Source organism: Pocillopora damicornis, chromosome 1 (assembly GCF_964200805.1).
Source record: "Pocillopora damicornis chromosome 1, jaPocDami1.2, whole genome shotgun sequence".
NCBI lineage: Eukaryota > Metazoa > Cnidaria > Anthozoa > Scleractinia > Pocilloporidae > Pocillopora > Pocillopora damicornis.
Genome location: NC_142670.1, coordinates 9,921,528 through 10,032,500, shown reverse-complemented (window position 1 = coordinate 10,032,500; position 110,973 = coordinate 9,921,528). Strand labels below are relative to the sequence as shown.

General features: G+C 38.5%; 6 protein-coding genes, 2 long non-coding RNA genes and 1 pseudogene across 13 annotated transcripts in view; 6 read left to right on the top strand and 3 right to left on the bottom strand.

Annotated features, from left to right (window-relative positions):
* Positions 1-2,661, bottom strand: part of LOC149051885 (uncharacterized) — a 4,760-nt gene extending 2,099 nt beyond the window's left edge. The window contains exon 1 of the long non-coding RNA XR_016187040.1: positions 1-2,661. This exon is cut by the window's left edge and continues 560 nt beyond it. This is a non-coding gene — a long non-coding RNA (uncharacterized LOC149051885).
* Positions 2,662-2,773: 112 nt separating this feature from the next.
* Positions 2,774-16,449, top strand: LOC149051884 (stimulated by retinoic acid gene 6 protein-like; annotated as a pseudogene). Its single transcript, XR_016185032.1, has 20 exons — positions 2,774-2,922; positions 3,655-3,712; positions 4,158-4,243; positions 4,829-4,971; positions 5,600-5,720; positions 6,786-6,834; positions 7,177-7,317; positions 7,656-7,738; positions 9,016-9,077; positions 9,280-9,341; positions 9,539-9,620; positions 10,648-10,723; positions 11,476-11,551; positions 11,942-11,990; positions 12,342-12,450; positions 12,560-12,670; positions 13,856-14,019; positions 14,596-14,712; positions 15,439-15,495; positions 15,625-16,449. The product of XR_016185032.1 is annotated as a stimulated by retinoic acid gene 6 protein-like (transcript).
* Positions 16,450-20,784: 4,335 nt separating this feature from the next.
* LOC149051883 (stimulated by retinoic acid gene 6 protein-like) lies at positions 20,785-35,930 on the top strand. Its single transcript, XM_089200791.1, has 20 exons — positions 20,785-20,885; positions 21,750-21,807; positions 22,227-22,312; positions 23,069-23,211; positions 23,802-23,922; positions 24,957-25,005; positions 25,480-25,620; positions 25,969-26,051; positions 26,205-26,266; positions 26,472-26,533; positions 26,735-26,798; positions 27,624-27,699; positions 29,074-29,149; positions 29,527-29,575; positions 31,629-31,728; positions 31,845-31,955; positions 32,817-32,980; positions 33,519-33,635; positions 34,625-34,681; positions 34,972-35,930. Exons 1-20 carry the CDS (start codon positions 20,857-20,859, stop codon positions 35,154-35,156), a joined length of 1,833 nt encoding a protein of 610 aa, XP_089056917.1. The 5' UTR covers positions 20,785-20,856; the 3' UTR covers positions 35,157-35,930.
* Positions 35,931-37,774: 1,844 nt separating this feature from the next.
* On the bottom strand, positions 37,775-40,750 carry LOC149051882 (uncharacterized). Its single transcript, XR_016187016.1, has 2 exons — positions 39,310-40,750; positions 37,775-38,943 (listed from the first exon to the last, which is right to left on the bottom strand). It is a non-coding gene; the product is annotated as an uncharacterized LOC149051882 (long non-coding RNA).
* Positions 40,751-43,868: 3,118 nt separating this feature from the next.
* Positions 43,869-59,555, top strand: LOC113680302 (stimulated by retinoic acid gene 6 protein-like). 2 transcript variants are annotated; one of them, XM_089200675.1, is made up of 20 exons: positions 43,869-44,164; positions 46,997-47,054; positions 47,549-47,634; positions 48,221-48,363; positions 48,978-49,098; positions 50,112-50,160; positions 50,640-50,780; positions 51,128-51,210; positions 51,517-51,578; positions 51,780-51,841; positions 52,048-52,129; positions 52,909-52,984; positions 53,652-53,727; positions 54,059-54,107; positions 54,508-54,607; positions 54,718-54,828; positions 56,161-56,324; positions 56,918-57,034; positions 57,736-57,792; positions 57,922-59,555. In XM_089200675.1, the coding sequence occupies exons 1-20, from the start codon at positions 44,136-44,138 to the stop codon at positions 58,104-58,106; spliced, it is 1,851 nt and encodes a 616-aa protein (XP_089056801.1). In that variant the 5' UTR covers positions 43,869-44,135; the 3' UTR covers positions 58,107-59,555. The 2 variants fall into 2 exon arrangements, with proteins under 2 accessions (XP_089056801.1, XP_089056849.1); XM_089200723.1 differs by lacking the exon at positions 43,869-44,164 and adding an exon at positions 48,082-48,121 and having other exon boundaries at positions 47,001-47,054.
* Positions 59,556-59,591: 36 nt separating this feature from the next.
* LOC113668414 (stimulated by retinoic acid gene 6 protein-like) lies at positions 59,592-75,307 on the top strand. 2 transcript variants are annotated; one of them, XM_089200258.1, is made up of 20 exons: positions 59,592-59,839; positions 60,591-60,642; positions 62,027-62,112; positions 62,202-62,329; positions 62,689-62,809; positions 63,569-63,617; positions 64,399-64,533; positions 65,246-65,346; positions 66,348-66,415; positions 67,453-67,514; positions 68,622-68,724; positions 69,478-69,553; positions 70,143-70,218; positions 70,830-70,878; positions 71,016-71,142; positions 71,849-71,956; positions 72,049-72,212; positions 72,558-72,683; positions 73,710-73,763; positions 74,416-75,307. In XM_089200258.1, the coding sequence occupies exons 1-20, from the start codon at positions 59,793-59,795 to the stop codon at positions 74,601-74,603; spliced, it is 1,920 nt and encodes a 639-aa protein (XP_089056384.1). In that variant the 5' UTR covers positions 59,592-59,792; the 3' UTR covers positions 74,604-75,307. The 2 variants fall into 2 exon arrangements, with proteins under 2 accessions (XP_089056384.1, XP_089056430.1); XM_089200304.1 differs by lacking the exon at positions 62,027-62,112 and having other exon boundaries at positions 59,613-59,839.
* A 144-nt stretch (positions 75,308-75,451) lies between these two features.
* Positions 75,452-84,231, top strand: LOC149051881 (hsp70/Hsp90 co-chaperone CNS1 homolog). Of its 2 annotated transcripts, XR_016185908.1 has the most exons (9): positions 75,452-75,772; positions 76,752-76,820; positions 78,060-78,125; positions 79,781-79,849; positions 80,094-80,159; positions 80,719-80,880; positions 81,791-81,868; positions 82,226-82,930; positions 83,153-84,231. XR_016185908.1 is itself a non-coding variant. In XM_089204034.1 (8 exons), the coding sequence occupies exons 4-8, from the start codon at positions 79,783-79,785 to the stop codon at positions 82,363-82,365; spliced, it is 513 nt and encodes a 170-aa protein (XP_089060160.1). In that variant the 5' UTR covers positions 75,452-75,772; positions 76,752-76,820; positions 78,060-78,125; positions 79,781-79,782; the 3' UTR covers positions 82,366-84,231. The 2 variants fall into 2 exon arrangements, 1 of the variants encoding a protein (XP_089060160.1); XM_089204034.1 differs by having other exon boundaries at positions 82,226-84,231.
* A 1,852-nt stretch (positions 84,232-86,083) lies between these two features.
* On the top strand, positions 86,084-96,082 carry LOC149051880 (uncharacterized). Its single transcript, XM_089198190.1, has 2 exons — positions 86,084-91,329; positions 91,587-96,082. The coding sequence occupies exon 1, from the start codon at positions 86,953-86,955 to the stop codon at positions 91,120-91,122; it is 4,170 nt and encodes a 1,389-aa protein (XP_089054316.1). The 5' UTR covers positions 86,084-86,952; the 3' UTR covers positions 91,123-91,329; positions 91,587-96,082.
* LOC113683311 (NPC intracellular cholesterol transporter 1-like) lies at positions 94,070-109,764 on the bottom strand. 2 transcript variants are annotated; one of them, XM_089198328.1, is made up of 17 exons: positions 109,567-109,764; positions 107,937-109,238; positions 106,482-106,735; positions 104,843-105,242; positions 104,323-104,620; positions 103,748-104,010; positions 102,963-103,052; positions 102,370-102,560; positions 101,727-101,953; positions 100,776-100,902; positions 100,097-100,161; positions 99,088-99,214; positions 98,458-98,531; positions 97,792-97,949; positions 97,184-97,297; positions 96,236-96,310; positions 94,070-94,731 (listed from the first exon to the last, which is right to left on the bottom strand). In XM_089198328.1, the coding sequence occupies exons 1-17, from the start codon at positions 109,633-109,635 to the stop codon at positions 94,555-94,557; spliced, it is 4,011 nt and encodes a 1,336-aa protein (XP_089054454.1). In that variant the 5' UTR covers positions 109,636-109,764; the 3' UTR covers positions 94,070-94,554. The 2 variants fall into 2 exon arrangements, with proteins under 2 accessions (XP_089054454.1, XP_089054390.1); XM_089198264.1 differs by having other exon boundaries at positions 94,070-94,499.
* Positions 109,765-110,973: the final 1,209 nt, after the last annotated feature.

Genomic DNA, 110,973 nt, shown 5'->3' with positions numbered 1-110,973 from the left:
AGCTTTCAAACTTTCAACTTTGTATTAATGGTAACTGTTTACCACTATGAGATCTATTTCTCTGTACCTTAAGCCCTCAAATGTTGAAGCAGGTGAGTCTACAAACTGACTGCCTTTTTTGGGAGTTGTCTGATTATATAATTTTCTGAGTAAGTAACCTCATTCTAACATGTAATATTGTTATTATTTAGATTGTATGAAATACTCTTGCTCAAACTTCCAATGGTGCAAGGTATTTCTTACTTACCTATGGTCATACCCAAACTAAACATTGACATAAGGAATTGGTCACAGGATACTTGACCATGCCATGCACAGAGAAAGAATATAACTGCCTTGGCTTTATAGGTTAAAAAATTAAAATAAGAGAGTTGTGCTGACCATATCTTACTTTTTATCCTCCTCTGGATGTTTACTCAATTAAAATAGTCACTATCAGTCTAATTCACTCCCATTGTCCACTGAGCTTGTGGAAAGATGATAACCTCAGTATATTTTTTAAATGAAGAAAGGAAAGCCTGCCCTCCTACCACAGATAGTTCTTTTGTGCATAAGCAAATGTTCTTTTTTTGAAAGCACTTGAGTGCCTTTAAAATAGACAAAAAATAACTCTTTAAAAAGTACTCTTGTAAGACAGTGACTTTTCCCACTATGAGCACTAACCTGTTCTAATTTGTACATGAAGGTTATTGTTCCAGGTAGGCTAACCTTATAAATTGGTTGTGAAAATTTCTTGAACCTATCATTGTGTGAATGTTTGACTTAATTTTACCTCACTAACCTAAACTGAACAAATAGAAACTTGAAATTTATCTGCTCTCCTTTTGAGGTGTGCATCAAAATTATGAAGTCATGTCAGGCTTGATCTACAGGTTCATAGGAATCTGCATGCGCATGTGTTTCCAACATTGAAACTTGGATTATGACTTGGAATGACTTTACCACATACCGCACAGGTACAGGCAGGTGTTTTAAAAAAGTTTGCTTAACTTTTGCATTAGTACACATTTCTTTTTCTAAGGATATTGTTTATCTGGCCTATGCTGAATTTTAATTTTTCAACCAATTTTTTTTTATTTTGAATATTTTTAGATCTTCTAGTATCAGTTAATATTCACGTAATTAAAAGAATTAAATGAAATCTTGCAGATGTACGGCACATCACTTTTTCCTCTGATCCTACTAACATTTCATAAGGTGAATGGATTGGTATTGGCTACAACAGTACAGTCAACTCAAGTTTTGTTTACAGCCTATGCATCAAATTTATGTAATAAAAAATTGTATCTTTCTAAAAGCTAGTTCATCAGAATAAGAATGAGTTTGGAGGCACAAGTGTGACTTTTCAGGACAATAGTTTTCAGGTTTGAGAAAAGTCACTGCCTACTAAAATCCTCAGTTCCTTTGCCCTGACAGCCCAACCTCATCAAAACATTGGCAACAGGAGCAATTAGCAAATTAATGATACTGACAAGAGAGCCAATTCCCACATACACCCTCCTCGGTCCTGTTAGCTTATTATGGACGTGGCATTTTAAATATGGTGTATATAGTACCACAGATTTTCTAGTTCTTTTACTAGTTAATTTGTAATGGTGTTTACAAGTTGTGGAAAATGGTTGGGTTAAAATATAATACAAAGACTCGCTAGTATAGAGTCAAATGAAAACTTTTTACATATCAATAAAATTTAATGTTGTGTTTCATTTTAACATGTTGCAACAACTTCACCTTCCAGTAAATTCAATTATTTGCAAAATGAGAAAAATATACCAATTGAAGCTTTTCAACCTATTTAAAAGAGCTACTAATAACAATATCAACTCAATTTTTAAACTTAAGACTGAGAATCAATGATTGATGTTTGGAATTCATTTATGTGATATACAAATGAAATTCAGGTATTATCTCAAGTTTTCTACAAATGTCTTCATGGTTGAATCCTTAGTCTCTCTTTGTCATCAAGTTTTTATTCAGATATTCTAGTTCTAGTTTGTCTTCCTTTAATTCAAACTTTTGCAGCCCAGGAAACATGCTCGAAAAATTTCGTATTCTCAGCAGCTAGAGTTGCTAAGATCATGGACGGTTGGCTTAAAGACACCAACATTTTATGCAGCTACAGCAGAGGTTACTGAATTAAATAACAGCTCTTAGCAGGATTAATTCTGTCAGGATCATCAAAGAGATATTCTTTCAACATGTAATATCGCAGGAAGCAAGGTGCTGGACACATTTGCACTTGGCAAACTCCACACTTAATGAGTTTTCCCATTAGTTGTATGTGTACCTTACATTTTCTGAGTGTCAGTTTTTACGGGATAGTGAAACTGCACACGGATGAAGCAGATATGCGGTGACTGGGTAGGATTTGCTGACAAGTTACTGCTATCTCTTCGAAAAGAATATCCTGTTATTAGTGGAGAGTAGCTCAACATAGTTAAGACAACTGCTGATGTTCTCCATTTCTACTATCACACCAACCTTTTCATTGAAGTTTCGGAATCCACGTGGGAAACACGAAGAAAAGCAACAGGCAGATCGTCTTCGTCCAAAAGTCAATCCAGTCGCTTTTGTAGCCTCTATTTCGAATTATTTCGCTACCGCGTTAACAGCCAGCGGTTTACCAACAGATTTACCTTGGTTGGTCATGTATAGGGAATTATTATCTGCTCAATTCATATTTTGTACTATACTTTACATACATACAGTAATGTCCTTAATAATTCCCCATACATGACGTACGTAAGCAGGTTTTATATCCATTCCCCACGGATAGACTGAAACCGCTAAGGAGAGGCGAGTTAATCTTTAACGTCAGCAGACGGAGTTTGTCCTCAAGAGGAAGTTTTAATCAGTGAAGTAGAAACCTATCGAGTTTAGAGACGTAGTCATAATGGCTTTAAATGCGACAAATGAGGATGAGTAAGTGATAGAAAGAGTTGTAACAAGTTGTTAATTTTTCCCATTTATCGAATGCATACGTGTTCATCTCGTTGAGGTGAACTGACATGGCGGCAAATGCTTTAAAGCAAAGCTTCTCGCACTTGAAATTACGATAGAAGTTCCTACAGTTTCCAGATTTCCTTCCTGTAACTTCTCAATCAAAATTTGTTTCCTATTTGTTAAAAGAGGAGTAGACGGAGTTTGTTTTCGTGGAGAACTTCGTTTCCACGCAAAAATTAAAGGCACTTCTAGTTTTAAAGACACCACGTGTGTTAAAGTAGTCTTGAAATCTTCAGCCTTACAATACCTCGAGCAAACCTTGGCCTAGCCCAAGTCCCTTTTTCTTCCGTTGGAAATCGGAAGTAAGATATTTTGGCACCAGTTACTTTGTCTCGATAAATCTTCGTACACAGAGGAACACAGCAATGTGTTGGCATGTCTGAAATCTTATCCACAAGGAAAGACTTCTTACGAGGTTTCAAAACTCCAAAACTTTCATAAATGACAATAAACAAAAGAACGCCAATATTTTGGGTTTGAAGTAACGTAAAAAGCATCTCGATATAAAGTCTCCCTATCGTTGAGTGGCCTTTCGGGCGCCATTTATGAATTCGGTCTATAGAGCCTTTTATTATACTATATTCATGAGATGATACGTAATGAAAGTTATAGATTCATGCGCTACTAAATTTCTTTTTTCTCTTAATGTAGCTGTTTGAAGGCTCTCAACCAGCTAAGACAATTTCATTTTGGATGTCTTGCTCCTGCAGTGAGTGCTCGTTTAATTTCGTATATTTTGTTGGGTGATGATAACAGAAATAATGATAACGACAACAATAATGACGAGGAGGGTGAAGATTATGATAAAAATAATGATGATGATAATTATGACGACGACGTAAACAGTAGCGATAGCGGATTTCCTTTTTTCCTTGCTCTTCACCGTGTGGACATGGATTTGGAAAGGAGCCATTATTTGTTAAAGTTCAAATAGAAGAAGAAAATTAAATAATTTAAGAGTTCTACGTTAGGCCTGTTGGAAAATAATAATGATAAAACTGGTAATGAAAGGTCGCTAGCCTGTGTGCAATAAGTGGTTGTACAATAGGCACTGGGAATCAGTTTTTCTCCTCATTCGGTGTTGTTTGTGTAATTCATGAGATAAGATTCATTTTAAAGAATCATTTAATGTTTCTTTCTGTTTTTCTTTTCAGTTGGTTATTATTTTAGTTTTTTCATTCCTGAAGCGACGCACCAAGCTTAAATTGGAGCTATGGGATGGGCGCCCTGGACTTTTGACGTATGTTGTCCGAGTATGAAAACAGATGTTTTTATAATTATTTGACAGAAAATCTAGAATTTGAGCGATTTGGCGCCCACACACACGCACGCACGCTCCCATCCACACAAACACCCACACGCATGCGCACGCAACCAGATAAAAGCCTTGCTCCATTGGAACCCGTCTCGCTTTGCGTTACAATTGGTCCCGTATGTTATAAGAGTCTTCACGTTGCAATACAATTCAAATCTAGATGGACGCCACAATTTAAGTATATTTCACCCCCAACATTCAAAAGCCAAAGGTTCAAAGCTGAAAGTGTGTCTCAAAAGCTTGTTTATCACATGTAAAAGTGTGTTTGACTCCAAATTTCAAGCATAGGTGCGGTAAGTTGTTTTAACTGATGACTGACTAACTTCCACTCTGGTCCTGTGGCCAAAATTATGCTTGGTCTGCAGGCTAGTGTAACACCAACCAGGATTTTAAAAAACAAAAAAAAGGGTGGTGGTGCAATTTGTCAGCAAGTTGCTGGTTATTTGGCTTCTGATCAAGCAGCAGTACAATTTTCCATAGTGACAACATATCTGTATCATTCTTCTTTAGACCGATGAATTTTCTTGGTGGTCTCAGTAACAGGTGGACTATTGCTGTTACGTTTGGAGCCACAGGTAGTACTGTTATGACCATGGCATTGGGTGGAAGCGGCAGTATCTCGATTGTCCCATCTGAATCTCCCTGGATAAAAAGTAGGTAACTATAACGCTATTATGATCGAATTTCTTAGCGGTGTTGGCAGTAAGAATCATCACGGAGCTTTTCCCAGGAAAAGCTTTGAAATAAAAAGTACAGTAACACATGTAAAGCATATGCCCTCAGAAATCTCTCTGTCATGCGCATTATGCACGATGAATGTCTAATCCAGGTTCCATTAAATTGCTCTGTAATAACAAGCTAAACCCTTGTGGTCTCCAAAGTACAGCACTATCATCACAACAAGCGCACGGCCCTATTACTAAATGTTTCATTTAAACCTGTAATAACATCCCAAAATTCAAAACGAAATCATTATATAGAGGTAAAATAAGGCTTGGAAAACAAACAAAACCAAAATTTAAACAAGCTAGCCAAACATGAATTGAATAAAAATTGATAGCAAAAACGAAACAAGTAGACAAGAACACACCCACACAAAAATAACCTCTGCAAGGAGACAACCAAAGCTAGGAGACTGAACCAAAAGTATTTTAGAGAAACGACAAAGTAATTACAAAAACCTAGAATTTAAAGAGTTCTTTTATGGTAATTGAAGAAGTATTTGAGGTCCAAGAATCCTTGATTCAAACTTCGAGCATTTCTTTCTTTCTATTTACTCAGTTATTGACGTTTTGTTGGCCGTCCTCCTTTGTACAATACTATTCTATCCATATTTTGTCTGCCTCACAACTGAATACAAGTTATTTGGTTCTATCCTTGGCTTTCTTTATGGTGTGTTGAGGTGTGTATGTGAGTATTGTCTTATATTATGAGATTTTTTACACTAGTTAATGATGTCAGATTTCATCTACATCGGTAGGACGGTGTAGAAATTCTGGTCATCTCAATTGTTTTTTTTTTTAATGCTGGGTGTTTTACTTGAAACTTCAAAAACGCTTTTGACATTAGTTCTCAATTACATCAGTGAGTTGAAAACCTGCGATTGCATGGGATATGAACGTTCATTTTGGGTTTGGGGCTAAAAAAAATCGGAACTCCTCGAAGTTGATGCAGGTTTCTTTACAGTAAACACGCTGAGTACTATGCTTAGCGTACATATATTGAATTATAGGTGCACGCTGGAAGTTTGCAGAGCACGAGAGATGCGTAAGAGTTGCTCGAGGCGCAGCCGAAACCAAGTCTAGCTTCTCGAGTAAAAGTTTTGAATTTTTTTATTGTATGGTTTGAAAATCAAAATCTTCTATTCGAAAATAGTTTTAGTAAATGTCAGCACCGAAAAATAATATGAACCGTTCGAAAAACGTACGAAAAAATTACAAATTTCTTGGATTTACAAGACCAGCGTGTTAGATTTACGCGCTTGAGTTGTTTTGGAACATATCAACACTTCAAAATAATATTTACCATTCTAATGAAGAGTGCCTAACGCCACAAAGCCTTAGCTGAGGTGAGGAAACTCAGTTTTGTTTTCGGCCATAATTCGCATCGCGTGTGGGAATGAAGTATCGTCAACTCGAACACTAATTTCGTCGCTTGAAAGAGCTACATGCTCATTGTAATGCGACGCGAGTTTGTTTAGCATATTTTCTTTTCATCTTGAGCTGGAAAAGGTCCATGTCTATTGCGATAAAACGGAGGAATTCTTGAAAGTTTTGAGAGCTCGCGGCTAAGCTCGATCGACGGGAACTTTTAGCCGAAGTGAAACTGGAAACGTCATGTTATGGATGTACGGCTGTGCGTATATAAAGATTTTTACCATGGTAGCTTTTTAGGAATTACGTAGGACTTGTGCGCGCTAAATAGGCCAGATGATAGGCAACTAATTGACTTTCATGGTTTCTTTCAGGTTTTCTTTCCAACTTGCTACACAGATACGTTGCCACGTTGCGTATAAGGTATTAGTTTTGGAATGCATCAACAAGCATGAAGTACTTGTGTTTCTTTATGATCACGCAGATAAAGCTGCTTGCTATGTTTTTATGAACGACTAAAACCTAAGGGGATGAATTACAGAGAAAGAGTTAAGTCATCCAAAATACTAATATAATACGTGGATAAATTTTGCTTTATATTTGTTTTATGTAGAAAGGGCTAGAGAGCACTCCCCGGGAATGTTTTTTTCGCTGTTGTTTCGAGTGCCATTATTGCAGTTGGCTATAAATTAGATTTTAATGTGTCATGGAACAAAATTATGGCCTTCATATCTTTACTTACTAATGTATTTCTTTTCCTTTTAGAAAACAGGATCCTATGGAATAACGTTTCTTATTTATAACCTGCCTACAACACTGTGCCTTATCTTTATAACAGCGCGATTTGCTTTCCTTATTGTTCGACGAGTTAGACAGATGTGGTCTGTATCTTCTACAGAGTCAGCTGTAAGTTAGAGTTGCATACATCTATGTTTTCCTCCCTTTACAGCAAATACAGAAGTGTGTAATTTTTTGCATGTGTCTTCGACTGGCTGAAGTTTTTAGATCATTCCCTGTTTAGTTAAGCACGGCGAGGCAATAATAACATCATAAAATTCAAAGGAGGGTGTGGAGCAAGGTTTCAATGACGCTTTAAAATCGAAATAAAAAAGAAAATCACAAAATATCATGGGATCTGGGAGTATTCAAGACTTTATAAACAAACAGGAGAAAATGGCGACAGGAAGGTACAAATTTAAAGGATTGAATGTATTGGTAACCGTCCCTCAAATCTTTTTCTCTAGGGAAAGGACTCCTGCTCCCGCTCACTGGCTCATGATGCTGACGTTGTTCACGTGAAGTTCATTTTAGGGCAAAAACTTCTAATGTAAAATATCTTTTTAAAGCTCCAAAAGTTGGTCCTCTAAACAAGCTCTTGTTTAGTGTACGACTAAAAACGGTGAAATTTCACTATCTTTCAATGTCCTTGTCTTGATTTGTTTTGCCTTAGTCCTTGTCCTTCTCTTTGTTTTGTCCTTGTCCTTGTCTTTGACCTTGTCTTTGTCCTTGGCTGTGTCCTTGCTCTTGTCCTTGTCCTTGTCTTTGTGCTTCTATTTTGTCTTTTTTCCTTTCCTTGTCCTTGTCCTTGTCTTTGTGTTTGTGCTCATATTTTCTCTTTTTTCCCATCCTCGTCTTTGTCCTAGTCCTTGTCCTTGTCCTTGTCTTTGTGTTTGTGCACATATTTTCTCTTTTTTCCCATCCTCGTCTTTGTCCTAGTCCTTGTCCTTTTGCTTGTCTTTCTCCTTCTCCTTGTTTTGTCCTTATCCTTGTCCTTGTCCCTGTCCTTGTCTTTGTCCTCGTCTTTGTCCTTGTCGTTGTCCTTGTCCTTGTCCTTGTCTTTGTCATTGTCCTTGTATTTCTAATTGTCCTTGTCCTTGTACTTTTCTTTCTCCTTCTCCTTGTTTTGTCCATGTCCTAGTCCGTGTCCTTGTCCTTGTCTTTGTCCTTGTTCTTGTCCTTGTCCTTGTCCTTGTCATTGTCCTTGTATTTCTAATTGTCCTTGTCCTTGTACTTTTCTTTCTCCTTCTCCTTGTTTTGTGCATGTCCATGTCCTTGTCCTTGTCCTTGTCCTTGTCCTTGCCCTTGTCCTTGCCCTTGCCCTTGCCCTTGCCCTTGCCCTTGCCCTTGCCCTTGCCCTTGCCCTTGCCCTTGCCCTTGCCCTTGCCCTTGCCCTTGCCCTTGCCCTTGCCCTTGCCCTTGCCCTTGCCCTTGCCCTTGCCCTTGCCCTTGCCCTTGCCCTTGCCCTTGTCCTTGTCCTTGTCCTTGTGCTTGTGCTTGTGCTTGTGCTTGTGCTTGTCCTTGTCCTTGTCCTTGTCCTTGTCCTTGTCCTTGTCCATGTCCATGTCCTTGTCCTTATCCTCGTCCTCCTCCTCATCCTCGTTTTGTCCATGTCCTTGTCCAAGTCCTTCTCTTACTCCTTGGTTTGTCCTTGTTCTAGTGTCTTTGTCTTTGCACTTGACCTGACCTGACCCGACTTTAGCCTTAGCTCTTGCCCTTATCCTCCAAGTCCCCGTCCTCGTCCTTTTCCTTCTCGTTATGGTGAGCTATAGATCAGAATAAGAGTTATTGTTATTGCCAGCAGTGTCGTCTTCGGAATTTTTTCAGATACCCGGACAAGACAGAGTGGTATTGGAAGGTCTTCTACTTTTTTTATACACCAAGACAAGGTGTGTATGGTATTCCATTATAACATAAACAATTAACGTTTGTATTTTCGGTCGATCTATTGGTTTTTGCTTCATGATTTTCAATCGTATAGAGGCCCTGATTCATTTATCATTTTGTTTATTTATTTCAATTTTTTTAATAACGAGCTTAAAACTAGACTTAAGGTTGGACTCATGACATGGACAACTTGTATGATTTCAGATTTCAAGTTCTCCACTCAGTTGATATCAACAGTGTTTCTCGTCGGGATAGTTATCTTTGAAGTAAGTACTCAGTGTATCAGAAGATGCCTTGTCTATCGATATGGAATTGGAGTTATTCTCTGCATTTTGATTTGTCTTTGGCAAGGATTCAAGTTTTATAACAGACACGAGTGTGTATATTAATTACTTATTATCTATAAAAAATTATTTGCCATAAAATGATTCCTATATATTCTATTTCTCTTTGTTGTATGTAGGTGTTAGTGTTTTCGCTGACGAGTTTTGAAGATGTTATGGGCACTTTTAGGAGTTTCGGTTGGAGTTTTCCTACTCTGAGGGGTGATGTATAAGTAGTAAAACAGTAATTTACCTGGTTCCTAAAATCTTTCAAGGTCAAAGCCTTGATGGACTTGACCATGTGAGGCGGACAATCTTTCATCAGTCTGACATGGTTTGATGCTACTCTGGTTTAAAGATTTAATGAATGTAAGCGAGAAGTTCATAGACCCTAGGAATTGATAAAGCCTACAATTCATAGACCCTTCTCGGTTAAATTCATAAAATCTTTAAACCAGAGTAGCATCAAACCATGTCTGATTGCCCACCTGGTTGCCATGTGAACTTTAATATATTTGATCAGTCTTTTCGTCACTTAGTCCATCAGTCAATTAATCAAAACTTTTCCGAAAACGACTAAACATATTATGATCCACGGAAACTGCTTCATAAAAATTAGTCATATTATCATTGTTTATTGTCATATGTCAAATGGGATAACTGCACTCTGATAGGCTGTAATTTCTGCGCCATTTCTTAGAAACTGTTACTCCTGTGAACATTACTATCAGAACACCTCACTTAAAAAAGACCACGTAAGGAGTCGAAGATCTCCTCAGAAAATTTTGCTATATTGCAGAGGGTAAATCGTTCTAAATCGTGCTGAGATGATTATGAACTTGAAACTTCAGCGAGAGAAGGTCGCTCATGCAAAAAGCCTTTATCGTGCACATAGAGACCTCTTTCCCTATAGTGAGGAGAATTCCATTCCGACGTCGTATCGAGAAGGTCAGCTCCAGTATTACGGGTTATTTTAGCCTGTTCTAGGCGCTCAGTCAATGAAACGATTGTAGACGACGCAAAAGTTACGGACGAGTGAAATCGAGGAAGGTTTGGCTCGGGATCGTTACGTGACCCAACCAAGTTCCTCTCGTTGTTTTTGCTCCACCGCCACTTTAATCGCACTGTTTAGAAATGCGCTGTTTCCTATTCCGCTGTTTTATTACCCAGTCGCTTGCTTGGAACGGTTTAGCTCTGTTTTCTATCTTTTGTTGGCTAGATTTATATATATTTCTTATATTGATTTTAGGTTGTCTTTACGGATCGTACATTTTCGCAGCTCTGATTTATGTCATAACAACACTTCATTTCATGAAGTGCCACAGGTATCTATGACTAGTTTCCTAGACGTGTTCGTGTGGAGCATTAATGTTCAACAGGACACTTGAGTTTTGTGAGGGATCAGGGATGGCACAGTACTGAGTGAAAGCGCCCGTCTCCCTCCGCTTCGACCCGGGTTCTTTTACCGGATCCGGTGTTAAATGCTTTGAAGGTTTTTTTCCTCAGGGTCCTCTGATTATCCTCGTGGAAACAGTGAACAAGGAGAGTCACCACATGGAATGTCCACTGCTAAATTTCTATTAAGACACTGTCCGATCTCGATCGCTTGTCAGTATTTCTTTCAAAATTCGTAATTCTTTATGGTTAAAGCTCTAAAGCTAAGGTAACTCATATATTTTATTGAGAACGACCTCAGTACGTGTTTATGGAAAAAAAACCCTCTGACCACCCCCCTTTCTCTCCCTCCTCCCCCCCCACCGCCAGCTTTTAGCTTTTAGATTTTTTTTCTCTTTTTTTTTTTATTTCTGTGTCAAAATGATGTGAGGGATACAAGAGCACCTAGTTTTAAGCTTTTTGACGGCCGTTTGTGAGGGTTAATTCTGCATTGATCTATAGCTCCTTGACTCGAACTTGACTCGTTACTCGAGCTTGATTCGGGCTCAATGTTGGCTCGTGAGATAGTATTACTCTTGCTGTGCAAGTCTTTTCCTGCAACACAACGCTTACTCGTTTTAAGGCTTTCTTTCAATTCGGACTGAAAGATTGTTACAACGTCTATTGTAATTCTTTCTCCAAGGGACCACATGCTCCAGCTTTACCGTGGAGATAGACGTCTAATGCAAAATGTTTGCCTCTCACCGGCCTCTTTTGTGGTATGGCGATAAGTTTGCTTTCAACACTCCTATCAAAATTAAAGAGGAAATGACTAACACTTGCCTACACTGATATCTGTTGAAACATTACCTTACATGGAGGGCAAGATGATTTGAAAGGTTGGAAAGCTTTCAGCCTTTTCCAGAAAATTGAGAATTTGCTCCTTGAATAACCTAAAGATGGTTGAATGTAACTGACGACAACAGACAAAACGCGTCAAGTTCACCTTCACCTTCACCTTCACCTTCACCTTCACGTTCGCGTTCACGCTTACGGTCACGGTCACGGTCAAGATCACAGTTACAGCTACGTTCATCGTCATGGTCACGATCATGATTTAAAGGAGGTCACGTACATTTTTCCTTACTACTGAATATTTTGTCTTGAAGGGGAGAAGTTTGAGTTATACTGGATACCAAATCGCCTATTCCGTGATCGGTATGTATGGTGTTCCTCAAACCTAAAAGCATTAAAAGCAATGCAAAAGCTTTAGTTCCAATTATCCAATTTTTATTATTAATTACACAGGAACATCCAAAGTAACATATCTGGCGCGATCCTTTATTAACGCAAAAGAGGAGGTTTCTTTTCGTTTTTACAATGCCTAAGATAATTAAGAGTTGGAATAAGTTGAGGGTTTGCATAACTTTCACGTATGTTCTAAACACCTCTTGTGTTAAAACAAGGCTTCATAGAGTGCAAAGTAGTTTCTAATCAGGCTATGCAAATTGTGAGATATTCAGATCTCTAGTATTGTTTTTTCAATTTTTCGCTTGTTTCTCTTTGCAGGTTTTGTTGTGTTGTCAAATTTGGGCTTCCTTCTTTCTCTCATTCTAAGCTTACCAATTCATTTCAAGATAATACGCGATTTGATTTTATCAATTGCAAAGGGACTTGTGTAAGTAGATTGATAATGTGAATAGGTTGTTATATATGTTGTTTACGTTTTCCCTCAGGTATTTAAATCGTTTTTGTTTGTTTAGCTGTTTGCTGTTTTTTTTTTCCAGACCATCGATAGTGCTGGCTGTCATATTACGAGTGTTCCAGCGCGTGTTCCTATCTCGATATGTCTTTCGTGACAGAGAATACCCAAATTTCTCAGTCGTGATTGACAACAGGTAACTTAAAAAAAACAGCTTCTGTTTCTAATAACGTGATAAGCTGAGCTGCGCACGTACTTTGACTGGTTCTTGACACATAGATGACGTCATGATAAACACATTTCCGTTGCTTTATCATTGATTGTTAACGTGGCTGTGTTCAGTTATGGATCACAAAAGATGCCAATTTATGGTAAGAAAATCACTGAACCACTCGGCAATTTTATCGAGCGAGTGCTCAGTATTTTCTTGGCCGCCAACTTTTATTTTAATAGCAGCAGAAGGCTGGGGAGAGAAAGAAATTTGTACCAAGGGGGCGGTCGACGGTCAAAAATAAGGAGTGGCGTTCACTCTAGCTCCAAGTCAAAATGGCCGGTCGGATGAACGATCGCGAGCTTATAACGCTAGCTCGCCCTTATGAGACGTCTCCACTGCAAAGTCAGCTGTGAGCTACTACTGACCAGAAGCGAGTTAACATGGCGTCTATGTGTTAGTTAGAGATTACACTGGCGTTAAGGATGGGTGTGCCATTCTGAGTCTTACTCCTCTTTACCTCCATGCAACGTTAAATGAACCAATTTGTCACAAAAGCTTGCATTCTTGCACTATGCACTATGTAACATTGGCTGTGTATGCGAATTTCCCAACACAATTTGTCCAAGAGTGGCTTTGACGCATTATAGAGAATATGGCTTTTCGTCTCATCTGCCATCTGCAATTAAAGAAAATGCTGCTCGTCTTGCCAAAGGCACGAGATGTTGGCACAAAAATTTGTTTGTGCGGAATTTATCATAATGTGCAACCAATTAGAATGCTGCAGCTCTATAGCAAATCACCTGAATAATTTACCTCTCCTCTTCTCTGAAGAAGATCATTCTGCTTTTAAGAGGCTTATCGGGAATCAGCACATGGGGCTGCCTCCAGGTTCCTTGACGGTCTTGGCCTTTATCGAGCAACATTTACTTGAAAACTTTCGAAACGACAGATCGTAGGTGGAAAACATTTTTTTACGCCTAACAGCTAATTTTTCCGCCACGTAACCGCTAATGGTTAACCCCACTTAGACGCTCTTCTTTATGTTTACCTTCTTGAAAATAGTCCACGTTTTCTACTCGACATTGTTCCTCTCATTATAAACAGCTATTCATTATTTCTATGTTTCACTTTTTTCTATTTTGTTCTCGTTTTGGAATCATTTTTCAGACGACTGTTCTCTATCATGTCGTATGCGTTCGTGTTCCTCAACACCATTGTTGGAGTCCTGTCAGGTCTTCTTCGCATAGCTAAAGCTATGATTCTCGGGCTTTTCTTCTTCTCGCGTCTCGACCGAACTGTTTTAATGCCAGGATTTCAGAGATGGGACAAAGGTAAGCTCTCCGAAAAAACGCATGCTTAGAAAGTTAATTCCTCCGTGTACCTATAATCTGCCATTCAGTGCTTGCCAAACGGCTGTATCTCTGCCAAAAAGTTGAAACATTGGGTAACTGCTTGTTGCTTCTCAGACTTTGTTTCTTGCTGTGTTTGATTTTCTCAAATTACCAAAGCATTTGAATAAAAATGGAACACAGCATAAGGGACTGTTAATAATTTTTGGCCTGGGGGAAGGGGATTGGAGGATTTTGGTTGTGTCACAATATAATCTACCCGACCCTCAATAAGACTCCGTAGTATTCTAATGAATTCCCCCTTTAATCCTTATTGGCAGTCAATTTGCTATAGTTCCCCCCTTTCAACTCTGTAAGAGACGACTGATTCTCCTTCCTCCCCCACTGAAAGCCATGCGATCACTTGCAAAATCCTCTTTCCCCTTCTCCACCCCAGTGATAAATTATGATTGGTAACGATACTTTAGCCATGCCTCAACTAAAAGGACCTCAACAGCAACGCAGACTTCAGTTAAATCCCCATCTAACGCCCATTTTCCCCTTCAACTTAACGAACAGGTTTTGTTGCGTATCTTGGATTTCTTCATGTGTTGGTAGCCCACAGACACCCTGTTGTGTTAATGTTCTGCCAATTGCTCATTGAAAGCAACAAGGCGACAACTTCGGAGGAGAAGCGTAAGCAACTTTTAAGAAATTAAATTCTTCTGATCTCGGAAGAACACATTGAGAGTAGCAACTCGAGAAGGATTGGTTAATCAGACAATCAGTCGCTCGGTCAGTAACCAAGTGAATCAATTCGTCAGTCAATCAGTCAGTCAGTCAGTCCATCAGTCCGTCCGTCAGTCAGTCAGTCAGTCAGTCAATAAGCAATTAGTAAATGTGTCAGCGTGTCAGTTATTCAGCCTGCCTCTCTGTTTGTCCGTCTATCTGTTATTCCGATATTTTTCTCACCCGAACTGTATTTTATTAACAATTATTTGCCGAAGGCGAAGTGAATACTGTTGAATAATTCCCGTATCAATGTTCACTGAACCTGAGGCGAATAACATTTAGTACAGTTGCTCAGGTGCTTTCGAATAATTTTGCAAATTATTTAAACAAAGAAAGCATTCCGCATATTTTGTTACAACTGTGTTGATTACTCGTATCTACGTACATAAGAAAGAAAATTTAACAGTGTTATTTAATGCCATTGGAAGCCGTGTTCCACCAAACTCAGTATGATAGCATCTTTCGTGCTTTTTTCAATTGAAATTTTTTTCCTATCACATTTATCACTTCCTTGGAAACGAAGTGATTAAGGCGAGATATGACGCAATCCTCGACCAATCAGATTGCGCGCACCTCTACAACTAAACATAGTTGTGTTTAACAAACTGACTTAAAATCTGTCCGTCACAGGGCATTCCAGCATTTCTGTGCAGCCAAACAACGCTGAGGAGCCAAAGCAAGTCACTGGTATGTCACTTAATTAATGTATCGTAGCCTTACCGGACAGTGCATGAGTTCCGTTTTTAAGGGAGTCTACATATAGTTTGGATTTTCTCAAATGCACCTCAGTAATACAGTTTATGTACTTTGAAACAGGATTCAAACGCGAAATCCACCATCCACGCCTGGCACAGAGGGTAGTCAGTCGCTGGCTTCTGGCTGTAACTCTACTCCGTAATCCCACGCTAATACAGTATCGTCACCATTCCTTTTCGGTACCTATTGAACAAGTGAGGTCGATACGTCTTCAGTTGCAGTTTTAGTCGATTCTATGGTCTAATATTCACGTTTAGCTCATAGCACATAAATAATTTAAGGATTAAATGAGGGGCATTGTAATAGCTAAGTGCTGTAAGGTATATAGCTGTTTTGAGAAAGTTAGAAAAAAAGCGGACAAAACTGCACGCGACCGTCGCTCGTTGTGACAACCTCGGAAAATAATGTGGGTATCCAGTCATTAACGAGTTTTAATAAGTGAAAGAAAATAAATTAGTAAATCAAACTCTCTGCACCTCGTCCGTACAATGACGTTTCTTAGATTTCCCTTGCATCCTGAGTTCTAGGTGCCGTGACCTAAAAACTATCCACAATACCTTTAGTGGTTGCATTGTCGTGTGCATGTTTACGCTTTTTATCCGACCACCTCTCTCGAAACAGCTGTATATTCTATGTTAGGTTTATGCTTCAAGTTAAATACGGCGCGAAAAAAATTGCTTATCATGTAAAAATGTAACAAAACATTTTCTTTTGTTTTTCTTGATATAGTTTATCATCGTGAAACTTTTAAAGTTCGACTGTGTCTCTAAGACTAAGGTAGACAGTCTAATATTAAATAACAATGAGGTCTAACAGTGCTGAAACAAGTACAGTTAATGTTGTGTTCTATGTTATATTTATGCAATAAAAACGACTACTCGGCTACGAGGTTGATAATTTTGCAGTCTGGGGACAAGTAAGGGTGAGATGGACCTTTATTTGGATTTTTCTTAGGAGCTAATGCCAGCATGCATCGAACAAACAGCGGCAAGTCACCCAAATTTGTTTTCCCTCCTACTTTCATATTTTGTAGCCCGATATGTTCTAATAATTGTGGTGTAGTTTTTTTTTGTAAAAATTTATTTTAGTTTTCGAGAAATAATTTTTTTCGTTCGACCGCTCAAATATGCAAATTTTCACCGTGAATATTACCCGAATTGTGTGGCCTCATGCAACGAATTGTGAGACCCACGGACCCACGGTATTTCTGTTAACATAGTCCTTTGTTTTATCATCTAAACTTAATCCCCTGTCGTTATTGAAGCTGGCAAAGAAATATATACTTTTTGGTGAATATTTTTGTCCGACAGACTTTTCCTATGTCGAAAAGTAGCATCAAAACAAAGACCGTTTTAACAATGACCGATATGACACAATCTACTGATCTTCAAGCTTTTATAAGACAAAAGGATGGCTATAAAGTTGCTGTAAAAATTTCCTAAGCTTGTGTATTTGTGCTGTTTTATCTTGAGACGAACTCAAAGTCCGGCAAAATTTACTTGATAGCGACTATGAAATGTACATGGTGCGCCTACTTGTCGCCACCGTTAACTGGCATAAATCACTACAATTTGCAAAAAAATCTAACATGACACTCTTACCTTGTTCATTTATGATTTTAATAGCTGTTTCGATGATCACGTTTATTATGCTCTACCACATTCTAGACAGATTCGAGTTCCAGTTTATATATCTTCTCTAACTTATTTTATCAGTTGCGTGACAAGCGTGACACAGAAATTCAAAGATGAGTAAACCTCCGAAATGCGAAGAGATGGTTTTTTTTTCCTCTTTGCGTGAGATCTAGAAAAAACTTTCAGGAATAACTGCATTCAGAAAACTAAAATGTCCAGATCCATCAATGATTCCTTTGCCGGCTGAAGTCAAAGTATGGTTACAGTAGTCAATTTGATGGACAAGCCAAATACTGATTTACCTAACTGATCTGTTTTATAAGTGTCTCATCTTACACGCTGACATGGAGATTTGCTATTTAGTTAAATCGTTCGCTGGTGGAACTTGTGGGTTTAGTTATTGAGAAGACCAAGTCATTCCCTTGCGTGATTGTTTAAAAGACATTTCAAGTCACTTGCGGAGTTGCAAGTTTTCAGATCCAGAAAATGAAGTTGATCTTGTTTTGTCGCGTGCCGGCATCTTCGAGACGCCAAAAGATATCGATGATTTTACAAATTACCCGACACACAGAGCAAATCTCGGCGTTGGGTGGAATCGTGGTTCCAATAGCAGATGAAGGGTGCCAAAAGAAATGTCCGGCCGTGGTAAAGGTAGGGTTAAGTCGATTCCAAAAGCTGATAGGGGAATTGGCAAGCGTTTATCACAGATAATACTCAAGATGTCTGGAAAATGCGTACAATCTGGCTTTGGTAAGTAGGCTACCTACCACCGTGAAAGCAAAATTACGCGTGACGTCGGAGTTAAGTTTCGATTGGGAATTGGTCAATAGGCTACCAAAAATTTAGACAGAGGCGGAGTTTTCTGAGCTAATGTCTGAACACTTTGTTGGCTTTCAGTCGTCTGGGGGAACGCGTAGTTATGCACACGGTGGTAAAGGGCCCTTTTACACTAGCAACTAGACGCTGACAAAACATGTTTCTCTTCGCCCAAATCACATCAGAATTTGTCCTTGCTAAATGTCAAATGTGCTGCACGTATTAGCACCCCCAGGGAACCCCTTTACATAAGAGGGCGGGGGTGCGCGCCTGGAATTTCAAAAACGACCGCTAGAAAATCATAAAAGGTGCTTAAGTCTTATCCGTGTGGGAGTGGCAACAATTAGCCTGTAAAAACAAGTGTTTATGTCCTTTTCTGTCTTTTTCAATGCTTCCCTCGCTCCTACAGAGGGTTCATACAAATATGAGAGCCGTGCCGCGTTTACATTGTACAGGTAGAAAAGGTTGTCCAGAATGAGTGTTTCGTTCTGTAATGAAAACCCCAAAAAACTCACTCAGAAATGACTCATTTCCAATAAATTTTACGCTGGTTATTGTGTGGCAACCGGTATGAACTCGTTCTTGTACAAAACTCATTCGGATATCATGTAAAAGGCTCCTAAAAGTTTTTGTTCCCAGAGCATCACGCTTTGCTCGCCTGTCGGAATACTAAAAATTTCAGTAGCGTTGAAGCAACAACCCGCTTTTAACTACTTCTCTGCCGCTGAAACAACGATTAGTGAAGAAAGCAGATATTTTAATATTTTCAATTCAACGTGAACAAAAATCTTTATAAATGGTAAATATTTACTTGTGTCGGTATCAATTATTGCGTGACTAGCTTATGATATAAATGAGGGAGGGGAAAACACAACGCAAAACCTGAGCTCCTGTCAAAAAGTAATACCCAGGCGTAATATAATAATCGAAACGGCTAATAAAATCATAAATGAACAAGGTAAGAGTGTTACGTCAGACTTTTTTACAAATTGCAGTGATTTATGCCAGTTAACGGTGGCGACAAGCAGGCGCACCATGTACATTTCACAGTCGCTATCAAGTAAATTTTGCCGGACTTTGAGTTCGTCTCAAGATAGAACAACACAAATACACGAGGAAGTTTTTTTACAGTAACTTTAATTTATGACCATCCGTTGGTCTTTTAAAAGCTTGAAGCTCAGTAGATTGTGTCATATCGGTCATTGTTAAAACGGTCTTTGTTTTGATGCTACTTCTCGACATAGGAAAAGTATGTCGGACAAAAATATTCACCAAAAAAATATGTTTTTCTTTTCCAGCTTCAATAATTACAGGGGATTGAGTTTAGATCATAATTATAAATTTGTCTAGAATTTGAGAACTCCTAAAAACAGCAGACAGCCGTAAAGGGAAAGAAAAGAGAGAGAAGACTGGGAGTGAGACTGTCCAATTTTCGCTTTAATTAATTATTTTAATTAATTTATTGTTAATCAATTTAATTAATTTATTGTTAATTAATTTAATTTAATTTATTTATTTTAGGTGGCTCCGGATGGTTTTTGCTCAACGTTGGCGCGCGCGCCAGCGTACTTTTTTTCCAAAGAATTTTCTACGTTTTCGCTTTTCTATGTCATTGAAAGCCATCAAAAGCCAATGAGCGAGGTTTGGACTATCGTTTGCTGTAGTAAATATTAAGAAAATAATTTAAGTTATTAAGCCAAGGCTCCACGAAGGGAGGCGCTCGCCAATGACAATTTGGTTTTGCCTTTGATTTTCTTCAAGTTTCTTCGGTGAAATCTCTCAAAATTTCCGCAAGTAGTGAAAATTGTCCTGCCGATCATTTAAAAGCCCCCCCAAAAAAATAGGTGTTACAAGGCAGTTTTCCCGCTATTTGCAGTTTTGTCCTTTCTTCCTCTATCTCAAATTTGGGCCCATTAATTTTTTTTATTAACAGGCACTAGGAAGGACACAAATATGCTTAATGGTCCAACAAATCATACGAAATTTCATCGAAGAAAACACGATAAATTTTTCTTGAAAGATACCTATTTTCTTTGTGGCAAAACATTACCTAATGGAATAGAAATTCGCCAAGATCGGTATCTAAGCATGCGTAGCCTTTCGAATCGAGGACCACGAGTACTCATTTGGCATTCTTATTTCGGACTTGCGAAATTCTTGGACATCGAACACAAGCACTACTGCACGTCAGTGGCCCTGTATTATAAAGTTGCATTTCGAGGAATCCAGGAAAGCATCATCGAAATGCTGCTCTATGGCAAATAGTGCGTGTCACTCGGTTATTATTGTTGTAAAAATAAAAATTATTCACATTTACCACGCTTACAGAAAAAACATTCCTTGAGGCCTTGTGCAAATGTTTGTATATCAACCACTCGAGTTCCCTGTAGATTTTCAGCTGCCGCCTGTTGGTGGGCCACTTTGGGTTGGTGAGCCACTTTTGAGACCTTTACTTCGCGATCGATCAGAACAATAATGTTTACCTTCCGAGGACGGTAAAAAGCAAATGGCCTTAACATCGTAGGTTACATACCCGAGATAACCTTAGAGCCCGTTTTGTAGGTGGTTCCCTTTCCTCGCAACCGTCTTCGTAAGTCAGATTTTGTGGCCTTTACGTAATGATTCCTCTGTTTTCCTAATTTTTGAGATATTCTCGAAGCGACCGAACGCGCCACGGGTGTTGTGTTGGCCTATTTCAGGCGTAAAAAGCCTAAAAATACATTGGGTGTCGTTGGAGTCCAGATCTCGCGCGGTCAAAAAACCCTAGGGAGGGAGCCTTCTAAAATTAGACAAGTTTTATTCAGCAAAGCAGAAACCTACTGGGTTCAGAAAAGCAGTCATAATGGCTTCAGATGCGACAAGTGAGAATGAGTAAGTGATAGAAAAAGTTGTAACAAGTTGTTAATGTGTCTCGTTTATCGAATACATACATCTCGTTGAAAAAGTTTCTAAGACTTGATACCGCACGTGAACTGACATGGCGGGAAGTGTCTCAAAGCAAAGCTCCTCAAGTCGGCTAGAGAAAAAGAGAAGAAATAACATCGAAAGGTGCCAATGAATTCAAGAGTTTATTGGCAAAGTCTCTGGCTGAAAAGTGGGTCTGTTCTCACAAACGCAATGTTTAAAGATTTCAATTTAGTTGCTTCATGCTCGGTTTGTAATACGCAAATATTGATAACAATTTCTTTAGACTAGTTTATTTATAGGCCAAGTATCGTTTTAACACTGAAAATATATCCCTACTTATTTAAGAGTTTCGTCTTCCATTTGTTCCATATGCACCATGCTTATAAATGGAAAGTTTTGTAGGAATTTTTTCATTCATTTCTGTCAGAAATCTAATACCATTGATCAAAAAATCGCACCACCGATTCACGGTTGCATGATTACAGACCAAATTGGACTCCACTCGCTTTTGATTGCCATTGTCATTCATCGGTTCATTGCCCCTTATTGAAAGAATTCAATCAGTAACCGTTTGATTATTCAGTTCTGGATATATGTGGAACGGTCAACATTTACATAGCGAAGCAACCTCCGCGTGACTCTAACTACAGATCTTTTATATATGGCTCTCGTTACTGTTTTTAGTGCTTTAGCTAGGATACTACACTCGCGTCGTGCCCCACATGCAATATATTCGATAGAGCCTTTTTTTCACTCCATTCATGAGATGATACGTAATGAAAGTTATGGATCCATGAGCTACTAAATTTCTTTTTTCTGTTGTTGTAGCTGTTTGGAGGCTCTCCACCAGCAAAGAAAATTTGAGTTTGGATGTCTTGCTCCCGCAGTGAGTGCTCTGTTCAATTCTGTATATTTTTTTGGGTAATGAAATAAACGGCAGCGATAGCGGATTTACTTTTTTCTTTGCCCTTTACCGTGTGGATATGGACTTGGAAAGGAGCCATTATTTAATAAAGTTCGAATAGAGAGAGAGAGAGAATGTCTCCCTTTTCAATAGCCCTGTAAATAATTTAAGTGTTCCTAGTTATGTCTGTTGAAAAATCATAATGATAAAACTTGTAAGAAAATGTCGCTAGCCTGTGTGCAATACGCGTTTGTGTGGCGCCGCAACTTTCCGGCAATGGGTGGAACAATAGGCAATGGGGAATTAATTGTTCTTCTCATTCGGTGTTGTTTGTGTAATCCATGAGATAAGATTCATTTTTAAAAAAAGCATTCAATTTTTCTTTCTGTTGTTTTTTTCAGTTGATTATTATTTTAGCTCTTTCATTCCTGAAGCGACGCACTAAGTTGAAATTGGAGCTCTGGGATGGGCGCCCTGGACTACTGATGTATGTTATTCGATTATGAAAATAGATAATTTTATAATTGTTTCATAGCAAATCTAGAACTTGAGCGAGTTGGCCCCCATACACATTCACGCACGCACGCACATACACGCACACACACGCACGTACACACACACCCACGCACACGCACACAGATAAAAGCCTCAGCCCCAGTGATTTGCTCCATTCGGAGCCGTCTTCCTTTGCATTATAACTGATCCCGTACATTATGAAAAGTCTTTACGTTGCAAAATAATTCAAATCTAGATGGACGCCACAACTTGAGTATAATTCACCCCCAAAATTCAAAAGCCAAAGGTTCAAAGCTGAAACCGTGTCTCAAAAGCTTGCCTATCACATCTAAAAGTGTGTTATTTGACTCTAAATTTCAAGTATAGGTGCCTTAAGTTGTTTCAACTGACCACCGCCTTCCTTCCACTCTGGTCTTCGAGATATCAGTCACCTTCGTCGACAACTGTCTTATTTTTCTATGCTGTCCCTCCCTCCCTCCCCTCCCCTCTCCTTCCTTTTGACCATCGCCAACCTCCCCTAGTTGAAATTCCTTTCTCGTCCCAGCCTTCCGCTGCTGTAGGAATCAAAGACGGCCGCTTTAATTTTCACCGAGACAATGCTGAGCATTCGCGCGCAAAAATGACACCTGCTCACCAGTTTATCAACAAGTTGCTGGTTTTATGGCTTCTGATCGCACAGCAGTACAATTTTTGAATGGGACAACATATCTGTATCATTCTTTTTTAGACCGATGAACTTTCTTGGTGGTCTTAGTAACAGATGGACTATTGCTGCTGCGTTTGGAGCCACAGGTAGCACTGTTATAACCATGGCATTGGGTGGAGGCAACAGTATCTCGATTGTCCCATCGGAATCTCCCTGGGTAGAAAGTAAGTAACTCTAACGCTATTATGATCGAATTTCTTAATTGTGTTGGCAGTAAGGATTATTACAGAGTATTTCCTGAGAAAAGGAGAAGATAAAAAAATACAGATAAAAAAATACAGTAAAACACTCACCCCCAGAAATCTCTCTGTAAGACGCATAATGCACGATGCATGTCTAATCCAGGTTCCAGTAAACCGCTCTGTAATAGAAGGCTAAACCCTTGTAGTCTCCAATTTACAGAACTATCATATGCATCACAACAAGCGCAGACATGTTAGTAAAGGTTTCAGTTAAACCTGTATTACCATTCCAAAATTCAAAACTAAATCATTACAAAGAGGCAAAATTCAACATTCAAACAAGCTAACAAAACCTGAATTTTAAAAAGAAATTGAGAGCAAAAACAAAACATGCACACAAGAACACACACACACACAAACAACCAATGCTAGGAGACGACCAAAGCTAAGAAACAAAGCAATTGTAAGAGCCCAGAATTAAAAGAGTTGTTTTATGGTACTCAAAGAAGTATATAAGGTCCGAGAATCATTTTTTGAAACTACAAGCAATATTTTTCTGTCTTTTTACTCAGTTATTGACGTTTTGTTGGCCGTCCTCCTTTGTACAATACTATTCTATCCATATTTTGTCTGCCTCACAACTGAATACAAATTCGTTGGTTCTATCCTTGGCTTTCTTTATGGTGTGTTGAGGTATGTATGTGAGTATTTTCTTAAATTATGGGATTTTTTTGCTCTAGCTCGTTAAGTCAGACATAGTGGGACAGAGTAGAGATTCGGGTCATCCCTTTCTTTGTTTTTATGGAGGGTGTTTTTCGTGAAACTTCGATAATACGTTTGACATCAGTTCACTTCTCAATTAAAAACATGCGATTTCATGAGATATCAGAACGTTAATTTTAGGTTTGGGGCTAAAACAAACCGGAACTCTTCAAAGTTGATGCAGGTTTCTTTACAATAAACACGCTGAGTACTAAAGAATTGGTCCATGCTTAGCGTGCGTATATAGATTCATGGATGCACCACGCGAGAAGTTTGCGGACCAGGAGAGAAGCGTAAGAGTTGCTCCAAGCGCAGCCAACAATAACTCTAACTTCTTGATTAAAATTTTTGGAAATTCTAAAATTGTACGGTTTTAAAGTTAAAATCTTCAATTGAACAATAGTTTTAGGAAATGTCAACTCTTTAAAATAGTATGATTACACGCGTCCCAGGCTCACATCTCGAGAAAAAGCAAACGATTAATTTATGAAAGCATCACGCGTTGTCTGAAGTGGGGTTGAGTTACAAGAGGAACCGTTGAGAATTTGAACACGTTGCAAGGAATAGTATGGGGAACGAAATATGGTCGATTTACAACGATAAATATTTCGACATGTGAATATTTTACAAGTGAATATTTTACCAGTGAATTCAATAGAACTTACTCACATCTTGTGTGTCTGTGGTGGTTTCTGGCGATTTCTGCCATTTTAAGCTTGCTTTGCCATCCCTGATATAAGACGAAGTGAAACTGCAAACGTCATGTTATGGGTACATAAAGATTTGTACCATGGTAGCTCTTTAGGAATTAGGTAGGACTTGCGCGCGGTATGTTATGATGTATATTGTCTTTCTTTTCCTGGTCGAGATGCCTTTCTAGGTTACAATCCCACCAGTATTTCGACAGTTTGCCGACAGGGCCAGATGATACGTTAAACTCGTTGACTTCCATTGGTTTCTTTCAGGTTTTCTTTTCAACTTGCTACAGAGATACGTTGCTACGTTGCGTATAAGGTATTAGTTTTGGAATGCATCAACAAACGTGAAGAACTTATGTTTCCTTATGGTCACGCAGATAAAGCTGCTTCCTGTGTTTTTATGAACGACTGAATGAAGCTAAGGAAATGGATTATAGAGAAAGAGTTAAATCACCCAAAACACTAATATAGTTTATACTGCGCTGAAAAAGCGTAATCGTTCTCAAGCCATGAACAACTTTCGGAAGTAAGTCAATTCACACCCTTGCAGGGGTGTGAAATATTTTTGTCTTTGTCTTAGTCCTTGTCCTTCTCTTTGTTTTGTCCTTGCCCTTGCCCTTGTCCTTGTAATCTATTTTTGTTTTATGTAGAAAAGGCTAAAGAGTAATTTTTGTTCGCTGTTGTTTCGAGTGCCATTATTTCTGTTGGCTATAAATTAGATTTCATGAGTCATGGAACAAAACTATGGCCCGTATGGCTCAAATAAGTAAAGTATTTTTTTTCCTTTTAGAAAACAGGAGCCTATGGAATAACGTTTATTATTTCTAACCTGCCTACAACACTGTGCCTCATCTTTATAACAACGCGATTTGCTTTCCTTATTGTTCGACGAGTTAGACAGATGTGGTCTGTATCTTCTACAGAGTCAGCAGTAAGTTAGAGTTGCATACATGTATGTTTTCGTCCCCTTACAGCAGATACAAAAGTGTGTAATTTGTGCATGTGTCTTTGTTTGTCTGGAGTTTCTAGATCATTCCCTATTTAGCTAAGTACGATGAGGGAATAGTGGTATCATAAAATTCAAAGAAAAGCGTCAAGCAAAGTTTTAATGACGTCTTAAAATCGAATTAAAAAGGAAAATTACAAAATGTCTTGAAATATGGGAGAATTCAAGAATTTAGAAAAAAACAGGCGGAAATGGCGATAAGAGAGTACAAATTTAAAGGATTGAAGGTATCAGTAATTAATTTAATTCCATCCCTAAAATTTTTCTCTTTAGGAAAAGGACTCCTGCTCCCGCTCACTGGTTCATGATTCAGACGTTCTTCACGTGAAATTCATTTTAGGGCAAAAACCTCCGATGTAAGATATTTTTAAAAAACTCCTGTTCAATGTACGACTAAAACAGTTAAATTTTGTGGTCATTTTCCTTGTCCTTGTCCTTTTCCTTGAGTTATTATTATCGTCCTTGAGTTTTTATTATTGTCAGCAGTATCTTCTCCCATATTTTTTCAGATACCCGAACAAGTCAGAGTGGTACTGGAAGGTTCTCCACTTTTTTTACATACCAAGGGCAGGTGTGTATGGTATTTCGTTACAAAATAAACAACGTTGGTATTTTAGGTCGATTTATTGTTTTTTACTTATGCTTTTCGTATCGTTTATGGACCCTGACTTATTTATCGCTTTTTTTCATTCATTTTGATATTATGTTTTTAATAGTGAGCTCAAAGCTAGACTTATGGATTGGACTAATGAAATGGACAACTTCTTTGATTTCAGATTTTAAGTTCTCCACTCAGTTGATATCAACAGTGTTTCTTGTCGGGATAGCTGTCTTTGAAGTAAGTACTCATTGTATCAGAAGATGTCTTATCTATCGATTTGGAATGGACTTCTTCATTCTCTGCATTTCGATTTGTCTTTGGCAAGGATTCAAATTTTACAATAGACATGAGTGTGTATACTAATGACCCCTACTATTTATAGCAAATATTTGCCATGAAATGATTCTTAAATATTCTATCTCTCTTTGTTGTATGTAGGTCTTAATAGTTTTTCTCACAGCGTGGGAACATCTTTTAGGCAGCTATGGGGATATACACAGAGGTGATGTATTAGCAGTAGAACATAATAATTTACCTGCTTCCAAAAATCTTTCAATTTCAAAGCCTTGCTCGACTTGACCATGTGAAGCGGACAATTTTTCATCAGTCTTTTAGTCACCACTAGTCAGTTAATCAAACCTCTTCATAAAACTACTGATTATATTAAAATCCGCGGAAACCGCTCCACAAGAATTAGTCAAATTACCATTGTTCATTATCATATTTCTAATAGGACATACTTCATTCTGATAGGCTGTATTTTCTAAGGTATTTCATCGAGCTCTAACCCCCTGTGACCATTTCCCTCCGAACACTTTACAAAAAAAAAGACCACATAAGGATATCGACGCTCTCCTCAGAAACTTTTGCCATATTGTAGGGGATAAATCGTTTTAAATAGTACTGAGATGATTATGACGTTGAAGCTCTAGCAATAGGAAGTCGCTTGTTAAAAGCCTTTATCATGCAAAAGAGACTTTTACCACGATTTTCCCACATAGCGAGGAGAATTCCATTGCCACGTCGAATCGAGGGAGTCAGCTCTAGTATCAGGAGCTATTTAAGCTTTTTCCTGGCGCTCAGTTAATGAGACGATTGTAAACGGTGCGATAGTTGCAGGGTGAAACCGTGGAAGGTTTGGTTCGGGATTGTCATGTGACCAGACCCAAGTCCCCTCGTTTTTTTTGCTTCACAGCTGCTATAATTGCACCGTTTACAAATGTACAGTTCACTATTCTGCTGTTTTACCACCCAATTGCTTGCTTGGAACAGGGTAGGTTAGTTTTCTATTTTCTACTGGCTAGATTTATATATTTCTTTATTTTAGGTTATCTTTACGGATCGCACATTTTCGCAGCTCTAATTTATATTATAACAACACTTCACTTCATGAAGTGCCACAGGTACGTGTGATTAGTTTCCTAAACGTGTTCGTGAGGGCCATAAATGTTCAACAGGACGCTTAAGTTTTATGAGGGATCTGGGATAGCGCAGTACTGAGCGAGAGCGCTCGTCTCCCTCCGTTTCGACCCTGGTTCGATTCCCGGACCTAGCGTGACATGCTTTGAGGGATTTTTCTCCGGGTTTTCAGATTTTGCACCTGGAAACAGTGAACAAGGAGAGTCACCACATGAAATGCCCACTGTTAAATTTCCATTAAGACACCATCCGATCTCGATCGCTTGTCAGTATTTCTTTCAAAACTCGTAATTCTGTATGGTTAGGGCATTAGAGCTAGGGTAAGTCACAGATTTTATTGAGAACGACTTAAGTACTCGTATGAGCTTTGGCGTCTGAAAATTATGCGAAGTTGTAACTGATATGTCACACACACAAAAACAACAACAGAAGTATTATCGCAGCTCTAACGCACCAAAGCCGGGGTATTTATGAGAAGTTGTAGAGGTGCACCTGCTAAATCTCAGTCTTGAGAGTCTCCGATTTTACAATTCGCTCACCTCTAAGAGGCCAATGCTCTTAAGGTCCATTTATCATTTATTCCCGAAGGGGGGGAGGGGGGGGTTGAGTAGAAGAATTTGGGGGGGGGCTACATGGTTTTTAGGGGGGAACGGAGGGGGATCAGTCGTCGTTAACAGAGAATAAAGGAGGACTATGCATAACTGACTGCTAATTTACCGCTAATGAGAAGGGGAGGGGGAGGTCATGAGTAATAAAAAACAAAAAATCGTGAAAAAAACAAAAAAGTTCAGAAAAGTTCAAAATTTTCAAAGCGAGCCATGTTACATAACGTGTGGAATACATAACGTATGATAAGGGCTGAGTCTTATGAATAAAGAAGAAGAAATCAAAAGTTACCGAGTTCAACTTTTTGTAGTCAGACCATCAGTTGTGGTTATCGTCATATGTCTTAATGGACAATAAAATCCTTTGAAACGTTTCAAAAAAGCTTTTCAACAATTCTGTATCATGGTGAGAGGTCTAAGAGCGCTTAGCAACAATTTAGAATGCGGAAAGTTTACCTGTGGTAAAATTGAAACAGATAATACGAGCTGGTTTAACTGAAGTGAAAGAGAGAAACTTAGTTGAAGGAACGGGTTTGATTGTTTTATTTGGCTTTTTCGGCGACTGAAAAATAGTTTATTGCCTTGCGATGTCATTTACAAGGAGGGGAAAATTTTATAGTTGACTCGACGTTGACTCGTGTCTTGAATTCGACCCGTGAAATGATGTAAACACAACGCTCACTAGTTTTTAGGCATTCTGTTGAAATCGGACTGAAAGATTATTCTAAAGTTTATTGTAATTCTTTCTCCTAGGGATCACATGCTCCAGCTTTACCGTGGAGATAGACGTCTAATGCAAAACGTTTGCCTCTCACCGGCCTCTTATGTGGTATGGCGATAAATTTGCTTTCAACGCTCCCATCAAAATTAAGGAGGAAACGACTAACCTTTGCCTTCCACTGATATCTCTTCTTACTTGAAGGGCAAGATGATTTGAAAGATTGGAAAGCTTTCAGCCTTTTCCAGAAAATTGAGAATTTTCTCCTTGCATAACCTAATGATGGCTGAATACAACGATAACAGTAAAAACACTTCGCATTTACATTGGCATTTACGTTCACGGTCACGTTCACGTTTACGGTCGCGGTCACGGTCAAGATCACAGTTACAGCTGCGTTCATAGCCATGGTCGCGATCATAATAACGATGATGATTTAAAAGAGGTCACGTACATTTTGCGTTACTACTGAATATTTTGTCTTGAAGGGAGAAAGTCTGAGTTATACTGGATATCAAGTCGCCTATGCCGTGATTGGTATGTATAGAATTTTCAGCTCGAAGCAATCTGAGAAATTAAGCATTTGTTCCGTGCACACACTAGGTAAGGTAAGGTAAGATAACGCCTTTATTTAAAGAGGGTAGACACCTGACAGTTATAATAAAACTAATAAACTTGTGGTCTTCTATGAAACGTAAAATCGTAATTAATGATAAAATAACTCTATACTGTCATTATAGAAAGATAAAAATTTTTTAATAGATAATTTAAGAGGCAAGAAAATATTATTAAAAAACTATCTAGAGTCTTATTTAGAATTCTTAACTATTTAAAAACTATTAACTATCTAAAAGTAAGACTTGATAGAAAAGGCTACCTAAATACTTAACAGATATTCAAAATGTCCTATCTCTCTTTGCTTAGCGATTAAATTCGTACACAGTTTCTTTTTAAATATTTAACATTTTCACTTTACTTACGTCAAAAGACAGTTCGTTCCAATTTCTAATAGTTCGTACGCTAAAAGTCCGGCCTCCTTATGTATTTTTCTTGAAAATAGGACAAAGAAAAGGAAACTCTGAAGTCTAACGGTTAGCCGATCGATTATCCATTACAATTTCAATATTAGACAAAGATCGCAATAGGTCGGCGAAACGTTGCCAAGTGTCAGGCTATTTATTCAAAAGGTCGATAAACATTTAAGAAAATTCGCATAAATTGGAGTTTTCTGTGAAATCATTGACTTCTTCGTGTTTGATAAATGTTGTAGGTCGCTAAGACTGCAAAAAGTTGCTCCAACGCCAAAAGTAGCTCAAAAGTCGCCGAACCTAATAAGGACAGGCCTACGAGTAGCTCCAATGATAACCACCATTCCTGTCAATAGATAATAACGATAATTGTAGCAATGATTTGATACTAAATCTGTGACCACTAAACACGTGCACGTAACTTCCAAAACGTTTCACGCATGTTTAACTCCTCTGTCACACTTTGTAAATACTTTACGCTTTCTTCACACTGCGTAAAGGTCGAAAATAGACTTACTCGACTTAATTGTAAAAACCCTCTGCTTTTGTCAGACAAAACGTATAACTTGATTAAACAAGTTTTTATTATAATAAACAGGACTAATAGAGATAAGGACTAATATGCCTCAAAAGTCCAAGTCGTTTTGACAGTTTCTTACATAAATATCCCAGTGTGCTTCAAAGCTAAGATCTTTATCAATAATAAAACCCACACTAGTGTTGCTCAACCTTAAATCAATAAAAGCAGTGCAAAAGCTGTAAGTCCAATTTTTTATTTTTACGACATCCATTTTGAAATCACTGGTGGTCCCTGTAATCTGATTGGCTCTAAGTGGTGCGATTTATTCATAAATTATTCATATTCGCACCATTTTTTGCTTTAGATCGCATCTTTTTTCCAGCGAATCAGGAGACTACACTAACAACAAAACAACCACTCAGATTTCAAGGCTTGTTTAAAGTAACCAATCAAATTGCAGTAAAATGGGAGACAAAGAGTATCATGTGGCAAATTTTGCTACTTTTGTTTCCAAAACTGTTTTATTCCCCCCCCCCCCAAAAAAAAAAAATGGATGAATTTAATTTCAAACCAGTTCAGCGCTGCATCAATAAAATGGATGTATAAAGTGGTAATCGAACTTCGTCTCGTGCAATTTTGGTCTGAAATCATACTTATGATTTCAAATCGAACTCGCGCTGCGCGCTCGTTCAATTTTGAAATCACGCATATGATTTCAGCTCAAATTGTACTCCACTCGGTTCAATAACCATTATTGATTATGCATCAATTATCAATTATAAAGGTACATTCAGAGTAGTATATCAGGTGCGAGCCTGTATTGAAGCAAAAGAGGAGGTTTCTTTTCGTTTTCACGATGACTAAGCTGGAGAAGAGTGGGAATAATTTAAGGGTTTCCATAACTTTCGCGTATGTTCTCAACACCTCTAATGTTAAAACAAGGCTTCGTAGAGCGTTAAGTAGTGTCTAATCAGGTTTGCAAATGATGAGATATTCAGATCTCTGGTATTTTTTCCAGTATTTCGCTCGTTTCTCTTTGCAGGTTTTTCCGTGTTGTCAAATTTGGGCTTCCTTCTAATTTTCATTCCAAGTAATGATAAGATGATACGCGAGTTTATTTTATCAGCTGCAAAAGGAGTTGTGTAAGTAGATTGATAACGTGAATAGGTTGTTTTATATATTGTTTAATTACATTTCCTCTCTGGTGTTTCATTCGTTTTGTTTGTTTGTCTGTTTTTTTCAATTTTTTTCCTTTCAGACCAACGATAGTGCTGAGTGTCATTTCACAAGTGTTCCAGGGCGTGTTCCTATCTCGATATGCCTTTCGTGACAGAGAATACTCAAATTTCTCAGTCGTGATTGACAACCGGTAAAAATGACAGTTTCTTTATCTATTAACATGATAAGCTGAGCTGCGCACGCTCACCTTGACTGGTTCTTGACTCATAGATGACGTATCATAAACGCATTTTCGCTGCTTTATCATTGATTGTTAAAATGGATGTGTTCAGCTTGCTATTCGCGATTCTTACCCCTCTGCTTCTCCATGCAATGTGAAATGAACCAATTTATGTCACAAAAGCTTGCACTCTCGTAATATCTAAAATTAGCTGTGTACTGACAAAATTTCCAACACGACACATTCTAGCTTTGATGCTTAACAAAGAATAAGGCTGTTCGTCTCATTTGCAACGAAGGAAAAGGCTTCTCGTCTTGCCAAAGGCGCGGGATGTTGGCGCGAAAATTAATTTTGGCAGAGTTTATCATACTCTGCCACCAATTAGAATGCGCACATCTCTAAAACAAATCATCTGAATAATCTACCTTAATTTCCTCTTCTCTGAAGAAGATCATTCCATTTTCGAGAGGCCTATCGGGAATCAGCACATGGGGCAGCTCACGGGTTCCTTGAGGGTCTTAATGTGGTGATGGCCCTTAACGGCTAACGGTTAAAATTTTGGCCTTCTCACGTTAACAGTTAATTGGACACTTTCCTCATGACTCATCACCGAGATAGGAAACGTTTTTTTTTTGTTTTTGTTTTACGCCTAACAGCTACTTTTACAGCCTTACGGTTAATCCCACTGAGACCCTCACATTTATTCTTACCTTCTTGGAAATAGACCACGTTTTCTACTCAACACTGCTCCGGTCAGTATAAGCAGTTATCCATTATTTCTTTGTTTCACTTTTTTATTCTCTTTTTTCTCTATTTTGAATCACGTTTTAGACGACTGTTCTCTATCATGTCGTATGCCTTTGTGTTCCTCAACGCCATTGTTGGAATCCCAATAGGTCTTCTCCGCATAGCTAAAGCTATGATTCTCGGGCTTTTCTTCTTCTCGCGTCCCGACCGACCTATTCTCATGCCAGGATTTCAAAAATGGGAAAAAGGTAAGCTTTCCGGAAAAACCAGTTTTCAAATGTGTTTTATCGAAAAATGAAATTCGAGTTTAGACTTCTGACCTATCATCTGCCATTCAGTGCTTGCCGAACGACGGCATCTCTACCAAAAAGTTGAAACATTGGGCAGCTGCTTGCTGCTTCTCAGACTTTGCCTCTTGCTTCTTTTGATTTTCTCAAATTACCGAAGCATTTGAACAAAAATGCAACGATGCACAAGGGACTGGTAATTATTTATCGCCTGGAAAGGGGATCGAAGGACTTCATTCTCAGTGGCAGTCAATTTGCCATAGTTCCCCCTTCAAACTCTGTAAGAGACGACTGATTCCCCTTCTGCTCCCAATGAAAGCCATGCAATCATCCGCAGAATCCTCTTTCCCCTTCTCCACCTCGGTGATAAATAATGATTGGTCTCTCAGCAAAAGATACTTCAGCCATGAAAGTTACGACAAAAACAACCCGAGCAGCAACGCAGACTTTACTTGAGTCCGCATCTAATGCTCATTTTTCCCTTCAACTTACCGAACAGGTTTTGTAGCGTATCTTGGATTTCTTCAAGTGTTGGTAGCCCACAGACATCCCGTTGTGTTAATGTTCTGCCAATTGCTCATTGAAAGCAACAAGGCGACAACTTCGGAGGAGAAACGTAAGCAACGTTTAAGAAATTAAATATTACTGGTCTTAGAAGAACATATCGAGAGTATTAACTCAAGTTGGAATTGGTTAATCATTCTGTCAGTCAGTCCGTCAGTCAGTCGATCAGTTCGTCAGTCAGTCAGTAAATCAGTCAGTCAATCGGTCGGTTCGTCAGAGATTCAGCCCGTCGGTCAGTCAGTCAGTCAGGTAGTCAATCAATCAGTCAGTCAGTCAATCAATCAGGCAGTCAGTCAGTCAGTCAATCAATCAGTCAGTCAGTCAATCAATCAGTCAGTCAGTCAGTCAATCAGTCAGTCAGTCAATCAATCATTAAGTCAGTCAATCAATCAATCATTAAGTCAGTCAGTCAATCAATCATTAAGTCAGTCAGTCAGTCAGTCAGTGAGTCACTCACCCAGACTGTCAGTAAATGGTAAGTAAATCTGTCCGCGTGTCATTTACTCAATTTGCCTCTATATTTATCTGTATTTTTTTTCTCCAACGTTTGTCCCTCGCCCTTCTATTATTGACAATTGTGCGCCGAAGGCGAAGTGAATATTATTGAATTATTGCCGAGACAGAGTCGAGGGGATTATTTAACAATGTTTACCGAACCTGACGCGAATAACGGTTGGTATAATTGCACGGGTGCTTTCGAATAATTTTGCAAATTTTGTGAATAAAGAAAGCGTTCCGCATATTTTGTGACAATTGTGTTAATTACTCGTATCTACCTAAGCAAGAAGACTTATCAACTTCATTTAATCCTGTTAAAAGTGTTCTACCAAACTCAGTACAGTAGCATCTTTTGTGCTTTTTTCAATTGAAATTTTCTTCCATCGCATTTATCACTTCTTCGGAAATGAGGAGATTATAGCGAGTTATGATGCAATCCTCGACCAATCAGAGCGCGCACATATCTATGATCGTGACCAGAGCAAATATACTAACTAAATATAGCTATGTTTAACAAGTTAACTAAAAATCTGTCTGTCACAGAACATTCCAACCTTTCTGTGCAGCCAAACAACGCTGAGGAGCCAAAACAAGTCACTGGTATGTCAATAAATTGGATCAATATCAGTATCTGAGCAACTGCCCACCTACCCCTCCCCTAACCCAACGTTAACCTTAACTTGTTTTCAATTGACTGTTGTTGAATTAAAGGAGGGGTAGGTGGGCAGTTGCCTAGATACTGATATTGATCCAATAAATTAATATAAGGCAACCATACCGGACAGTGCCTGAGTTCCTTTTGTAAGGCAGTCGACATATAGTTTGCATTTACCCACATACACTTCAACAATACCGTTAATGTACTGAATGTCGATATAACTTTGAAACAGGATTCAAACGCGAAATCCGCCATCCACGCCTGTCACAGAGGGTGGTCAACCGCTGGCTTCTTGCTGTAACTCTCCTCCGTAATCCCACAATCATACAGTATCGTCACCATTCCTTTTCGGTACCCATTGAACAGAGTGAGGTCGACACGTCTTCAGTATCAGTTTTAGTCGATGCTATGGTCTAATCGTCAGGTTTAGCTCATAGCACAAAACTATTTTAAGGATTAAATGAAGGGCATTGTAATAGTCAAGTGTTGTAAGGTATATAGCTGTTACGAGAAAGATTATCGGAAAAAACGGACAAAACTGCACGCCACAATCTTGGAAAACAATCTGGGTATCCGGTAGTTCATGAGTTTTAATAAGTGAAGGAAAATAAATTTATTAATCAAACCCGCTGAACCGCGTCCGTACAAGGACGTTCCTCAGTTTTTCTTTGCGTCCTGAAGTCAAGGTGCCGTGATCTGAAAACTACCCTCAATACCTTTCATGGTTGTCGTGTGCATTTTTACGCTTTTTGTCGGACCACCTCTCTCGAAACAGCTGTATATTCCATGATAGGTTTATGCTCCAAATTAAATACTGCATAAAAAAAAAAGCCCATCATGTAAAAAGAAAATATAATTTTTTCTTTTGTTTTTCTTAACATTGTTTATCATCATGAAACTTTCAAAGTTCAAGTGCGTCTTTAAGACTAAGTTAGACAGTTTAGTATTGGATAACATGAGTTGTATTCTATGTTACATTTATGCATTAAAAACGACTGCTCGGCTATAAGGCTCATAATTTTGCAATCTGGTGACAAGTAAGGGGTAAATGGAGCTTTATTTGGTTTTTCTTAACATGGTTTAACATTACTTTTATAACTTTCAAAGTTGAACTACGATTCTAAGACTAAGTGAAGCCAATTCGTCGCCAGCCAGTTATTGATTCTAAATAAAAAAAGATTTTTTTTTTTAATGTGGTTAACGATCTCGTTACCATTTTGCAATTATAGCAAATAGGAGCACCTCACTACGCCGAAGAAATGTGGACTTACTACTATATTACGACCGACCGTACAAGGTGTTACTTTTAGCATGCGCGGCCAACTGTATTGCAGGCACTATTCTAGCCTTCACGCAATGGAAGTAAGGGAAAAGGGGATGCGCAGGCGCGATAGCGTGCGTATCTTCGATACCACTTTAGTGTGCGCCAGGAGACACCTACAAATAACAATGAAGTGCGCATACTCGTGTACCGAGCTTTAGTGCAGCGTATAGTGAGTACAAGGTTAGACATTACACGAGGGCTTCACGTGTGTCAGTAAATGTGAAGCCGCATAAGCAAATAGTTAGCAGCCCGCGTTTTAAGCCGGAAATCGAACTGGTGAGGTTGTGGTTGAACAGAAATTCTCAGTATTTTGCAATTTTTAATCAACTCGCAAAGCAACGATACCGGCACAACTAAAGTTTTTTCAAACGGAGGAAATTGTTATAATTCAAGTTCGTGGGTTTTGAGTGGAAATAGACTGGAAATAAATTATAGAGACAGAGCGGCTAAAGAAAGGAAGAGGTAAAAAGCGTAAAGCGAGTCGAGAAAATCATGTAAGAAATTAGAAAGGACGCTAAAATAGGCACAATGCGGCAAGAGGAACGCGAAAGAGAACAAGAGAGGGCAAAAGTCAAAAGGCGAAGAGAGTCTAGAGTCTCGGGAAGAGCAAAGTGAGAAGGAAATACAAAGAGCTCCAGAAAACTGACTGCAAAGAGGTCACCAACAAAGAGAAGCGAAGTACAAAGCTAAAGGATCCGAGAAAGAAGTGGAGGTAAGTCGTGTCCAATCTGGGTTTTTTTCTCTTACGCTGAGGCCTAGAAAAATTCAAATCTTCTTTCACCAATCGTCGTTTGATAATAGCTTCAGTTTATATTTCAAATCACGTTTCGGTAAAACAATGACTTTGGCATTCGTAGCCTTAAATTCTCGCGCCGGTCCATCGCTCGAATAACATTTCTAAGTGTTCGTATTCTTTAAGTTGTTTCTTGTCCTATCGTTTGGAATCTTTTAATTAAGTCGTGGTATTAAGGGAAGAGAAGCTATCTCACGGATTATATTTTGCTTAGAAAGTTTTCAAATGATCGCGAACGGCGTGAGCAATTAAGTTTCCATCATTCTCTCTTCACTTAACTATCGTAGGGTTAACATTAATTATTAGAAAATCGCGCTTTGTCGAAGATGTGTTGTTTTACCCTAAGAACGAAGTAATGGCCTTTCTCGAAATTGGAATAAAATGACATTGAGTCAGCGATGTTAATGTTTACATTAAGTCTGACGCGGTAATTTGATTTTGACAATACTGTCAAGTGAGAACCCGTCAAACATCTGAGAATTAAATTACGGGTGCAATTTCCTTGTTTGGTTTGGTACTTTTCAACGCTATGTTTTCATGCTTTCTACTCGATTTGTTCGAACTTCAGGACATGGTTTGTCTCTCAAAACATGGAGCCACTTTCTCTTCGCTCAACATCTCGAGGCGTACTTAGTGCTCGGGTTATGATGAACGTGCTTGCGATAAGTTAATTTTCCCCAAAGCTGGAAACTGAAGAACTAGGTCCTGGCAATTTGAGCTTACAAACACGCTGGTAAGCTAATGGGCAGCGTAAATAATCGTTGTCTATTGTTTTCGAATTTAAGAGCAGTTTTAGAGAGTCCGTTTGTGTAACCTTCCAAGATAAATGCTTTTATGACTGTATATTGCACTCGGATTACATATGTAGAAAATTGCTTAAAAATACCCATTATAGCTTTATTCAGAAGCATAGACAGGTTGGTAATAAACTTCTGCTTTATTTTATTTTAACAGGTTTCTATTAACATACAACCATTTCTTTTATTTCCTCCCTAACCTGCGAGGAAATAATTAAATTTTATGTTAATTCAAGTGTGAGAAGATAAAACAGAGGAGTTGCAGAGTTCTCTTTCCAGATGGAATTTAGGCGGGAAGATCAGTAAACTAGTTTATGTCATATGCTTCTCCTGAATCTTTAATTTTATTGCTCTGTGTTTTTTTTACAAAGGGTCTTTTATATCTCTGTATGCCAGCTAATGATTAAAATCTCAGTGAATAGATATGCCACATTGTGATAGTTTTTCGTAAATTCCATCTCAAAGGTTTTGGCATTTTCTATGTTAAAATTCATAAATGACAATCCCTTTTCATTCTTGTAGAGATATGTATTACATGTTTCTATAACTAAAATCTGAATCATGAAGTCAACTTAATTTCAATGAGTTTGAAACTTCATTCTAAAAAAGAACAATTTACAGGAGTATAATGTTATATTTATTTGCCATCTTCCTTGTATATACAACTACCCTGTCTTCACCCTTTAACTACTGAGTGACCAAAACAGAATTTCTCCATACTGTATCTATAAAATATCATGCAGACAAGTGATGAGAGTAAGAAAAATATTAATTATGGGATAATGATACCAAATTCTCCAAACAAATGTAATGAGAATCATCTGGGAAACAGTTAGGAGAATTACTCATGAGATCTTGGGAGTTATAGTGCTAAATGGGGATCCATTACATTGTAATGATTAAAATATCCTTATGCTTTCAGATGTAAAAAAACAAAATGTGATGAGAATCTGATCTTATCAAACACTTCCAACGGAAATACCTGTTGCTGGCATCTTTAATATGCCTTCAACATTTCAATTTTCATGGGAAATGCTTTTTTTTGAAAGGGAAATACAGAACTTTTTAAAGCTGCTAGAAATAAGCTGTTTGCAAGTAAGGAATAGCAAATTGATAATCATAATAATGCTTCACATCCTTCACTCATACATGTTGGTTTGTATAACTACCATTTTAGAGGTGTCTTTCAAAATATTTTTTGGTGTGGCTGTTGTTCTTTGTTGATCTTTGTAGCCAAAAAAGCTACTTGAGTCATTGAACTTCAATTTTTATGTATGCAAGCTTGGTGACCTCCCAGGAGGAGGAGTAGAAGACCACAGAATGATGTTTACTGGGCACTTGCACTTACTGCAATCATATATTCAAGGAATATTCTACATTTGTTAAACTGATTACATGATGTCTTTAATAACTGTACACATTTTATATGTACCTCACATTTGTTGGCAACAATAGTTAAGATTGTTGGGAAAGCAAACAAACAATGAACAGAAGACAGTGAAATGAGGGAAACTGTTAACTTTACCATAATATTATGATAGAAAAAACATCACAGAATAATTAAGAAGGGTAACTTGAATTTTGCTAGCTAACTTCCTCCGTTACCTTTCATGTTTTGGATCAAATAAAGTTTAATCAGTTGTAGGGTTTACTTACAATGTGTAAAATCACCAGTGTGGACTTGATTCTTCTCATATATCAGCTGGTAAAAGAAAGATAATAAAAATAGATGACCATAAGAAAAAGTACACATTGTCAAACAAATCAAACTGAAGTGGTGGTGTGATTGATTTGTGCTATTAAGAATGATAGAAGCAGGAAAACATATTGAGGTTTTTCCTATTCACCAGCAAGTTAAATAGATTTTGAATTCTACATTCAAACTGGACAAGATTCAATTTATTCATATCTTGCTTCATTATGGTTTGTTTACATGGAAAGGTAACTGTTATAATAGCTTCACAGATGTTTTTATTGCTGTTGCAATTAAAATTGAAGTTTCATTTAACATAGAATGTTCCAAGAACTTTCTTCCTTTCTCTTCAATACCATTTACTACATCTGGAGCACAATTAGAGGAAGCAGGTTATTAAAAAAATTATAACTTTTAATTCAGGATATTAATTGAATATGTGAGTAACATTTGATTTTTTCACATGTATCAGGATGATGAGGCTGAAGATAGCAATTACCCATGATTGTAATGTGTATCTTTTAGCTTTCAAACTTTCAACTTTGTATTAATGGTAACTGTTTACCACTATGAGATCTATTTCTCTGTACCTTAAGCCCTCAAATGTTGAAGCAGGTGAGTCTACAAACTGACTGCCTTTGTTGGGAGTTGTCTGATTATATAATTTTCTGAGTAAGTAACCACATTCTAACATGTAATATTGTTATTATTTAGATTGTATGAAATACTCTTGCTCAAACTTCCAATGGTGCAAGGTATTTCTTACTTACCTATGGTCATACCCAAACTAAACATTGACATAAGGAATTGGTCACAGGGTACGTGACCATGCCATGCACAGAGAAAGAATATAACTGCCTTGGCTTTATAGGTTAAAAAATTAAAATAAGAGAGTTGTGCTGACCATATCTTACTTTTTGTCCTCCTCTGGATGTTTACTCAATTAAAATAGTCACTATCAGTCTAATTCACTCCCATTGTCCACTGAGCTTGTGGAAAGATGATAACCTCAGTATATTTTTTAAATGAAGAAAGGAAAGCCTGCCCTCCTACCACAGATAGTTCTTTTGTGCATAAGCAAATGTTCTTTTTTTGAAAGCACTTGAGTGCCTTTAAAATAGACAAAAAATAACTCTTTAAAAAGTACTCTTGTAAGACAGTGACTTTTCCCACTATGAGCACTAACCTGTTCTAATTTGTACATGAAGGTTATTGTTCCAGGTAGGCTAACCTTATAAATTGGTTGTGAAAATTTCTTGAACCTGTCATTGTGTGAATGTTTGACTTGATTTTATCTCACTAACCTAAACTGAACAAATAGAAACTTGAAATTTATCTGCTCTCCTTTTGAGGTGTGCATCAAAATTATGAAGTCATGTCAGGCTTGAACTACAGGTTGATAGGAATCTGCATATGCATGTGTTTCCAATATTGAAACTTGGATTATGACTACTTCAAATGACTTTACTACGTACTATACAGTTACAGGCAGGTGTTTTAAAAAAGTTTGCTTAACTTTTGCATTAGTACACATTTCTTTCTCTAAGGATGTTGTTCATCTGGCCTACACTGAATTTTAATTTTTCAACCAGTTTTTTTAATTTTGAATATTATTAGATCTTCTAGTATCAGTTAATATTCATGTAATTAAAAGAATTAAATGAAATCTTGCAGATGTATGGCACATTACTTTTTCCTCTAATCCAACTAACATTTGATAAGGTAAATGGATTGGTATTGGCTATAAAAGTACAGTCAACTAAAGTTTTGTCTATAGCCTATGCATCAAATTTATGTAATAAAATATTGTATCTTTCTAAAAGCTAGTTCATCAGAATAAGAATGAGTTACAAGGCACAAGTATGACTTTTCACGACAATAGTTTTCAGGTTTGAGAAAAGTCACTGCCTACTAAAATCCTCAGTTCCTTTGCCCTGACGGCCCAACCTCATCAAAACATTGGCAACAGGAGCGATTAGCAAATTAATGATACAGACAAGAGAGCCAATTCCCACATACGCCCTCCTCAATCCTGTTAGCTTATTATGGACATGGCATTTCAAATATGGTGTATATAGTACCACAGATTTTCCATTTCCCTTACTTATTATTTTGTAATGGTGTTTACAAGTTGTGGAAAATGATTGGCTCGAAATATAATACAGAGAGTTGCTAGTATAGAGTCAAATGAAAACTTTTTACATATCAATAAAGTTTAATGTTGTGTTTCATTTTAACATGTTGCAACAACTTCACCTTCAAGTAAATTCAATTATTTGCAAAATGAGAAAAATATACCTTCTAAAACTTTTCAACCTATTTAAAAGAGCTACTAATAACAATATCAACTCAATTTTTAAACTTAAGACTGAGAAAACCTTGATTGATATTTGGAATTCATTTATGTGATATACAAATGAAATTTAGGTATTATCCCAAGTTTTCTACAAATGTCTTCATGGTTGAATCCTTAGTCTCTCTGAGTCATCAAGTTTTAATTATAATAAGATATTCTAGTTCTAGTTTGTCTTCCTTTAAATCAAACTTCTGCAGCCCAAGAAACATGCTAGACAAATTTCGTATTTCAGCAGCTAGAGTTGCTAAGATCATGGACAGTTGGCTTAAAGACACCTATATTTTATGTAGCTACAGCAGAGGTTACTGAATTAAATAACAGCCCTTAGCAGAATTATTTCTGTCAGGGTCATCAAAGAGATATTCTTTCAATGTGTGATATCGCAGGAAGCAAAGGTGCTAGACACATTTGCACTTGGCAAACTCCACACTCAATGATTGTTTCCACTGGTTGTATGTGTACCTTACATCTTCTGCTAGTGCCAGTTTTTTTTATGGGATAGTGAAACTGCGCATGGATGAAGCAGATATCCGATGACTGGGTGGGATTTGCTGACAAGTTAATTTAACCTTCAAAGGTTACTGGTGTAGAAGTGAGAAGACAATCTGAATGCACAATATAAATCGCAGTTTAATCAAATGAAGTACGTAATCAAAATTACAAATGAAAATAAGGAGGTCGGTGTGAAATCACAGATGAAGAGGGCAAAGTAGGATTGAAGATAGCGTAGTTATGATTGATGGTAACGTTGTAGCTGAATTTGCGTGGTTCAAAGTAAAAAAAAATGCCGCAGAAACTGAACTAAGAAAATATCCCTGAGAAATGTAACACTAACCTAATTAACAATGAAGCGATTATAAAGTGAACTGGAAGCGAGAAATAAATCGATATACGTATCAAAAAAAGGAAATATCTTAAATGAGAAATAAAGAAAAACTTACTTTGGTTTAGCTCCTAATGATTGTAGATGAATCGCTGATAGTGGATCGTACGTAAATAGCAGACAAAATTGGTGGCGTCGACAGCAACTTATAGCGATGAAATATGAAATATAATATCTGGAACAAATGCTTAAATGAAACTGATTGAAATAAAAAACATATTAAGTAATAATCATTAACCAACGAAGAAATAATAGACCGGATCAAACATAACAGAAAAGTACTCAAGTTACGCGTTTCGAAACTAACAGTTACTGCTATCTCTTCGAAAAGAATTTCCTGCTATAAGGTGATCCACTAGTTTCTCTTTGAAAACAGCTAGCCTACTGATTTGAATTGTTCCGGGAATTTCATCAGTGTCATCCAAAGACAAATTCTGTGACGGTGCACAAACTGCAGTGAATCTGGGCTGCAAGGCATTAAAAAACGGCCTGATTTTCCACAGTAAATCTCATTAGAGTCATCAGGGTCTGGAGCATTGATGTTATCAACAAAGTACACAAGCCGCAAAATTCTAGGATAGGGTTCTCTCAATAATTATTGGGTTAGGAAACATTGGAGTGTTAAAATCTAAATTACTAGACCAGTAAGACTTCAAGTTGGGTTTTTCCAATAAGCCCATTGCTTAGGTGAGACCTGAAGCAAAGCCTTCAGCTCTAGAACAGTCAAATTTTGAGATGACCACGCGAGTTTGGATGAAGTTGGAACTTTTGGCGTTTTGAATGAGATGATCTCATTCACAATCAGCTGGTAAACATTATTAGGGACGAGCATAGTTAAGATAACTGCTGTTCTCCATTTCTATTGTCACAACAACCCTTTTATTGAAGTTTCGGTCTTGAGGATGACCAAATCAAATTCGAGTTGTCACGCTCCTCATTTTCTCAGCTGCCATCGTTTTCTTCTCCACTTTCATCTGCTGATTCTTGTCTTCGCTACTTTCGACATCAGAGGGTGCTTCGTTGTCAGAATCCACGTGGGAAACACGGATAAAGGCAACAGAGAGATCGTCTTCGTCCAAAAGTCAATCCAGTCGCTTTTGTAGCCTCCATTTCAAACTATTTCGCTACCAAGTTTTACGCTGAACATCTGACAACTCCATATTTAAAAGGCCACCGCAAAATACACGTGATAATAAAAGTGGAATATTCCCAAAAAAATCGTATATTTTGAGTTTCAAGCTGTTTCACAGAAATGAGCCCAAGTTTATCTGCCAGCGGTTTACCAGCCGATTTACCTAGGTTGATCATGTATGGGGAATTATTATCTACTCAATTCATATTTTTTACTATACTTTACATACATACAATAACGTCCATGATAATTCCCCATACATGACGTAGTAAGTAGATTTATACCCATTCCCCATGGATAGACTGAAACAGCAAAATAGAGGCGATGTAATTTTTAACGTCTGCGCAAGTCGTTTGTCTCTAAGGGGAAGTGTTAATCAGTGAAGCGGAAACCTATCGAGCTTAGAGAAGCAGTCATAATGGCTTCAGAAGCGACAAGTGAGAATGAGTAAGTGATAGAAAGGGTTGTAACAAGTTTTTAATTTGTCCCATTTATCGAATACATGCATCTCGTTGAGGAAGTTTCGAAGACTTGACATGGCAGCGAATGTTTCAAAGAAAAGCTTCTCAAATCGGCTAAAGAATAAGTGAAGAAATAGCATCAAATGGTGCCAGTGGTTTCAAGAGTTTGTTGGCGAAGTCTATTGCTAAAAAGTTTATGGTCTGTTCTCACAAACGCAATGTTTCATGGTTTTGGTTGAGTCACGCTCGGTTTTGAAATACGCAAACATTGATAACAACTGCATGTAGGCTATTTTAGTTAGTGATGAGCCAAGTGTCGCTTTAAAGCTGCGAACATATCCGCGCTGATTTAAGATTTCCGGCTTCCATTCGTTCCATTTCAGAAAATCTGCATTTTTTACAGACACGTATGTTTATCTAATTCATTTAGAATTATGATTAGCTATATGTATGCGCCATGCTAATAAATGGAAAGTGTTAAAGGACGTTTCGTTATCCGTTTCTGTCAGAAATCTAGTACCATTGATCTAAAAATCGCACTGCCGATTCAAGGTTGCAGGACCAAATTGGACTTCACTCGCTTTTAATTGCCATTATTATTCATCTGTTCATTCCCCTTCAAAAAGAAACCAGTCAGTAACCGTTTAATTATTCAATTCAGAATACAGGTGGAGAGGTAAACATTTATGTAGCAAAGGAACCTCCGCGTCACTCTGACTACAGATCTTTCAGTGTTTTCAGTGCTCTAGCTGGGATAGTGTCCTCGCATCGTGCCCCACATGCAAAATACTATATGCACCGAATTCGTAAATGGCGGCCGCGCGGAAAAGCCTGGTTTCAAATACAGAAAAACGAGGCTCGAAAGGATTTTATTCAGTATCACTATGGCGTCTTGTTTGGCAAGTTCATCGGATAGCGTTGTTATTCTCACAGAAGATGATATTTAAGGGGCTTCACTGGAGGGGAGAATTCCTTAATTATTGAAGAGCGAAGAATTGAGGTTTTGGCTGTCGAGGAGATTCCCTTAAAGGTTTCATTAAAACTGCATCACAGGAGTTTAAGAAAAGCATATCAACTTCCATCTAAATATTATGTACATTGGACTTTAATGTCTTTTCGAGTGAACAGCACTTGGTGCCTCACAAGCGAGGCATGATCTAATCTGTTTCATAAATTCTATGCATGCGCAGAGATGTTGATGAGCTTGGGGTTGCCAATTTCTGTTATCATGGGGGCATCTTGTTTAAGTTACTATCATTGTACTTTGCCATGTAATTATAGGATCTTGCATATTACACAACGTGGTACACACACCACATTTGATTTACTATGCCAAACTGGCTTAAAGGAATTACTCCTTCAAAAATTAAAAAGTTCTTGACCTTGTTAATAGCTCTTTCTCGATAAATTATCAGCGAAGCAATATCCTGTGTCTTAATCACATCCTCAGGTGACATATGATCTGACATCCCCAAGAAAGGGGGTATATTGAGGGAGATACTCAGGGGAAGTACGTCTTCAATGGTGAAACCCTTGTCAGCCATTATAGAGTCTCGTTTAGAAAAAGAGAGGTATAGAAAAACACTGCGCTCAACCATTTCCCTTTCTGATATGCTGCTTGTGTACAACTGTTCAATAAATGCGAAAGACCCCTTGGGTGAGATTCCTACTAGTCCCTTTAAAGTGGTGTGATGTTTATAAGAACTAAACAGTTCACTATTTAAAAGAAGAATAGGTGGCATTTCGCAGCGAATCTCTGTGCAGTCAATGATCATCTTTGTTGAAGGGTACTTAGCCTTGAAATCCTCTGGCATTGTCTCATCAAGAAGCCTTCTGGATGGCCAAATATTCAGCCGGCCTAGTTTTAAGTACATAAAGTTGCACCGTGTAATAAAAATTCGACTGAAAGTCGACTGAGAAATATAAAATAATTTGGCTAGATGTTGTTCAGATTTTGTTTTGTAACAATGCAACAATCTGGTCCTCTAGTTCATAAATTTTGGTATCCTTCACGGATTGACGCTCGGTGAAATAAGAGTCCGGTTCTGTCACCGATTGTTGTTGTCGTCGATGAAGATGAAGATATCGCACTGGGAATTTCGATAGACGTTCTTTCCAGACTTTCTTCCCATAGCGTCTCGATCAAAATTTCTCTCCTATTTTTCAAACGAGGAGTAGGCGGAGATCGTTGTCGTGGAGAACTTCGTTTCCACGCAAAAATTGAAGGCACTACTCCCGGTTTTAAAGACACCACGTGCGTTGAGGTAGTCTTGAAATCTTCGGCCATGAAGTGCCTCGAGCAAACCTTGTTTGAACTTGATATAGAGAAATTCTTGCCTAAGTCCCTTCACATTGTGTGAATCCACTGTTTTCTCAGGTTTTCTTCGAATGGAAAACGGAGGTAAGATATTTTGGCACCAATTACTTTGTCTCGATAAATCTTCTTCGTACACAGAGGAACACAGCCATGTGTTGGCATTTCTGAGTTCTCATCCATAAGGAAAGACTTTTTACGAGGTTTCAAAACTCCACAACTTTCATATAGTCTCCCGGATATTCTACCACAAACGATAATAAACAAAAGAACGCTAATATTTTGGGTTTGAAGTACCGTAAAAAGCATCTCGATATAAAGTTGCCCTTTCATTGAGTGGCTTTCGGACTTCGTTTACATGTGTTCGAAACCAGGCCGTTCCGAGAGGGCGCCATTTATGAATTCTGTCTATAGAGCGTTTTTTCATACTACATTCATAAGATGATACATATTGAAAGTTATGGATGCTTAAGCTACTATATTTCTTTTTTTCTTTTGCTGTAGCTGTTTTAAAGCTCACAACCAGCAAAGAGACTTTGATTTTGGATGTCTTGCTCCTGCAGTGAGTGCTCTGTTATATTTCGTATATTTTGTTGGGTAATGATTACAAAAATAATGATAACGACAGCAATAATGACGGTTAGGAGTGTGTAGAGTATGATAATGATGATGATGATGATGATGATAATTATAATGATGATGATGATGATGATGATGATGATGATGATTATGACGACAACGTTAACGGCAGCGATAGCGGATTTCCTTTTTTCCTTGCTCTTTACCGTGTGGATATGGACTTGGAAAGGAGCCATTATTTGTTAAAGTTCGAATAGAGTAGAAAAGGAAATAATTTTAAGTGTTCTTAGTTATGTCTGTTGGAAAACAATCATGATAAAACTGGTGATGAAAGGTCGTTAGCCTGAGTGCGATACGTGATTGTACAATTGGCGCTGGGAATCAAGTTTTCCTTATATGCGGTGTTGTTTGTGTAATCCATGAAATAAGATTTATTTTAAAGAATCATTTAATGTTTCTTCATGTTTTTCTTTGCAGTTGGTTATTATTTTAGTTCTTTCATTCCTGAAGCGACGCACTAAGCTTAAATTGGAACTCTGGGATGGGCGTCCTGGACTACTGATGTATGTTGTCCGTTTATTAAAATAGATATTTTTATAGTTGTTTCATAGCAAATTTAGAATTTGAGCGATTGGGCCCCCATACACACGCGCAAATGCACACACACACACAAACACCCACACGCATGCGCATGCACCCAGATAGAAGCCTCTGCCTCAGTGATTTGGCCCACTGGAACCCGTCGTGCTTTGCGTTGCAATTGATCCCGTATATTACGAAGTCTTCACGTTACAAAATAATTCAAATCTAGATAGACGCCACAATTTAAGTATAATTCAAAAGATAAAGGTTCAAAGCTGAAAGCGTGTCTCAAAAGCTTGTCCATCACGTGTAAAAGTGTGTTATTTGACTCCAAATTTCAAGCATAGGTGCGGTAAGTTGTTTCAACTAGCCTAATAACTACTAACTTCCACTCTGGTCCTCTCGCCAAAATTTCGCTTGCTCTTCAGGCTAGTTTAACGCCAACCAGGATTTGAAAAGAGAAAAAAGTTAGTGCAATTTATCAACAAGTTGCTGGTTTTGTGGCTTCTGATCAAGCTGCATTACAATTTTCCATAGTGACAATATATCTGCATCATTCCTCTTTAGACCCATGAACTTTCTTGGTGGTCTCAGTAACAGGTGGACTATTGCTGTTACGTTTGGAGCCACAGGTAGCACTGTTATAAGAATGGCATTGGGTGGAAGCGGCAGTATCTCGATTGTCCCATTGGAATCTCCTTGGGTAAAAAGTAGGTAACTCTAGCGCTGTTATGATCGAGTTTCTTAGCGGTGTTGGAAGTAAGAATCATCACGGTTGAAGATAAAAATAAAGTAACACATGTAGAGCATATTCCCACAGAAATCTCTCCGTTATGCGCATAATGCACGATGGATGTCTAATCCAGGTTCCAGTAAATTGCTCTGTAATAACAGGCTAAACCCTTGTGGTCTCCAAAGTACAGCATTATCATCACAACAAGCGCATGGCCATATCGCTAAATGTTTCGTTTAAACCTGAAATACCATCCCAAAATTCAAAACTAAATCATTATATAGAGGAAAAATAAGGCTTTGAAAACGAACAAAACCAAAATTTAAACTAGCTAACTAAATGTATGAATTGAATAAAAAAATTGATAGCAAAAAACGAAACAAGTACACAAGAACACACCCATACAAAAACAACCTCTGCAAGGAGACAACCAAAGCTAGGAGACTGAACCAAAAGTATTTTTGAGAAAAGACAAAGTAATTGCAAAAACCGAGAATTAAAAGAGTTCTTTTATGGTTGTTAAAGAAGTATTTGAGGTCCAAGAATCATTGATTAAACCTTTGAGCAATTTCTTTCTTTCTATTTACTTAGTTATCGACGTTTTGTTGGCTGTCCTCCTTTTTACAATACTATTCTATCCATATTTTGTCTGCCTCACAACCGAATACAAGTTCGTTGGTTCTATCCTTGGCTTTCTTTATGGCGTGTTGAGGTATGTATGTGAGTATTTCCTTTAATTATGGGACTTTTTACACTAGTTCGTTAAGTCAGACATAGTGAGACAGAGTAGAAATTCCGGTCATCCCTTTATTCGTTTTTATGGAGAGTGTTTTTCGTGAAACTTCGAAAATACTTGTGACATAAGTTCTCAATTGAGAACATGCGATTTCATGAGATATCAGAACGTTAATTTTAGGTATGGGGCTAAAACAAACCGGAACTCTTCGAAGTTGATGCAGGTTTCTTTACAATAAACACGCTGAGTACTAAAGAATTGGTCCATGCTTAGCGTGCATATATCGATTTATGGATGCACCACGCGGGGAGTTTGCAGAGCACGAGAGAAGCGTAAGAGTTGCTCCAAGCGCAGCCAACAACAACTCTAACTTCTTGATTAAAAATTTTGAAAATTCTAAAGTTGTACGGTTTTAAAATTAAAATCTTCAATTGAACAATAGTTTTAGGAAATGTCAACTCTTTAAAATAGTATGATTACACCCGTCCCAGGCTCATGTCTCGAAAAAAAGGAAACGATTAATTTATGAAAGCATCACGCGTTGTGTGACGTTGGGTTGAGTTCCAAGAGGAACCGTTGAGAATTTGAACATGTTGTAAGGAATAGTATGGGGAACGAAATATGGTCGATTTGCAACGATAAACATTTCGACATGTGAACATTTTACAAGTGAATTCAATAACACTTACTCACATCTTGTGTGTCTGTGGTGGTTTCTGGCGATTTCTGCCATTTTAAGCTTGCTTTGCCATCCCTGATATAAGACGAAGTGAAACTGCAAACGTCATGTTATGGGTACATAAAGATTTGTACCATGGTAGTTCTTTGGGAATTAGGTAGGACTTGGGCGCGGTATGTTATGATGTATATTGTCTTTCTTTTCTTGGTCGAGATGCCTTTCTAAGTTACAATCCCTCCAGTACTTCGACAGTTTCCCGAAAGGGCCAGATGATACGTTCAACTCATTGACTTCCATTGGTTTCTTTCAGGTTTTCTTTTCAACTTGCTACAGAGATACGTTGCCACGTTGTTTATAAGGTATTAGTTTTGGAATGCATCAACAAACGTGAAGAACTTGTGTTTCCTTATGGTCACGTAGATAAAGCTGCTTGTTGCGTTTTTATGAACTACTGAATGAAGCTAAGGAAATGGATTATAGAGAAAGAGTTAAATCACCCAAAATACTAATATAGTATATATTGCGCTGAAAAAGCGTCATCGTTCTCAAGCCATGAACAACTGTCGGAAGTAAGTCAATTCACGCCCCTGCAGGGGTGTGAAATATTTTTGTCTTTGCCTTAGTCCTTGTCCTTCTCTTTGTTTTTTCCTTGCCTTTGTCCTTGTAATCTATTTTTGTTTTATGTAGAAAAGGCTAAAGAGCACTCCCCGAGTAATTTTTGTTCGCTGTTGTTTCGAGTGCCATTATTTCTGTTGGCTATAAATTAGATTTTATGAGTCATGAAACAAAATTATGGCCCGTACGGCTCAAGAAAGTAAAGTATTTCTTTTCCTTTTAGAAAACAGGAGCCTATGGAATAATGTTTATTATTTCTAGCCTGCCTACAACACTGTGCCTCATCTTTATAACAACGCGATTTGCTTTCCTTATTGTTCGACGAGTTAGACAGATGTGGTCTGTACCTTCTACAGAGTCAGCTGTAAGTCAGAGTTGCAAACATGTATGTTTTCGTCACTTTACAGCAGATACAGAAGTGTGTAATTTGTGCATGTGTCTTCGACTAGCTGGAGTTTTAAGATCATTCCCTGTTTAGTTAAGCACGGCGAGGCAATAGTAACATCATAAAATTCAAAGAAAGGCGTTAAGCAAGGTTTCAATGACGCTTTAAAATCCAGATAAAAAGAAAATTACAAAATATCATGAGATCTGGGAGAATTCAAGACTTTATAAACAAACAGGAGAAAATGGCAACAAGAGGGTAAAAATTTAAAGGGTTGGATGTATCGGCAACTATTTTTATTGTGTCCCTCAAATCTTTCTCTTTAGGGAAAGGACTCCTGCTCCCGCTCACTGGCTCATGATTCGGACGTTGTTCACGTGAAGTTCATTTTGGGGCAAAAACTTCCAATGTAAGATAACTTTTAAAAGCTCTAAAAAAGTTGGTCCTCTGAACAAGCTCCTGTTCAGTGCACGACTAAAAAACAGTTAAATTTTATTATCTTTCATTGTCCTGGTCTTAATTTGTCTTTGCCTTAGTCCTTGTCCTTGTCTTCGTGCTTTTGCTTATGTTTTGTCTTTGTTCCCTGTCCCTGTCCCTGTCCCTGTCCCTGTCCCTGTCCCTGTCCCTGTCCCTGTCCCTGTCTCGTTATCGTGAGGAATTGATCAGAATAAGAGTTATTATTATTGTCAGCAGTATCGTCTTCGGTTTTTTTCAGATACCCAGACAAGAGAGAATGGTATTGGAAGGTTCTCAACTTTTTTTATATACCAAGGGCAGGTGTGCATGGTATTTCGTTAAAACATAAAAAACGTTGGCATTTTAGGTCCCTTTATTGTTTTTTACCTCATGGTTTACAATCGTCGATAGGCCCTGATTAATTTATCAATTTTTTCATTTATTTCATTATTTTTTTATTAGTAAGCGTAAATCTAGACTCATGGATTGGACTAATGACATTGACAACGTCTATGATTTCAGATTTCAAGTTTTCCACTCAGTTGATATCAACAGTGTTTCTCGTTGGGATAGCTGTCTTTGAAGTTAGTAGTCAATATATTAGAAGATGTCTTGTCTATCGATTTCGAAATGGATTTTTTCATTCTCTGCATCTCGATTTGTCTTTTGCAAGGGTTAAAGTTTTCAGTATAACAGACGCGAGTGTGTCTATTTATGACCCATATTTTTTTAAGCAAATATTTGAAATGAAATTATTCTTGCATACTCTATTTCTCTTTGTTACATGTAGGTCTCATTGCCTTTGCTCATCACGTGGGAAGAAATTATAGGCGTTCTCAGGGATTCCTATTTGGATATTCATACTCTAAGAGGTAATGTATCGGCAGTAAAACATGATGATTTACCTGCTTCCTAAAATCTTTCAAGTTCAAAGCCTTTATCTACTTGACTATGTGAAGCGGACAATCTTTCGTCACTCTGTTCACTGGTCAATTAATCAAACCACATCCCAAAACTACTGAATAAGTTATAATCCGCGGAAACTGCTCCATAAAAATTAGTCATATTACCATTGTTCATTATCATATGTCAAATAGGACATACTTCGTTCTGATAAGCTGTATTTCCCACGACATTTCAAAGAAACTCTTACCCCCTGCGAGTATTTTTATCAGAACACCTCACAAAAAATAAAGACCACGTAAGGAGATCGACCATCTCCTCAGAAACTTTTTGCTATATTGCTGGGGACAAATTGGTCCAATTCGCGCTGAGATGATTATGAAGTTGACGCTTGCGCGAGAGGAGATCACTTGTGTAAAAAGCCTTTATCATGCAAAGAGAGACTTCTATCAGCTCTTGTACCAGGAGCTATTTAAGCCTGTTCTAGGCGCTCAGTTAATGAAACGAATATAAACGGTGCGACAGTTGCAGACAAGTGAAACCGGAGAAGATTTGGTTCGGGATCGTTACGTTACCTGACCGAAGTCCCCCTCGTTGTTTTTGCTCCACTGCCCCTATAATTACACCGTTTACAAATGCGCCGTTCACCACTCCGCTGCTTTACTACCTAATTGCTTTCTTAGAACAGGCTAGGTCTGTTTTCTATTTTCTGTTGGCTATATTGATATATTTCTTATGTTGATTTTAGGTGGTCTTTACGGATCGTTCATTTTCGCAGGTCTGATTTATATTATAACAACACTTCATTTCATGAAGTGCCACAGGTACTTGTGACTAGTTTACACCTTTTGCTGTTCATTATGAGAAAATACGCATTCATTTATGTGAAAAGGTGAACAAATGCGTGAAGTTACATTCATTAGCGACAAAATACGATCATTTGCACATAAATGAGATTCAATTTTCCATTTTAATCAGCATTCAATAACAGTTTTGGGCATTCTTATGCGTCAATCGTCACACAGAAGAGAAAAACGTACTTTCATTAGCGCTAACCTTCAAGTCATTAACACCATCCTGAATTTCGATGGAGACAATACACAAACACTGTAGTGCAGAGACCATTCATTATTACTTTTATGTCACTGTTTGTAATTCAATAGCATTCCTGGACGGCATTAGTGTGAATAAGACAAGCATTAAAGCGCTTGTACATTAATAGAGTGTTTTATGCATTCAATATGCAAGTATCGATTTTCAATTAAACACCTTTTTTTTGCCTGACGTTGCATTGTCGGTAAATTTCGTTCAGTTCATTCGCCTTGTGAACGTCTTTTGGCCGCCAGCAAAATGCCATGAAAAAATGGAATACCACTCGAACACAAAGAGAGAATCGTCAGATGATTCGAAGACCAGGAGGGATCCTGGATACTGTTTGTTGAATTCGGACTGAAAGATTATTGTTAAGTTTATTGTGATTCTATTTAATAGGGACCACATGTTCCAGCTCTACCGTGGAGATAGACGCCTAATGCAAAACGTTTGCCTCTCACCGGCCTCTTTTGTGGTATGGCAATAAGCTTGCTTTCAACGCTCCTATCAAAATTAAAGATGAAATGACTAACCTATGCCTACACTGATATATTTTGAAAAGTTACCTTAATTGAAGGGCACGATAATTTGAAAGGTTGGAAAGCTCTCAGCTTTTTCCAGAAATTGAGAATTTGCTCCTTGAACAACTCAATGATGGTTGAATGTAACTGACCGTAACAGTCAAAACACGTCACGTTCGCAATCACGTTTACGGTCGCAGTTTACGGTCAAGATCACATTTACAGCTGCGTTTATAGTCATGGTCATGTACATTTTGCCTCACTGCTGAATACTTTGTCTTGAAGGGAAGAAGTCTGAGTTATACTGGATACCAAGTCGCCTATGCCGTGATTGGTATGTATGCAATGTTCAACCTTAAACAGTGCATTTGTTTCGTGCTCAGACTGGTGTTGCTCAAACGTGATATGATTAAAAAAATATGTAAACGCTGTAGTTCCAATGATCCATTTTATTATTAATTACAAAAGGAACATCCAGAGTAACATATCAGACCCGAGCCTATATTGAATCAAAAGAGGAGGTTTCTTTTCGTTTTTACGTTGCCTAAGCTAGTTGAGATTTGGAATAAGTTGAGGGTTTGCATAACTTTCACGTATGTCTTAACACCTCTTGTGTTAATAAAAAAAAAGGCTTCGTAGAGCGCTACGTAGTGTCGAATCAGGTTATTCAAATGATGAGTTTTTCATATCTCCAGTATTGGTTTTTCCAAATTTTAGCTCGTTTCTCTTTGCAGGTTTTGTCGTGTTGTCAAATTTGGGCTTCCTTCTAATTCTCGTTCCAAGCACTTCTAAGATGATACGCGATTTGATTTCATCAGCTGCGAAAGGAGCTGTGTAAGTAGATAACGTGAATAAGTTGCTTTATATTTTTTACATTTCCCCTCAGGTGTTGACTTAGCTCATGTTTGTTTGTCTGTTTTTTTTGCTTTTTTATCTTTTTTCAGACCATCGATAGTACTGGCTGTCATATTACGAGTGTTCCAGCGCGTGTTCCTATCTCAATACGTCTTTCGTGACAGAGAATACCCAAATTTCTCAGTCGTGATTGACAACCGGTAACTTAAAAATACAGTTTCTGTTTCTATTAACATGATAAGCTGAGCTGCGCACGTACTTTGACTGGTTCTTGACACATAGGTGACGTCATCATAAACACATTTTCGTTGCTTTATCATTGATTGTTAACGTGGCTGTGTTCAGTTATAGATCACAAAAGATGTCAATTTATGGGAAGAAAATCACTGAACCACTCGGCTGCGCCTTGTGCGCCAATTTGTTTTCTTTTAGCTTGCACAGCAGGCGTAATTTTAGCGAGCGGGTGCTCAGTATTTTCTTGGCCACCATCATTGATTTTAATGGCAGAAGAAGGCTGGGGAGAAAAAGAAATTTGTACTAAGGGAGTGATCGACGGTCAAAAATTAGGAGAGGGGCTCACTCTAACTCCAGATCAAACATGGCCGGTCGGATGAACGATCGCCAGCTTATAACGTTAGCTCGCCCTAATAAGACGCCTGCACTTCAGGATCGTTTTCTTACCACATCTTTTTGAGTCAACTGTTCGCTACTACTGAACAGAAGCAAGTTAACATGGCGTCTATGTGTTAATGAGAGATTACATTTGCGTTAAGGGTCGGTGTGCCATTCGTGGGTCTTACTCCTCTTCACATCCATGCAACGTTAAATGAAACAATTTACGTCACAAAAGCTTGCATTCTTGCAATAACTAACATTGGCTGTGTATGCAAATTTTTCAAGACAATTTGTCCAAGATAGTGGCTTTGATGCTTAACAGAGAAAATGACTGTTCGTCTCATTTGCAGCAAAAGAAAATGCTGCTCGTCTTGCCAAAGACACAGGATGTTAGCACGAAAATTAGTTTTCGCGGAGTTCATCATAATGTGCTACCAATTAGAGTGCTGTAGCTCTGCAATAAATCACCTGAAGAATTTACCTCTCCTCTTCTCTTAAGAAAGTCGTTATGTTTTTAAGAGCCTTATCGTGAATCAGCATATAGGGCTGCCTCCAGGTTCCTCGAGGGTCTTAATGTGGTGATGGCTTTTATGGCTAACAGCCAAAATTTTGGCTTTTTTTTGGGCAACAGTTACTTGAAATCTTTCGAAATGACAGATCGTAGGTAGGAAACATTTTTTTTACCCGTAACAGCTAAATTTTTTGCCTCCTTACAGCCAATGGCCAACCCCACTTAGACGCTCCTCTTTATGTTTACCTTCTTGAAAGTAGACCACGATTTCTACTCGAGGTTGTTCCTCTCACTGGCTATAAGCAGCTATTAAATATTATTTATTAAATTTATTAAATATTTATTAAATATTATTTCTTTGTTTCACTTTTTACTCTTTTGTTCTCATTTTGGAATCAATTTTTAGACGACTGTTCTCTATCATGTCGTATGCGTTCGTGTTCCTCAACGCCATTGTTGGATTCCTGTCAGGTCTTCTTCGCATAGCTAAAGCTATGATTCTTGGGCTTTTCTTCTTCTCACGTCTCGACCGAACTGTTTTAATGCCAGGATTTCAGAGATGGGACAAAGGTAAGCTCCCCGAAAAACGCATGCTTAGAAAGTTAATTCCTCCGTGTTCAAGTCTTCTGACCTATCATCTGCCATTCAGTGCTTGCCGAACGGTGGTATGTCTGTCGAAAAGTTGAAAAATTGAGCAACTGCTTGTTGCTTCTCAGACTTTGCTTCTTGCTGCTTTTGATTTTTTTTCAAATTACCGAAGCATCTGAACAACAATGCAACGCGGCACGATGGACTGGAGAAAGGCCTGGGGAAAGGTGATCAAAGGATTTTGGTTGTGTCATAATGAAATCTACCCGATCCTCCAATAGGGCTCCGTAGTATTCTAATGGACTCCCCCCCCCCCCTTCAATCTTCATTGGCGGTCAATTTGCAATAGTTCGTCTTTAAACTCTGTAAGAGACGACTGATTCCCCTTCTGCTCCCACTGAAAGCCATTCTATCACGTGCAAAATCCGTTTTCCCCTTCTCCACCCCGGTGATAAAATTACGATTGGTCTCTTAGCTAAAGATACTCCAGCTTCAACTTAAACGAACCAACAGTAACCCAGACTTCAGTTGAGTCCCCATCTAATGCCCATTTTCCCCTTCAATTTAACGAACAGGTTTTGTTGCGTATCTTGGATTTCTTCATGTGTTGGTAGCCCACAGACATCCTGTTGTGTTAATGTTCTGCCAATTGCTCATTGAAAGCAACAAGGCGACAACTTCGGAGGAGAAACGTAAGCAACTTTTAAGAAATTAAATTTTCCTGGTCTCAGAAGAACACAGAGAGTATTAACTCGAGTAGGATTGGTTAATTAGAGAATCAGTCGCTCGGTCAGTAACCAAGTGAATCAGTTCGTCAGTCAATCAGGCAGTCAGTCAGTTAGTTAGTCAGTCAGTCCGTCCGTCAGTCAGTCAGTGAGTCCGTCAGCCAATAAACAATATGTAAATCTGTTAGCGTGTCAGTTATTCAGTCTGCCTCTCTGTTTGTCTGTCTATCTGTTATTCCGACATTTGTCCCTCAGCCGAACTGTCTTTTATCAACAATTATTCGCCGAAGGCGAAGTGAATACTGTTGAATAATTCCCGTATCATTGCTCACTGAACTTGAAGCGAATAATCATGCAAATTTTGTAAATAAAGAAAGCGTTTCGCATGTTTTGTCGCAATTGTATGATTATTCGTATCTACGTACATAAGCAAGATTTAACAGTTTCATTTAATGCCATTGAAAGCCGTGTTCCACCAAACTCAGTATGATAGAATCTTTTGTGCTCTTTTCAATTGAAATTTTTTTTCTGTCGCATTTATCACCTCCTCGGACACGAGGTGATTAAGGCAATATATGACGCAATCCTTGACCAATCAGATTGCGCGTATCTCTACAAGTAAATATAGCTGTGTTTAACAAACTGACTCAAAAATCTGTCCGTCACAGAACATTCCAACATTTCCGTACAGCCAAACAACGCTGAGGAGCCAAAACAAGTCACTGGTATGTCACTTAATTAATATAACGTAGCTTTATCGGACAGTGCATGAGTTCCGTTTTTAAGGGAGTCTACATATAGTTTGGATTTTCTCAAATACACTTTAGTAATACAGTTTATGTATTTTGAAACAGGATTCAAACGCGAAATCCGCCATCCACGCCTGGCACAGAGGGTAGTCAACCGCTGGCTTCTGGCCGTAACTCTTCTCCGTAATCCCACGCTAATACAGTATCGTCACCATTCGTTTTCGGTACCTATTGAACAGAGTGAGGCCGATACATCTTCAATAGCAGTTTTAGTCGATTCTATGGTCTAATATTTACGTTTAGCTCATAGCACATAAATAGTTTAAGGATTAAATGAAGGGCATTGTAATAGCTAAGTGCTGTAAGGTATATAGCTGTTTGGAGAAAGTTTATCAGAAAATAACGGAAAAAACTTCACGCGACGACCTCGGAAAATAATGTGGGTATCCAGTCATCAATAAATTTTAATAAGTGGAAGAAAATTAATCAGTTAATCAAACTCGCTGTACGTACAGTGACGTTTCTCAGATTTCCCTTGCATCCTGAGTTTAAGGTGCCGTGACCTGAAAACTATCCACAATACCTTTAGTGGTTGCATTGTCGTGTCCATGTTTACACTTTTTTATCCGACCACCTCTCTCGAAACAGCTATATATTCTATGATAGGTTTATGCTTCAAGTTAAATACTGCGCGAAAAAAACTGCCTATTATGTCAAAATATAGTAAAATATTTTCTTTTGTTTTTCTTAATATAGTTTATCATCGTGAAACTTAAAGTTCGACTGCGTCTTTAAGACTAAAGTAGACAGCCTTATATTAAATAACAATGAGGTCTAACAGTACTGAAACACTGGGGGGGGAAGGACGAGATGTGGCAGTCCTACCCCCCCCCCCCCTACTTACTTGGATAAGCACTGTGCTATCTATAGTGCGCCCTCCGTTAAAAATTTCTTTGGACAGGCCTGAGTAAAACACAACGCGAAAGTGTACGCGTCCGATTGCATGGGTTTTGTAGGTGTGATACAGTAGGACTCAGGGTGATTCCTTCGGGCAAGATCATCTTGCTACTGGACGCCGGGCACTATTCGACGCAATCTGTTTTGTGACCTCTTCTGAGGTAAAATAAAATCTCTATTTAGCGGTCACCCGTGGGGAATAGCGTGGTGACAGCTAATATGGGTTGGCTGCTTAATACAGGTTCCACAGAATAAATAAGGGTACTACAAAGGAACGATATAAATCGTCATTTTATGCCAAAATTGTACAAAACTTTGCCTCAAAATACTACCGACGTTAACTTCGGATTAAATTTTACTTGGATGATTATTGAAAGTTTTATTTGAGTGGTCCCGCTCTAAGTGATATTTCAATAAAGGTGGAAGACAGTGCAGAGAGGCCGTTGGGACTCAGTCAAGGGTAACCACGACCGCTTAATAGAGGTGACCGCTGTTCAGAGGTGAAAATTAAAGCAATAAAGGGGTAAATTTCGCGACTTTGACAACCGATCGCTTAAAACGGTGCCTCTTAAAACAGGTTTGACATTATTATTCTAGTGCAACTGGTGTCAACCTCGTCACCAGGCGTAAAGGCAGCTTTAAAAAGGCAGCGTGGACATCATTCTGACTTTCCGTAACACCACACTTGTACCATTACATACTGCAGGGTTACTTACCATCTTGTCGGCTTTATCACCTTCTTGTTGTTTGTCTTACGCGCAATAAAATTCCTCTTAGAACTTTGCTTGTGTGACCATTATCCATGTGTAATTCGATAAGGGGAATAATTTGCATAACGTTAAAGTGAGGTACAAACGTTTGGATGCTTCGAGTACACGTGCGCTTGTCGTTTTGTGGAAGTTTAGTGCGTAGAGCCAAATGCGAAGGTTTTTTAACCGAACGGAACTCTTGACAGACGCGAATATTTGTGGGAATTACCGTTTAAGTTGACGTCCACGATAATTCACCCAGCCTTTAACATGACAGAGGTTTCTTCAAATCACTCTTCCAACGACACCGAAGGGTCGTAAGTATTGTCTTTTTTTTTAATTCGGATATTCTTAAAATAGACTTCCGGTTTATGTCAAACTTCTACGAAAACAAAGCTTTCCTTGAACCGAGCCGATTCCTGCAGCAACAGTCGATAAGTTTGTGCGATTTAAATACCATTTGGATTCCACCATAATTATTGCTGGAGAAGAGTTCTGCTTTGACATTCAACCCGTTTAGAATTTCAAGGTAAAAGATTATCGTTATGTTCTCTAGAACTCCACTTTCTAAGCAATAGTTATCCACAGGAATATTCATAGTACTTCATACAGTGTCCACTTATATGCTAAACTTCATGCGTGCTTCAGAAGAATGTTGAATGAACGTCGAATGTCGGCCATTTCGACAGCGTCACGCAATGACAACGTCTTCAGGCAAACATCACGCCGCATATCAGTTTATTTTGACTAGTTTTATAGGCACAAAGTTTTCAAAAAGAAAAAACAACAAACAAGCAAACTACAGGTAACTTATTTAGAAATGAGTGAAGCGCCTGGCAACCACAAGGTGGCAAATTTGATTTTCAAACTTTCATTAATCCGTGAAGGTTTCCATGAAACGTCGTGGTTTGAACGTGAATTTCTCAGACAAATTTGACATTTTGATAATTATCAGAAAAGCTTGGCCACGCGTCACGCAGTCTCCCTTGTAGAATTCTCAGAAAATTTCACATACCACTATTGTTCTTCATGTGTAACGATCACTTATAATGTTTTGTTGCGTTACAGTTCATGTGTACAGACTGAGAGGAAATTTGATCATGGATGTCTCGCTCCCGCGGTAAGTGAACAAGCGTCTGAACAGGCAGGAAGTGCTGATAAAACAAACAGATAAAGAGATGGGAAGATAAACTATCTAGCTCCCAGTTTATAATTCTCTTTATTTAATCGAACTCTTTCCGATTACTTCGTTCATTCGTTTGTTCGTTCGACCAGTTCGTTCATGCGTTGACATGTTGTTGTTTTTCTTGTGGGGTTGTGTGGCTGAGTGTTTAGACCGCTGGACTTGTAATCTGGTGGTCGCGAGTTTAAGTCCCCCATCCTGCTACTCATGGAGTTTGTGTTCAGTTGACCCAAGTTCAACCCCTTTACTTCACTCTGTAAACAACCATCTGGTTGCCTCCACCTGGTCGGGTTTTTAAAAAAGACGTTTTGTGTCTTCGTTTCGTTACAATTTGTTTCAGTGGATAAGAAGAGCCACCTCGTAGAGTTTCAACAGCTTAATCCCATTATTGTTAGTATTAATATTATTATTATTATTATTGTTATTATATGTAGAGCTTTATTCACAACTCAGTCAGAATATTTACAGATGGATACAGAACGAAAACAAATCGTGCTTTATGTACAAAAATGTATATTGACTCCGAAGAACTTGCATAGCTAAAGCAAAATAAGAGTTCACTGGTAAAATTATCAACATAAAAAGAAACTATTTAGAAATCAATCTTTCAAATAGTTGTGAAAGATAAATAGTCTAAAAGTCAATATTTAAATATTGTTTATTATCACTATAATTATTATATTTTCAAGGCTTCGCAGCAGCACGAAGTAAGATATCGCTTTGATGAACCTCACGATGCTTTTGAAATTCATTTTTTTAATTTTATATTATCATTGTTTTCTTTTTATTTCTCTTCATTTTTCGCTCATGGGATTCGTTCAGTTTGTGCGTTCGTTTATTAGCCCAGTTTCTTTGTCCGTTCGTGGGTTCTTCATTCGTGTTCGTTTTCCCTTAAGTTCGTCCTCGGTGCTCGTTCGTCAGCTGGTTCGATCGGTTCGTTCGTTCATTTGTTCTGCAGTTCAGTTCGTTTGTTCTTTATTTCGTCTGTTAGTTTTGTTCTTTCATTCATCAGTTCGTTTGCTCTTTCATTCAGTAGATTGTTCTCAACCGCTCGAAATTCTCCCCCAATAGTCCATTTTACAGTTGTGTGCTTGGTTTCCAAGCCTTTGAACAGAAGTGAGGCTAAGGTTGACCTTGATTTCATACAAATCTAACAGTTTTTCAATCGAAAATTACTTTGTTATCGATCATGCTAACTAGATACAGGTCTCCATCACAACGAGGTCACCTTCAGCCTCTCTCCAAGTCAAAGGGTTGGTAACTAAGTACACAACTGTAAAATGGCCTTTTTTACATAACATTATTCTTCTCTTTTCCATAGATTGTCATTATTTTGATACTGTCATGTCTCAAACGTCGTACCAGTTGGAAACTTGAATATTGCAAAGGATACCCCGGGTTGTTAATGTAAGTTGAAGCTCCGTTTCTATCTTGGTAGTGGAAACAAACCTATAAATAATGACTTTGGAGCTACAATTTGTATTTGTATGTTTCAGACCAATCAATTTCTTGGGAGGAATGGACAAAATCAACAGGTATACTATCGCTATTACCTTTGGAGCCACAGCCAGTACCTTCTTCTCTAACTCAACATTGGAATTCGCAGACCCACCATGGTTATCAGGTTAGTAGATCCACAGGCTTCCCAAACACACGATGATAGCAGAGTCTGCGCATTGGCGATTTTTGTCTTGAGAATCTCTCGGATTACTGCTATTTGCAAAAGATTTTGCGTAAAAGTGGATTTCTTAAGTTAGAGAGACTATCAAAGGTCGGTACTTTTAAGGAAGGAACGTAACAATGACCACGGATTTCTCTAAAATGTTTTACGCGATAGAATTGCTTTGCAGGATATACAGAGAACAAACTCATGCGGAAATGAGCATACCCATCTTCTTCAATTACGCCCTGCATTAATATTATGCCTTGCATTAGGTTTTATTACCCTGCAATAACCACAATGTGCGTTATCTTTCTTTTTAGTTTTTTCTGCTCTTTTTTCTGTTCTTGAGTATGGAATCCTGTTCTACCCATTTTTTGCCTGTTTGACAACTGAGAACAGACTGGCTGGCTCTTTGCTGGGTTTTCTTTATGCTACCATGAGGTAAGACCAATGTCATCTACAAATAGGCCATGATTGAATCCTTTAACTCCTATGAGTGTTCAAGACAGAATTTCTCCTTTCAATATCAATTACATATTAGGCAGAAAATTGATGAGAATGAAGAAAATATCAAGGAGGGGATTATAAGTTGATCCAGTACCAAATTCTCCAAATTAACATCCTAAGATTTGTGTGGCAGACAGTAAGGAGAATTACTAATCTGATCTTGGGAATAAAAGGTAGTTTAAAAGCAGTTTTTGTTAAAACTTCTTTCCTCTTCTTTTCTCCCCTTCTGTGTTTTTTTCCTGTATTTACGTTTGGCGCACGTTCAATGTGACGAAGGGTTGACGCTCGAAACGTCAGCTTTTTTACTCTTTACAGTGGCTAAGTTACGTTTTCAACTCAGTTGTTAACACTAAATTACCTGCTATACTCTCCCACCGAAGCAGCACCACAGTTTCTTTATCATTTTTGACAGTTCGTCCCTCCACCAGCCAGTCGGTCAGTAAACTATTCAATTAGACGGTAAACCAGTCAGTCAGGCAGTCAGTCCCTTATATAATTAGTCAGGCAGTCAGTCCCTTATATAGTTAGTCAGTCAGTCAGTTAGCCATTCAGTTAGTCCATCAGTGAACCAGCCAGTTAGTCAGTAAGTGAATCAGTCAATCAACCATGAATTGTTTAGGTGGTGAAAGAATAATTCGTAAACTCCCACAAAAACACAGTTACATCTTTTTGTTTATCGTTCATTATTTTCAGATTCATCGTTGGACTTGTGATTGAATTTCAGTGCACGGAATCCTATGTAGTAAGAAACATAGTTTTAATAAGATCAATAAATAATAAAAATAATATTCATCATCATTATCATCGTCATCATCATCATCATCATCAACATGTAGATATCTGGCATTCGCCAGAGTGCTTGTTGTTATAGTAGTTAATCTATTTTCATTCCTATTTACTGATTTTATTTTCGATGAGCCATTGGCTAGGCACAGTGGTCAAATTCTGCTCATATATAAAAGTTGTAAAGACTATGAGACGTGCCTTTGGGCTGTCAGAACCAAGTTGACTCACAAAACTGAGTCACCAAACACCACGCAGGCTAGTGAGTCGTGATGTTTTAGAACTGTATGACCTGATTGGTGAAGCTCGAAACAGAATGGTAAATCAACGGGATACCCGTGCTTGAATAAGCTTTGTGTTCAATAAGTCTCGAGTTTTCCTTTTGTTTTATTTATTGGTATCCTGAACATTCCAACTTTTTTCTGCTTAGTTTGTGAGACAGCGGTTCATATGTTTTCCTCAGGAACTTTACGCGGGAGATTGGCGCGCGAGCGCCCAAATTTGATCCTCTCACGCATGCCCTAAGCTTGACCGCTGAGTTGCGCGCGCTGGTGTGTTTATTCATTCACCTGCTCGCCCTCTCGTCCCTTTCTTTGTTCGTTCGTTTGCTCTGTTCGTTCGTTTGCGTTTTTTCGTTTGTTTATTCCTGAGGCTAGTCGACTAAAGAATTCATTCTCTTAAGCTACCAAGCTCTGCTCTGCATGAACTTGCAAATTGAAGTTTTCATTTTATTCTTTTAGGAAGATATAAAAACCAAGCAATATATTGAATTCCTTGGCAAAGTTCCCACTTACCTCTGTCTACTGTTCATTGCTCTGAGGTTTGCTGTGCTACTTGTTTTGCAAATAAAGCAGTGCCGAGTGCTGTCATCTTGGGTAAGTTCCGTTTGTTAAAAAGACGATGTTACTCGTTTATAGTATAAAATTTAATTTTAAAAAAATTAAATCACGAAAAATTCCGCTGATAATCATCCCGCGAGGTAAGGGAATAATCATTATTTTAACCTGGGGGGAGGGGGGGTTGGTGGGTGCTTTGCAGGATTTTGGGGAGATGACATGGCTTTTATCACCGGAGGGGAGATTAGTCGGCCAGAATTTATCTTTGGGTAATCTCTCCAAAATTCGTTGCCTATTAGGGAGGATACTAGAATACTACAAAGGCTTAGTTAGGGAATCAGGTAAGTTTTATAGCGATACAACCAGAATCCTCCTATTTTCCGTCAACTCCCCCCCCCCTCCCTTCCCGATAAATGGAGACCGATTCCTGAAAACGCCGTAATTTTCTATCAGTCCAATGGAAACATATTTGAATTATGTGTCAGGTGGTAATTTTGACCGTAAAAACTCAGATTTTCTTCTCCATATATGCTCCCGTTTTGTTTATTTGTTTTATTTTTTCAATTTTTTTTTTATTATCTTTCTGGTGTCTATGTACCAACGATCCCTCTCCACTGCCCTTGAAAACTATGTGATCCCCCAAACATCAGCCATCCCCAATATGGAAATTTTCCAACGAATCTACTTCTTCCCCAAAACCACAAATTTATGAAAACTTAGCAAAATCCTTTCTAACTTCTGCACTGTACAGCACTATTCAGAAATTTTGGGGGCTGATGAACATCACACCTGTCTGATCGAAGCATCAGGGCGTATTCACGTCAAGCAGTTGCTGACTTTAGGATCGAATACGTAAGTATGCTGTTCTCTTGTTTAGCCCAAAGATGACATGGGGTTGGCGTTCAAAATGTGGCTGCTCGCTTGTGCATGTGCGAATTAGGTGGAGTGCTTTCAGTTTGTTAAGCTCAAGTTGTGTCACACGAGTTAGTAAGTCAGAGTAATTTAAAGGCGTATAACTTTTGTGGTAAAGCTCAAAACAGATTGGCAAATCAACAGGAAACTCGTACTTGAATAAGCTTTGTGTTCGAAAACTCTCGAGTTCTCCTTTTCCCTACTTTTGTTTCCTTTCACAGATTTCTAATAAGATTTCAATTTTCTTTCACTCATATTGTAAGACAAAAGTTGTTTCTCGTGTTTTCCTTTGAAATTTTGCGCGGGAAATCAGCGCGCGGCTGGCCAGAATTGATCTCCTCGTGCATGCCCGACGTGCAGACGTTGTGTCTCTCTCACCCAGCCCCTCTCCCATGAAAATTACTTCCCCGAGAGATGAAGAGAGGAGAAACTGGGAACGATTTTGGGTAGCTCGTAGACTTACGAATTGTCGCGAGTGGAGAACAATCAAATCACCACTGGTGAGGTTCGTGATTTTCCCCAGAATTCATCCGGTAAATTCCAGAAGGTTAACTGGAACTGTTTGGTAATTCGATTCGAAAATAGTCTATCACTGGTGCGAAATAGGCATTAGTCAGTAAGCGACCGTTCATTACTCATCGCAGGAAAGGAAGGGAAAAAGGGGTTCTTTCATTAGGCTCTGTAATATTGTTTTGATCCCCCTTACTGGCAGTTATAGAGCAGTTAAGTTTTTATAGTATCCCTTTTATACCCTACTAACAACGACAAATTCCCCCTCATTCCCCACTGAAAGCCATGCGACTCCCTCCCCTCTACTACCACCTCAAAAAAAAACTTTTGACCCACCCCCTTCCCCAGTGATGAATAATGCCCGGCCCCTCAGTGGAAAACAATTGTTATGCTAGAAAGCTAAAGTAGAAATTGACATTGGAATAATTAAGTTCCAGAACCATGGCTGACGAGAAATGGTACAAGAGGCTGATCTGTAAAATCTACAGACCGAGAGGAGGTTGGTTCCATCAATTTGATTGCTTCTAATAGACAATAAAATTCTTTTGGTTGGAATTTATATTGAGATTAACTTCCAACATTGCTTAACCCTGTAACTCCCATGAATGACAAAGAAAGAATTTCTTCTCACAATATCCTCACAATATCAAGTACACAAGTGATGAGAATGAAGAAAAATATCATTTAGGGGAATACCAGTTGATCCAATACAAAATTCTCTGAACTGACATCGTAATAATTGTATGACAAACAGTAGAGAGAATTGCTAATGAGATCTTGGGAGCAGAAGGCTCAATGACAAGAGGGAAGGTCAAAGGGGTAAGTTTCTAAAGAAACAGCGGTGCTGCGTTGGTGGGAGAGTGTAACAAAGAAATTTGGTGTCATCACCTGAGGTTAAAAGCGTAAACTGGCCTCCGTAAAGATTCCTAAAGCTGACAGTTGGAGCGTTAGCCCTTCGTTAATCGCTCTGACGAAGGGCTAACGCTCGAAACGTCAGCTTTGAAACTCCTTACGGCGGCAAATTTACGTGTTCAACTCAGTTGATAAAACTAAATTCCCTAGTCAAGAATTACCTCGGTGACGAATAACCTATGAAAATTGACCTGCCGGTTTCTTTATCGATTCTACGCTCCTTGAAGGACAGTTTACCCTTTAACTCCCACGATCTGATTGCCAGCTCTCTCCTCAAGCTGTTATACATTTCCTTGTAAATCAGTTACGTGAATTTGGTGTTAGGTCAAGCGAGATACAACTTCTACTCAAAACGTTTGAGTGTACTGCTTACTTGTTTTCCTTTTTACCTTTTACTTTATTGGAAGTTGAAGGGTTAACACTTGTGTTCTTTTTCACTCTCACGAATTGGAGGTGCATTTGTTAACGGTGCATGCCACTCAAAACTAATTCAGTGTTTTATTTAGTTCTTTTCAGCTACTTTCCTGATATTTTCTTAGTTTAGTTTAGTTTTGTCTATATTCTAAATTTTTTATTAATAGTGTTTGACAAAAATATGAAACTGATACACAGATTTTATTTCAGATTTTAAATTCTCAACGCAGTTAATTTCCACCTTAGCGGTTGCAGGAATAATTGTGTTTCAGGTCAGTTTGATTTTTCCGTGTCATGTAACCGCAATGACTTCGGTTGCGCCCACTGTTCACAAGCTATCTGGATAAATTTTCTACCGAAAACGGAGCTATTAAAAAACCTTCTTCACATTAAAACGCAGCCTTAAACTAAGTTAGGAGCAGCTTTCCTCGCAAATTCGCATAAATTTTCGCTGCGTTATTTTGTTAAAAATATCGTATTTTTTCACGTGTGTTGTAACAGCTTTTTTCACATAAACTGCGGTGTTACACAAGGATTTCCGGCCCGGAGAAAAGCCGTAACAACACACGTGAAAAAATATCGTGTTTTTTTACGTGTGTTGATATAGTCAATCAGCTGCTTACACGTTACTCGCCTTTGGCGTCACACGGCCGGGTTGATGAATGAACGGCCTTCACGATTCTCAATACAAGTTGTTTGTCGGAGCTTTCTCGAATTATGGCGGCTTAAACACTAAACAATCCGTATCGCTAACAGACAATGAGGTTCAAACTTTCCTTGAAGAGGAAGAAAACCAATTATACTAAAAGAAAAGCCGAAAGTTGCGTATTCAGTGGCTTTGGTGGTAGCATTTCTCTCGGCTGAGAATAAAAATCGACTACCAGATGATTTGCTACTGGCCGATTTTGGCCATTGACCTAAAAGACTTCTTCTGTCGGTAAGGACAAAGTCAATAAATGAGAATTTCGTAAATCGAAAATTACGGTCATTGTTGTTTTTGTAGTCATGATTCAACGCATTTTTCCATCTTAAGAGTCAGCGCCAACGCACTCTATGATTTTTATTCGAGGATTGTCGATTCATTTATTTTCATTCATTAATGAAGTCGGCTTTTCTTCCCCACTGAAGGGCTATTGTGTTTTATGATAAACAAAATAATACAGGGTTGCTTGTAGATATGGAATTTCTCTTCTCGTGTTCAACTCGACATCTCACGAGTGAGCGCAGCAGTTAAACACTCGAAGAGAAATTCCATATCTACGCACGCCCATGTATTATTCTCTATTTCTCAGGGCTGGAAGTCCTTGTATAACACCGTAGTTTTTATGATAAACGCCAAATAATTAAAAAAAATACTATTTCTTCTTATTTTTTTTCAGGTTATGTTGAATTATATCTCGTTGTTTGATTACTATGAAAAAGAATTTGTCTCGTCTTGTGTTCACGGCCCCATTTGTCGGGGATTTGTTCCTCTCTTATTTCGTAAGTTTAAGGCATTTTTTGGAATTTATTGGGGAAAATGAACTAACTGTTTTGTATAGGAACTGTAACCTTGTAAGTAATGTGTTTTGTAACTCCCCTAGTTTTATTCCGTCAGTCCCCACTCCGCTATTCCATCCACTTGCCAGTCTGGTATTTTCTTCAGATAGCCAATCTTTTATTAAAATTAAAATTACTTTAGTTACCGACGTGAGTCAAAAGAAAAAAAAACAAGCTTAAAATGTTGCCAGCAAGGACATGGATGAATACACAAAAATCTCGCTTTCTCGAAAAATGGTGTCACTCGCCACCTGAGTTATGTTGTAATATTCAAGACCCGCAATTGTGTGCAATTCTGTCGATCTTGATATGCTTAGAAGTCTCGAACCCAGATCTAACCGTGTGACTGTAACTGCAATTGGCCGTGGAAGGTCTGCGTGATGAATATGAAAGCGATCTTCTTAGTAATGAACACCACTTACGCAGTAGTGGGAATAAGGCCTGAAAAAAATTCAGGTCTGTTTAGGATTTGAACCCATGACCTTTGCGTTACTGGCGTAGTGCTCTAACAACTGAACTAACAAGCCAACTGGGTTTATTACAACCCAGCATAGTGCGAGACCAGCTCCCAGTTTTCATCGATCACTGCAAAGATCACGTAAATATTCATTTCTTAAACCGCAGTTCACTTATATGATATTTGTACCTTCAAAGTCAAACGAGACTAATGTTGTACTTTACTGTGACTTGAAACAGATGCTTTGGAGGGAGGAGTTATTACAGCAGCTACTGTTTCTATTTTGTTGATGCTGCATTTTATGAAATGCCACAGGTAGGTTAAATAAGATTCGATGTCCTCACGATCATTGTGTTTTTGTCTTCTTGGGAGATAAGAAGAACAGTATGGAAAATATGTATACTGATGATGATGATGATGATGATGAAAGGGTTAAGTCTTCAACATGTAAATTAACAATTGGTTCATACGTCAGCATGCGTTCCTCGAGATATGAAGCACGCGGGAAGTTTGGAGAGCACGAAAGATGTGTAAGAGCTTCTTGAGTGCTCTCCAAACTTCCCAAGTACTTCATATCTCGATGAACGCACAGCTGATGTATGGACCAATTGTTTTATAACATTTTCAACCCGATGGAAAATTTTTTTTCGCGATGGATTTGTTTTGTTTGTTTTTGTTTAGGAATATGAAGCACGCTCGCGCAATTGAATTTGATGAGGCAAATTTACGAGCTATGTCATAATTTACTTTGAAGGAGGAGAAAGGACTGATAATTCGCTAAGCTCAAGCATCTTGCTAAATATCCCACTCTTTTAAACCTTTCAGATCTTATTATTTCACCAATCTTACCTGCTCAGTACTCCATTTGAATGATAGCTTACAAATATGTTATTTTTGATTCAAGAGACAATGTGTTACAGATGTATCGAGGCCAAAGAACTTTTTTCCAAGACGTGACTGTCTCTCCTGCGAATTTAGTGGTGGGTTACTATGCCTTCTGCTTCCAGTGTTGCGTTACTTTGTGCTATAGTTCGCGTTACATAGTTTGTGATGCATAAGTTTATACGTCGCCAGGTTTTGACTGACAGTCTTGTATGTTGCTAAGGGCCACGTGCGCCTGGATTGGATAAGACTTTGAGGGTTAGATATAATACAAATATAAAATACAGTCTTTCGGGTGAAGACAAGTGTAATTTACGAACTAGCAAGTGTGTTATGATTGCATGTGCGACAGTTACTAATGCTCAAAACCCTGACATCTCACGACTTTGACTTCTTTGCAGCCAGATCTCGTTCGCGTTCGAACTTATCAAGTCAGTAAGACATCGGGCAATTTTGGTTATTGATCATGCTTAACCTGTTTTATTGGAATTATGAGACCCTTTCCTCCAACAACGGACCCTTGGAAACGAGTTTATATCAAATGTTGAGTGACAAAAGACGTGCATGTGACTGCAGCAAGACATAAAAATGACAAAACCCGACATCACTTACTCACGTGTACTAGTTCGATTACAACCAAGAACTTTCCATGTCAACAAAAGTGGTTGATTTTTTACTGAAAAATTTATGTTGGTCACTGTTGTTTCAGGGACAAAGTTTGTTATTTTCTGGATATCAGATTGCATTTGTTCTAACAGGTATGTAACAGGCGTTTCTGAAAATTTACAATGTAAAATATTTTTTCTACAAGATGTCAAAAACAAATATTTTTACCTGGGGTATGTTGGGCTATTTTTTAAGCTTTTCAACTAATGACATTTATTATTATTTTTAGGATACACTGTATTGAGTTTTTTCCTGGCCATCATAGTTGTCAGCCTCACTGCCATTTTCAAGTACATCGATTTTTTAGTTTCACCGGAAATGTTAGAGGTGTACAAAAATATTGGACAGGCCTTTGCGTAAGTTTCATGCTGCTAGATTCACTGTTAAACATGAACTTTACCAATTTGTTTACCTTATTATTACCTTAATCAGTTTGAAATAAACATTCCGTCAACAATGGGAAAGGAGAAGGATACTCCTTGCCCAACTGCAGAAAGTAGAGTACAAAAAACGGGCGGACAGAGGACAATTATCCTGTCATACTGTACTGTTGGTATTTTGTATTGTAGTAGAAACCTGTTTAACTGGTCGACTGCGCGCGACTGTGCTTCTTTGCTTTCCCCGTCGTACGCGAAATGAGCAGAAATACTTGACAGAAAAAAACAAACGGTTAGATAATAAATAACTTATCCGACATTTTGGTGTGGTATTGCTTAGTATTTTACTCTCTGTTTACATTAAGGCATAACTCGTACACTTACTCAGCGAGAATACACACCAAAACGTCTTGTAGGATATATTTATACCTCATATTGATCGAGTTCGAGGTCCTTACTGTAATAAACGGACCGAGTACTCTGCTTAGATTTATGGCCCTGGTGCGAAGCGCGCGGGAGGGGGGGGGGGGGGGGGGGCCCATAAATCTCGGTCCATTTTTTTACAGTGCGTACCTCAAACACGACTAATCAGAGGTGGTGTCCTTCCCCTCCTCCCCCCAGTGTACGCTTTCCACCCCTAGCACTTCCAAGGGATAATGGATTTTTTTTATGAATGCCATTTCAGGCCAGCAATTTTCTTGGCGATTTGCTTGTGGCTGTACCAGTTATTCCTCACCTACTACGTATTTCGAGACAGAGACTTTCCGAATATCACAATCACTGTTGATAACAGGCAAGTTCATACGAAATAAGTAAGTATTTCATGTGCCATTTTTTTCCTTTTTTCTTCTTCTCCATTTTCTTACTGAGATGGTTTTTCCACAGACGGTTTTACTCTATTATGTCCTACTTCTTCTTCTTCTACAATATACTCCTTGGACTGTTCTCCTGCATCATGCGAATTCTAAAAGGCATGATTTTAGGAGTGATCTTCATCTCTCGAATCGACCGAACGTCGCTGATGCAGGGATTCCAGACTTGGGACAAAGGTATGGAAGCAAAGGGGGAGGGGTGGGGATAAGTTGTAAACGTTAGAAATCGGTCGTGATGAGTCACGATCAATCTGCTTGGAGGTGAGCCAGGAAGATTGGTTCAAATTCAGCAAGTCGAGGCTTAAAAGTAAATTCTGTAGGAGAAATAATTATCATCAAACGACGAACACGTCTAATATAATAAAAGACAAGAAAAAAACGAACGAACAAACAAAAACAAAACAAAATGAGGCATTTTTCTTCCTGTTCTTTTGCGTGTTCGTGTGTATGTTTTTAGTTTCCTTGCTATTTCATTCGCTCAGGGTCTTCATGATATCATCTTTTTTTAACGCTATTTTCCAGCCTTCGTGGCATATCTGGGATTCATCCACATACTGGTGGCTCACAACCACCCTGTTATGCTGATGTTTTGCCAGCTGCTCATCAACAGCAACAAGGATCGTCAATATGGCACAGTGGGGAGGGAGGGTAAGGAAGATACTAAAAGTGTAAGAGGAGTAAAGGGTTTGGACTCAGGGTTTTTTAAACATTTAGTCTTCGACTCCATCTAAAACAAAATGATTATGATGATAACGGTATTGATAGCGATAACGTTGTGGAAGGATTAGATTAACGATAACAGTTGTGATATTAATAGAGATTATGATGATGACAATTGTAGTGATAACGATAATGATGACGATGATGTTGATTATTATTACCATTATAAAATGATAATCGAGCTGTTTGTTGAGCACTGAAGAAACTGAAGTAAAAGAACTATTCAATATCTTAACTTTTCAAATTTATTTCCAATGAAAACATAAAAAAGCTTTAATGCCTGTAAATATAAGGAAATGAATATGGAAGCGATCTTCGAAGTAATGAACAAAGAAATTCAGGCCTGACAGGATTTGAACCCATGACCTCTGCAAAGCCTGTACAGCGCTCTACCAACTGAACAACTGAACCGGATATGCAATGAAGCGCAACTAATCAGGGGGCGTAGGGCATTTTAACAGCCTCTTCGGGCAGGCGTCTTTTCTCCCCTCCCCCGCCCCCTACCCCCACTGTCCACTCTAACTGCAAATCAAAAATGGCCGGTCGAACAAACGATCGCGAGCTTTTAGCGTCAGCTCGCACTAACAAGACGCCTGCACTTCAGGATATCTAAGTAATGAACAAAAAAATTCAGGCCTGTACAGGATTTGAACCCATGACCTCTGCAATGCCTGTACAGCGCTCTACCAACTGAACTAACAAGTCAACTGGGGGCTGGTAATTATATTGGTTCCAAATAAACCTGGGTATAAGTAGTGTTCAATACTGCGAAGATCGTTTCCATAATCATTTATTTATCCGCAGTTCATGTACATGATTTTCATTTATATTTACGGTCATTTCATCACCACCCTCATCAGTTCGAGCAAGTAATTTTCGTTATGGCGGATATATAGAAATTGTATACTTTCGGGAGTTTTTCGTCCATCGATGGATCATCTTTGTTCACTCTAGAGTTACCAGGCCTATGTGTACAAAATTCGCATTCAGAGGATCAGACTTCTGCTGGTGAGTTTCGTCGCTTTGATCTTGTCCCTTTTTGGGAAGAAAAAACATTGGCGATTAGTTGTGCCACCAGTGTAACATGTGATGACAAACTGTCATTTCTTTGTTTTTGCTTCTGTATTTGTTTGTAAGTTTGTTGTTTGTTTGCCTTTTCTAAAAATACAGAACATTATGTCTAGCTTGGGCAACTTGCTTTAAGATTTGAGGAGGAAGTTTGTTTCATTCGTCTTTTTTTCGGATTCATTCTAGTACACGTGAGTAAGTGACGTCGGGTTTTGTCATTTGTATATATGTCTTGCTGCAGTCATGTGCACGTCTGTTGCCACTCAACATTTGATGTAAAACACCTTCATAGCATATTCAACACATTCTTAAAAGGTGAAATTGTTTAAGAAGTTTGAAGGACCATCTACCTAGTCTCCTTCGTGGCCGTTTTTTGTCACGTTCCGCAGCGCGATCTATTGGAGGGGAGAGAGGGCGTTGCGTTACGATATCAAACAACAGCTGCGACCTACATTAGATTGCGACCTAGACTAGTTGGCTTGACTGAGTATTCCATACCAACCGTAATCTCATTGTCGCTTTGGCTTTGTTTTGTTTACTTTTTATTTAATTTTTGTCTGTTTGTTTATTGATTTTTCTTGTTTTGTTAAAGGTCATCCTGAGGCCCGTGTATTCCGGCCACCACACATGTCTCACCAGGCGATCAACCGCTGGTTCCTTGCTTTCACGCTTCTTCGAAATCCCTCTCTCGTGAAGTATCGCCGGCGGTGTGCCAGAGAAGCCAAAAAATGTAGCGTCTCTATTGAAGATGCAAACTATGGATCCGTCACACCGATTTGATCTCGGTAATTTCTTTTTCCAAATCGATTCACCCAATAATAAAAATAGAACTTCCAGCTGAAGTAACAATTCGAAGGGTAATTGGTCTCGCTCGTCGCAATCTTCTATTGAAAACTTTCAACTCTGTTGTAGTCTTGTATGAGAGGATCAGATCTGTGTATAGTGTCTTATATAGGTAGCAGTTTATAACTGCGTGAAAATGCACTTGGCTATTATTGCCGTATTACAATTCTTAAGTCTTTTTTTGTCCCTCGCCAGAAAAAGGTGAACCCTCTCGTCCCTTGTCCGATTAACCCTTTAACTCCTGTGAGTGACCAAAACAGAATTTCTCCTTACAATATTAACACATAACTAAGCAGAAAAGTGAGGAGAATAAAGAAGAAAACTCAATTAGTGGACTACAAGTTGATCCAACACCAAATTCATGAGTATTTTATGCCAGACAGTAGGGAGAATTACTAATGAGATCTTAGAAGTTTAAGGGTTAAACCCCCTTCCCTCTTGTACTCCTGATCGAGGTTCTAAGGTGATTGATCGATATTTTTACGATGTTCTTTTTAACTGGCTGTAAAAGGACTCTTAGTTCGGCCAAATAACTCCTAGCTGTGGCACGTTGTATGAATGATTAAATTACAGAGGAGTCCTGTGAGTTGTCTGAAGTTGTTAAACTGAATAAAGTTTAAGTCGTTATCTCTAGTACTGAATATTTCGTACTCTCCTTTGTCTCCAATCGTTCCTGTTCGTTATTTTTTTCTGGGGTACTCTGAAATTCGTAGCTCTTAAATCCCATTCCAAATTTAGTCAGCTTGAACCCTCGACCTCCCGCAAGGCAGTTCGGCGCCCTACAACCTAAACAGGCGGCAATTTAACGACACACCACACCAGTAAAAAAAAAAAAAGGAAGTTTATGTTATCGTGCTATACTCTTGATTAATGAAAATGAAAAACTAAAATATGTTGTGTGACGCCTAGTCCCAACTTGGTGTTATGATAGTGAAACAGCATAGCCACAAAACAGAATCATGTATCACGAAATAAACAAATGATACAGGATTTTCAGTTTCGAGTTCGATGAGCTAATATTCAGCTTCTTCAATACTGCTGGTGTTACGAAGTGCATCGTTTTGTTACACACTTGTGGGGCAAATCACATTTTCACAGGAATTAAGGTGAGGACAGAATTAGTCAATAAGGATCCATTGCAGGGAATGAGATAGGCGAGTATTGACTAAATTACGTAAAAAAATAATTTGAAATACAAGACTTAAGAATGGAAGAAATATCGATCGTATTTACTCGTGTCGAGCGTGGGAGAAAGAATTATATCGACTTCACTCGAGGTTTGAAATCTTTGACCTTCGGATTTCACGATCTGAAAGTTTGACCTTAGAACCTTGCAGCTCTCGTTAATGCGCCAAAACACGCACTGTTTATATATGACGATCGCCCTGCATATTGCCAAGATCTAAAATGTAGTTAAGTGTCATGTCTGAAAATAGATAAAGAAAGAAAGTGACTTTTGAGCTCTATTATCGAATGAAAAAATATTCATAAATCTTTATCTGCTGGTCTAGAGATTGAATCCTCAAAAATTTCTCTATTACACACTCGTGAAAATAATTAGAATCGTTCTTTATCCGACGACCGAGAAAAAAAAATCATACTCTCCTTTTTTTATTTAAACTACAAAGTTATTTCTCAATACTGACATACAGATTGTCATCATGAAAAGACCTTTAGGTGGCTTATTTACATACCCATGAGGGATCTAAGAAACTACAACATTACCAAGAGAATATCAACTGCTATTCTATTGATATTACTGATTCCAATATCATGTGTGCCGCTTGTCTTATGTGCACCTTAGTAAATAGCCTCAGTTAATGAATCCGAACGCGGCAGAAAATGCTGGGCTCAAAGAGAGAGAGCTACAAACTCACATTTCTCTTTCACGGTCCCAACTTACAGAAAACTGATTAAACAACACCTTATTCACAAAATTCCTGTAAGATACACTGAGGTTTTCTCCACACAGAGATGCATGGAATTTCCACATATAAAATATTTATATAACTTCAGCGGATATTTCTTTAAGAAGAGTTCATATGGTATTCTGAGTTTAATGTAATCAACGTCGTTCTTCGTTAGATACGACGAGAAGTCAAGTATCCTTTCTGGAAAAGAGCTTCATTGGAATTTAATTGCGGCATTCTTAAGGTGAGGAAAGATAGTGAAGTAATAAGTGGCATATTATAATCGAAGGAAGGGTAAAATTATGAAAAATAAGTGTACCAGACTACTGTATTATTAATTTATATCTGACTCCAGTTATGAACAATGATGTGCCACTTGTTCTCATAAAGTAGATTTCAATGCAATTTTCAACAAAACCAAAATTTAATCGTTCAGAACAGCAAAATTTATCTCATAAAGGGAAGAATCTTAGTTTAACACAAAATTCTCTTTTCATGTGAGAGGCACTCAGTGAATGAATCAGGAAGATGGGTGTCCTTTAATCTTCTTTGGGACTCAACTGCGAGTGAACAATTCTATCTTGCAAATCAGCATCCTTTTCTTGTAAGGAAGAAACACATTTCATTTCTCTAAAAGTAATCGTATTGGGATGAGATATATAGCATCATCATATTTGACTGGGTGTTCTTTTTTTCACTTTTGACTGAAAATATGTCAAGTGCAGAATTGGCGGGAAGAAGAAATAAGTTCCCCGTTATTATTTTTTAGCAACTTTATGGAATTGTCACGACAAAAGCGGAAGATGAAATATTGAGAAAATCGTAACGCTTTTTTCATGGAAAGATGATAAAAAACCATTTGTCTTAAAAACTGCATTGATTTATATCGCCAATCAGCTGCTGACGTGTCACTCGCCCTCCACGCCACTTTGTAAGGTGGATGAAGGAATATCAAATTCTCATTTTTTAGTATGGTCCACTTTTCTTGTCAGTAAAGGACTATAGTGTTTGTCTAATAAACAAAATAATTCATGTTTGCTTGTAAATATGGAGTTACTCTTCTTGTAATCACCTCGATATCTCACGAGTGAGCACGGCAAACGAGTAAGATATCGAGGTGATCACTTGAAGAGGAATTGTATTGTTACGATATTTAACTCACGGTTTGAAATTATTCTTTTTGATCCAGTTATGGCAGAGAGTGTCCTGCTCTGAGGAGAAAAAGGAATTGCGGGTGTTTTCCACTGAAAGGGGAATAACTGAATTTGAATCGCAGAATGAAATAATCGTCACGCAGAAACATTTAAACAAACAGTAATAAAAAAATAAACAAACGATAACTTACTTGAAGTAGAAAAGGAAGTTTTGATCACGACTCTGGGAATTAAACGAGACTAGTAAATGTTTTAAACTAGTGAATATAAAATATTTCATGTTTTCATCGATTTTATTGTGAAGCAAACATTGTTCTTGATATTTTCAGGGATGTAGAAATAACAAAGAGCATCGTTTGGAGAATAGGGAGCTTCAGAGGACGACAGTTTAACAGGTACGAATCAATTTTTAAATTCCAATTTATGACAGTTGTTTAGAGCTCATGTTTTTTGAAATGGAAGCGCGTAATCTTATGATCCTTGCGCCTGAAAACAATTAGGTTTAATTTCAATCGAATTTTCTTGATTTGCTGCTATCAGATATGACCTCCTCCGCAAAATTTGGCACGATAATAATGTAGACATGGATAGGAACTACATTTTTGTCTTCAACTATTCGAACTACGTATCCACAAGGTGGTTCATCATACGAATTAATGAACATGTATGAAAACGAAAGCTCGCCGACGTCACGGTTAATTATTTTGGATTCTTGAAGGCTTGTGAACATCATTCCACTTCCTCTTCGAAAATTGGCACGATAAAAACATGGACCTTGACTGGAAGTAAATTTTTTTAGTCTTGGGCAATTTAAGTTACGTATCCACAAGGTGGTTTCTAGCCGGTTTTCGTTCAGAAATCAGTTTTAAATAATAGATATGCTTGTCGCGAAAATATGTAAATTGGCACATATGTTTGCGTGTTTATATCGTACGCTGGAAGGTGAGAATAAGGGCTCAGTGGAAGCTGATAAAGGTGCAGAGTCTTAATCTGAAGGACGATAGTCCAGTTCAATAGAAATTTCCCGAATATCCCCTTCAAAATCATACAGCAACAGATAATTATTTGCCTCAGAAATGTGTTTATAAATAATCTTCCTAATTTACGCTATCAGGAGTTTTTTTGTTTGTTTGTTTCATTTCGCTTTCACTCTACTTCCATCGCGTGCTGCGCTTGGTTCGCAACTTTTTTTCATCTGTAACAGATAATTTTTCTTGATAACGAGAGTATTGCCGAAGAGGACAACCAATGCCATTTCTATGGTTCCCCAAAATAACCTCTTATTCAGAGCCTTCTGAATCAATTTGAATTCAAAATGAAAAAACCAGACTTTCTCCGACACAGTTTTTTATGGGCCAGTTACTTTCAGTTTTTCATATTTAACTAGCTCCTTCAAAAGAAACTTGTAGAAATTTCTATAGCTTTGTGGAAAGTTTTACCCATGCGCTCTATGAAATAACTGAGACCTTTGGTCCATAGGTGTTTTTGAGTGATGGTATATGAACGCGATTCTTTACGTAATGGGCTTGGGAGGTGGGGGGGGGGGGGGGTGTTGGTAGACTTCATGACGGTTACGCAAACCCTCGAATGTGTTTTGCCTTAATGATTCATTAGTAAGTACTAGGACCCTTGACGGTTAATGCCAACTTTTTACTTAAAACGAACTTTTAGGTTAAAAGAGCCTAGTGGTTCGCAAAAACAAAAAACAAAAAACAAAACAAAACAAAAAGAACTTCAATGAGGATAACAATAATAATAAAAAATTCCAAAAAAATCATCCATGCGTTATGTTTAAGTAAAATATACAAACTTTAAGGAGTCTTAAGTTTATCGGTTCAAATATAGGTCGAGTGGCTTTCCTTCCACGTCCAGTTAAGTCAACACAGCGGAACGTGACTCGAGCTGTCACGCTACCACGATAGCGTGACAGGAGAAACCTTGGGACTCTTTATTTTTCTCGACCTTCTCTTTAGATTACTTTCATTTCAGTCTCCTTTGATTTGTAACCATGATTTCTAGCGCATTAGAATCGACTCCATTTTATTTCCAGTTATGGCGGAAAGTAATCTTCCAACAACGGGGGAAGAACTGGACTTGAACAATGAGCCTCCAGTCACAGGTGAGAGAAAAAGACCGTTATGTGATAATTTTGAAGTGTTTGTTAGGCCTTTTGGTCGAATAGTTAAGTATATCTTTAATCATGTGCACTTATCTTTGAAACATTTATTATTAAAGATTTTACGTGTTTTAGGAATCTAATAAATAGGTTGGCATTCTAGGTGACGAGGATAATGTGCATGTTGAAATTGCTTATAGCTGTGATCACTTAGAAGATTAATATATTTTCCGGTTGGTAATTTTAGCGATAGAGGAAAGTCAAATTACGTCGAGCGATTCAGAACTGGGGATATACGACGATCCCTCAAGAGGTGAGAAAACCAGGCGAAAATGACTTCTCTGAAAGGCGCCCTAATGTAATTACATCAAGAATTTGTACTGTTATGGGAATATCTTGCTGAGAGTCAATAAGCTTCATCCTCTGAAGTACAGTACTCAAAGTCGAACGTAAACCAAGTTGAAATGGTTACCACGAAAAGTTTTCAAGGGGCGTTAACGCCTAAAAAGATAACTCCCCCATAGTTTACCAACTTTGTACAAAATTACCTTTTCTCAATAACTTGCGCACGTTTCAAAAGGTTATCTTAAGTTAAAGTAAATTGAGTTTAAAAGCTTCTCGACCTAAAAGTCACCTGATTTACTAACTAGTAATAGGCAAGCTACAGCTAAGACTACTAATAGCCTGTATATTTTACTTTATAAAAATGCGTAGATAATCTTTTCTGAAATTTTTTACCAGTCATTTTTTTGTGCAGAGCTCTAAGTTTTTCTATGATTTGAAGGTTCGTTTTTAACTATAAATCTGTATTTTCCGCCAAGGTTGTTTGTATTCATTACTAAATCATTAACTTTAAAATGGTGTGCTTTCAGGGATAGCGAAAGTATGTCTCGAGGAAGGCAACAAAGAATACAGACAAGGAGAAGCTAATAACGCGATAAACTCCTTCACGGAAGGACTTCAATTGAACTGCAAAGATGAACGGCTTAACGCCAAGCTTTATAGCAATAGGGAAACAGCTCATTTCCGTTTGGGTAAGAATTCCTTTTTCAAGCCTCTAGGCTTTTTAATGCGATGATAGAGTTCTCTAGCTGTAGATTATAAGCGAGGTCAACGACGGGGTGTGGTCCTCGTGTGCTTGTAAACGCCCGTCATGGTCGTGAGAGACTGATCATTTTTGATATCACAGAATAACTAATCAAAGACACATGCTCCCTTGGCTTCTCAAAAATCCTGCGTTTGCCCTTTTTAGAGAGGTGGGGGAAAGAAAGATTAGTTAGTTCGTGGTCGTTTCACGATCTTTAGGGTTGGAATCTTTGGATCCCGATCCCAACGATTTAGCCCCTGAATCGATCTTAGAAAGGGCGTGCAGGTTGATTTGGTTTTCTCAAATGAGTTGATAATTTGATTTGGCCACCGTAAAGAAATTAAATAGCTAACGTTTCGAGCGTTAGCCCTAAGTCAGATAGAGTCTGGATTTGTAGCACCACAGCTTTTTCAGATATTTATCCCCTCTAAAAAGCAATACACAGTCTGCTCCAAGCAAAGAAATAATTCTAACGGATGGACTCCAATTTAAGCAATTACGGAAGACTGAGCATAAAAAAAAGTCCTCGACGGGATTGGAAACTGTGCATCCTAAATACAAGCTGTGCGCTACAACCAGAATAGGCAAGAGACCGCACGCTGGGAGCGAGGCAAATTTTAAATTTTAAAAATTTTTGAAGAAATCTGATGTCAATCTTAATGAAATAAAATTCTATTTGACCTGTGGTTGAAAATCTTAGAAGGTAATGATCCTCAGAGGAGGCCTGCAGTTTGAGCAATTGCAATTTTTTGTCGCCTGGTTTCAAGGACAAACATATAAACGGATGTTCCACACAAATTACTTGCATTTTATGACTTCATTGATGACTACTTAAATTTAATTCCTGAATTTCATAGGGAACTACTTGCAGTGTCTCGATGACGCAACGGTTGCCGTTCAATTGGAACCCACTTTAATCAAAGCTCTTAAGAAAGGTGGGTTTTTCAGCCATAGTCATCAAACTCATAAAAGTGATTTCGTCAAAAGGAAACTGTATGAATTATGGTAGTTGACTGCATCCCAAGTGTCAATTGTATCTGGTGTGTTAACGTCTGCTTTGTGGGTAAAATGCACCAAAAAGTCCATAAGCCTTCAATTATTTAAACTAATATTGTTAGCCGCTTTGCACTAACTCTTATTTTCCACTTTCAATTCTTCCACAAGTTCTAATTTCCTTAATTTTTCAGTGGTCTAGGACGAAGTAAATGCAAAACTAAGTCCACATTCTGCACACATTTATACCTTAACAGCCATCAATTATTTCGCTCCACCAATCATTGCATTCTTTTCAGGAGGAAGAGCTTGTGTCGAACTTCGCTTGTATGAAGAAGCAAGGAGCTGGGGTCAGTTCAATAAAGAAATTACACTTGTAGATTCTACAGTTGTAAAAAACGCATGTAAAGTCCGACTTGTAAATACTAGAATTCAATAAAAAAAATTCAAACACTGGAATTTACACGTGTACAAGCAGTCTTACTACAAGTGTTAATTACAATTGTAACCGTACAATTGTAAATAGCACTGAGTGGATATGTAAACTACAAGTGCAAATTATTTCAGCTCAGTGCGGAAAATTTATTTCGTAGACCGCGTCGATTTTTTCCCTGTCGTTTCAGCATGTTGTCGAAATCCCAGAAATTGCTATTAGCGCAGCTTGTGAGGGATAACAAATCAGTTGTTTTGGCTCCATTTTCCTCGACTGTAACGAAAAAGGCGAAACAGGAGGCGTGGGAAGCATCTTAAGACAACTGAATGGTGTTGGAGCAACATAAAAACCCTGAGAGATGTTATCTGGGCAAACATTCGCCGCGGTACGATAAAAAAAGTCAGTGACTCGAAAAAGACCGGTGCAGGAGGGAGTGAACTCACAGAGCTGGACGATACAGTCCTTGATATACTTGGAAGAGAGAGCGCAAACTTGGAGCCTGTGAAGGTTGAAGACACACCAATTGTGTTTGAGAGTGAAGAGGTTGTCTGCACTACACCTGAGACCGAAGGTGAGATAATTTAGAATAACGAGAAACAACATTTATAAATCAAAATGTCCTTCTTTCGTTTCTCTGCGAGCAAGTTGTCAATTTGAAGCTAGGTCAGGCGCGATTATCGCGTTCCCAAATGAAAATGTTTCTTTCTTACTTTAATCGCAACTTAGCTTCGTTCAAACGCGATGAGTTTAAAGATGAGATTTTCATGTATCTACCAATCTTTTGTTCATTTAGATGCAAAAGCAAAGCATGAAACAAAACCTTCAGCCAAACCAAAGGAAGCCAAAAAAGACAAGACATCAGTATTCCAAAAGCCAACCATCAAATCGAAGAAGGGGCTGAAAAAGGCCACTGTCAGTTCCACAGCAGAATTAGAAGAAGACATATTACGAATTAGGAAAAGAAAACTACTTTTAGAGTGTTCAAAGTTGTCCTTGGAAATTAAAATATTGAAGAAAGATTTCGAGGCGATGGATTAATAGAAATAATTTGACTGTTAAGTTTGAGAATTGCGTAAGTGCAATCAAGAGAATGAAAGCTAATAATGTCAATAATTTACAGAATTGTATCACTTTGTTAGAAAGTAATCACGCCGTTAATAAAAACAGTTAGTCCTAGAAGGTTGGTGGTTTGCAATCATTTGTTTAATTATTAGAGGGAGGGCAACGGACAAGAGGATATCAATAATTATTGAAATGACTTCAATGACATAGCTCATACCATGGTTTAATGAATTCAATGACAGCTTCTGTTCTTTTTCAATTTCATATTTGGGCTAGGGGATCGTCCTAAGCATATCATTATAGTTTTATAAATACAATATCTGCAAATAATGAAGATCGAATAAGAAATGTAAACTAAATGTTTTTAAGGCCCTTAACAATTTGATTTCACATCGATCGACATTGTCTCACTTTAATTCAAAGAAAATGCGCCAAGAGCTCTTGTCGTCTGTCCTCCTGCCCCTCGTCTTGCTCGGCAGACTCCCCTTCATCAATTTCCAGATCTTCGTCATCCAAAAGATCAGCACCATCATCGTTAAATAGTATGCAAATGTTGTGTAGTATGGCTGCACACTGGATGAGTTCAGCAGCTCGTTCCATACTTCTGACTCTTAAGCCTTTTTGTAGAGTGTAGAATCTTTTTTTTATAACACCATTGGCTCTCTCTATGGTGCTTCTGGTTTTCTTGTGCGCCTCATTAAACCTGAGGCGAGCACCTTCTACATCTCCCCTGAAAGGAGGAATCAGCCAGCTGTTGCACGAGTAGGCAGAGTCGCCTAGAATTACTGCTCCAGGGAATGGCCTCTGAGCATTTTCTTTAAATGCAGTCCACAGAGTACTCTCTTCGGCTGCTACAGAAAAATATTAAGTAATCTGGGCCGCAAACCATGGCCACATTGAGGGATTTCGTATGATGCCGATTCACGTATGCATCTTCATCACCAGCCGGGGGATTTACCAGAACATGGGTTCCATCCACGCAACCAGCAACACAAGGAAACCCAGCTATATCATGAAACTTTGAAGCGATTCGAAGGGGCTGCTTGAGCCAACAAACAAGTTCTCGCCGTAAACTTAGTATTGCCGGCGTAACGCGGTCTATGACATTCCAAACCGTTGATGTTGAAATTCCATGGCACGAATGCATCACATGGTAAAACGAGTTCGTACCAAGGAAGTGGAGAAATACTAAAAATTGTTGTCTCGCCGTCAACGCTCTGTTGCGCCGTGTTCTGTGTTCCAATTGCGGACCCACTGCTGCCAGTAAATGTTCGAATGCATCGACTGGGAGACGAAACTTCTGTCGAAATTCGCGTGGATTTTCTACGTCTAAAAGCCGTCTTTCCTCAAAATTCCTCGGCTGTCGTCTTATTCTATTTCTCAAAAGTTCATCTATTTCTTCTTCACTCGAAGATGACATGCTATCTCTTTAAATGAGGCCAACAACAATTTGCTCTCAAAGTTTACAAGTGACTTATGACTTGTAATTTGCTCTTGTATTTTATAAGTGGACCGCAGGCCAAAAACAAGTTGGACTCCTGTAAAACGTTTTATTGAACTGACCTAATTTCACATTCTACACGTGTAGCTCTACACCTGTAACTACAAGTCGGACACTTGTAACTTTGGCTTGTAAAGACAGTTATTGAATTGGATTTTTTGCGCGCTTGTAAAAGCAACGGTCCAACGTGTAAAATACAAGTGTAAAAGTTCTATTGAATTGACCCCTGGTTGCAAAAGGGATTGGCCGTATCCTTTGACGAGAATTTCATGCGAGATAAGAGATGCAATGCGGGAAATATTTCAAAGAAAATCAATACCTTCCGATCAGATTCATCTAGACAAAAAGCCAGCAGTGTTTCTTTTTATCATATAAACTGCGGGGTGTTATGCAAGAATTTTCAGCTCCTAGAAAAGCCATAGCAATACATAAAGCATACAACAATTTTATTCATGAAAGTGAAATGTGATCATCGCAGTAAATTTTCCAATTTAAGCAATTGGAAAGAAGAAGCCTGAAAAAAATCAGGGCTTCAACGGGATTCGAACCCGTGACCTCCGCGATACCGGTGCGATGCTCTACCAACTGAGCTATGAAGCCACACATTGGGAGCGAGGTCAATTTATTGAGTTCATATCTTCCCGTGCAGTGAAATCATGTGAAGTTTATATGAAATAATTCATATTTTGTACTGCGGTTGTAGATGAAAGTGAAATGTGATCATCGCAGTAAATTTTCCAATTTAAGCAATTGGAAGCGGTTGTAGATGAAAGTGAAATGTGATCATCGCAGTAAATTTTCCAATTTAAGCAATTGGAAAGAAGAAGCCTGAAAAAAATCAGGGCTTTCATCTACAACCGCAGTACAAAATATGAATTATTTCATATAAACTTCACATGATTTCACTGCACGGGAAGATATGAACTCAATAAATTGACCTCGCTCCCAATGTGTGGCTTCATAGCTCAGTTGGTAGAGCATCGCACCGGTATCGCGGAGGTCACGGGTTCGAATCCCGTTGAAGCCCTGATTTTTTTCAGGCTTCTTCTTTCCAATTGCTTAAATTGGAAAATTTACTGCGATGATCACATTTCACTTTCATCTACAACCGCAGTACAAAATATGAATTATTTCATATAAACTTCACAATTTTATTCATGTGTGTTTGATATCGCGAATCAGCTGCTGACTCGTCACTTGTCTCTCCCCTTTCGCAGTTTTAGTCATGCTGATGAATGAGTTGCCAAGGCTTTACCATTCTCAATCCATGGTCATTTGTTGATGCTACCGGATTACGACTACAAAAACATTGAAAAATTTGTATCGCGTACAGACAATGACGTTCATAATTTCCTAGAAAGGGGAACAAACAAAATACGAAAAAAAACGAAAGTTCTCGCGGTTGAGAGCGATAATCGAGGACTGGAAGACTTGCCCCAGGCCTATTTGACCGGGTGCTCAAAAAGATTTCTTCTGTCGGTAAGGAAATAGCCAATAGCTGAGAGTTTTGTAAATTAAAAGATTACGCTGATTGTTTGTTTTTGCAACGAGTCAGCCCATTCTTCACCCTGAGCCTTGTCGTCAAAGCACGCAATGACTTTCCTTCAGAAACTATATGCTGTTTCTTTTTTTATTTATTAATTAAGTCGACTTTTCCCTCAGTAAAGGGCTGTTGCACTCATGTAATAGAAAATAATACATAGTTACTTGAAGATATAGAATTTCTCTTCTCGTGTTTAACTCGATACCTCACTCGTGTCTATGTAGTTGAACACTCGAAAAAAATTCCACATTTACGCGCGCCCATGGATAATTATTAAGTGACGCCTTTAGCAATTATAACAAGCGAATATGATATTATTCTCAGGAGCTCTTTTGATTATTTCATGAAATCTGAATTAAAAGAAGGGAAAAAGGTAGAATCTAAACAAATAATTACCTTTGAAAGCTCGTTAAGGTTTATATTAATATTCACTTTATGAATAAGCGTATCATTTAAGAAGCAAAACTTTATAAGACAGCCACGTCCAATGTTTAAGGTCCTACCTGATATTCTAATTATTGTTAAAATCATGACATCTGTATCCTTGACGAATTTTAAGATTGACAAGAATGGCGAAGGTCTGCTTCATCTACTGAACAGATCTAATAATGGACTAAACGTGATGATGATCAGTTATTGCAATATCGGCACCATTTATCATGGTCTAGGAGAGTTCAAAAAGGCAATCAAATACCATCAACGTCATCTACAAATTGCTAAAGAGGTGGGAGACAAAGCGGGAGAGGGACGAAGTTATGGCAATCTGGGCAACGCTTATCATGGTCTAGGACAGTTCCAAACAGTAATCAAGTACCATCAACGTCATCTAGAAATTGCTAAAGAAGTGGGAGACAAAGCGGGAGAGGGAGGAGGTTATGGCAATCTCGGCAACGCTTATCATCGTCTAGGACAGTTCCAAACAGCAATCGAGTACCATCAACGTGATCTAGAAATTGCTAAAGAAGTGGGAGACAAAGCGGGAGAGGGAGGAACTTATGGCAATCTGGGCAACGCTTATGATGGTCTAGGACAGTTCCAAACAGCAATCGAGTACCATCAACGTGATCTAGAAATTGCTAAAGAAGTGGGAGACAAAGCGGGAGAGAGACGAAGTTATGGCAATCTGGGCAACGTTTATCATCATCTAGGACAGTTCCAAACAGCAATCGAGTACCATCAAAGTCATCTAGAAATTGCTAAAGAAGTGGGAGACAAAGCGGGAGAGAGACGAAGTTATGGCAATCTGGGCAACGCTTATCATCGTCTAGGACAGTTCCAAACAGCAATCGAGTACCATCACCGTCATCTAGAAATTGCGAAAGAAGTGGGAGACAAAGCCGGAGAGGGAAGAGGTTATGGCAATCTCGGCAACGCTTATCATGGTCTAGGACAGTTCCAAACAGCAATCGAGTACCATCAACGTCATATAGAAATTGCTAAAGAAGTGGGAGACAAAGTGGGAGAGGGAGGAAGTTATGGCAATCTGGGCAACGCTTATCATGGTCTAGGACAGTTCCAAACAGCAATCGAGTACCATCAACGTCGTCTAGAAATTGCTAAAGAAGTGGGAGACAAAGCGGGAGAGGGACGAACTTATGGCAATCTCAGCGACGCTTATCATGGTCTAGGACAGTTCCAAATAGCAATCGAGTACCATCAACGTCATCTACAAATTGCTAAAGAAGTGGGAGACAAAGCGGGAGAGGGACAAAGTTATTGCAATCTGGGCAACGCTTATGTTGGTCTAGGACAGTTCCAAACAGCAATTGAGTACCATCAACGTCATCTACAAATTGCTAAAGAAGTGGGAGACAAAGCGGGAGAGGGACGAAGTTATAGCAGTCTCAGCAACGCTTATGATGGTCTAGGACAGTTCCAAACAGCAATCGCGTACCATCAATGTCGTCTACAAATTGCTAAGGAAGTGGGAGACAAAGTGGGAGAGGGACGAAGTTATAGCAATCTCGGCAACGCTTATCATGGTCTAGGACAGTTCCAAACAGCAATCGAGTACCATCAACGTCATCTACAAATTGCTAAAGAAGAGGGAGACAAAGCGGGAGAGGGAGGAGGTTATTGCAATCTCGGCAACGCTTATGTTGGTCTAGGACAGTTCCAAACAGCACACGAGTACTATCAGTGTCATCTAGAAATTGCTAAAGAAGCGGGAGACAAAGCGGGAGAGGGAGGAGGTTATGGCAATCTCGGCAACGCTTATCATGGTCTAGGACAGTTCCAAACAGCAATCGAGTACCATCAACGTCATCTAGAAATTGCTAAAGAGGTGGGAGACAAAGCAGGAGAGGGACGAAGTTATGGCAATCTTGGCAACGCTTATCATCGTCTAGGACAGTTCCAAACAGCAATCGAGTACCATCAACATGATCTAGAAATTGCTAAAGAAGTGGGAGACAAAGCGGGAGAGGGAGGAACTTATGGCAATCTGGGCAACGCTTATGATGGTCTAGGACAGTTCCAAACAGCAATCGAGTACCATCAGCGTCGTCTAGAAATTGCTAAAGAAGTGGGAGACAAAGCGGGAGAGGGACGAAGTTATGGCAATCTCGGCAACGCTTATCATCGTCTAGGACAGTTCCAAACAGCAATCGAGTACCATCAACGTCATCTACAAATTGCTAAAGGAGTGAGAGACAAAGTGGGAGAGGGACGAAGTTATGGCAATCTCGGCAACGCTTATGTTGGTCTAGGACAGTTCCAAACAGCAATCGAGTACCATCAACGTCATCTAGAAATTGCTAAAGAAGTGGGAGACAAAGCGGGAGAGGGACAAGGTTATGGCAATCTCGGCAACGCTTATCATGGTCTAGGACAGTTCCAAACAGCAATCGAGTACCATCAACGTCGTCTAGAAATTGCTAAAGAAGTGGGAGACAAAGCGGGAGAGGGACGAAGTTATGGCAATCTCGGCAACGCTTATCATGGTCTAGGACAGTTCCAAACAGCAATCGAGTACCATCAGTGTCATCTAGAAATTGCTAAGGAAGTGGGAGACAAAGCGGGAGAGGGACGAGGTTATGGCAATCTCGGCAAGGCTTATCATGCTCTAAGACAGTTCAAAACAGCAATCGAGCACCATCAACGTGATCTAAAAATTGCCAAAGAAGTGGGAGACAAAGCGGGAGAGGGACGAAATTATGGCAATCTCGGGTACGTTTACGAAAGCCTACGACAGTTCCAAACAGCAATCGAGTACCAGAACCGTTCTCTAGAAATTTCTAAAGAGGTGGGAGACAAGACTGGAGAGGGAATAAGTTATCACCTTCTCGGCACCATTCTTCTCAGTCAAAAAAAGTTTAAAAGGGCAATCGAGTTGTATCAACGTTACCTAGAAATATCCAAAGAAGTAGGGGACATGACTGGAGAAGCGTGCTCACTCGGTTCTCTCGGAATAAGTTTCGAGTGCCAAGGAGATCCCATGAGGGCCTTCATCTACTTTAACTCGAGTGTAGAGGTGTATGATGATATCACGGCCAGTCTTCAATTTAACGATCAGTGGAAGATTTCTTATCGTAATCAGCACCAAAGTGCATACAAAGGTTTGTGGCGTATAAGTCTCATTCAAGGTAGAGTTGTGAACGCTCTTCTTGCCGCAGAAAAAGGACGTGCTCAAGCTCTAAGAGATCTTATGGACACAAGATATCGGCCTGATTATACTTTAAGGAACAGCGGTTCGTGCCTTTCCCTGAGTTCTGTTCCATCAAATACAGTTTTCATGGCTCTCAATGGACCGTGCGTTCACTTCTGGGTTTTTCTCTCTGAAGATAATATTCAGATGAGAAAATTACATGTGAACAATTATAAATATGAGAATGAATTGGAATTTTTCATCCAGTTACAGAACCAAACTGCCCTTAAGGAGATTGGCAGAAGAGATGCTGCTTCATGCGAAAATCCTTCACCTGGCTCGCCAAAAGAGGAGGAAGTTGCCAACGATGTGATCCGAGTTGATGTGAGGTGCTCACAATCAAGGGCTCTACAGAAGCTTCATGACATCATCGTTACCCCTATTGCTGATCTGATCAAAGGCAACGAGATAACTTTTGTTCCTGAGGGGCCACTTTGCCTTGTACCTTATGCAGCATTGGAGGACTCGAAGTCATCATATCTCAGTGATTCTTTCAGTATTCGTGTGCTTCCGTCTCTGACGACGTTGCAACTAATTCATGATTGCCCAGCTGAATTCCACATGAAAAGTGGTGCATTACTTGTTGGCGACCCATGTTTCAAACATATTATCTATCAGCGAGGACTTTTGGTGCAACTTCCGGGAGCAAGAAAAGAAGTGGAGATGATCGGACGCATCCTCAAACATTCCCCTCTCATTGGAGAAATGGCAACAAAAGAAAAGGTGTTAAAACGAATGTCATCAGTGGCGTTAGTTCACATTGCAGCGCACGGTAAAATGGAAACTGGAGAAGTCATCTTGGCACCAAACACTACAAGGAAAAACTCTCAGCCAGAAGAGAAAGACTATCTAATGACTATGAAAGATGTCCTAGAAGCTGGGCTGCGGGCTCGACTGGTTGTACTAAGTTGCTGTTACACCGCTCGTGGGGAGGTTATGGCCGAGGGTGTGGTTGGCATCGCGCGGGCATTTTTGGGTGCCAGTGCTAGATCTGTTGTGGTAACCTTATGAGCGATTGATGACGAGGGAACCCTGGAGTTCATGAGTTTCTTCTACGATGCACTTTCTAAAGGCAAGAAGGCAAGTGAAGCTCTCCAGCAGGCCATGAAGTGTTTGAAAGAAAGTGAAATGTTCAAGAAGGTGCAGTACTGGGCACCATTTGTACTCATTGGTGATGACGTCAGCCTGGATTTCAAGGAAATTCAGACTTCGAACAATGTAATTACTCTGTTTATTACATTTATTGAATACCAAGTGACTTAAATCAAAATTATAGCTGTTTTATGTTATTTTGCTTTAGCAATTAGGAATTTTTCGTTGCTCGAGCAAATTGAGGTGCAATGCAATCGCTGCAACACATTTACGATGAGAACCTTGATATGAACGAAAAAAAGTAGATTTTATTTTGCATAGCCAAGGGAAACATCCTATGGCAACTCAACGATCCTTCTTGAATTTTAACTCCTATTTTTCAGCTGAGGCAGTGAGCATTGGAACTGTATCAGGTCAAGGACCAAGCCCGCGGAAGTCAACGGTGATATTTGGACCAGAAACCAATAAGCTACCGATGAAATCTTTGTCAAGAGTCTTCTCCTTAAAGCAGGGAGAATCAACAGATGGCCAAAGACAAAATCAACGAGAGTCCTTAATGATATCTATTGTTTCAAAACTTGACTTGTCACCCGTCTGAAGTCTGAACTGTTCTTACGAGCTTGAAGGATTTTGGATACTCTAAAGGAAAAGGACTTTCAAGTGTTTTGATCCTTGATATCTTACTTAAACTGATTTTCATGAAATTTATATTTCAAGTAAGTTATATTTTTTTAGTCTAACATGGATGAAACTGTTAACTATAGACAAGATTTGGGCGTCACATTAACGTCAAAGTGGAGGCGTCTTTAAGACTATTTCCAAAGATTTTTTGTACAGATTTTTCTCTCGATCGGTTTTTGGCTGATGAGTGATATAAAGCTATTAGAAACATATCCATAGATGTTTGAGAATAATCCGTAGTCTGATTGCTCGAATATCTTAGTTTATATCAAATGGAGAATGTGATAAACATTTTGAGCATTTTTACTTAGTCATTGCTTATCAAAGTTTTTCCTCTGTATCAGAAACATTGTTTTCCGGGACTTAAAATGACAGATTTTTACCTTTATGGCCGGGATATAATTTTGTGCTTAACAATATTTCATCAGATTTTTCTTTTACGTTTGAATGCTATAAATTGTGCTTATTGTTAAAGCATCACGATGCATTTTAGATAGGCTGATAAAACTATTCGCGCAATGGTATAACGAGAGGTTAAAGAGTTTTGTTTCAATGTTTTGTTGTTACTGCCACTACTGATACTTGTGTATCATACACAGCATCAATAGAAGCTCAGAATGTGCGACAAAGCTGAAACCTAGTGATATATTTAGTCACTCCTATTTAGTTGTTTACCTAGCCTATTTCGTAAGTTCAATAAAGAAGCATTTGAATGTCAAAAATGAGGCAAGTCATTTGAAATTTCGTTGGAAGGGAGGGGTAAGTCAATAACAAAATGAAGAAAATTTCTGGCAAATTTTATGGGTCATATCCCATCACTTTGAATAGCGCGCGCTTCCGTCTTATTCGTTAACCCTTCCACTCCCAAGATCTCATAGGCAATTCTCCTTTCTGTCTCCCATACAATTCTTATGATATTAGTGAGGAGAATTTAGGTTTGGATCAACCAATGATCCCCTGATTGATAGTTTGCTTTATTCTCCTTACTTATCTTCTTGATATTGTCTTGATATTGTAAGGAGAAATTCTGTCTTGGTCACTCATGGGAGTTAGAGGGTAAATGCCTGAACTGTAAGCTGTCTGTGACAGAAGACTGAACTTTTCGTTAAACTCGTGGGCCAACTTATAACGAGGTGACATGCAAGATTTGGAATTCAAACAGTTTTTAGAAAGTGGCACTTCCAATTCGAACTTGGAGTGTTGGCTTTTAAGGGTGAAAATAACCTGAGAAAAAAAATTGGTAGAAAAATAATTGAACTAAGGACAAACTTGGAACAGACCGGTGTAAGGAGAACGCTGTCTCTGCGCAATCCAGCTACGTTGAAGCAGAGGTGCGAATAAAAATTAGATTTAAGGCGATTTTAAATCTAGCCCGCAGAAGAGGCGTATCTTTTAGCGTTTTGCAGTCGACCGGAGCCAAGCGCTCAAGGCGGCGCGGAGTATGAGTCCTTTGATTTTAAAAGACCGTTAACCAGACACAAAAAGTTAGGAAGCTCGGTGAGGATGACCAGTATAACCAAACCTTGCTAGTTAAAACAGCGACAGCGTAAATTATTTCCGTAGGAATAGGGGTCCGAAGGAACTTGTGCCCCATCCCCCTACGAACTTTTTAAGCAAAAAGGATGAACACAAATGCCTGACCTGAAACAGTGTATCTCTCCGGGCTGGAGAAGAAGCGGATTCTCAACGCACGGGAAATTGGCACACGGTCGACAAGAACTGGTCCTCTCATGCATGCCCGTCGATAGTCGTGTTGATTCGAATACGTAGTCTAACACCGCTGACCAACTTAATCTCTTTAACTGACTCTCCCATCCTTCACGCTCCTTGCAGTGAAACAAACGAACCCCCACGAGAGACCAAGAGAGAATTTCTCCTTACAATATCATGCATAGAAGTGACGAGAATACAGTAAAATGTCAATTAGGGGATTATTAGTTGATCCAATACCAAATTCTCCAAATTGATATCATATCTTGGGAGTTAACGGGTTACGATCCTTAAAAAAAAACAGGGCATCAACAACATAATTTTTACCACTAAATCCAGTGGAGAGAGAAAAAAAAAGGGACAAAGAAATAAAACAAAAACAAAACAAAAAAACGTGAGCAGCGCCAAAAGATTTGTTTCATTCCCTTCGTTCGACTGTTTTTAAGCAAGTTCGTGGAAAGAGAAACAACAGAAGTAGAAGGCTAGGAACTTTATTTTCCTTATCAAATGCAACAAACACCACTAACAAAACACAGCTTTCAAAAGCTTCTTCGCTTTAGGATCAGTATTAATTTGCCACTTTTTTCCTTATTCATAAATTAATTTTGCGTTATTACAATAGGTTTAAAATATAACATAAAAAGACAAAATATCATGTGCAATGACAATTTCTATTAAACAGTCCAAGGTCACTGGATTCCACTGCGATCGGAGTGGAGCAATGGTCTCCTTTCATCATCCGTTGTGCCCTCTAAGAAATGAGGCCTTAACGATGACTCGCATTCCAGCACCGTCACTGCCTTCAAAGTCATCGGACCCACGTAACTCAGAAGTACAGGAAGAAACACGAGACCATGCAGCGCGCCGATCAAAACAACGCCGAGATACATGCGAAAGTAGAATACCTGGGCGGAAAAAGGTTAAAGTTAAGGTTAGAATTTATTTTACATTGACGCTTAGTTACGCCTTGATTAGGGGCGTGCGCTCGGAAACGGCCGAAGTGTGATCGGACGAAGTCGTTGTGGGAGGAACTTTTCGGGGAGCTGGGCCAACGTAACTTAACAAAACAGGAAGGAGTAACAGCCCGTGAAGAGCACCCAGTATTACAATGCCAACATACATACGGAAGTAGAAAACCTGAAAAAATAAGTAAATAAAAAGGAGAACTGATTTAATTCAATTCAACATTAAAATGCACCATTCACGACTGAGACATCTCGCAGTAACATCGAGGCCATGCACTGATCAATATTGAGAATTACACGTCAAATAGTGTCACGAAGATGACGTATGGATATTGGCAATGTATACGTATGGACACCAACAAAAAAGATCTAAAGTAGCTTTTTTAAAAAAGGCAGAGAGAAGAAATACAGATGTTGCAAACATGTTAGGTCAACACAACTCACACACTTTTACCCAGCTAATCGAGGAAAATCCTCTACAAAATTAAAACGTGGCAGTGAAACGCTGTAAGATTATCGATTCTAGAGAATACACGTAAAAAATCTTATTGGGACCTGGGGAATACGAGTTTCAATCTTGTTCAACACTCCTTTAATTTTTAGAGCTTTGATCATAAATCTTTTATTCCTAAGTTAACACATTTGTGGAGTAAACTTTCTTTAAATAACAAACACTCTTGTACTTTGAGTAATAAGAAGGTAAGAAGTCATGTTCCTTTACACTTTTCTAGTTAAAAAACCAGCTGTAAATTAAATAATTAACTCTCGTGGGGATTTCAGTGTCATATTATCGGTCGATTTAGAATGTTCAAAATTCACCAATACTTACTTGGGATGGTAAATGTTCTAAGTATTACAAACTGCTTGCGTGGGTGGAAAAACATTAAAAGTTGTTATAAACTTAGCATTTGAGAAGGAGTGCGAGGTCGATTAGTGAGAAAATCGAGCTCGCATCATGAAGTCCTAGTTTCGAATATGCTTTGAGCACCAACTGGATTTGTTTTTCAGTAGTTACGTGTTTTACTTCTCAACTACGCTTATAAAAAGCCAACTGCTTTACCTCCATGCCAGTGGAGGTTATAAAAAACGATGATACGCTTGATAAATAATATTTTTTTTTCACACTATTTAATAAGGGGCTCTGTAATGATGGGTTAATCTGTGTTTCTACTTCTGTTAGTAAGAGAAAGCTTTAAAAAAAGTATCAAGACTTTCAAACTTCTAAATGTGTCTCTAATGTGGTTGTTACAAGTTCAGTCGGTTCCCATGATGTTTCGTTTGAACTTTTTGCTGTATTTTTTGGTTTTGATTTGATTTTTTCGCTTTTTAGTTCGTTTTAATTGGCTGATCTACTGAAATTTATTGTCAAGCATTTTCTTGACCAGCCCCTTGCTCGGATACAACAGGTATCCCCATCCTGATCCTTAGTAGTTTAACTTTTAGCCGCCATTTACTGTAGGAGGGTGTTTTATCGTTACATTCCTCAGTAGCGTCAGGGCATCCTCACTTTCAACACGAGGCCACACGCAAAAAATTAACAATAGAGATGTTTTAGTTGTGCTTTAAGCTTACCTTCGTTGAAGTTGAGGAATTGAGCATGTAGGGAAGAGCTTATTATGTCATTCACGCGATAGACATTGCAAGAGTTTTATTCGCGAGATACAAGAAATGCTCACCTGAAATATTTGAGATTTGGAAAAGTAAAGCACTAAGATCCCAGAAAACTTTGTTAATGTAATTCCACTCAAAACCTGTACAAAAAAAAAAAAAAAGCCACGGCAAAGTAAGGTTGGTGCTGGTTATTTCAAAATTACATTTCAATATACGATAATATATGCAATTCACGTGCAAGCTGTCAAATCTCCAAGGCCTGGTCACTAAGGCTGGCTGCCACAAAACCGAAGGTGACTGTCAGAAGGAATCCAGGTTTGCATTGCTCTTGCTTAACTACGCCCTGTGATTGGTCAGTAGGATACTCGCTAAACTCTCTCAACCAATCGGATGCTAAACGTGACTCGGTTACGACTTGGTCAGCTAAATGTTTCCAAGCATTTTCGGTACACGTCATTTTTTTTCTTTTGAGAGCGTTTAGGACAGTTACCCATGATTTAACAACAAACTGTGTTAAGTACAATGTGCATACTGTATGTGCATCGATAAAAATGGCCTGTTACATATTAAGAAATGGGGAAATAACGGGTAATCGTCTGAAGGACATAAAGTTGCTCAACAGGAAACTAGGCCGTGAAGAATAGGCATACCTGTTTTACTTTGCAAGTTGCATTCTACAGCTACAAAGCTATCTGCATAATTATATATACTATGGTCTGATTATTTAAACAAAATTGAGCCATTGTTTTGTAAAAAACGCGTCCCAATTAATTTTCAATTTAGCTGAACCCTTTATTTGAACATTTATCCCTTGTGAACAGTGTTAAGAGCGCCTTAAGCTAAAAGAGGGAAGACATTTATTTGATTAAATAACCCTCTTCTATAGAAAGCCTGAGGGGCACTGATTGCGTAAAACCATGATTTGGGATAGACCTCGTGTATTCAACCGGCTCTGTGTTTAGGTTGGCTTAAATGAAGATGTTACAAAGTTATGCAAACCATAACTGACTTACTGAGCTGCCCATTTTTGCTAGAGCTTCTTTGGCTCTTTCTACTCTTGATGGTTGTGCATTGACGGTAAAAGCCCGCGCAATGTGGGAGCAGAACTCTACTGAAATACCAACAGCCTGCGAGGAAAACATAATTGTCTGGGTTATCATATAAGTTGTGAGAGACTATGGTTTGTCATCCAGTATATGGTAAAACAAAACACACTTCGTCCAAACAAAACTAACTATCACCGAGATGGTCTGATATCAAGAATTTTTATTTTTGGGTTTTATCACTGCTTCACTACTTCACTTTTGAGCAAAGTACAAGTATCACATGAACTAACAATAGGACCTTGCATATTCGTAATAATGCCTCCTAATATCACAGATACCGTATTTTTAGCCCAAACCGTCAAGTCACCTTTTGAAATTAATGTAATGCTTCTGAAGATTTGTACCAACGTTGCAATTTATTTTCGTAAATTTTGCGTGAAAACCTTTCTTTCAATAATTTTCGTTTTAAGTTTTGCGCGGGTATTGGCATGCGTCTGGCTGACATTGGCCCATTTGCGCACGTCTAACGTTTAACCGCTGTATTTAAACATTAACCCCCAGATCATCATACATACCATTACAAGATTGACAAGCGAGACGGCATTTAGAGAAATATTCCATATGTACATCAGACCCATCAAATTGACAATGATGATAGCCACTGTAAAGGTTACTATCAACGCTATGCTCAGATTGAATCCCAAGAGAAGGAAGGTCACCACAAAGATGGCAGCTAAAAAAAACAATGACAAATGTAATATTCTAGTGGTGTTGGTATCTGGCTAAGCACAGGTTCTTTTTGTAAAACCCCTAGTTTCAGGGTGCACATGTTAAGATTATGTCAGAATGCGTATACTAGAAGACTGACTGACTCATCCCAAATAACCTTTTCCATTGAATGTCTCGTTTGACTGTAGTCAAAATCAACACTTTATTGGTCCAAAAAACTCACACCACTCTCTGAACCATCAGATACAAAACTAAAACCAATCACGACTTGGTTACCCGCGTTTTCCCACGCTTTAGGCAGTTTGCTTTGCAGTTTTGCGTTATTATAATATCAATATTTGACGGCATCAAGTGGCGTGTAGAATTAACATGATCACTCAACGTTATCTGCAGTTAAGAACCTCCTGGAATAACGATCATATTGCTCGAGGTTTTCGTGGAAAATCAATTCAAATTTACTTTAAAATGGCGACTTAGGATTTGCCCAAATCTTACTTTTTAAATAAACTGACCTGCACAATACAAAAGATTTTCCCAAGTGTCATTCGCAACCGTAAGGTATTGTTCGTAGAAAACGTAGAATACACTGAAATAAAGGTAAATAAATAAACAGTTTATAAATTCATTTGCGTGTTAAGACAGGCTGGCCCAGTTCAGCTTTAAGACTGGTTTAAATGTGGGCCTGTATAACTAGCAAGTACACACTACAACACCTGGAGATATATTCCCTACTCTTTGCGATAAGCGCGTGGGTTCTTTAGCGTCCCATGCTAAGCAGTACAAAGAAGATACAAGCGACAATATCCTATGGAATAGGGGCAATATCCTAGGAAGGTGTTGTTTGGTCTCGTCAAGCCGCGGAAATTATTGATTAACAACGTCTCAGATGCAGCATTTATACAAGGGACGGCTGTCATGCTCGGCTATGTTTAGCCCGTAAAAAGTGGGATAAGTATTGGTGAACCATTCCTCTATACTTAACTTCCTTAAACCCTCCCAATAAACGCCACAAGCTTCTGTTTAAGAGCAGCTCTCATTCTTTCTTAAATTTTGCTTCCATTCGCAGCGATTAATCTAGGACGGTGTTTCATCAAATTTATGATATTTAAACTGGGCCCTTTCTACTAGGTGTATTTTCTTACCTGTATGGGAACACTTCCACGCCAAGTGTCTTCGAGATGTTTTTCGCAATTTCACGAGCGCTCTTCAAAGCTGCTGTGTACTCTGGTGAAGTTTTAAGGATTTTGTGGTAGGACATAAAGTAAGAGGCTGGAAAAAAAAAACCGAGGAAAGAACATATCGATAATTGATTCGTAGTTCACTTTTCTTTTTTTTTTAATTTTTATTTTATTATATTATTTTTTTTCATTTTGGAAGCTTATGGTCTCCGCTGGCTCGCGCCTCCGAACATAAAATTTTTTTTCCATGTGCTTCTGGATATGAAAAAGTTTGAGTGTCTAATGTAAAATTGTGGTTACTCTTTAAATGGAGTACATCATTAAATTTCATTCGCAAAGCACTTCCATTCAGACGATTCTTTCAAGATTTCGAAAACTTCACTGTGGCAGTAGTTAACGTCTTGTCACAGCTACATCGAATTACCAAATATCGAAATTGCCCAGATCATCTGAATTTACGTGAATTCCTTTTCCCTAATACCATGAAAAGAAATTCTGTCCTCATATCATTTTTTTAAGACAAAAGTCGATCGTCAATGTCATAGTGTGATCATTTATTTACCACTGATCAATCTTTCGATTATTACCAGCTTAAAATGGCCAAGCAAATAACGCTCACTGTATGAATAATTCACTATCAGAAGGAACATCAGTTCATTTTTACCAAAAAAGGCGAGGAGAAGGCACAGCAATATCAACGAGGGGATTATGTGTTATTCAACCCCAAATTCTCAGAGGTAAAATTGTAAGAATTAAACAGAAAACCGTGAGGAGAATTGATCTTTAGATCAAACGAACCTTTGCCTCTCTTTTTGTTGTCATGTGGTTATATTCTTTTTATTTCAGTGTTTTGGTTCAACTTTCCTCTTTCCTCTTAAAAATTAACCAATCTGCCAGCAAGGCTTGGGAGTGAAATAGTGTATTCTGACGCAAGAATTACCACAAAACATACAGATATACAATGCATACTCACCTTGAATAGGGTACTTATCACTTTTGTCACCAAACAGGAGAGCGTCGCCATATGCTGCATGACCACTGGAAAGGAAATTACAACAGTACATATCAGGTAAAAGTTTACCGCATAGTTATTTATGCTTTGTTTTATGGCAAAATATTTTTTTCTGAGGGGGGGAGGGGAGTCTTACTGATGAGAATAGATCTCTCTAAATATGATCAAGGGATATTTTTTTTTTCAAAATTCGAGGGGCTACAGAACCAGACGTAATTCGTACAATTTTCTTTTCAACCAACAGATAAATAACATAATAGGAAACGCCAGTAACTTTTCCTAATGTGGTGCCTTAGTTTAAAGCCCAAGAAGACTAACATAACTAGAATTTTAAACACAAAGGCACCTCTTCCCTTTTCCTACCCCACCACCCCCTGGAGTTTCTTCAATTCTTCGACCAACTGAGACACATCGTGCAATTGGTGAAGTTTAACTGTTTTAGCTAGTTTGACTATTTAACCAGTTGAACCAACTGGATGCTCAAATGTCAGCTTTGAAGCTTTTTACGTTGGCCAATTTACATTATCACCTCAGATGACAATACTAGATTACAGTACAGGTACAGTAGATTTCTTCTTCAATGGCTGCCAGCAACCTTGGTGCCATTTACATCATTTTAAGGTGAGCTTGAATTCCTTACCCTTTGGTGCATTTTGTCTCTGGGTTGTCCTTGAGATAAAATGGCAGGAACTTATCAAACTGCTTTGGGGTTGGTCTCTGACCCTTTTGGCTTAAATTCAGGCATGGTTTGCACAGGTCATCATCAACTAAAAAAAAAAAAGAAAGAACAGGAACAGAAAGAAAGTAAGAAACCTAAAATACCATCCCTGAGTCACACATTAAGGTCATGAGAATAAAGGAAATGATCACCAACTAAAGAAGCTCTTGATTGTTAAACAAATTCTTCTTGTCATCAAGTTAAGAAATGTGTAAAGAACAGTATGGAGAATATACACACTGATGTTAGGGTGTAAAGGGTTAAGAAAGACTGGTGCTGAATGTTTATGTTCACCCTTTACACCCTAACACCAGTATGCATATTCTCCATACTGTTTTCTATACATTTACTCTAATGCTGATCAGGAGAATTTGTTAATCAATCAAGAGAATATTTAGTCGGTAATCATTTCCTTTCCACTTTCATGAGTAAATGGCTCAGAAGAAAAGGTTTACAACATCTGGGTTTTTAAAGCTTGCTGAATATGCAAGAAGTCATGGTTACTGATTTTGCCTCTTACAAAACATGGACCATTCAATCTGGCACTTGGTTGGGCATTTTAGAACACAAACTTGGCTCAGCAGGGCAGGAATTTGAACAGACCAACCTTTAAAAGCTCAAATGGCAGAGGGGGAGGGGGTAGGGGGAAGGGGTTATTGAGGGGGGAGGGGGAAGGGGTTATTGAGGGGGGAGGGGGAAGGGGTTGTTGGCATTCCTGAAAAACTTGTGGGTGGAGAGAGGGGCACTATCAGAGGTAAAAGCGTTTTTCCTGAGAACTGGAGAGTGGAATAAATTTACTTCAGCCTTACAGGCCACATCACTTACATGTAAACCAACCTAACCTTTGATGTCTGCAGGAAAGCAAGCACTCACCTGTTGCATTACAGAAGACGTAAGGCACTACAGGTGTTGTTTCATTATAGCAGATGGCAGCAGGTGCTGGAGTTGTTGTGTTAGTTGAGTTAGGTGGCATTACTGTTGTACGGAAACATGTCTCGTTCCTTTTGTACTTAATACGACAACAAGAGTTCTCCCTGTTAGGTTCAATCCAGCTGAAATAGTCATCTAACCAAGAAGATGCTGACATAGCTATCTTGGATCTGGTTAAAGAATAATAATGATAATAATAATGATAATAATAATGATAATAATAATAATAATAATATTCTTCATCATCATCATCATCATCATAATAATAATAATCATAATCATAATAATGAGAAAACGGATTCCAACTGATTCCTTTATGAACATACTGTGGAACTCGGAAAATGCCAAAAAAAAAAAAAAAAAAAGCTGAAGACTGATTGTGTCCTGGAAAACAACAATAATCTCAACTGCATGCAGTAACAATAATTTGTCTGTAACTTTCAGTATATGGTTGAACATGTACATCTACACATGTGTATACACTACACATGGTTGCAAAAGAACTAACCCCACAGTTCCCCATATCAACTGCATTCTGATCATAATCAGCACTACTATGGACTGTGAGAAATCTTAAAGAACTTACTCTTCAGGGATCAGTGAAGCACTGTAGATTTGTTGTACTAAAGAAGAGGAATCACAGCCTGCCGAGCCACAAATCTTGTTTTGTCCTGAGGGATGTTCATAATCATAGCCTCCATTAACCACAAAATACACAGGTGGACCAACATGTAGATATTCTTTCATGTCACTGAACCAGTTCAAGAGGTAAGAATCCTATGAGGGAAAAGAAACATACACTGTACCTTTTTAACCATTTAACTCTTAAGTTCTGATTGTTAGTTCCTACTTTGAGCTGCTATAAATTTCCTTTTAAATTAGTAACAAGAATTTGGTGTCAGATCAAAATTCAAACTTCTACCTGATAAGTTTGAGTTTTCTCATTACCTGTTTGCTGGAGAATGTATGGATATTATAGGGAGAAGTTACCTGTTAATCACTTCAAAATTATCCACAAAAAGTGGACACCGGAAACTTTTGCTATTTCATAGTGAAAATGCCATTTTGATTAAAGTCAGACACTAAATTTTCTCCTGAGGTCAAGACCTGCTCCTTGTCAAAAGCAAAAAGAAAAAAGAAAAAAAAAAAAGAAAAAGAAAAATCATTTTTGTCCATTACCTTGGGCAGTGCAAGTTCTTGATCAAGGCCAATGTCTAAGTGAGGGATAGCTGCAATGCTTGCAAACAGAAGACCAGTGAAGAGGGCAATCTTTACAAGCATATAATGAAAAAAAAAAAGGTCTAAGTTTGACATACATGGTATAAGTCACATTGACAATAGTGCACAAGCATCAGTATACAATTAATGTCACAGTAACAGAAGAAAAGAAACTACAATACTACTTGTGGATACTGCAGCACCCTCACACACACATCAAGCATGTGTAATTACTTCCATAACGTGAAGTTATACACACGCATGTAATCAAATGAATGTATTTCAATTTGGTCTTAGTCATTTGCTACAATTGCAGATGTGTGTGTACTCTTACACATGAATGCCATCACAATGAAAATTGGTGTTTTACTAAAAAAAAAAACACAAACAAAAACAACAACAAAAAAATGGAAATTGTACACATGACAAGACACCAAAACAGTTTTTCAGAACTACTGAGCATAGTTCATGAAAAAATGGACACATAATAAGTTAGTTGTACACTGAAGTTCAAAATGGGTTTTAAGTTAAACTGGCTTCAGACTCCATGCAGACTTTTGAGTGATCTTCCTTCCTATTTGTTTTATGTACACTTCTACATGTATGATCCTCAAACAAGCCACATTTGCATCATAACAAACTGAAAAAGAGCCCCCTAAAATTGAAGAACAGGTTCCACTGGACTTGCTGCAGTTAATTTCTAAAATAAACCCTGCAATTAGCACTGGAAGACTTCAGAACCTCACCACTGTAGGTCTACTGTAGTCTGAAAGTAAAACTTCTGCAAAGTAGTTCTTCATGAAAGTATAAACGCAAATCATATGGTCTTGGCTGTCATCTTTTGGCTGCTTTACACAACACAAAACATCCAAGCGGTTGTTCTCTTGGCGTTTAGCATCTAAAGACATCAGGGCCACAAATGCTGTAACTTGGAGCAAGAAGTCAAAGAAAACAGCTGCTGCTGCATAAAGTGAGAATATTCTTACTGCTGGCATAGTTGACATTGCACCTGGAGAAAAATCATAACAAAATTAAAACCGGACAGTACAAGCAGATGTTAATGCCAGTACTACTACATGTATTTCAAACTTCATTTGCTTGCTTTAACTTTGTACAGCCTCTTTAACGACCACAGCCATCAGTGCTGCAATCAGTAGCCATTTGGAAAAAAGTTGATGGATCTCTGAATTATTGCTTTGGAATTATTTTAAACATAAAGTACACTGCAACACAAGTAATCTTCAAAATTCATTGTAAATTCTTAGAATATGGACATGTTTGATCTCAAAGTCATTGACAATCAATGTTAAATAATACTCACCTATTGCGAATGCAACAGACTCCGATAAAGAGGTTAAGAGCATACTTGGTGCTACTTCACCCAAAACACGCCCAATTTTATGAGGTACATCCCCTTCTGCATGTTGATCCTGGCGCTGATATGCTTGCACAAGAATGAAGATGTTGTCCACACCCACTGCTAATACAAGGAATGGCACCACTTCAATGATAATGAGAGTTGCTGGCTCACGAACAAAACTCCAAAAGCCAACTGAAGAAAGAACTGAGAATAACACTACCAAGATGCCACTGAATCCAAGGGTAAATTTGGAGTCAATCTGAGGAGAAAACATCATGAAATTTAAGACCCACAAAATTGAATCCACTATAGAATATTCAAACCACAGGAAAAAAAATTAATATGTAATGACAACATATACAGGATACATGTGTGAATCAAAAAATACACAAATTATTGACTGATCTTACTGGTAAGTTCTATTTTGTATTTTCAATCATCCAACAAAATTCGTTTCGGACCCTTGAAAATATTAGCTTACCAAAATTCTGTCACAACTCTTGAACTGTCCCAGAGCTATAGTGATATATATAAACATGATCATATAGCTGGCCAGTATGGTAAAAATATCAGTGTTGCTCTCACGGTCCAGCTCGTCTTGAATGCTACGCTCAGCAGAGTAACTTATAGTAAGATTGTTATTGGACTTGTTATGCGTGTATCTGTGCATAAAATCTAAGAACTGTTTTTCCCATGCCATTGCTTTGGATAGCTTGCTCTTCTCTTTAAAGTTATTCACAACGAAGGTTATGATCAAGGCTGTAGCATTTTGATAGGCACCATTATGGAAGCCTCCTAATGCAATGTTGGGGTTCACAGGTCCACCATAAGCTCCCAAGCATGGTTCTTTCAACTTAGGTTCATTTTCTGATGTGGGCGAACTAAAAAAGGGAAATATTAGCAGTGTAAGAAAATGTTTACAGTTATCCAATTTGGTCAGTACACAAGTAAAGAAGAACATTTATTTAAGGAGGTTATGAAGTCACTTGTTCAACAATTATACACCCAAGTAGAGGTCAATAGTGATGGATATTTACCAAGCAGCAGTACAGCTGGGTAAATATCCACCACTTTTGCTAACATGTAGGTGAATAATTTTCTTAGTATATCTCACACAGAAACCAAAATAATTTAGTTTGATCTGTAAATATACTTAAAAAGTGTTCTGAAATTTAAGTTGATGCAAGATTTTGTCTCTTCAGCTGCTTTGAGTTGAACAGTAATTGCTAATCACTTCTGAACTAGCCAATCAGCAAGCAAGAAAAGGACTATTCACCTGTGTCTATATTATACTAATAAGATAGAGACCACATCTGAAGTGAGTGCTATGTGAGACAAATAACCAGACATGTACTTAAACCCTTTAACTCCCAGATTAAATTTGTATTTCTCCTTACTGCCAACCATACAATTCTTATGATGTTAGTTCAGAGAATTTTGTATTGGATCAACTACTTATCCCCAAATTGATATTTTCTCTTTATTCTCATCACTTATCTGGTTGATATTGTATTGATATTGTAAGGAGAAATTCTGTCTTGGTCACTCATGGGAGTTGAAGGGTTAAGTAGCAAAAGGAAGGCAGCAATCCCTTCAGCTGTAAGGAGGTCACTGCGGCATAGGCACCACCTACTGACACCTTTTGACTGACGTGTGGGATGAATAACTGAATGACAAAAAGTGTGGAGAGGGGGGGGAGGGTGAGAAAAAAGCCAGCAGATTGTACATAAACACATTCCATTTTCCTAGAAACATCCCTACACGTAGGGCTGACAACATAGCGAGTTGTCATTAGAAAGCAGTAGACAACAGAGCTGTTAGACCAATTTATGCTGGCTTATTTTGGAGAATTTTGATCAAACACTGAAAATAAGAATCTAATACCAACATCTTGAACCGCCTTGAAGAGAGCAACCACATATGTTATAAAGGAAAAATTTGTTCTCACTGTGCAAGCAAAATTACATTCAGCCACCAGCACAGTTTAGATCATGGACCTATTGCACTTTCGTACGACTACCCTGCAACATACTAATAGTGGTACAGCTGTGCTGACTTCAGATTTTGGCCTTGTTCAAATTGACACAACAATTTACTCTCCAAGAATAGTTACAACTTACTCTGTGCAAGCTAGTATATGATCATGAAAGTCGGCTGCCCTGTAGTCGTGTGGATTATCTTTACAGTTATAACCCAAGCTGGTTAAGCACTTGTTCAGCCTTGTTTTGTTGTTTTGAAAATATTGAAAGACACTTTGTATGGTACAAGCTTGAATCTGAGGGGCCAAAGGCTGGAAGCAGATATCTTGCAATGTGATGTTTGTGTCTTCATAGTGAACTCTCATGTTGGTAATTTCGTTTTGAAGATCTAAAGCCTAAAAATAGACATAAAAATGTTACAATGACTGTTGAATCCCTTTCTTTTTTTATCAGTTTCTGAATGTTGAGTATAGCAGTAAAATCTGTTGTTATTACAAATGATGGCTTTACGTGGTTAAGAGAATCTGCTACCTTTGCTATGCTATAGCAAAGAAATTCTAGTATTCCTGGATAAGGATGATACACCATAGGCCCAGTCTGCTGCATGCACTTCTCATAAAGAGTAGGGAATGTACATGTAGCTCCCAGTGTTGTGGTCTGGCCATGTCATTATCGGCTCCCACTTAAACCAGCTTTAAAGTTGAACTATGTCAGCCTGTCTAAATATTGCAAATACTAATACAAACAGAAAACTGAGTTAAGTATACACCATTTAACTCCAATGGTAACCAGACATTATTTCTCTTTATGATATCAATACAGTGTGATGTTAAGCCCTGTTCAAACAGTCATGAAAGCTGATGATAGTTTTAACTTTGGTTCACTATCACTTCTTATCATGTTCACATTTAAACAGTTCATGATAATTGATGATAGTTGACAAAATTATGCAAAGAGATCGCGTAATTGTAAACAAAATGCACCGAGGTCAGCAAAATCGATGGCATTAGTAATTTTAGTAAAGAAGTTGTGAATCAAAGATACTGAAGCCTATCACAAGATAACGAGAATGAACTATAAGACACTCTGAGAAATTTTAGTGGCGATTTGTCATTCACCATTTGCTATTTAGGTTTCGGCCCATTTTTAGCATAATTGCTGAACACAAAACTATCATCCACTCATTCAAATGGCAAAAACTATCATCAACTATCATGTTGAATTTGAACATGTCCAAACAACATGATACTTTATGATTTTTGATAATAGTTTGTGTTCAAATGCATGTGATAATTGAAACCATCATCTCCATTTGAGCAATGCTTTAGTCTGGATAATTTTGTGCTGGATCTACCAACAATCGCCTTATTGATATCTCTCTTTTCTATTGTCACTTGTTTGCTTGATATTGTATGTACTTATCTTGTAAGGAGAAAATCTGTTTAAGTCACTGGTGGGAGTTAAAGGATTAAGTCATTACAGGATGCCAATGCCCCCTTTTTCCTTTTCAAATCACCCATGTAAATTCTCTTTCTGATATTGTATTAGAGTACAATAAACTACATTATTGATATACACCACAAGTTATACTGTTACCTGGTTTAGCAAATCTAGATGAAATATTGGTCCAAAGGGAACCCACTTTTGGTCTCCATAGCGATGATAGCCTGTGGGGACAGGATTTCTTGAGCTTATTATAAGCTGCTCAGTGCGATAGAAAGGCTTAAACTTTTTATCAAAAAGCTCTTTCTGTTTGCGTGCCGTACTGTCTGGAGCAGACCACAGTTCCACGGGGTCAGTAGTGACAGAGAAATAGAACAATCCACTAGCAAGAATTCCAACAACAAGAATACATCCAACAATGACATAGAACGGGTGAGAGCTGCACCATACACCCCATCTTGTGAACCATCGAGTCACAAATGACTCTAGTTTGCTGCCCAACTGCTCACAACAACCAGGTCGAGAATCCACCATTAGCGGCAAGGATCCTGATATTGGAGGGTAGGTGCTGTTGTATCGCTGTGATTGATCAGGCACTGTGGGGTAGCTTTTTCTCAAAACCAACTTGTATAAAAAGCTGATTACAAGGCAAGTCAGCAAGAAACAATAAACTATAAGCAGGCTGAAGGAGAGAAGGTCCATTCCAAGAATCTTGGTAGGGTTTACTTTAGGTGGTACAGTAGGACGTACAGGGCAGGAGGACTGACAGTCTTGGCAACTACAAACACTTGCTGTCCTGTTTGTTTGTGGGTCTACAAATGGCTGGTTACACTTAAAAACAGTTTGGTTCATCCATGAAAGATTTGAAGTTAGATTGTCAGGAAAATCGAGAGTGAATGGAGCAAATCCATTGTTTGGGTTTCCCATGTGTCCAAGGAGTTTATCTGGAGTGCACAGCTCGGCGGTAGTACCACAAAGGAGACTCAAAACCTTCTCATTGTTTCCAGGAAAAGTGACGTCTTTGCAGGAGTCGAACAGACCCTGTTTAAATTGAGGTGAAACAAAATATTGAACTTTCGAGATAAATTGTTTAATAGAAGGCGATGGGGTTAATGGGAACACCAGAGTTGGATCCATGAAAAGCGACTGATCCTGACTGCAGGTAAGCTGACAATACAGCCTTCTCATGTTGTTCCAACAGGCGGGACAACGACTGGTTAGTTGCATCAACGTTTGCAAATTCTTATCCAACGTTTGCAGTTGTTTGGTTGAACAACAAGTTGGTTGATCCCTCAATTCTGGGCATAAACTGTTCACTATCTGCACACCCTTTGGATTGGTTAAATTCTTGGCCGGCCCATTGTAAAGGCAATTCTTCGGCTTGTCCCCAGTTGTACATTGATCGTACCACACACAATAACCCTTGGTGTGATTCTTAACTATGTCACCATTTACCTGAAATAAAATCAAACTAGCTAAAACAAACTGCCAAATACATCTAAGATCCCACTCAGATAGCTTACCGAGGTTAGTTTGTAGTTCAGAAAAGCGCTGATAAATTTCTAGTACACAAATGATTTTGCAAGCATACGCCTCCAACATGTTCATGATTACGAAAGACCTTCACCTTCAACCTTTAATCGCGGTTCCAGAATTCAACAACTTGACGTTCCAACAGTAATATTAACAATACCAGCCGATAGAAATGAAACCGACATTTCTTTAAGTAAAATCTAGCTTGGTTTAATAAAGGTTATATAATGCAACAAGAATCGAGGCCTACCGGAGATGTGTACATCATGAAGACTACAATTAGCGTGATCGAACCAACATATGTCACGGCTCTTGCCATTTTAAAGCACTTTTCTCAAGCTTCGACGAATCCAGTTACTAGAGATATATTTCTACGTTGTGTTCTCCTTTTTTCGGCGACAAATCCCTAACAACTATAACAGTTTTCATACAGTCAAATCCGGTTGCGAAAGGTCTAACATGGGAGAACACCAGTATAGTTACATAAACTGATCAATCATGTGGCTTGATTCTCTTCGCTGATTGGTCAACGGTTCCTCAGGCCATTCGAGCCTATTCATCGCATGACGACACACAAGTCACGAGACTTTTCGTGTTTCAGGCTACGTCTCCCACGAAATCGTTCGCTCAAAGGTCATCACAGTATCCTGAATTCAAAAATAAAAAGTAATCCGATAGTTCTGAACGGTATCTTCGCGCCTCGATTTAGAAAAGCCTCTACATAACCTTGATCATGAATTATATTCTCATCGATGGCGTTGTTTACTTCGCTTTCGCATGTGACCCATGCAGGGGTAGGCCCGCCTCTTGGCCGCCTGTGGCTTAGCCTTGTTCTGAATTGTTCATTGTAATCGGTTTGTGCCCAGTCGTGATGGTATGAAATCGAAATATGAGGCTGAATTTTCTGAAAATGAAACATGAAAATATTTTCGAAAAGAATTTATTACGCATGGCATCGTGGCTCAACACCTGGGAGGCACCGGTTCGAATCCCGTCGAAGCCTTTTTTTTTTTAATTTTTTTTTTATATTACTGTAATTGCTTGAATTGCTGATCAGCGGCGAGGACCATTGCTTTGCTCAAGAGAATCTCAAAAAATGAATGGCTGTAAACGCTCTGTGTCCTGACGACCTGACTTGAACGTTCTGTGTCCTGACGACCTAACTTGAGTCCTTTTTTCTCTTTTTTTTTTTTTTCTTTTCCCTTTTGCTCTTGCCAGCTCTGTACGAGATCAGTCAGGTGTCTCGGATTGGGCCAAAGGTCAATGAGTAGAAGTTGCTGGATCTTTAAGCGCGTCGGGCGCTAAATCGAATCATTACGCGGTATATGTAAATAAAGAAACTACTAGAACGTTCGACTCGAGTTTCTACGTTCTGTACGTGACGCGTGTTTACAGTAAACGTAAAATGACTCCATCACGCGTGAATTTTCTAGGAAAACAAGACAAGGTAAACACTGAAATTTTATCTTTTGAATCCGAGACGTGTGAAATTCTGTTTAAGAACACGTGACGCGTGTTTGTTTGTTTGTTTTTTTTAATTCGTGGGTGAAACGGGTACAGGACTCTTCGTTAATTGTTCTCATTGGGGCCAGTTCGTTCTTTTTTTCGTTTTTCGTAAAGTTTCAAATATAAAGTTAGTTTCGCGAACAAAATAAAT

Excerpts from the sequence above, each read along its gene's own strand:
- LOC113668414 (XM_089200258.1), top strand. The coding sequence starts at position 59,793 with ATGACAGAGGTTTCTTCAAATCACTCTTCCAACGACACCGAAGGGTC. Across the intron at positions 59,840-60,590 it reads TCCAACGACACCGAAGGGTC|TTCATGTGTACAGACTGAGA; the intron begins GTAAGTATTGTC and ends GTTGCGTTACAG. Across the intron at positions 62,330-62,688 it reads AGACCCACCATGGTTATCAG|TTTTTTCTGCTCTTTTTTCT; the intron begins GTTAGTAGATCC and ends CTTTCTTTTTAG.
- LOC149051881 (XM_089204034.1), top strand. The coding sequence starts at position 79,783 with ATGGCGGAAAGTAATCTTCCAACAACGGGGGAAGAACTGGACTTGAAC. Across the intron at positions 80,160-80,718 it reads ATACGACGATCCCTCAAGAG|GGATAGCGAAAGTATGTCTC; the intron begins GTGAGAAAACCA and ends GTGTGCTTTCAG. Across the intron at positions 80,881-81,790 it reads AACAGCTCATTTCCGTTTGG|GGAACTACTTGCAGTGTCTC; the intron begins GTAAGAATTCCT and ends TGAATTTCATAG.
- LOC149051883 (XM_089200791.1), top strand. The coding sequence starts at position 20,857 with ATGGCTTCAGATGCGACAAGTGAGAATGA. Across the intron at positions 26,267-26,471 it reads TTTTTACATACCAAGGGCAG|ATTTTAAGTTCTCCACTCAG; the intron begins GTGTGTATGGTA and ends CTTTGATTTCAG. Across the intron at positions 31,956-32,816 it reads TCAGTCGTGATTGACAACCG|ACGACTGTTCTCTATCATGT; the intron begins GTAAAAATGACA and ends ATCACGTTTTAG.
- LOC113683311 (XM_089198264.1), bottom strand. The coding sequence starts at position 109,635 with ATGGCAAGAGCCGTGACATATGTTGGTTCGATCACGCTAATTGTAGTC. Across the intron at positions 104,621-104,842 it reads AGAGTTGTGACAGAATTTTG|ATTGACTCCAAATTTACCCT; the intron begins GTAAGCTAATAT and ends TTTTCTCCTCAG. Across the intron at positions 100,903-101,726 it reads CGTCTTCTGTAATGCAACAG|TTGATGATGACCTGTGCAAA; the intron begins GTGAGTGCTTGC and ends TTTTTTTTTTAG.
- LOC149051880 (XM_089198190.1), top strand. The coding sequence starts at position 86,953 with ATGTTTAAGGTCCTACCTGATATTCTAATTATTGTTAAAATCATGACA.
- LOC113680302 (XM_089200675.1), top strand. The coding sequence starts at position 44,136 with ATGGCTTCAGAAGCGACAAGTGAGAATGA. Across the intron at positions 51,842-52,047 it reads TTGGGATAGCTGTCTTTGAA|GTCTCATTGCCTTTGCTCAT; the intron begins GTTAGTAGTCAA and ends TGTTACATGTAG. Across the intron at positions 52,985-53,651 it reads CATTTCATGAAGTGCCACAG|GGACCACATGTTCCAGCTCT; the intron begins GTACTTGTGACT and ends TCTATTTAATAG.